Genomic DNA, 132,557 nt, shown 5'->3' with positions numbered 1-132,557 from the left:
GAGCATATAAAACAGCGGAAAAGGGCCGACGAGCCGCTGAATGAGGGAAATCAATACAAAGGAGGCCAGTAGATTGCGATGGAGGGCTGAAGAAGAAAGGCAGCAGAGAAACAAAAGGAGCCAAACATTGTTTAGACTCGGTTTGTTTGAGGCCTTCTGTCCTGCCATAGCTCAGAGTCACAATAGCTGCAGGGACACACTTGTGGACATGAGGAGGTGGGGGGGGTCAACTCAAAGGAAACTTCTTCACTCTATGACAACCCCCACCACACACACACACACACCCTGAACACCCCTCACCCTCCTAAAACCCCCCGTCTTTCTGTGCTGTGACCCCGTTGAGCCTCCATCAGGCCACTTTCCCAGCCCCTCTTCGCTGGTCAGCTTTAGGAGGCTTCACCAGCGGCTTCAATAACTTTTCTTCTGCAGGGGTCAGAGGTCAGCTCCGGGGCTGGACACCCGGGCCTTTAGAGGAGACCTTAAATTTATTCAGGAATGGAACCCCCCCTCAAAAAAAACCTCCCCTGATGGTCTACAGCAGGCGTAGCTGGACTAACAGGAGCCCAGTGGGGGGTCTTCCCACAGATGTGCTAACTCTGCAGAAACACACAACCACACTGACTCCACTGATACCAGGAAGGCTAATTAATGGAACAGTTACACTTTTAAATCCTTTTAAAACCTTATCATTATTTTTTATTGTTTCTAGTGCTGGTCCACTTTGGTCCACACTAAAACATCTCAGTCCTCTCTTAATGAATCCTTCTGACTTCTCCTCTATCTCCACCATGAGGTATTGATATTCATGTTCCCTAGAGGATAGATTCTAGTGACTTTTCTGTTCCCAAAGGGTTTCATTCATGAAATAGTGAAGTCTCAGCATATAGTTGATGGATTATCAGCAGACATTCATGGTTCCCAGATGATGTCTCAGTAATAGTATGAGGCTGATATCTGTGGTTCTTATTTAAATATCTCACCAGCTATCAGATGAATTCTGTCTTTACTGCTAAGTACCAAATGTTGTCATGCTAACATGCTAAAATAAGACAAACATTATCAAACCAATGCTAACCATTAGCTCGTTAGCACTGTGCCTATGTACAGCCTCACAGAGCTGCTAGCATAACTGCTGACTCTTGAGGCTCATTCATGCTTCGTTTACATACAAAAATAGATTCGTCCATTTCAAAAGACTCGTCACTGTCCACAGTCTTCCATGTGTCCTTTACGTTAGAAAGATATCAGTCAACAGCATCATATGCATGTTTCAAATTTCTTGACTTCTACTCAGAAAGTTCAGCCATTTTAAAACTTTCTTCATCGTGTCTTGCAGACACATGACTCCACCTGTATCTATACACTCATCTGATAAAGGAGCTTTTAGTTTTGTTATACTGACACTGAATCAGTCGACTGTAATGAGAGGTCACTTCTAAACCACCTGCCCAGCGTTCAACACATCAGATACACTCCTCAGTCTGTGATGTATCGAACACGTCTGTTAAAGCTTTTCACTCCGTTATGACTGACCTGTCTGTTGTGTTACTGGTCTCTCTGGCTCCATATGGCCCTGGCACCAGGAGACTAGTTTCCGATCACAGTTACCGGCCCCGTTACCTTGGCAACCTGTTGCACCACCAACCTGCTGCAGAGGCATGTGGTGTCAGAGGTGGTGACACACGAGGCGACAACAGAGACTCGTACTCTGCGTCTCTGGAGTCTGAAGTTAGATGATGGATAATCTGCCGTGGAGCCTTTTTTACTGCAGATATCAGTGGTCTACATACTGAGGTGCAGGGATCAGCAGGAGGCTGCTTGCAAAATGAAGTATGAGGTAATTTCACCTCTAGTCTCAGTGTTTTCACTGTGGCAGAATTACCGTCAGGGGACACTTTGGTTCTTCTATTAACTGATGGATTTCTACAATCTAATATCAAAGTCTGCTACCAGTCAACAATATTTCAGTCGGTGGATTTCCATTTCTTAGCATTTTCTGTGTGTCAGTGTCTTTCCCAAAGTGCACTCTCATTGTTATAGAAAAGCCTCTGAAACATTTAATGTGATATAAACTGTAGCTTCTCAACTGAAAACCATACTGTGAAACGTCAGCTGTTTAAAGGATCCATATTTAAAAAAAGGATTTCCAGCTGTTTGAAAAACCTTAAGAAGACAGCATTGACCTGACAGTGTTTAAAATCACCTCTGCATGTGACGTAACTCTGTGAATCATATCTGTTGATGACGTCTCTTCAGACTGTATCATGTCTACACGTTAATGTGTTTGCCTTTGAGGAAAGCACCAAACATTAAGTCAGTTTTACTGATTGATTTGTGAAGGACATGGGAGATAATAATATCTTTGGAAAATATAAGTCACACTGATGGTGTGTGTCATATCTGCGTGTGTTTGGATCTTTTTTTGACACAACTTCCTGCAACTTCCTGTGTGTCACAGCTACTTCTGCTGCAGCTGTTGGTCGTGTTGTTAACGAGCAAAGCTGCATCAACTCATCTCCTGTCACTGCACTCGTCCCCTTCACCTCTCAGTATCTTTGTCTCATGTCTCTCCTTACAGTTTGGGAACCTCTGGGCTACAGCCTCACTCCTCCTCATGATACAGAACATAACCACAAAAAACTTCCAGTCTGGCAACACTTCCTGAGCTAATCACCTCCTGTTTCCACAGCAGCTCTGTAAAGATGGGAGTGGTGTTAGTGTTGTCATGTAATTCTCAGAAAGACATGTATTTCTTGTAATGTTAAGATCTGTCTTTAAAGTCTTTTTTAGTTTATGTCAAATCATCAGATTCATGACTTGAGTCTGGCAGAAGTTAAAACATTAGATTCTGTTGTAGGATCACTGCTGTTCTCTCAGTGTATTATTATTATTGTTGTTTTATCATTTTTATTTTATTTATTTATTTATTGTCAACAGGATGTGTGTTATTGTCCTTTCACCACTCTGTCCCTGTCTCCTCTCTGCAGTTTAAATGTCTAAAAATCTGTTTCTTGCTTTGTGGTGAGATCAGTTTTTTGTCCTGTGTACAGAGGAGGACACTGTTCTCACTGGACCGTCCTGTATCAGTAACAGTAGAATGAATGAATATGACTCGAGTTCATACTTCTGACTCACACTTCTATATTATATAAGACAGAATAACCATATTATTTGTAATGCTTTCCCATGCTGCCTCTGTTGTCCTCAGAGTTTTATAAAACATCACAGTGATCCTATTTATCACATTTATATATAAATATAATCCATATTTACAATAATATATAGAATATTTCTTGTATTGACTTTCAGTGTCTCTGTGGCTCGGAGCAGTATTTATCCCCTTTGATCTCAAGGTAGCCTTTTAATGTTCCTATAATATTTCTGTAGGGACTCGTTGTGGAGCTGAATAGTAAGTTTATGGTGACCTTAATGTATATTATCTCTTGGTGTATTACTGTAATGATCCAGCAGGGACCTATAGAGCATCTGAGTGTCCTTCACTATCACAACAGATTCTTTCTTTGAGGAGGCCTCTGTTTTCTGTTTTCTGTTTTTTGTGTTTGTCCTCCAGCATCACAGAATAGACTGAAGTCGTCCTGGTTTCCCATGGCAGAGCTGTGCGTTACAGTGAATCCAGACCCGTTGGGGATCCTTTTCTCATTCGCCTCTTTCCGATGAGCAAGCATTAATAACGCGTCCTTTTCCCCTTTCATAGCCATAATCTCCAGTGATCTCGGGCCTCCCGCACTAAATTATTCTTACAGGGCCATGAAAAGGCAGCAGCGGGGCCCTTTAAGAGGCAAATGAGCATCCAACGTGCAAAGATGTTCCCAGCAACGGAAATGTTAACTCACCGTACAGAGCAGGGCAGGACAGAGGGAATCCACTGACATGTCTGATGAGAGAGGAAGGAAGGCTCTACCATCGCCCTGAAGGCAAAGCCTGCTGGGTAATTTATCCTTTAACCTCTTGTCTAATTGTTTACATTTGGCTTTAAGCTGACGGTTTTGTCCAGAGCAGCTCACAAGGAGAGCAACAGTAAAAAAAAAAAAAAATCCACCACAGTGCGGTGGATTCTCCTGTAGGTTTTCAGAATACCATGAAACAGTGTCTCAGCCATCACAGGTCAGAACAACTCTCCACTGAAACATATGAATTTCCTTTGTAGTTGGCAGCTTTTTCTACGTTTGACTGAAATGACACCGATGAACCAACACTGGTTCCTCAGGTCATGATTCATGTTCAGCAGCAGCACAGGAAGCTGTCTGGACCAAACATCAGGAGGTGAGGATTTTAAAAACACGGCGCTAACATGCTCCTTTCTCCATCTTAGCTTAGCATGCTAACAGTGCTAATTAGCACTAACCACAAAGTACAACTGAGGCTGACTGGAATGTCATTGCTTTTGCAAGTAAAACTCAGAGGATTGTTAAAGTCAGTTAAGTTCATCCACTGGGGACCATGAACGTCTGAAGAAAAGTTCATGGAAATATATCAGGTAGTTTTTGAGATATCTCACAGAATAAGAGAAAACTTTGACCCTGCTGGTGGCACTGGGGTGAGTCAGCAGGATTCATCCTCTGGGGAACACAAATACTCATCCATACAGCTATGCTGCTGAATGAATGAATGTCAGATGGATTAAGGTCCTCACCACAGCATCATTTCTGACACCAAACTCAGTAAATTATTAGAATCTGTGGACTGTCTTTTCTTTTCTTGTTATTCTCAACGTTAATTTGTATTTAAAGAATAGTTTAGGTTCTGGTCTTAAAGATCAGCTTCATGACTGTGCGGCTGTTCTTCATGATAACGGGCTGAAGGGGTGGAGTAACTGTGTTTTCAGTTTTTGAATTTTCCTTCAGTTGTGTGGTGTCATCCTGGACTTTCAGAGCAAACTGAGTCAGAGTCAGATGATTCAGTTCCATCTCTGTGTTCAGTGTGTGTAGGACGTGTTTAGCCTAGCTTAGCACAAAGACTGGAAGCAAGGGGAAACTGCTAGCCTAGCTCATCACAACCACAGATAATTAAATGAATTAAACATTTTAAAGAAAATAAACTTGAAGATTTCTGGAAATGATGTTTAAAATGTTGCAGAAGCTCATCATTATTTTTACAAAAAAACTTTATTTAATGTCATTTTTTTCTGCGTTTTAAGAAGAGAAGTTTGTTCTTTTTTTCTAGTGCAATTTAAAAAATATATATATTTATCTATGTATATTAACTTGGAAAACACTCTGTAAATAAAATAGTTTTTCAAAATAATTTCATTTTGATTTTTAAAAAATCTCATAGGCTTTCAAGATCCATTCAGTGACTGTTCTGGAGCTTTCTACCATGTCACATGATCCTCATCAGTAGACGGATTTGCCCAGTAAATTATCTTTTTTTGATGTTGTTTTTAATTTAGGCACTCGGAGGAAAATGTGGCTTAAAACTGAGTGTCAGGTTTAAATGTGTATTCTCACATTTCATTTAAATCTTTATCAACAGAAAGTTAAAACAAAACAATGAGTGTAGAAAGAAATAGAAATAACTCAACACACAAATGAAAAATCTTGGATTAAACGTATTTAAATTTTATTTTCCTCAAAATAAAACTCGTGTTTTAAACAGTGGCTGTTTGTGATTCACGAGCTGTCAACGAATTTCGTTTTGTGGAGGTCAAAGTCACTTAGTGAAGCTTTGTGTTTGTTGTTTTCCCACCATCACATCATCAGTGAGGGAAGCCTCTGACAGCAGCAGCAAAAAGCCTCACGTCATATATACAGTGTGTGTGTGTGTGTGTGTGTGTTATAATACAGTGTTTATGTAAGAGGGCTGACAGTGTTTTGATTGTGATTGGAAACGAAGAAAAAGCAAAAAGAGGAGAAAGAAAAAAGTAAAAATGAGACCGTTGTGTCTTTAAGGGGTTTGCTGGTCCTTCATTCGCAGCTGCTCTCTCTCTCTCTCTCTCTCTCTCTCTCTCTCTCAGTGCAGATTCATTACTTCTTCTTCTCCTCCTCCTCCTCCTCCGGGCACAATGGGCATTTATCATCACCCCCGCGGTGTGTGTGTATGTGTGTGTTTATTCAAATCTCAGTACCAAGAGCGGACCGGCCCCACTCCCGAGCTCTCTCTCGGTGACACGGACGCACCGGGGCTTATTGTTGGAGGAGCCCCAGAAAAAGCCCCCCAAATCGGCCAGAAGGAGAGGAGGAGAGTAGGGAGGAGAGCAGGAGCGACAGAAGGGAACCGGCGGCGGCGGCGGTTGTGGTTGTGGTGGTAGTGGCGGCGGTCTGCCGTCCTCTCGCACCCCGTCCTCCCTGCGACCATCCGGCGGAGCATCCAGCCTCGTTGCCCGCCTCTTTGCTTCCATCATCAGCCTCTTCTCTCCTGCCGCTGGAGCTGGAGTAGCCTGCTGCTTCCAATTTCTCTCCTGGAACTACACGCGGAGGAGCAGGTGCATCCTGCAACCTGCAGCACAACCACCGTCATTTTTCCTTTTTTCTTTTCTTTTTTTTTTATTCTTTGCAGGTTTGTGCGAGGAAAAGGTGAAAAGCTGCGCGGCTGAAAAGAGCGGTAGATGGTAGTTCCATCTTTTTTTGGAGCTTTTTTGGGGGGAGGGAGGAAACTACAAGGGGAAGGAAGGAAGGAGGGATGGAGGAGAGAGATGCGTCTTAACAGGTGCAGATATGGCGGAGAGGAGTTTTGGGCAAAAACTGCTTTGATTCCCAGGATTCGTCCTCTGATCCTCCCTGCTCAGATTAACTCAGAGTCATCGTGTGTGTGTGTGTGTGTGTGATGTTTATGAAGGGAAGGTGTTTTTTTCTGCCTGTTTTTTGGATCATTTCTGATAAATTGGAGAGTGGCTAATTAGCGGCTGTAATTGGATAATATGGCTGATGTGGCCTCTGATGTGTAGTCACTGTTTGAGTGTGAACACGCTGCTGCTGACTTCAGTTTGAGCTCAGACTGAATGTGAATCGTGCTGGAGGAGAAGATTCAAACCTTTGAGAAACCTCCATCTTCTCTCTAAATGTCGAACTCTCGTTTTTCTTTGCGTCTCTCTTTTTAAAACGTTGATTTATTTGTGTTTTTGAGCTCTAGCTGCTGATTGTCCAAACGCAATTCTTGTGAAATTTCAAATCCAACCCGAGAATTGTGCCTGGACATCTGTTGCTGGAAGCTCCTGCACTTCTGAGCCTCTTTTACCGGTTAGAAATTAGTTTTCCTTCTTTGCATGTGTCTCATTCGATCCATTATTTTGAGCCCATGCTCTCCTCCTCCATGTGTCACAGTCTTCAGCCCATTCATGCTGAGCTCTTTCTGTTTCAGGGCCTTCAGAGGCCACACTCTCTTCCTGCCATCTTCATTTGGCTCTAATTTGTTTTTTAATGAACTTAAATTCTGCAGAAGCGGCTGTTGTGACTCCTTTAACTGATGAACTGAAGCAGAAAAAGCTCAAACACTCACTTTTTGCAGGTTTTGTTTCATTGCAGGAGAAGGAGGCCAACCAAAAAATAAAGAGTGATAATTAAGTATTTTACAAGCTGGGACATTTTTTCTAAGCTGTTGGAGTGAAACTAATATTTCTCAGGCGGGCCCAGCTCCACAGCTTCTCTCTTTATTTTACTTACTTTTCCTGCTGAAAACCTCGCAGGGAAGGTTTATTGTCGCTCCACTGGTGAGCTTTTGTTGCCGCCTTTTGTTGGCGTTTTGGGGATTATAATTTGCATAATTCTTCAGGAATGTATCATTTTAATTTTGTTTAACAAACCGTGACCTTTTCCAAGCCCTTTATCCTTTTGATAAAGGGTGCCATTACAAGCCAATAAAGACGGAATTCGTTTGTACTGATTCTACTGTTGGTGAATAATAAAGAATTAATGATCATTGGAGGCATCAGGTTTTTTTTGTTCCATGTTTTTCTTCTTCTTCTCATGTTTCTCGATTTTTTGTATTTTTTTCTTATTTTAATTTAATGTCATGCATCACCCAAATTCCCTTTATTATTTACATTTACTTTATCTGTTTAAAAAAGTTTAGCAGGTGAAAGGATGAATGATGTGCTTTAAAAAAGAAAAAAAGAAAATTGTCTCTCTGTTTTGTGATGCAGCAGGCCCCATATTGTTAAGTTTATTTGGATGCTGAGTTTGAGTCATGTGGTTTCCATCATCCTGACATTATTCATCAGGAAATAATGATGCATAAAACAGGATTTTGTTTCTTGGTGTATTTTCTTTTTAATTCATCACAGAAGTTTGGGTCTTGACTCAAAAAGCAGTGTTTTTTATTTTATTTTATTTAATTTTTTGTTTGAAGAATTTGCAAGTTCTGAGAAAATTTAAATTTCAGTTCAGAAAAACACAGAAGTTTGAGGGAAATTGATGGAGAGATTATAAAAAAACAAACTTATATTTATAAAGCTGTTAATGTCACTGTAACTCTGAAAACATGTTCAGAGTTTAATAACATCAGTATTTGGTCACACTGAAATGCATTTTTCCACACATCATTTTTGTCAGAATTACATTTTTTTATTTTTTATTTTTTAGTCTGATTTAGATTTTTTTTTATTTTTTTTTTTTCCTTTTAATATATTTCCTGTTTTTTAGAAATTGCTGAATGACAGTAAAACCTCCTGCCAACATGTGAAAGCTGTGACAGGACAGGAAGCTGAAAAGGTGTCAGCAGCAGTGTAAACCAAACCCTTAGTTTGACTTTGGCCTCCTTGGGTTTTGAGACTGGGGTCTGTTTGATTTTCACACCACAGCATCACCCAGGCCTGGATGCGTCGGGTCTGCTCAGGCTAATTTGCTGCTGTAATCCGCTCTCAGCGTGTTGCCTGAGGAGCCGAGCAGCTCTGGGAAGGAGCTCAGCCTCAGAACAGTGGATTAGAAACTCGGGGAGGTGTGTGTGCTCAATCCATGCATCACCACCCAAGTTGGGGAGAAAAACACACCGGATGTCTGTTGACCAAGTGCCACTGAACGCCCCATAGTGACTGGATCAGAGTCAAAACTGGTGGGAAAACCCTCTCATGCGTTGTGAGATCATGAGTTGAGCATCATTAGAATTAGTTTGATAGTAAATATCTGAGTTTTTAAACCTCAGCTCACTTTGAGACGTAGAAACATGTTTCACTGTTTCTTATGTGGTGAAAGAGGCCAGAGTTCAAATGTTAAATGTCGTAACAGCAACATGAACAAAATATTAACTGAAGTCTGGAGCTTTCTGATCAGAGTACGTCTGAATTTGATGTCTTAAAAATGAAAAAGAAAAATCCAGCAGGTGTAATACCACTGAGTTCTGGTGAGTTGGAGTCGGACTGTGATGACGTCTCAAGAGTTTTTAAAACAAAAGATTTTGACCAAATTCACAGCTGTAAAATGCTCCTTCAGTAACATCTGATCTGCATGCTGCACGGTTCCTTCCACCTTTTCTGGCTCTGCTTTCTACCTTTATTTTTTGGCTTGTGATCCTTTAAAAAGAAGGAAACTGAAACCAGTGATCGTTACGTCTTTATTTTCAGGAGCATGAGGAAGAAAAATTATCTGGAAATTAAAGAGAGAGTCAGTGAGAGTTTATGTGACCTAAGATTTAAAGAAGTTAATATTTAAAAATGAAACCTAGAGGCTTTCATTCAGGGTTTGCTTCTAATTATTTTCTTTGCTATAAAAAAAAAAACAGGTGATAAAAAAATGAATAAGAGAATAAATTGGTTTATGTACAAATATGGAACCAAACCCTGTGTTTATTTTCCATCATTTTAGGAATAATCCCAGTTATTTCCCAGCAAACAAAATCACGAGGCTCAGCCGGAGCAGAGCTGCAGCTGAGCTTTTCCTCTCTCTGGCAGTGTGGGTCACTTCAGGTGCACTTGCAGCTGAGTGCGCCTCAACGAGGAACTGATCAGTATCGACAGTGATATTGATGACAAAGATATCTTGAGGAAACAATTAGGAGGGCAGTGTAATGATTAGAGAGATCATTACAGCCATTTAACCTCGCTGGCACCTGCTGATGAGGTATAGACTGATCACTGCGGTGGTTTCCAGTCAGTCTGGAGTCTTCAGGGCTCTGATGTGTGGCTCCTGGTCCTTTAAATGTGATCTAACCTCTCCTACCACTCGTTCTGTTCTCATAATGCCAGTTTCTGCTCTGATTCAGGGCTTTACAAACACTGCAGAGTCAAAGATGGTCAAAGTGAGCCTGTGTTCACGGTTACATTTGGTAAAACTGAAACTTTATGAGCAATTTGGCCTGAAATGTTTCCTCTCTTGTGATTCAAGAAGACGAGTATTAGATTCATCTCCATGTTTGGTGAGAGGTTCATGTGTCTGTTGAGGGCGAGCGACTGAAGATAAATGTGATCACAGACGTTGACGCAGCGTTAAAATGTTTTAAAACGCTTCCTCTTCCGGTTTCGGCCTCCATGTTGGAAGGCGTCGAGCAGCTGTCGTCCTGCCGCGTTCTGCTCCGGGTCATTCACTTCCTCCTTCATGCCCACCCCTCCTCCACCTCCTCCTCCTCCTCCAAACACCACCACCACCTCCACGGTCACATGACCCACGCTGTGTCATCACTGTGACACACACACACACACACACACACACACACACATCGCTGCAGAGTAAAAGGCAGAGGATGGAGATGAAGGGAGGGGACCGGATGTGAGCAGAGGAGGAGGAGAAGGAGGCGGTGGTGTGGGAGCATCACAGGGGTGACGTCACATCACGACCTCCTTCCCAGCATCCCTCCCTCCTTCTTCCCATCACACACACACACCCACACACATATACATACATACATACACACTCCAGCGGCAGCAGCTTCTCTCGGGCGTCTGAGAAACATGCAAGAATGTTGAGGGTCCGTCGCTGGAAATGACCTCCTGTGTCTCGCCAAGACGTGTGACGTCTTTATCAGTGACAAGCAAAGAGGCCATTTGTGTTAGCGTGTGTGTGTGTGTGTGTGTGTGTGTGTATGTGTGTGTTGTGTTTGCATGTATGTGCATCAACCAGAGTCTGCAGTGTCGCGTGTTCACAGGTACAAATCAGCTCGCCGCTACCGATGTTAGCGAGGCTAAAATGGGTTCATATTTTGGGGTTGGGGGTGTGAGAGGGACTGCAGATGTCCATATGATATAGCACCCCCCCCCCACCCCCACCCCTCTAGTTCCCCCACCCCTTCACCCACCTCCACACACACATTAACACACACACACCCCCAAATAACATCATCATCACGACCCATCACCTCCTGCAAAATGTCACCGCCGCTCTGTTCGCCAGCCAGTTATTTCAGCCGGCGCTCTGCAGCAGAGACGAGGGCAGGCGGCCATGTTTGGCCCTCAGAACACCACATCTGACAAATGACTCCTTTCCCACTCCGACACACACGATGTTAAAATGCATACATGAGTAAAATGTGTGCGAGCAGGAGTTACGCGCTCTTTTTGGCCGCCATTTGTCCCTCCCTTTCGTCACCGACTGGAGACGCCCGGGACGTCTGCACCCGTCTCTGACCGAGCCGCCATCACCCCCCCATCACCCCCTCCAAACAGCAGCCAGCCCCCCCCCCACCACACTGCACCACTGTTCAGCCCCAGCTGCAGACTCACAGCTGTGGTTCAGCAGGGGCGCTCTGACATCACCGCCTCTTCCTGGCCAATCACCAGCTTTGTTTATTTTAAGCAACACTTACTGCCTGGCCAGAGGAGGACATGTTGGGCTTCAGCAGGAACTCGCTGTGTCTGTGTTGCCGCCGACAGTTAATGTAATGTGGAGCAGAGACGCTTTAATAATCAAGTGGAGGGGAAAAATATCTGAGGAGAGAAAAGTCCTTGAAGTGGCAGACTGAAACTGTCGACTCAGACTGACCTGCTTTAAGAAACATTCACAGTTACAGCAGGAAGGCCAAAGTCAGTCAGCTCGCTGCACTTTCTCAGAAATGTGTCGTTAGAATCATCTCGACTCTTTTCGCTCGAGCACTTGTTGCTACCCTGAACGCCTCGTGGACTTCTGAGAGCAACAGCTGACCTCATCTGTCAGAATTCATTCAGTTTCTCTAAGACCACAAACCAAACGTCCAGTCTAAGACTCTGTGTCTGGTCCATGAGCACAGTGTGTGGTGATGTGACTTCTCACTGTTCTTCATTTCATCTCGTAGGGAAACAGGTCAGACATGAACACACAGGGTCTCTGTGTCAGTTCATCACTGAGTCTCATTCTTTGTTTCTGACTGGACCCCAGATATTCTCTGCTTCTACACGGACATAAAAGTTGGAGGAAGGCGGCAGTGTGTTGGTAGTTTTTGGACTTGAGGTGAGGTCCAGATCAGTTTGTGGGATCAAGTGTCATGTTCCATGTTCAGCTGTAGTAACCTGTCCTGTGTCATGAGATCTTCTGACTTCTGAATTTTGGAGCCTCTCACTTATTTACTGATAAATGGGACCATATATCTCTGAGCACACTTCAGTCACGTCCTCTATGTTGGTTTTGTCAGGTTTATTCGGACATTTAAGACTGATATCTTTTGACTGGTTTTAGATTTGAAATCATGAGTGAAAACTTATTTATCCAGTATTACATCCACGATGGATAATAGAGAAAGAAAGTGGCCAAATTTGTGCAAAAACAAAGCCAACTTTCCTCCTGTTCAGACAGAACAGAGTGTTTTCTGAGTCAGTCAGAAATGTCTTAGTGGATTAAATTACTCTCGAGGGGAACTTGGACTCACATCTTCACTATTTTCAAAATCCTGGCTCAGATCTGATGATGAACTGAGATGAACTTTCGATATCTGAATCCTACAAGTGGCTTTTGAGTTTAAGAACATCTAAGAAGTCATTCCTGCATGTGGGAGCACGTTGTTGACATAGCAAACATAAAAACTGTATTAAACCATATGTGATTTTTGCAGAGTAAAAGCTGAGGTTGTGCTTGTGTTTGTTCGGTGGGATCAAAGCGCTGTGCAGAGCAGCTGCAGAGTTGCAGCTCCTCGTCTCTCTCAGCGTTATTACCATAATTTGTGGTGGGAAAGGAATCGCTCATCAATCAGAAGTGTTGGGAAAGTGACCACGCCAAAGACCCGGGGCCCGCTGTTTGAGCAGCAGGCTCACAGGGGTCAGCCGGGGCTCTGTGTGTGTGTGTGTGTGTGTGTGTTTTGTCATTAATCACTCCAGGTTTGAAGAGAGTGAGAGGCGTCACACTCTTTATCCCCCCCCTGCTCTTCATCCTCCTCCTTCACGGCCGGTGGCCTTCACACCCCATCTGACCACCGCACAGAGGCCAAGGTCAACCTGACCCCCACCCCCTACCACCATCTCATCTCCCATCAGCCCCCTCCAGGAGTCACCCTTCACCCCCCCAACTCAACCTCCCTCCTCGCCTCACATTCCCCCCGCCGCGTCCCCTTTGTTCACCTGTTGTCCTGGAGACTCGATTGCTACTGAGACCACCCCTCTACTGTGTACGATCGCTCTGTGTGTGTGTGTGTGTGTGTGTGTGTGTGTGTGTGTGTTTGGAGGAGGTCAGAACAGAAGCTAAAATAACAGATAATCCCACTGAACACTGGTCAGGCCATGACACTATGGAGGCCACTCAGCGACAACATAAACACCAAACAACACACACTCACAACATAACACACTGTCACATTACACAACACACTCATAACTAAAGGTAACTTCAACACACCAGAGCTGTCACTTTGAATCAAACTCTACAATTTATTTCCAAATAATCTCTTTCCTGGAAAGAGGCACAGAATCAGGTGCTAATGCTAGGTAAACTACAGAGTGGTCAGCTGGTATGTCTCTGGTTTATGCTACATGCTAAGCTAGCACAATACTGAGACTTTAGAGGAAAACAGATGAGCAAACTGTGTAATGTTTATAGCTAAATGCTAATGTAACTATGCTAACAAGCTCACAACAACAATGCTAACATGCTGATGTTAAGCAGGTCAACCACAGAATGTAGTTTATTGATTTCGTGTACACGGACACGAAGTTGCCTTTTTTTCGTGACAGTGAGCACAACTTTCAAACTTCTGTTTTTCAGTTCGAAGTGTATTTTTTAAATGAAGCGCTGCATTCATTAACAGAAGCAGAGCTGGGCTGGGTGACTGGTGTCGCTTTAGTTAAAGGCTGAGTAAATGGAAGCATTAAATGTTGTGTATTTGACAAACTGCAAGTCGTGCAAAAAAAAAGGTAAATATTTACTGTGTCCACCATTTTGTTTTAGCATATTAGCATGGTAAAATTTGCTAACTGGCACTAAACACAACGTACACGAGAGGCTGATGAGAATGCCTTTAGTTTTGCAGATATTTGGTCAGAAACCAAAGTACTGAGCAAACTAAGTGTAGTGTCAGACATACAGTGGGACACATAACATTTGCATGGTTCACCATTACAGTCAGCAGCCACCATTCTCACAGGTTCAAAAGCAGGTTGCAGCCAAGATGGTGACCACTAAGGGTGAGAAGTGACCAGCGTTTCAAACTCAACTTCTTGACTGATTTGAGTTCACCAGGCTGGTACTCAGTGTATGTTTCAGTGTCAGCATGAATGCACATGTGCAGTCAAAAAAGCAAGTGTTCGTACAAAGGAACTCAAAATGAGACATTAGTTGTTTTAGTTTATTTCAGAAAGAGTCATAGAAACAGAGTTTACAATCATCATAATGAGTTTATCCTTTATAAACTATTAGCTTTTACAAATAAGAAATATGATGCCACCCAGATTTTACTGATGTAATTAAACAAACATTTTTATGGTTGAATGTTTCAGCAAAGCTGTAAAATGACTCAAGGTTTCTGCAGAAGCTTCTTTTAATTTTTTTTCCCTAAAATTGTCGTGTTAGTAGTAACACAATCTACACCCTTCAACATTTGTCCCGAGCTCCTCCCAGCCTTCTCATCCCACTGATTGAACCACCTGCCCCTCGTTCCCCTCGTCAGCTGCCTCAGTATATGTCCCTGTCACTGCTGCTGCTCCTGTTTGCTGCATGTTCCAGCAGACCATCCACTCCTCCACTTTTCTGTGTTTCTGTCTGGAAATTCTTTTCGTTCTTTGCTTTTGTCTGTCTGTTGGTTCCTCTCTTGCTTTGTTATCCAGTTTAATCAAAGCCCTGATTTGAACTGACACAGTAAAACTAGTTTTAATTCAACCTGCCTGCTCCTGAGTCAGAGTCAGGCATTGAATCCATCGCTTGTTAAACTGAAGCTTTGCAACAAAATTCACTGATTGATATTTTTATGATTCAGTTAAAGTTAAACATGGCTGGAAGGAAAAGATGTTTTCAACAGTGGCTTGAAGCTCCAGACAGAACATGTTGACTTTTTCAATGTTCAACCAAAACCACAGTCTCTCCTTGGTCTTAACTGTTTCTGGAGCCTAAACCTAAACACACATGGGACAGCCCAGAGGTCCGAGTTACAATCATCCACAAAACTGTCATTAAATGTAACCCAGGCTTTGTACAAGTAGCCTGTTTTAACACACCTGTGTGGTGATGAGGTTGGAGATGCACAGCTTCAGTCTTCAGTATTAAAGTCAAACACTTTGTACGCCCTCACAGACCACCTCCACTTCTGTTTGGTACAAAAACCGCACTTCCTGAATTGAAGAAAAAGTTGTTAGTGAGCGAAATAAAAGCAGAAAGTTTTTCTTTTTCTCTCGCTCTTTTTGATGATAGATGTGTAGACATGCTAGCAGCACTGGCTCAGTGGATGGCCATGGTGCCATTTATCCTCCCAAGAGGATGAATCCAACTTTATTGATCTCCTGATTTTTCAAATTGTGTCACCATCACCAAACCACCTAGCAGTGGTGGAAAGTAACTAAGTACATTTACTCAACTTATAAAATGTGTTGCACTGTAACCAACAGTATGTAAAGTGGTTTAAATGATGTGTCTTAATGTCTTCAACATTAAAGAGCCACTTATATATTAAACATCAACAATGTTCCAATAATACAATCATATCTTGTTGACAGTAGTCATTCTATACAGTGAATACTTTTTAAAGTAGAATTCTGAATGCAGAGCTTTTTCTTATGTTGTGTTGTCATAATGCTGGAGTACCATTATGGTGGAGTACCTCAGTGTTGCATGCTATGGACTGTGATGTTATGCTATGTTAAGGGCCCCTTGTTTGAAAAACACCTCCTCCTGCGGTGTGTACACTGCCTCTGACTGTTGGGCTTTCACTCCAACTGCGCCTCCAGCTCAGGCCCGTCCCGTTCCTCCTCTCCGTCCAACCAGGGGACGGCCAGCTGCAGGAATTCGAGGCGAGAGCTGGGCCCGTCCCAACCGTCCCAAATGACTGCACACACAAAAAAGGATTTAACTCTTTGTCACAATTGTCCCCTCACACTCTGGCCTGCAAGAGAAAACAGCACAAGACTCCTTAAACCAACCCCCCCTCCTCCTCCTCTCTCACCACCCTAAACCCTGACCCACCCCCTCATTGTATCCACTCCCCCTCCTCCCCTGCCCCTACCTTTCTCCTGACCCCGGCCGCGTGCATAAAAGACCCATCAGAAGTATCGCTGGCCACATTTACAAGTGAAAGAGGCCCAATAATGGAGCGGTTAGGGAGAAGAATGAGGAGACAGAGGGGCACTCACAGATGTGGAGGTGGGTGGAGAGGGGGGGAGGAAGGAGCAGCGTCCCATTGTTGCCCCCACACCCCCCCCAACCCCAACTCACGATGGAGGGGAGGAAGAATGGAGGGCTGGGAAGGGGTGAGGAAGTAAAGTAGGAAAGAAGGAGGTGAAGGTGGCTTTTTACACCCGATTTGTGACGAAGGAGTCGAGGAGAGGAAAGAAGGGGGGAGAGAGAGAAAGGAAAAGAGATGGAGGGGAGGAGGAGAAAATAAAGTGAAAGCGACCAGAGTAGACAGCTGGATCTCTCTCCCTCTTCTGCAGGGAGCGTGTGAAAACATGCTCAGAGGTCATACGAGGTGTGTGTGCGCTGGTCACTCTGCCATTATTATCTGTGTGTGTCATTGTCCAGAAGGACGGAGATGGCGATACAGCAGCTGGGGCGAAGAGGCCTCTAAGCTGACCTTCGAACCCCTCCTCTTCCTCACCGCCTGCGTGGTGGCGGAGGGTGGGGCTGGGTTAATGAAGTCATCACGGCAGGATCGTGGCGAGATGTGGCATATATAGGAGGCGATGGGGCGCCGTTAAAGGACAAGAGGATGTTTCCAAAATGTTGTCAGCAGGGCGGGAAATGGACACGGGGAGATGCTGGCTGGTTGGCTGGTGGGTCGGTCACCTCCAGCAGGTGACAAAATGGCATTTGGATGACTACAAAGAAACTGAGCTGGCTGAGAAAATAAGTCGCTGGTGAAGTTTGGCAGAGACAAAAGTGTTTCCTGTCCCAGATCCAAAAGTTCTTAATATGGAGTTTTAAAGACTTAAACTTTGTCAGAATGTAAAACTTCCTTTTAGGGAAGTTTGGCTCAAACTGGAGAGACTACAGATGTTTTGAATATTGTACAAAAGGAAAAGACACTGGCTGTGGTCCCATAGTCCTTTTTGCTGAGGAAGGTTCTTAACAGAGTGAAATGACCATGAAAAGAACTGGTCCAGTTCTCCAACCGTTAGGAAGCACTAAAGCTCCTTTACTTACCTTATCTCCTCCAGCAGAGGAGACACCGGACCTTCCTTTATGAAAGGAGAGAATGCCGTCCCACAATTCCTTGCAGCAGCAGCGTCAGCAGATCCTTGTACATGTAAACACAACACAGCTCCTGTTTTATGTTTGACATGATTCAACACTTCTTAAAATTTCTCTACTTACACAAATAAAGGGTCAAAGCAGAACAGGAAACTATATTTTAATGGTCCTTTTTCTAAGTCCTTCAGTTCTCCTTCACCTCGTGACGTTTTCCATCGAGGTCGAGGAAAGGTGGTCAGGGAAGGAGATATTAGTGTTCTTCAGTAGCAACCTAAAACTCTGTTTAACGTTTTCATCCAGATCAACTAAGAACATTTATTTCTCCCCTCACTCATTCATATAAATCACTCAGATCAATCATCAGTAACCGATGACTCCTGTGTAGATGAGACTCTCAGCTAATATCAAACCATGGAGCATCTTCCCTAAACACTGATTCAAAAGAGAAACGTCCTCACAGTGTTACAGGTCCAGTGGACTATAGAGTGACACACTGCTCACACAGAATACTGAAGACCTCTGACACCTGTTCATTTCCGATGGAGAAACTATTAATTTCCTGTTGGGGAGATAGTGGAGCTGCGTCTCTGTCAGAGAGAGAGATCACATCTCCTCTGCTTCCTGCTCAGAGCTCAGGGACAGGCGGAGGACAAACAACACATGTCAATACCACACAGATTTCTGCCTCTTTTAATGCCTGATTTAAAAAAAACAAGAAGACAGAAAGTTTTGAAATACCAGATACTGACGACAGGATCTGCTTTGATCAGAATTTTCTTTTCTTTTTTTCATAAATCTGATGCAATCTTTTTCAGGTTCTGAAGATTCATGTTTCAGGACACTGCCTTCAAAATAACTGAAGCAGTGACTAAACATTCATTTACTCAAGTACTGTAGTTCCAGCCCTGAGGACTTTGTATTTTTCAGGATGATGTACTTTATATTTGGATCCAGTATTAAGATGTAAAGATGAGATGGTGCAAACCTCTCACTGAGATCTGTTCTTACAGTGTGAGGACAAACATCTCATAGTTAGTGATCAGGTCTCAGGAAGCACAGAACAGCAGTGTGTTGTTTATTTAAAATGTTTATTTTTAATTTACACTGTAAGAGCAGAAGCTGCCTTTTGTTTCAGAGCAAGCTTCAGGCACCTCAGGGCCGAGGCTGAAAACGTCCAGAACACTGGAAGATGCCAGACTCATCCACAAACAACCTGAAAGATAACAGCTGCTTCTCATAGTGATAATTTATCCACTGGCAGGGGAAGAGTCTAATCACCAGTGACGTAAAAAAAAAAAACCTCACTAACTGTCCAGTGAAGTCTGCATGCAAATAAATGATGATGTTTGCCTGGAGTCTGGTGGAGGTTCCTCTGTGGACAGTCGTTAGAGCATCACAGGAATAACAGCAGCTGAGGACACGTCTCTGCAGGTTGATTCCCACAGTAATGAGCTGAAAACATGAGCTGAGTGGAAGAAGGAAAATAAATCTGAAAACTGATCTCATTTGGAAAGTGATTGAATCTTCTGTGGACTGCTTCACACTGACTGAAGAGAGGAATCCATCATCTACTGCACTTTGTTTATTTCATTTTATTTGTCATTAATTTCTTGTAATAAACACTTAATAATTTAAGTTCATCCTGGCGATCATCACACACCTCCCTCACAAAGATGGAGTGAAACACACTGATCTTTATCTCAATAATCCGTCAGGTCCATGTTGCCCTCCATAAAAGTAAAGTGCACTTTCAGTGTTTAAACATATTTTACAGTCAAACAAAATAAAACAATATCTTTTCTACAGAAGTCACTTATGAGATTAATTTAATAACAAAGCACTGAGCTGCAGGTGAACTCTGCTTCACCTCTTCCCTGCTTGGCAAAACAAAGTCTTTACTGCCACCTGATGGCAGAAGTGGTCATGTGCTCCCAAAGTACCTGCAGACCACTGCAAACAGAGACTTTATTTTCAAGTAAAATCTGTCTTCTGCTTCCTTTCATTTACTAGTCTTGGCTCTGTTAAAGCAGGACCTCAGTTTGGCTTGATAGATCTTTCAGTGCCATTAGAAAAATACTCGACAATGAACATGTTCAACACCTACTGGATGTAGCTTGGTACAACCCATGTGGGATGATTAAAACTAAAAGTCACATGTTGTGTTGGCAACATTATTGTATTTAGTTACATTATATTGGTAAACATTTATCATGTTGTGGCTTGTATTTCTCATATTCTTCATTATTTCTACTGTTTCAAAGTTGAGTTCTTTCCAGCTCTCTTTAAATAAAGTTGCCATTTTAGAGATGCAAGATTTTTACCTGACATCAGCAAAACATGAACTCCCTCAGTCATTTACTACTGCACAAAGGAAATTCTGAACCTCTGACCTTTTTTAGTGAGACTCTGAAACTGTGAACAAAGCAGAAAATCTGCATCAATGAGAAAAGAGACTGGGCTCGTTTCCACGGGTGTTAGCCAGCTAACAGGTGAGCAAGGCATCAAACCTCCAGGTGTTTCCAGCAGTGACCATATGAATGAAAAGATGATGGTGTTGAGATAAAGATAAATTAAGACTGGATAAATAATGAACTTAAAAAATAAACTTCAAGTAGTGTGAAAGTAAAAAACAAGTAATGACCTCGAGCTGCAGCCTCTGAAATCTCCCACCACACTGTACCAACTGCAAGTTCATAAATGAAAGGCAGAGTTGGGCTTGAGGTAGAGCGTGGCATGAATAAAGTTCCCTGTGCTCACAAGTGGACGTGTACCGACTGCTAAAGCAACGACGTCTTCAGGGAGACTCAGCAGGGACAGCACAAAACTGCTCTGAATCCAGAAGGTTATGTGTTCGATTCCCTTTTGATTCCAGGTGCAGGAGGCATCCTTGACTCTGAATCTGTGCCTGGTGCAGAGATGCTGCTCCGGCCTCTGATTCAGACGGACTCAGACTCTGTCTCTTTTCACTGACTCCCCTCAGGAGTTTCCCTTGCAGTCCTTAAATCAAGTTTCCCCTCAGCTCACAGGAAGAAGTTGATTTTGGCAGGGACGGCCTTACAGCCGGTAGAGGAGAAATACTGTCCCTGGACGGGAGTGTAGATCATGTTGCTCCCAACCGCCTCCACCACGTCAGTGCGGCCACAGTTGCCCTGCTGACAAAGCTGCGAGCGGACGCAGCGCTCGACGTGGTGTCGGCTCAGCGGCAGGAAGGGAACGAAGCAGGTGATGAGCTTCTGCTGGATGATGCTGGACTGGAAGAAGCCGCCTGGAAAGAGAAACGCTTCAGTTTCCTTCATCTAACAATAATGTGACACTATACTGGCAAATTAGCCTGTTTGATCAACTGAACAAAGACAAGTGGCTGTTTCATCTGTGTCCAGCATTTAACTCACTGATGTGCACAGCTGCAGTGCACTGACGACTCAGTGTCATGTATACTAATTACTGAATATGGATAATTATTAAGTTTGGTATTGTTCTGAATATTATCTGTGAATGTTTCTAAACAGCTTTCTAAATCTATTAAAGAGGGAGAGTAGACTCACTTGTGTTGTTGTTGTAAACTGCCTGTGCGATGGCTTCCTGCAGGTCGGCCAACCTGATCTCCTCTCGGTCCCGTCCAGCCTGCCGGTTCTCCACAGCCAGTTTGTTTATCACCTCCTCTCCTGTGGTGCTGCAGGAAAAACACACAGCACATTCAGACTGTACAAAGAGCTGCCACAGTCAATGATGTTCACACCAGGCAAATGATTCTGACTTAAGACCTTTTAGGCAAAAACATATATAATAATGACCTATTTAGACCCTCCTCTGTCCCCTGTCAACCTGCCTCCCAGTGTGTGTGTGTGTGTGTGTGTGTGTGTTCATATGTACCTGATGAAGATGTAGATGGCCTTGCGGTAGTTGGTGCCAAACACAGCATGTGAAGGACCCAGGAAGGGCTCCAGGACATCGATGAGACCTGAGGGCATCTTCTCCATCTCATCAAAAATGAAGATGGAGCGGGCGCACTCCGTCAGGTTCCCCTGCACCCAGCTCTTCAACTCCTCCTGCAAACCAAAGGAAGGAAATTTAGTCCTGACAAAGGATGTAAAAACGATCTGCAACACAAAGTCATTTGTCACAAACCTGTAGTCACAGTGATCTGGACTCACCCTGTACTCACTGAGCCGCTCAGGTGAAGGGAAGTGCAGTGTGGGGACAAACTGGTGGACATATGGGCTGCTCATGGCTGAGCCGTACAGGTGATTCCCCAGCATGGAGCTGACCAGCGTCTTCCCTGTCCCAGAGGAGCCATGGAAGGACAGCACCAGGGGCCGATCGGGGCTTTTATTCTGAAGGAACTTTGCCACCTCCTCTGACACGACGTCCTGGGCCAGGTGTTGTCCGTAGACATTCTTGTAGAGGTCCCACTCCAAGTCTGGTCATGTGGAAATGAAAAGACACCTGTGATCTTAATGCTGCCACCAACCCTCAACAGCTGACTGCCAGAGTCCCTTTTACACAGGAACACAAAGCACACCTACAAGCATTTTTTGGAGCCAGACACTAAGACTGAGGGACTTATTTTATTGCTGCTTTTTGTATTAAACTGACACATACACTCTTAACGTGATGTACTGTAGTGTACAACACACTCCACCAGAGGACAGTCATGATACACACTCTCTGTATGGAAATATTTGGTTCACAGGCAGTGATACAGGTGAACCAGCCAAGGACAAAGCTGTGTGTAATATTTGCTTCCAGAAAGTTGTGGCAAAGGCAGTTAACACATCAAAGTGTTAGTGAGCAAACCCTTACACAAGTGCAGCGTGTGAATGAAAACATTCACCCTGCAACACTTCCAGCTACAGCAAACATGTTTGCTTTCTTGGCAAAAAAACCTGGATGTGCTAATTCAAAGGATGATTCAGTATCCAGCACTTTTTAGCGGGGTTAATCAGTGAGCCAACAGAACAACTGAACATGAGATATTCTGGCCCATTGAACTGTCTGTTTTTATTTCATGCTGCATTAAAACTGATTTCAAGTTCTCCTTTATTGATGGGAAACAGAAACTGAAATATTTAATTCTGGGTGTTACATTTTCCATATACTATAAGGAAGACATTAAGGTATTATGTGGTCGTTCAGATTTCCCAGGCTCTAACACACTGTATATGAAGACATTTTCTCCACAGCTCACAACTTGAAACTTGCACAATGACTTGTTCTTGTGTTTTGCTAGTTAGCATAACGGCCTGCTAGCAAAGCATAAACGAACTTACAGTAACAACCATAACTAGCTCTTCATGAAGACTGTGGAGTAAAGTGTCAGTTAGCTAACCCTTTCTGAGCACGAACAAAACATTAAAGCCGTTTTCTGAACAAACCACCCACCGTTAGTTATACTATTATCCTTTCTGCTCAGCTAGCTGGCTAACGAGAAGTCAGTTAACGTTAGCTGGACCCGACAGACGTGTATCTTCTTACCTCTGATATTCGGTTTAAAGTCACAGTCACAGCTGTCTGATATGGAGCAGTACAGTTTCTGAAAAACGCCACAGACCGGGTCACAGAGGAGTAAAAACAGTCCAAACAGGATGGCCAACATTTTGGCTGCCTGCTGGCAGACAGAAAACTGGACAGAACCGTTTCCTAACGGTGACCTGCAGATTGTAGTTTTTCTACTTCCGGGAAGGCGTACAGAAACACCGTAACGAAGGGACGTAAAGGACTACATTTCCCAGAAAGCATGGCATCTAGTGTGGAGCGTAATGGTCAGGACACGTTGGAGGGTGACAGTCCAAACTGCACAGCTGTAAAACATCTGGAAAAATACAGCTGTAATGATTAGTTGATTAAATAATAATTCAAAGATTCTGATTATTATTAATTATAATGATTTAATAACAAATAAAAATCGCTGATTAATGTATTGATGATGTTGTAATAGAGCAGGAGCAGCTGTTTTATTCATAGATACATTTTAAAAAAGAAACTTTTGGACACTTAAAATACTTATATTTGTCATTAAATGCAATCTTGTATAGAAATAAAGTACAGTATAATAGAAAATGATAGAAATGTCACTAGTCAAGAAGTGGAGAGGTTTTATTTAAAACTATATTATAGTGATTCTTGGTATTTTTGTTCATTCCATTTTCATTTGTTTTATTTATACTAAGAGGTTTGAAAATCAAAATCAACATTTCTGTTCTATTAAATCTGTGATAGAGAATAGTTACTTTAGTTTCAACTGATTTCAGAAAAAAATGAGATTTTAAAGTGGAAGGGTTCCAGTGATTTTGCCCTCATCTGTATTTATAGATAATGTATATATTGAATTTATTTTCTTTGGTGTGACCTGAGTTTGGAAAGGCTACACTCACTGCTCCATGTTGCACCAAAACACGTCAGTTTGTGACCTCAAATTCTGCAAAACCTTGAGGAAGAGTCTAAAAAAAACCTCAAACTTCTTCAAAGAAGTGTGAGAAATCTGTTTGGGTTTTCTGTTTCTCAACATGCAGCATGAGTCAGCTCTCATTTCAAATTCATGTTTGCTTTGGAGGAGGCTGAGAAATGAGCATCAGACTTGACAGTGAGGAAAACATGTTTATTTACATTTCAGATAAATATTAGACATTAATACTATGTACAGTCATAGAAATGTTGTGTCCCTCTGTGCTCATGGTCAGTTCACCTTCACTTCACACAGTGATGATGATGATAATGGAAACGAGAAGAATAAAGAAGTTCTGAACTGACTCCAGCACCAGTCATCTAATCTCATATTACATTAAATATTGACTTCAAATTAGAAAATCCTAATGATTAACACAGTACAATTAACATCATACAAAAACTGTAATTATAAAAACTGTAATTATACATGTTATTCTGTTACTGGGTTGTATGATATGACACAGAGTCGGTACTCTTGTAGATTTAGGGAAGGTCCAGCCTTCAGACATAAAAACATTTCTATACATTAACCAAACAGACTGAGGCTCAGCCTCATCTCACTGTTTTCATCAAAACGGATCGCTGGCTTCTTGTGACACAGTTTGTTTTTCCTGCAGAACAAAAGCACCGTACCACAACAGAGCCGGATACAGTACCACATATTTACACTCATATCTTATGTTCACATTTTGGTTCACAGTGGGACAGATAAAGTCCTCTGATAAGTCCTCCTAAACATCTTAAACAAAGGATGCTGAAGCGGCACAGGTCCTCAGTTCAGAGCACATTTAGTGCCACGTGAGACAGAGATGAGGAGTTTGTAAATGTACACCAAAGCAGGAGCTGCGATGCCATATATGTCCCAGTCTCCCTTTTTAATGACCTTCCAGCTGTCCTTGAGCAAGGCATCAGAACCCCAAACTGCTAGGAGGAGCTGCTCAGTGTCATCCAGGATAAACAGTTAGTAAAAACAGGCGTGTGTTTCACTGCGATCTGACAGGAGGCTCCAGCTTGTTGGACAAGGCTGTCAGCACCTGGTCAAACTTGGAGTATCGCAGAGCCTGGTTCTCCGTGGCTCCCCTGCTCCCCCACAGCAGCCTCATCTGGAAGTCAGTCAGGAAGAGCTCCAGGACCTCGGCCTGCTCCTGGAAACCTGCAACATAATTTAAATAACTTATTACTTTGATCTGGTTCTCTGCAGGCGTGTAGTTATAAAGTCCATGACAAACACACGCTGCAGTTTTCACTTTGACCTCTCCTGACCTCTCGTACCTTGCAGTTTGCTCTCAGCGTTGGACCGGTAGATGCCCCCCAGCTGTGCGATGGTCCTCGCCGCTCCCAGGTGGAACATGACCACATCCACGCCAACTTCCACCGTCTCCCACGGCTCTGTCCCCTCACCCACCGCCACACTCTTCTCCAGCAGAGACAGGAGGGGGAGGACGTGGGGGAAGGTGGTGTTGGACAGAGGACAGCTTTCTGGAGGACACACACACACACACACACACAGAGTCAGTGTTTTTGTGAAGACAAAGGTGGAGGTTGGACCAACAGGAGTCACATTTATGTGGCCTGTACCTCTCCCGTCGTTCAGGCTCTTCATGAACGGCCTCAGAGTTTTCTCGTAGAGAATGGCGCCCTCTGTGTGTCGCTGCCGTAACGCCATCCAGGTCTGCTCCAGACGGGACACCTACAAACACAAAGACATGGCAGAGATGGTTTATCAGATGCAGGGGCGAAGTCAGTCAGTACAGAGATGCTCGTATGTCTTTTTAATACAAACTTAAAAATCCACATAAATGGCACATGCAGCCATATTTTTGTTAACGAGAGGATGTTTATGTATTTCATGAAACTTGGCATAATCACCACAGTGTATGGAAGTAATAAATGAAACGGCAGCCTTCATATCTTTATGGCACCAGTCAAAGTTAATATGGTCACAGTGCAATGTTAGTGTGCAGCAGTGCTCATTGTGTTCTATGCACAGTGGGTAGGAGGTTATGCTGCAGGTTTTACTGCAGATCACTGACTGAGGCAGATCGATCTTACACCTTTATGACACGTGATATGTTAATCTCTCAACTGTAACCTGGTGTGATATCAGATAAGGACCTCCCTTTCTCTCCTCATGTTTCCTGTCTGTCTCCACTATCTCTTTCCAGAAAGGCAAAAATTCACCAAGAAGATCTTAAAGTATAATTCCAGTGTGTGTGACGACCGTTTACCTGCGGCAGCTCCAAGGCTCTCATGACGGCAGCGAAGCCGAACATGTTGCCCATGGTGCTCTTGAGCTCAGCAGCGATTTGGATGATTTTATGAAGCAGACCGGCTCGCTCCTCAGTCGTCCCTGTGCAGCCCAACACATCCACAGCCAACATGATCGCCATGGTCTGAAACCTGCAGGAACGCAGAGAGAAAGTTTAGCTCATATCATCATATCATCACTGAGTTATGGCAAAAACCTTTGACCATCAACATATAACTAGTTCATCTTTGAGTCCAAGTGAATGTTTGTGCAAAATTTGAAGAAAGTCCTTCAAGGTGCCTCTGAGATATCGTGTTAGTGTTACTACGATCAACTTGCGTGAAGGATTTCTGAATCCTTCCTCACCTCTCCAGCAGATCCAGTCTCAGCTGTTGTCCATGTGGCAACGTGAGCAGCTCCATCCCAGAGTGAACTCCCATCATCCTTTGCACCTCTGGAGTCACCTCCAGAATTCTGGCCACCTTAGAAACACAGGCACATGACTGTTTGACTACTCCTGTTTGTGTGTATCCTGCTTGATGTATCAGGTGATTCCTACATCTTTTTTTCTTTTCTTTAGTTAGTAGTAATTGCATGATCAAGAAAACGCTGAGTTGTCATCTGACCTTCGCAGAATTACTCTAACATTACACTACTATCATTACAAGAAGCCAGGAACACTGACGAACCAAATGACTCAAAATGCCCTTGATTCAGCTGTCCTTGTTAATACAACATATTGATTAGAGCAGCTTTGAGCAGTACCATGCAGTCAGCCTTGGTGATATGTTTGGCTGCCGTCCTGGGGTCGATCTCGGCCAGAAGCTCCTTCACCCTCCGCAGAATGCCCACCTCCAGAGGCTTATTCTCCTTGGGCATTAGCGGCGACTGGTACCTGCTCGGTTTGAAAGAAGAAACCGTCTCCACCACTGGTGAGAAGTGCACATTCCCATCCTCCACCCTCAGTGGATCGACGCCCACTGACACTTCCTCCACCCGCAGCCTCTCCACGTAGCTCTGAGGGCCGGGGTACAGCTCTGTGTAGCAGCTTCCATCAGTTTCAGAAGAAGGGGAGTCCTGGTTCAGATGAGGCTGGGATATGTTGTTATACTGTCTGTGGAGGGTGCTGTTCGGGGAGGGTTGGGTGGATTGGGTTGTATCCGAGCGCCTGGAGAGGGCCGGGGATGGAGCCACGCTGGCTGCACGGCTACTGCAAGGGCTTCTTGACTGTGGGGCTGGAGATGGAAGAAGAGAGGACAAAAACTCTTGTTAACAATCTGTTTAATTCACTTCAACACAAGCTACTCCATGGGCCATTCAAATCATTAAGGTATTAGTCACCTCTCAAGGAAGGAATTTAAAAAATGAACACTGGTTCCTGCTTAAAACAACTCAAGACAGGGAATATGTAGGGGACTATTTTCAGTGGTGGATTAATCCACATTTGGTGCACTAGTTAGTATTCGGTTCGATCGTAACTGTAAATGCATTTTTGTGTGTGTTGTAATTACTTTGTGTCAATATCCCTCACCTCACCTTATGTATATTTGTTTTAATATGTGATTGATTTGTCTCGCAAACGAACATCGACCGCATAAAAGTCGGCGATAAAGTCATGTAGTTCATGTTCGTGTGGCATGTGCACAGTGTTTGATTACACAATGAGACGACCTTCAACTTAAATCACACTGAAATCACAATAACTTAATCATGACTAACAGTACTTTATCTATGTAAGTGAAGGGTTAAGATTTTCAGAAACGTAACAGCCACCTCTCCACATTTACATTTTATTTCTATATTTTTTGGACCGTTTGCTTTATTATATTATATATTGTTTTTTTATTCATTTTTTGTCTTGACTGAGCTGTTATCTATTTTTTTTCCTCTGTTATTAGCACAGATAACAGCATCTTAAATTTTTCATTTTATCTGTATTGTGTAAGTAATACAAATAAATTGAAAAGCATCAGTAAACCCTGATGTGCAATACGCATTTAGGGACCTGCAACAAGCAACCTTTTAAACTACAAGTAAAACACGTTAATACTCAAGGCAGCTATTTCAACTAAAACTTGTTTTTCTGAAAGGACATAGAGTAGCAATTATGATTGAAAATGAATAAATATCCCTCTAAGATCTAAGAATTTGCCTTTGTTCCATATTAACCTACAACCACTGCTCAGTCTTATCTCAGTACTACATCTAAAGTTCAAGCTCAGAGTTGGCTACGTGAGCCCCTCTCTGATTACCCCTCCCTTGTGTAATCAACACTGCTGCTGCTGCTGCTGCACACAAAACATACTCTGAACTTTTGTCCTGTTACCTCAGCGCCTGCCTACGCCCACCAAGTTATTCTGACCATAAGAGCTGGATCGCAGTCAGTCACACATCTGCTGGGAGCGAGGCTGAATACGCAACAACAAGCTCGTGTTGAAATGTGACATCGGCTGACTGGGACACTCTCGGTAAGTGTCAAAAAATCAACACCAAGGAAAGAGTTTTGAGGCTGGTGGTATGTCAATCTGAAGCTGATGTTTTCATTGTAGTTCTCATGTTGGGTAATGTGAGTATCACTGTGACGTTTATGTGCATGACTGGAGTGTTCAGCTAAACCCTGAGTACTTACAGATGGATACTGCAGGCTCGAGGTCTTACAGAGCCAGACTGTAACTCCCAGGTGTTTCTTATTGACAAACTCAGTAACAGGACCACACTTGCATGAATGCACTGGGCAACCTCACAGTTAACTGTGCCCATTCACAGTTATGGTATTCCTAAAGCTCAGTTTATTAACTGTGAGGAGAAGATCAAAGTTCAGAAGTTTGGACAGATGCCTGTCAGCTCACAAAACTGTCTTAATGTTTCCTGTTTGCAGAAATGTAGGAAAACCACAGGAGGAAGACTTCTTTATTCAGAGAGAACATGCTCTCATTTATAAGAGTAGTCTTGGCTATTTAATGCATTGCTCACAACTTTTGATGTTGCTAAAAAGTCACTTTTTTAGATTATTATGGTTCAAACAATTTATAAATATCTGTTTTGAAACAGTTAACAGCAATGCATTTATAATATGTGAGCATTGTATAAAATATTATCATCAATATCATTTATGATAGCAGTAGTAGTAGTAGTAGTAGTAGTAATATTACATAAGTACTGTTTTTGAGAACTTAAGGACTGCTGACATACATTACATAAAAATGACCTTTGAAGTACTTTGTGAAGCTAATGCTTTACATTTTACTGACACATATGTTTCTAATTTTGTTGGCATAAACTCTGACCTTGAAAATACAAAAGGCAGCTGCTAACAAATACCCTTTATAGTTCCACACCTATCATTCCTGGATAACACATGAACATGAACACAACACTGTACAGAGAGAAAATCTATAAAATTCAAACAGCTTCCCCAAACCTTCTGGGATTTAGCGCCAGGAATTCCTACACTGTGTGGTTATACAATCAGGAAACTGTTGTTGAGCTGTAGGGAATGTGGGAGTTACACAAGTAGAAGAGCAGTGTGCCTCAGTTTGATGAAAAAAAATATGAAAATACTTTGTAGAAGAACCAGTAGGAATCTGTTTCTTGTTGTACTGTTGTATCTTGTTTTGCTGCACTTTCATAAAACTTTTAATAAACTATGACGTACCGACAGCAACCAATCACTTACTATGTACACAGGAGTTATTTTGCACTGTATAGCAAAGTCAACTTAATCCAAAAGTTAGTCCTTAGTCTCTCAGTAAAATATTGTTAAGTTGATGCCTACTCTTGAACTCAAGAAGCCTTGTTAAAAGGGACAGATCCAACATCCTTACTCCTCTTGGCAGAGTCTTTTTCAGAGATGTACCGAACAATCCTGGTGACACTTGCAGTGCTGCTCTGCTCTTCAGCCTTGGTAAATGGAGGGAAAGTCTTGGTGTTCCCTGTAGATGGAAGCCACTGGGTCAACATGAATGTCATCATCGAGGAGCTTCACTCCAGAGGCCATGAAATCACTGTGTTGCGGCCATCAGACACCTGGTACATCAAGCCAGATTCCCCGCACTACAAGTCCATCACTATAAATTCCTCTGCTGGTTTTGATGCAAAACACTTTGGGGCATCTGTTACCAAAATGTTGAACCTAAGGCGGGAAGGTGCTTCACTTTGGACCCGTATACCTCAAGAGTATGAACTGTTGATCACTTTCTATGAGATGAATAAAAAACTGCTTGAGATGGTGGGGGAGATGTTTGAGAATACAACACTGATGCAGAGCCTCAGCGATGCCAAATATGATTTGGTTCTGACAGACCCTGCGACTGGTGGAGGGGTGCTTCTCGGTCACCGTTTGGGTCTTCCACTTGTCTTTAATGTGAGGTGGACTATTCAGGGTGAGGGGCATCTTGCAATTGCACCATCCCCACTCTCTTACGTCCCATTACCAGGGACAGAGCTCACTGACAAGATGACATTTTCAGAGCGGATCAAGAACATTCTTTACTATTTCTTTACACGTTTCCAAATTTGGTACGTCACAGAACCAAACTACAAACCTTTTGTCCATCGTTACTTTGGCAGTGATGTATATTACATGGAGCTGTTCCAAGCAGCAGACATCTGGCTGATGAGGAACGACTTTACCTTTGAGTTCCCCAGACCCACAATGCCGAATGTCATCTACATGTCAGGATTTCAGTGCAAACCGTCCAAGCCTCTGTCCAAAGAACTGGAGGATTTTGTTCAGAGCTCTGGTGAACATGGCATCATTGTCATGACACTGGGAACCTTGGTAGCCCAACTTCCTGAGGACATCACTGAGGACATTGCAGCTGCTTTTGCCCAACTTCCTCAGAAGGTGATCTGGAGGCATCAAGGCAAAAGACCGTCCACACTTGGCAACAACACATTGCTCGTGGACTGGCTGCCTCAAAACGACCTCCTGGGTCACCCCAAGACCAGAGTGTTTGTAGCCCATGGAGGCACCAATGGTATACAGGAGGCCATCTACCATGGGGTCCCTCTTGTTGGCTTGCCCCTCATGTTTGACCAGCCTGACAACTTCTTCAGGATGAAAGTAAGAGGTGTGGCCAAAGTCCTGGACATTGCAACTGTGAACAAAGACAACTTCCTGGAGGCGCTCAAAGAGGTACTCTATGAACCGAGCTACAGGGAGAATATGAAGAGGCTGTCCAACCTGCAGAGAGATCAGCCCATGAAACCAATTGACCGTGCCATGTTCTGGATCGAGTTTGTCATGAGGCACAAGGGAGCTCCGCACCTGAGGACAGAGTCTTACAAGATGTCCACGATCCAGTACTACTCAATCGATGTGATTGCATTTCTGCTGGCAATTACTTTGCTGGTCTTGGCTGTTTTTATTTCTACAGTAAAGTTTTTGTGGAGGAGAGTGTTTTCTAGAAACAAAATCAAAAAAGAGTGATGAATGTGCTGCAAGGACCCTATTTCACATTTTTTGGATCCTGATTTCATGTAAACAACAATAACATTTCTAAACTGCTCTATTCTGTGTGTGGATTCATGATCATGTTATAAACAGTCTGTCACTAGTATCCTAACACACTTGAGTGTGTGGCTGAATGCACTTACAAACCTCATTTTGTCTAATCACCTCAGTAAGAAGGTCATGTTTCTGTTTTGCTCATTCATTTATCTGTTTTGTTAGTGAACAGGATATCTCAGAAATGTATGAATAATTTACAAAGCAATGTAAAGCTTGACTTTAGCCAAGTAATCAGTTCTTTTAATGACTTTGTAACATTCCAGGATTTTTTTATATTTTTTTCTTATTTTTATAAATGACTGCACTTACTGTAATGAAATAAAATAAATGTTACACGAACTGGTACATTTATCCTGTAACTGTCTTTTACAAAGGTTCGGGCAATAATTAAATACAGCTGAACATCTTAATAATGATTTTAATCAAGCTGTATTTAAAAATAGATAAATGGTTCATTGAAGTTTCTGTTTGGTCTCATATACTGTGCAGCAGTGGAGCTTTGTTCATTTCTTGACAGCATGTTATTTTATATTTTCATATACATTTTAAGGATGTTAGGAATTTATTATCATGTACTGCTATTCTTCAAATACATGATGAAAAACTTGCACAATGTATACACAGTAGTATACACACTGTGGGCCATATGAATAGCATACAAACATACTGACATACAGTGAGTTTGTGTGCAGCTTTTTAGTTCATAATTTGTATTATTTTTATTTTTGGTTTTTTCTTATTTTCAAGTCCAGGGAAAGAGTTTATAGAAGCTAAAATAGCGATATGGCTGGTGGTATGTTAATCTAAAACTGATGTTTTCTGTGCGGTTGTTCTAGTGGTAGTGGTAGCAGTAGTATATAAGTACTGTCCTTAGGGAATTTGAGACAAAATTATTTTAGCTCACATACATAACGTGAGAATGACCTTTGAAGTACTTTGTGAAGCTAATGCTCAACATTTTACTGACCCTTATGGTTCCAATTTTTGTTAGCATAAACTTTGACTGTGTAAATAGAAAACGCAGCTGCTATGAAATCCCCTTTATAGGTCCACACCTATCATTACTGGGTAACACATGTACATGAACACAAAGCTGTGAAACCTGAGGAAGGGAATATTTACTAAATTCAAACAGCTTCTCTAAACCTCCTGGGATTTTGTGTAGTTATGCAATCAGGAAACTGTTGTTGAGCTGTAGGGGATCTGGGAGTTATACAAGTAGAAGAGCAGTGTGCCTCAGTTTGATGAAAAAAAATCATGAAAATACTTTGTAGAAAGACCAGTAGGAATCTGCGTCAGGTTTGTTTTGGCTGCACTTTCATGAAACTTTTACTAGACTTTCCTTGCTTGACATACACAATAGCAAACAATATCACTTACTATGTACACAGGAGTTATTTTACATTATCTACTACACTCAAGTCTTACTCAAAAAGTTAGTCCTTATTCTCAGTAAAATATTGTTATTTAAGTTGATGCATACTCCTGAACTCAAGAACTGTAAAGCCTTATTAAAAGGGACAGATGCAACAGCTTTATATCTCTTGTCCAAATCTCTTTCAGAGATGTACCGAACAATCCTGGTGACACTTGCAGTGCTGCTCTGCTCTTCAGCCTTGGTAAATGGAGGGAAAGTCTTGGTGTTCCCTGTAGATGGAAGCCACTGGGTCAACATGAATGTCATCATTGAGAATCTTCACTCCAGAGGCCATGAAATCACTGTGTTGCGGCCATCAGATGCCTGGTACATCAAGCCAGATTCCCCGCACTACAAGTCCATCACTATAAATTCCTCTGCTGGTTTTGATGCCAAGAACTTTGGGGAATTTGTTACCAGAACGCTGAGCCTAAGGCGGGAAGGTGCTTCACTTTGGACCCGTATACCTCTGGAGTATGAACTGATGATCACTTTTAATCAGATGCATAAAAAACTGCTTGAGATGGTGGGGGAGATGTTTGAGAATACAACACTGATGCAGAGCCTCAGCGATGCCAAATATGATTTGGTTCTGACAGACCCTGCAATTGGTGGAGGGGTGCTTCTCGGTCACCGTTTGGGTCTTCCACTTGTCTTTAATGTGAGGTGGACTATTCAGGGTGAGGGGCATCTTGCAATTGCACCATCCCCACTCTCTTACATCCCAATACCAGGGTCAGAGCTCACTGACAAGATGACATTTTCAGAGCGGATCAAGAACATTCTTTACTATTTCTTTACATGTTTCCAAATTTGGTACGTCACAGAATCAAACTACAAACCTTTTGTCCATCGTTACTTTGGCAGTGATGTATATTACATGGAGCTGTTCCAAGCAGCAGACATCTGGCTGATGAGGAACGACTTTACCTTTGAGTTCCCCAGACCCACAATGCCGAATGTCATCTACATGTCAGGATTTCAGTGCAAACCGTCCAAGCCCCTGTCCAAAGAACTGGAGGATTTTGTTCAGAGCTCTGGTGAACATGGCATCATTGTCATGACATTGGGAACCTTGGTGGCCCAACTTCCTGAGGACATCACTGAGGACATTGCAGCTGCTTTTGCCCAACTTCCTCAGAAGGTGATCTGGAGGCACCAAGGCAAAAGACCGTCCACACTTGGCAACAACACATTGCTCGTGGACTGGCTGCCTCAAAACGACCTCCTGGGTCACCCCAAGACCAGAGTGTTTGTAGCCCATGGAGGCACCAATGGTATACAGGAGGCCATCTACCATGGGGTCCCTCTTGTTGGCTTGCCCCTCATGTTTGACCAGCCTGACAACTTCTTCAGGATGAAAGTAAGAGGTGTGGCCAAAGTCCTGGACATTGCAACTGTGAACAAAGACAACTTCCTGGAGGCGCTCAAAGAGGTACTCTATGAACCGAGCTACAGGGAGAATATGAAGAGGCTGTCCAACCTGCAGAGAGATCAGCCCATGAAACCAATTGACCGCGCCATGTTCTGGATCGAGTTTGTCATGAGGCACAAGGGAGCTCCGCACCTGAGGACAGAGTCTTACAAGATGTCCACGATCCAGTACTACTCAATCGATGTGATTGCATTTCTGCTGGCAATTACTTTGCTGGTCTTGGCTGTTTTTATTTCTACAGTAAGGTTTTTGTGGAGGAGAGTGTTTTCTAAAGGCAAAATCAAAAAGGAGTGATGAATGTCCTTCAAGAAACTTGATTCACATTTAGTTGAAACTTTTCTATTCTGTACTTTCAGTTATTATCATGATGCAAGTAGTCTTTCACTGGTTGGCTGCACCACAAATCTCATACTGTATAATGACCTCTCATTCATTTGTCTGTGTTGCTAATGAACAGGATATCTCAGAAATGTATAAATAATTTACAAAGCAAAGCTTGGCCTAAGCCAAGTAATCAGTTTCTCATTCATATCCAGGAAGTTTTTTGAATGATTTCTGAATATGGCAGGATTTTTTTTATTCTCATAAATTACTGTACTTATTTAAATAAAGTAAAACAAATACTATAAGAACTGGTACATGTATTGTAATGTGTAATGATTTTAATCAGGCTGTGAATAAAATTAACAAAATGATTTACTTAAGTTTTGTGTTTGGTCTGTATTTCTGTATTCATATAACAGTGGTGCTTAGTGTTATTTTACACATATTTTAAGGATCTGAGGGATTTATTATCATGTACTGCTAGTCTTTAAATAAATAATGAAAAACTTGCACAATATATACATAATAATACATACACAGTGGACCATATAAATAGCATACAAACATGCTGGTGTGCAGTATTTGTATACAGCTTTTTAATTCATAATTTGTATTATTGTAGTTTGTTCTTATTTTTGAGAGCTAATTCAGACTAATATTTTAACAAATAGGTGAGTTTGCCCACCCAGCTATGTTGTCAGCTTTGTCCAGTTCTGTGTCAAACATCTTGCAATTCATTGTCATTTTTAAGGCCAAAGTTGTATTTGTGAATCAGAAAAGTTGTCTGAAACAACAGGCCACACACCTGTACGTGTTTACTGGGCATCAAGGTCCAAGAACATTTTGTCTAAATAATGGGTATTGTCTCAGTTTTTTAAAAAGGGATCAAATATATGGCGATATATTAGATTACTCTATTATTCTGTTCCTTGAAGAAGAACTACAAAAGGAGAGCGGCTTATTGGTATCTTCTTACACTCTTTATATAACGGAATTAACTGGCATGAGTTTCAGGTTATTGTAATCAGATAGCACTTGTAGTTTTGTTCCAAGTTTAAAGTTTCTGTTTTTTGCACATTCCCTTACTGTTTTACAACAGAGCAGACTGTTTGACATGTTATTATGTTGAGCTATTACAGGCCAACAGTGTACAGAGACAGGAAACAAAGGGGGGAGAGAGGGGAAGTAAATAAAATAAATAACAAATAATAATAAATTTCCCCATCAAAATGTGATAATGTCAGCAAATATAAAAGTAACAGTTATGTGATAAAGATCTGATAGGTAGTGTGTGTGGTGTGAGCACATCATTATTATGAACATTAAATCTGTGTTTTAGTACTGCTGCATCCTGTCAGGTATCACCTGACACACAGCGATCAGCCACAACATTTAACACTGACACAGGACCTAGTCCTTGGTCATTAATGATTTTACTATTTTATGGGTTCACATAGAGAACGGTGCATCGGAGCACACAGGAGAAAGAGTTTAGTTTAATATTAAACTCACTGTTGTTGCTGTAGGGAGGAGAGAGAAAGGATTCTCCAGCAGTCAGCAGAGTCTGTTCGTCCTGTTCACTGTTAACATCTGCCTCCCTGTGGTGGAGCGAGGACGGACTGTATAGAGACACAGAGAGAGAGAGATGATTATCAGACTACAGGAAACAGTATCTCATTTTGAGTTTGTGCCTCATGTTTACTTTCTCAGACTGATAAAATGATTTAAGGAGGAAGTTATGTCAGTGCACTGTATCAGGACTCTCCACAAACTAAACCCAGGTAATCTCATAGTTTGTACTCTTCTGATAATGGACAGAATGAAACGAGTCCTCTGTGAGCCCTCACCTCCTCGGACAGACCCTCGCCTCTCCACCCGTGCTGACGGCGGTGCAGAAGGCCGTCTCCAGGTAGCTGAGCGGCAGCGTCCTGTTCACAGGCCGGTGAATCTGAGCCCCGCTCCACCGGGTCAGAACCGCCCTGCTGCCCACATAGAAGTGAACAAGGGCCGGTAAGGAGTCAAAGGCCTCGCCCTCCAGGCTGTACCGGACCCGGGTGTACGTCTCACTGGACTGAACCACTGACTTCCTGATGAGGAAGTGAAGTGTTTTCTGCTCCCAGTGACTGGTGAGGACGAAGTCGCCCTGACTGGACTGAGAGTCTCTGATGAGGAAGTCTCCGTGGTTCAACACCAGGCTCTCTGACACCTTAGGAGACAGTTTCATTTTTCTTGGTTATTAAAATCAGTGTGATTTATGTAAATATACTTCTCCTCACAGAAGGTTCATACACCACACACAAATTATTACTCAAAGAAAAGTGTTTCTACGTGTCTGGATGGGATTTCATGGAGGGATCCTTTTTTCTTTCTTCCTTTTTCTCTTTTTACAAATTTTATGAATCTGGATTTAATGAACTTTAGAGCTGGTGTTTGAACAGAGCTCCCTCTTGTGGTTGAACTCCTGCATGACCCCAGTTCCTAAGATTTTAAAGGGAAAATCCACTCTAAAACATAACTTAATGTAAAACTCTGTTTGAGTCAGGAGCTGTCCCTCCTAAATAAATAATAATAATAAAAGAAATTTTCATTTTTCTTAAATTAATTAAATATTAATGACATCATTTAACTGTGAAAACTTGAAATAACCCTGAACAAAACCAGGCAGACTCTTGTTCTTATTTGGGGACAGGATGCAGGTCCTCACACAGGAAAACACTAAAATTAAATTGGGGTTAGGCATGTAGTGGTTATGGTTAAGATTAAAGTAAGCCTCCAGGCAATGAATGTAAGTCTTTACAATGTCCTCCTAAGTGTGTGTGTGTGTGTGTGTGTGTGTGTGTTTGAGGCAGACCTCCCAGGGGATGTGTCCGTGGTACCAGGCGTGGCTCTTCAGGTTCGTGCCGCTCAGCTTCAGCTCCTCCTCCAGCTGCTTCCTCTGTGTCTCTGACGGCGGCTCCAACCAGAACTTCTCTTTGGAGAACTTAAAGGGCATCACAGGCGCACAATCAGACACCAACACCCGAAAAACCAAACAACAGAAGAAGTTTAGACCGTCATGTAGCCGTTACTGGCTCTGGGTTCAGGTCCCGGCAGAGGCGTGTTCACTATCTGCTGCATTTCTGCTGCTTCTTTTCACTTTCCTGCTGCCGGGAACAATAAGCCAGACTCTTCTGTTTCCTTACAGAAGCTGCTTGAAATATTCGTCCTCTGAGAGAACGAGCATTGTGGGTAAATCCAGCTGAACTGCAGCCGTCTCAGCTCTGTTTCTGTGAGAATGTGTGTGATAATAGAGGACAGGGGGAGGGAGGGAGGATGGACAGCTCTGGCATTCCCACACTGGCATCCACACTGGCGACACCAGGGGCCAGAGACACGGACTCATGCTGGAGTCTTGGCCTCGTCGCCGTAGCAACGTCATTGTGCGACGGAGGTCATCGCTCAGTGGAGCTTTGTCTGTCGCGTCTTTATACAAACAAAACAGGAAAAAAAAAAGCTACTGTATATCAAGAGTTTACACCGAGGACAGGCTGGGAATGCTTTTGTTTATGGGGGCACACACACACACACACACACACACACACACACACACACACACACACACACACCTCGGTTACTGTTACCACTGTTATATAGGTGCCCTCCTGCTTTGACAGAATGGTTTGTCCCACTCGACTGTGAATCAAGAGCTTGGCACTGAGCCAGGGCCACTTCCAAAACAAAACAGGAGGTGTGTGTGTGTGTGTGTGTGTGTGTGTGTGTGCTGTGGGGTAAGGACCTGGAAGCCCCTAATGAATGGCTTTAATTTCATTAGCATTATCATTCATTGCCAGCTTGTCCCATTCAGACAAGTGTGTTTGTCAAGTATCCAATTATAAGTCAATGAACTGGAAATTCTCTCGCTCTCTCCGTCTCCTTCCACCTTTTCCAGGCAGAGCTGCCGGCCGAATCGAGGCCGTCGCGGTTGCCACCGGCAACCGATGCAGCCTCAAAGTATTTCACCTCAGAGGGCCACATTCCCCCGAGTCTCTTCTGTCACCCGTCCTGATTGAATTAGAACCTGAGTGCCGTGTGTAGAGGATCACAGCAGCAGACAGTAAAAAAGGCTTTAATTGAACCCTCACTGAAACTCGTTTCACTGCCGCGAACAAAAAGTGTCTTGTTTGACAAAAGGAAGTGAGAAAAGCAGCAGCACCACAAAAGGAAGCAACACAACAAACAAGATAAGATGAAAATAGATTACCTTCACATATTCTCCGCTGCTGTCTGCCACGTCGTGCTGGCTGTAACAGAGGAGAACATATGTATGAGAAGCTTAGGTTAAAACATTACACAGCTTTAGTCTGCTGTGTGCTGCTGCTGTACATGCATGCATCCCCTCAGTGCTCACACATTTTGGACACTGCATATCACAGAGCACAAAGACAGGGTTTCAACATTTATATTGAAGAGAATAACTACTGAAGAGTTTTTCTGTATGCTGCTCCCTCTGCCTGGAACCTTCTGCAACTACATCTGAAACTGGAAATCCAGTCATGGCTGCAGACGTGCTGCTCTTCCCTCTGGCTGTAGATGGTTTGATTGGTTTCAGATCAGTTTATCTTCAGACAGCTCTGGGGTTGATTTCAGGTGTTTAACTTGTTTCTACTCTGACATTTTGGTGAAATGAAGCTTCGTAGTAAATTATTAGAGAGGTTTAGAATCATATCATATCATACATCAGCATAAACATCTGTTTCATCTGTGACTAAATAAGAAACAATCACATCCAAACATAATAAATGAGTCAGTCTGCTTCGTCAGAATGTGTGGGTGTGGTTTTGATCAGATTGACTGACGGTGACATTTCCACGGCAACATACAGCAAAACAACTGTGATCAACTTCACACTCTGATTTTTATATCCGCCAGCTCCAGGTTCATGTGTGGAAATCACCTGACAGCGTCCACTTCAGACCAAAAGCAGGAGCCTGTCACGTATAAGCACCAGATAACAGTGTGTTCATGCTGATCAACACTGATGAGGAAATGAATACGATCAAAGAGTCAGGGCTGTAAATCTGACCTGATATTCAGTCTCAACTTTACACTGTAAAAACAGTTAATGCAACTGGAACAGTTCCAGTTAAATCATCAGCATGTTTCCTTTTCTCCAGAGACGCCTGCTCTGAATAACACTAAATTACCTCATCGTTGTTTCGTCTCCTAATGATGAAAACAATGGGGCAACCTGATAACGATAACAACATATCTAATAAAGGCATAAAACTGTCCCATAAAAGAATGAAAACAATGTTAACACAGCGAAGGAGCAGCTTCAGCTCCTCACGTCAAAACAACAAACTCCTCAAACTGAGAGAAAGAAAATTTAAAGCACATCTGTAACATCTGTCAGCCTGACTGATCAGCTGCTGATTCAGCTTAATATCTGAAGTTTACTGAACTCGTTTTCTCAAGTTCACTCGGCTGGTTTCACATTTTTAAAAGGACTTTAAGCTAATTATTGAGCCTAAGTTCAGTAAAGTGAGTTTTAAGGTAAAGTGGTGACAGAGCTTATGGTAGTGGTAGCAGTACGGTGAGCGCAGAACATGCTGTTTTCTGTCTCCTGTCTATCTGTCCTGTTGCACAACACAGCAGCAGTGTGTTAATCTGACACCACCCAGCAACAGCTTGCAACACAACAAACTTCTCCAGGGAGGATGAGGAATATTTCTGCCGCTGTGTGAAACCTCATATCTGCAGAGACTCTGTTTTTCAGGACTGAAGCAAAAAGAAAACTTCTTTTCTCCCCCAGTGTCCGTCCAGTAATCAGACCAGCTGGCTGCTCACCAAGTCTGAAGGCTGTGGGAGCCACAGAGCTCAGCTCGGCACACAGAGGACCAGTGAGTCTCAACAACTGACGTTAGAGAAAAACACCCAGAGTGCAGTTTGTCGGCTTCTCTCTGACAGCACTGTGTCGGTGAATCAAACTGTACGTTAGGACTGTTTTCCCGGTCACTCTGCTCTTCTCAACATGTTGCATATTTTCACGAGTAACGTCAGGGGAGGTGACCTTTTGTTCCCAAACACAAACTCTGAGAGCAGACAGCAAACACACACACACACACACACACACAGATGTGGACACACAAGTAAAACATGCTGTGTGAGAGGCTCCCTGACTGTGTCATGTAGAATCACTGCCTTGTTTTAGACGATTTCAGGATCAGGCTAAACGCTGGGTCAGTGTGTGTGAGCCTGGAGGCGACGTGTGTGTATCTGATTGTGTAACAACTCATAACTCAACTCATTTGTTTTCCTGAGATTCTGAAATAATTATTTCATCAACAGAAAGGAAACAAGTCATGAACTAATGAGAGACCTTGAGTTTAATTTACTGAGATGATGAAAGAACTTCCTCAGGATCATGAGAAAACATCTTGAAACGTTTCATCATCTGGGCTTCATTATAAATCAAGCACGAAATATTAGTGATGTGATAATACTATGTATAGCTGCACATATTTTCACTTTAATATAAGCCTGCAGCTCCTACAGTTACAGTTACCTGCTGACTCTCTTTACGTCTTCAGGTCCAATGTGGCAGGTTAGCTTAGCAATCAGGTCACAGAAAGCCTCTTTACTGGTGTTAAAGACTGACTGAGGCCCTCAGTGTGTTCTGGTCGTGGTTTAAGTTCTTCTGGCTGGAACTGATGTAAGATCTTCCAGATCAACATATTACTAAGACTGATGAAGCTGAGAGTCGTCCCTGCAGAGCTGCTGCAACAGCAGAGAGGAGCATGTTCTGTTAGAGCCGAGTCTGACGGAGTGAAGCTCAGTCTGAATAAGTGGAAACACCTGTGTGTGTGTGTGTGTGTGTGTGTGTGTGTGTGTGTGTGTGTGTGTGTGTGTGTGATGAGGCTTTAAAAGTCTGATCCTGTGACACTTGACACAGGACTGAAATTTGTGTTTTGTGAAAGAGGAAAAATGCTCAAAGAATTGTGACATTTTCATCCTCAGTGTGAACAGATGTTTAGACTCTGTTCACGCTGACGTTCATCTGCTCACAAACAAACAGGAAACCTGCTGAGCTGATAAGCTCTCGGTGAGATTTCCTCTTCACACTTTCACGATGGACCCTGACAGTGAGCCACGCTTAACACGAGTCCATCCACGGTCAGAGTGTTTGTCGAGTGTTGTCGTGGTCCAGAGGAACTCGGAGCTGTTCAGTGAGGAAACTCCCTCCACCTCAGGGCTGTGTTCCCCAAACCAGCATCAACTTTTACAGCACTTCCTGTTCCTTTGGCCGTCAGCCACTGACTCGAACACACACTCCAACAGTTCCCATAATAACCCATAATAAACGTGACACTACCTACACACAGAGCAGAAGCTGTTTACTACAGAGACAAACACGAGGCAGAGAAACAGGCGAGTTGATGGGACGTTTTTTGGCTGAGCCAGCCTCAGAAAAACAAACGTCCGTCATTGGTCAGCTGGCAGAGTGCTGGAGTTTCCCCACTGGCCACTGCTCTTTCAGAATGACCTGGTCTGAACAGTTTTCTGTCATGTCACTGAGGGACATTTTCAGATAAAGGGCTGAAACCAGCTGACACATTGGATCATTTAGCGACGAGCAGGGTTTCGCTTCTATTCATTGAAAGTAGCTGTTTACAGCTCCTGAGCACACGTGGTCCAGCCGTGTTTCAGGTTTTGACCTGGCCTCGTTAAACCAGCCAGGTCTGCTCAGAGTGACACTGGAAAACAGAACTGACTCTTATCAGGAAATAACAAGGAACAAGTCAGAAAACCACCTGCTGTTCATCAGAATCTGGCTGTCGCCTGGAGTTCACCTGTGGGACAGGATGTGATGTAGAAAAGTGGTTTTTGGTCTTCAACCATCCACAGCGGTGAATAACAACCAGGCAGCTGCCCAGGAGCCTCCGAAGCCCCGGGTCTGCTCTGGACCACGTCTACATGATGTGATTAATCACTAATTTGAAGCAGTTATTCAACTCTGACTGATCCTCCACCCACCTGCAGAGGAGACGTCGTTAACACCTGACCTGCTTTAGTTTCTTTTTAGTTTAAGCTGAACTCGTTTTTTTGTCAGTCTTACAAGTGTGTGTTTGTTTTTTGTGTTTCTCTGACCTGCAGTCAAAAGCCCCCAAAATGTTGAGTTTACTGTCAAACTGGGAAACTAGCAAACTTTGGAGAAGCTGGAACCAGTGAGTTTCTGTGTCAGGGCAGCAGGTATCTGTAGGTGAGCTGTGGTTAAACACAGCAGTGATTCAACAAGTGGATACGATCACAGGTCATTTACACTGTGAGATGATCAACAGACAGACAGCTTCCTCACACCTGAGTGTGAGAGGTCAGAGGTCAGAGGCAGGTGTAAGTCAGGTCAGACTGAAGCAGGTAGGACAGACGGGATGAAGAGGAACAGGCTGCTGCATCTCTGCCAGAAAAAGCCTTATCACTGTTCTGACCGGAGCCAGAGCAGGATCAAATTCCTCCGCTTATATAACACACTGTCCGGTCCAGACTCAGGCTGCACGCGCACACACACACACACACACACACACACACACACTGACTCTGACCAGCCTGGTAACACACTGACTCCAAAGTCGCCTGGTTGTAGTAAATGTTTTCTGGTCAGGAGCTGTTCATGTTTAATGGCTTCACTCTGACCTGAAGCATGTGTCTGTTCTGCCTCAGACACAAACCACACGAACCAACAAGCGACTGAAGTTCACGTTCAGAGTGCGTTGAGTTTTCAGTCTAACACATGACACTCACACACACACACACACACACACTTCTCTCACACTGACTCTGTCTAAACTGTTTGTTTCCTCACCTGCTCTGCGTCTCTCCGGAGCTCACTGACCGACACTCACTGTCCACAGCTTCACTCATCTCGTCCCGCTCGGTCCGACACACGCTCCGCAGCAGCTGACTGACCGAGCCGCAGCGAGCAGGACGGGGCGCACTGCGCATGTCCGCTGCTACAACGGCTGCGTTTTTTCCCATGAATTTTAATATATTTAAATCACGATCTACTGGATATTCTGAAGTGTTTATTCAGGACAGAGTATCACGGCCACTCAGTCTTATACTTTATTACTTTCTCTTCGAAGATGTCACATCACAGAGGTAACACACAGCTGTAACCCTGTATGAATAATGAAGCTATGAACTATATGTAATCAGTATTGTTCATTAGACAAACAGGGAATAATATTTTTGAATTATTATTTTTGAATTCCAACACACTTGTCTTTTTTGCACAAGCCTCTCTGAAAAATCTTAGTATACTTTGATGTGCAGCAGAGGCAGGTTAAAATAATCTCCCCAGTGGCAGACTCTTGAAAATAAGACCTGCCTCTTGGTGTAACAGAGATATTTAGCTCTAAACCTTCAGTCCTCACGTCTGTTGAGAACCCAAACAACAGACTATTTTTGGATCCGTCGCTGCATCTTTTCTAAGTGTAGTAAATCAACTTTCTCACCTGTCAAGACCCGCCACTTCCTGCATGACATTCACGTGGTTTTTGGTTTCCTGTGTTATTCTCCGCTGCCTGTCTTTCTGGTCGTCCACGTGGTTGCGAGTTGCTTCAGTGATCGGGTCCATGGGCACGTACAGATCCTGAGCTGAAACCACTTTGGGGCCGTTAGTCGCCATGTTTGACAGACTCTTTACAAGTCGAGCAGTTTCTAAAGCATCCTGGCTCCCTGACAGCGCCTCTTGGTTTTTAATGAGGTCTCCTGAAGGATCTCTGAGGCAGCTTTGAGGCGCTGAGGTCAAAGGTGAAGCCCGGCTGGGTGTCGGGGTGCTGGGCAGCGGCCGAGGCAGAGGCCGGTCCAGACTGGTCAAACTGAGGCTGGACAGGGCGCTGAGCAGGGGGGAGTCTCGGACGTGTTCCCCCGCCTTCCACTGGCTCTGCCCTCCACTCACCCCCTCCTCCTCCTCCTCCTCCTCCTCCTCCTTCTCCTCTTTCTTCTTCTTCTCCTTCAGCCCCTTGCAGCTCTTCTTCTGCCTCTCGCTGCGGGGTATGGTGCCCACATGAGTGTACATGTCGCTGGAGCGGGCGTAGCCGGGGCTCTGGGGGCAGGACTCCATGTCATCCACCGACTGGTCCCCCACCGATGCCGATTTGACACCACAGAGGCTCCCATCATGCTCTGGGACTGCCTTGATGTTGGCCTTCTCTGGCGTGCGGCGGATGGCGATATTGGTGAGGCTCCCGAGCCACTTTAGACCTGGAGAGGAGGAGGAGGCTCATTAGACCACAAACATCTACATCATTAAAAGGGACGGTTTTATCATGAGCACGAGTCTCAGTGTGTCAATGAAAACATAAGGACTTTATGATTTGAAAAACACACATATCTGATTCCACACAGCTGCCAGCAGCTACTTCTTATTAGGACGTCAATCAAATGACCACAAAGAGACAAAACGACAATAAACAGCATGGTGTTGTTGTTGTTTTATGTTTTCACACACTGTGTGGGACTTTGTGGGCCTGTCTGTCTGATATTACATTCTTTAACATCATGGGAGCAGAGTACATTGAGGAATGAAAACACAAACACACTCACACAGTTGCTGTATACGTTGGTAGCTAGCTTTAGCTGCTGTTATGTGAGCAGCTGGTTCACTGGACGTGTAGAGATGAAAACAGTCAAATTAGCATTTAGCCTGAACACCCCATAATAACTTTTGTGATCTTGTGATCGAGCCAAAGTTTCCACTTCTCTAGCGTTTAATTTCATGACGAATAGTTCTAAATTTAATCCTGGCAGCCTCAGCTCTGCCTCTGTATGAGCTGACATGTTGTGTGTTCAATATCTGAGTCTGAGCCTCAGGACAAACTGGAGATCAAAGACTGACCGTAGACCTTTACTCTATCCCCTCTTTAATATAACACACAACTGTTCTGACCTTTGACCCTGTGGGTCTCCAAAGAGTTTTTTCTCTTGTCATGTGAGTTCTTTTTGTTCAGTAAAAGAGGGTCAGAAAGGAATCGGTCCTGACCCTGATGTTGAGACATGTTACTGAATGATGACCAGGAGGAAGTGACTTATTTAGTTACAAAAGAGGAGACCTGCATTCAGTGAAACAGGAAGATACAGAAGCAGTGACTGACAACCTTCTTATTAGATATGTTTAAAACTAAACCTGTACACCCTGTTCATCTGACAGGTTCCTGCGTCCACCTGTTTCAGTCAGGTAATAAATGATTTTAATAAAAGAGCAACGTGGGACCAGCAGCTGCAAACGTTTAATTTTCACTTTGTTCTGTCACAAAACAAAAATGTTTTCTTTGCGTTGGAGTCATCGGAGGAATGTTGTTGTACCCTGGTCTGCTCCGTTTCTATTCTGAACCACGGCCCCTCGAGATCTCAGCAGTGTTTGATTCTGTTTCTGCCCTGGGGGCCTATTATACACTGAAAACACTGACGGATATTTATTTCCTCAGCTAAATATAGAGCAACAACTTTGAGAAAGAGAATGAAAGGAGATGCTGCAGATGCAGAGTCCTCTCACTGGAGGTTTTTCTTTCACACAAATCCAAGTCTTTTAATTGACTTTTTAATTTCCAGTTTTTCTTTTCATCGTCTTCTGTGTTCTTCACCCAAAAACTATGATGTGTAAGACATACATTTTACCCATGATCCCCCTCTCCTTCTGGAGCAGAAAGTGCTGTAACAAACAGACCAAACTCTGTTTCTAAGTCTTGATATTTGCGTCAGTTTGGCTGGATATCAGAGAGGAACGCTGGTTTCTAATGACTTCTTATTAACTGATCTGCAGTTCAGAATTACTCTGGAACTTGCTGGACCTAATTCCAGCAGTTTGAACTGGAAATAATGTCACATACGTTCCTGCATCAGCTGCGGTTAAGCAACAGTTGAATCAGAGTGTGGTGACAGCTCGGGGACGTTTGGGCGTCTGTTCACACCACACCCACAAAGTCCTGATGAAGCAGATCAGCTGCGTTCTGCAGTGTTAACTCCTCCTGCCTGCTTCATTCAGATTTAGCTGATATCCATTGTTTCTGACTCTGGCTGATGCAGAGAGCATCCAGGATTTCACTAAAGGAAGAGGTTATTGTTTTCCAGTGGAAACGACCCAGAGAAAATTGTTGTCACTCTTTAAATCTACAAAATGCAACTTGTGGAAATCAAGCTTGAAGACAAACCACTCCTCTGCTCCTCCTCTGTTCCCATGAAGCACTTTCAGGGAGGGAGTTTTTCCTGTGTGTGATTTGAGATGTGGGGCTGATGTGAATCTGTCAGCCTGTCACCTACATCCTCGTCATGTTCGCTGTCTCTGCTGATGCAGAAATCAGGACGTTGCTAACCTGTGAGTCAGACGCACTGACGTCTTTACGGACCTGAAGCCTTGTGTAAGAGTTACCTGGTACTTTGGTCATCTCTGAAAAACAGGTCAGCAGTGTGTGTTCTGGAGCATGTAACACTCAGTGTTTGACCTCCTGCTCAGGCCTAACCGGACTGAATGAACGGCCTTCAGATGCATCATGGGTGAATATTGAATAGTGAACAACTAACGAGCAGAAGAAGCACAGTGAGCTGTTGTCCTCTCAGCAGACATTCACTGTCTTTTCTTAGCTCAGCTCTGCGCTGCACTCCGCTCTCAGCCGGGACACTGTCCATTCACACGGCACAAAGACACCACTATGATTCATTTACAATGGAGCACAAAACTGTTTGTGAGTGGAACAGTGAACAAAGAGCCAACAAACACAAACACACACACACACACACACACACACCATCTCATCTGAAACAAGTGTCAATAGATCAGATTCATACAGATAAACCAACATCAGCCTCTTTTCTCTGACTCATCACAAAACGCCCTGTTTCTACTATCATCCATTTTCCACTGGTCAAAGTAACTAAGTACATTTACTAAAGTACAAAGTGCAGTTCTGAGCTACTTCTGCCTTTCTTGAGTATTTCCATTTTCTGTTGCATCATTGTTCCTCTGAACTGTATCTCAGAGATAAATATTCTACCAGCTGTGTTTATAAAAGTTTCTTATCTTTATGAAACACAACGCACTGTTAAAGATTAAACCAGCTGCCAGTTTGACGTCTGACCCACTGTCACATTTCAGCAGTGATGGAGGACGCATTCAGATCCTTTACATCAGTAAAAGTTCCAATACAATTAAAAAAGCTCTGCATTGAAGTTCAAGTTTAAACTGCTTTTACACACTCAGCTGGTTTAGTCAAGTGGTTCCCAACCTGGGGGTCAGAGCCCTCTGAAGGATCATCAGATAAATCTCAGGGGTCATGAGATGAGAAGACAAAACAAGACTTTTCCCTAATCTTTGATTTTATCTGTGAAACATTGGAAAGTTTGAAACATTACGATGACGAAATGACGAGCGGCGTTTAGAGTAAATGTGACGCGAAGCCACAACCAGAAGTGTTTGTTTGTTTGTTTGTTTGTTTGTTTGTTTGTTTGTTTTTATTATTAAGATGGAAAGTAAAAGTACCTCAGACCTGTACTGAAGTACACTCCTCAGGTAAATGTGCTGAACACAGTAAAATAATCAGATACTTTTGATACTTAAAGTAAATTTTGCTGCTGATTTTAAATGAAGGAATTTTACTTTTAAGTGAGTAAGTAATCTGAGTACTTCTGCAGCGAGCAAACACACAATGATTAATGATGCCTGAAAAATGAATAAGTCCTTTATCTGTTGTGTTGTCATGACTGGACCTCATTTACCTTCTGTTTTTACTACATTCACTTCATTAAGTTGATGTATTTTTAAAGGATTTCTTTGATAATAATTTGGGGAAATAACTCCACAAAATGTCCAAAATATTCCACAACAGCTTCAGAAACATGTGACTTACTCAGTTTTCGTTTGCTCATGGTTCAGACGTTGACTGTGGTTGAATATTTCCTGATGTATTCAGACATAAAAACGCTCATGAAAACAGGATCCTCCACTCGTTCCTGCAGTTTTGATAATGAGCCTCATGCTCTTCTCTCAGCACAGTGAATCTGCTTCCTGTCTTCTCACAGCGGAAGAACTGGGTGTTAATTTCAAAGTAGTTTCATGTTGTGTTGATGCAATCGGGTTACAAGTCACATTCTGACTACACAATGGAAATGTGTGTCAGTCAGTGTCATCAAAATAATCCAAGCTGCTGAGCAACTGGGGACGTTTCACAGAAAATCATTTACCTGTGAATTCATCAGAAACATTCTCACCGTCTGAGCGGACGCAACCTCCAAATAAAAGACACTGATTAGAGTTTAATGTTTACACAAAGAATAACTGGGGTAATTGAGTCACTTTTAACTCTGACAGGAAACAGCTGTGTTTCTCCTTTTACTCCTCTACATTTATTTCACAGCTGTAGTCACAAGGTGACATTTTAAATTCAACATTTCATCAGTTTCTACATAGAAATAAATCACCATCAGATACATCATTAAGTCCGTACACAGGGATACTTCCTCCACTGTTTATAAGACTGTACAATTAGAACGCACACAAAGAGCAAACACACATATTTATCTTTTTCTTATATATATTTATTTATATTATTATTCTGTTACTTTTAATAAATGAACCTAACAAACAGAAACAACAAAGACGCATAAATAAAGAGTAAGAATGAGAACTGATGGATGACAAACGTGGAGTTTATCATTCAATAGGAAATAAGCTCGTGTTTCTTGTTAAGATCTTTCTGACTTTATGAAGCAGGAGTTTTTTACGTGTCTTCTCCGGAGCATTGTGTAATTTCTTCTCTGATCTGAGCTGAAAATCCCCTGACCTTCCCTCTGAACCTGTGGTCAGACTCAGTTCACATGAAGAGTTCTGTGACAGAGGTCCTACTCCACAATCAGGACTTCTGTTTTACTCCTTATACTGGTTGATGTTTTCACTGTTTTTATTCTCGTCTCAGCTGCTGTAGCTGTGTGTGTGTGTGTGTGTGTGTGTGTGTGTGTGTGTGTGTGTGTGTGGGATCAGGTCTTATCTCGCCTGCAGCTGTGAGACTCTTTACGAGAACAGAGATCAGATCTCTCCTCTACTGACCTCTCTCACAGCGGATTTGAAGATTCTGTTATTTGTTTCAAAAGCACTGAACAGACTGGAACCAGGTTAGACCTCCACCTCCACCTCCACCTCCCTGAACTCCACTGCCCTCTCCACTGAGCCATGACTGCTCACACTCCGTCTGTTCTCTCTGTTTATTTCCTCCACACTTTTATCAGTTTACTTACTTCAACAGTTCAACAGTCTCATAATTCCATGTCTGTGGATTTTGGTCACCCTGAGTTATTTTCAGTGTGTTCTAAATGAATGTAGTTGTTCCTGTAAAATGCAGTGAATACTTTAAACACTTCCTCAAATCCTCTACATTTGGCATCAAGTCAAACTCAATGTGTAACTTTTTTCAAATGATAATTGCTGTGTTGATTCTTATTTGGCAGAAAATATTTCATTTTTCTCTTCTGTTTTTTAAACATCAAACTTTACTGTTTTGCTCGTACAGTTTTAGTTCAGTTGATCTGCAGTGTAAAGTTTAATGTCTCCAGAGCTCAGAACAACAGACATATAAATATGTTTATGACATAATAAGACTTGTTTTATTTTAATAATGTAACCAGGAGACACATCATCCATAATTACTTTACAGGTGCTGGGTTACAGTTACTTGACCTAATCTGTTACTCACACGCTGCTGTTTTCTTCACAGTTAAATGATTTTTTTTTAACTCTACCAGCTGTGATCTAAACATTGTCCACGCAGAATAAAAGCAGAACTGGGAACAAGAGGTTTTTATTTCAAAAATATGGAATTTATTTTCCATCTTTTATTGTCTTTCTCCAGCCTTCAGACAAAAAACATGTTTTCAATCATGTCTCCAACCACATTCCTCCAGATTCACCCCAGTGATTCTGTGGGAGCCCAAACCAAAGTAAAATTCAGTCGTGTAAAATCAGTAAAAGCCATAAAAAAGACTCCTTTCACTTCCTGTTTCTGTTCTTAAAATCAGTGGGTGGAGCTCCGCTTTATTTTCTCCCTCACATGTTAAAACACATTAACAGAGACACAAACCTGAGGAAAGAATATCCCTGAGATAAATATTGATTTCATGAATATATTTGGAAAACAGCTCAATGACGAATACATTTTCTCTCTGAGAGTAAACATTTGTCTTAACCTGCCTCTGTGAAGCTGTGATCATTTGAACCTGCTCGCTCTCCTGTAAAATATTTTACGATCAAACGGGGAAATTACAAACGCAGATTTTTCTCCTGCGCAGAGGAACAGTTGAACTCTCACTGCTGAAATAAATCACTGCTGAACACGAGCGGCTTTTTCTGTGACAGATAGAAACACAGAAAGAGAAAAGTTGTGACAGCAGGAGGCCGTTCATCCCCCTCCAGGCTCTGTGGGTGGAGGCTCAGAGCTGTCAACATCTTGTGACATTTCCTGCCAACGTTTCCTGGTGAAGAGGAATCCCTAAACTGAACCAACAGATCTGAGCGCCCGTCTCAACCGTACCAGCTGAGTCTTGATTTAGTCAGACGATGATTTCTCTTCCCTGTGCACACTGGAGGTAAAGCAGGTGAAGCTCCACCCTGATGAAACTACACCTGAGAGGTGTCCTGACTTTTATTTTTTAAAGCTACAATCATTTCAAATGATAAACTTCCTGTTTGTTTCTGCAGCCGATCGTCCTCACTCCCGGAGACCAGACCCAGAGACCAGACCCAGCTCTGACCGGATCCCGTCTGCTAACATCATTATCTGGTCGTTGTACAGTTTTCAGACCCTCAGCACCTCCTCCCCTCTCCTCTGGAGGAGGCTCGAAGCTGAAACGTCGGTGGAGGTGAAGAGGTTGATGTTGTGCAGAGGGGGAGGTTTTACCAGAGAGAGGAAGAACAGAGGGATGGAGGGAAGTGTGGACCCTGAGTCAAACTCCAGTTATAACAGAAAACCTTTGGTGTGGTCGTGTCACTTCAGAGATTTAAACATTAACATGTCTCAGGCTGCTGCTAAACAACCTGTGATGATTAAAACCTCCTGCACACTGAGCCAGTGGTTTCAGCCCAGCTGCTGGTTTTCACTGCTTCTCTGTCTCTAACATACAACAGTTGTTACATCGTCTGAACAAGGACGACTCAGTCGACGCAGATGAATGAAGACTGAACCGAGGGAGTCGTGTTTCTACTGCCACACAATCCGTTTCCTCGTTTTATCGTCTTTAAGCAGAGAGTGAAAAGCTCCATGAATAAACTGCCTGTGTGTAATAACGTGTGTGTTTCGTGAATCAGCAGTGATCTGTGTGTTTATACTGTAAACCTTTATACGGTTAGAGGTTGGTTTCTTCTTCCATGTTTCCCCTGGTAACCCAGTGTTTAACGTCACAGCGCTATGATCTGTGGGTAATTCCCTCAGGAAGAAATGCTGACTGAGAAAGTAAAGAGGACGGTGGGACAGCAGAGTCCTCCTGGACCTGGACCTGTCTCCGGGTGCGTTGATCCTCCCTGCTCCATCACCTCATCATCTCGACTGGTTCTCCACTCACTCATCACCTCATGGTTCAGTCTGCCTGTGTGCTCTGAGCTCTTCCTGGTTCAGTAAACCGTCTTTGTTTATCACACTCACAGAAATAACCTGGTGTTTATTTTGAGAGTGTGACTTTCACTTTTATCAGCTCATATGAACTGACACTTGTTTGGTGTTTTGATGAATGTATTCTGATTCTGATTCCCTTCACACATCTCCACACCTCTGCTGTGGACTTTAACCAACGTGGTCCTGAACAGCTTATATATTATATCCTCACACACAGCTGTCTAAAATCTTTTTTAACATTAAAATATGAGTCCAGCTGAAATGCTGTGTCTCCAGCTGTCTTCACATGTTGACTGCAGGTGCCTGTGTCCTGGCTGCTGCTCTGGTTTTCACCAGTAGGTGGCAGCAGAAGTCCTCACACTGCAGAGTGAGCTGTGCAGGAGAGGAAGTCGGGGTGAAAGGCTTCTATCTCGCTCTGTTATTGGGGTAAATATGAGCAGAATGTCTCAGGTTTCCAAAGTAAAATAAGGCTTTTACTGTGAAAAGTCGATGAAGTGTTAAAGCAGAACTTCAGTGTTAAGTCAGGTAGTAAAACGTGATGTGTTCAGGTGTTTTCTTCTACTTTCCTTTAGCACTGGGCAGAATAACATGACCTCTCATTACTCATCTGAAAACAGAGGACATTCAACATTTTAACACACAAGGTCAGAGGGGAAGCTCAGCTCTACAACCTCAGCCCTGCTGGATGCTGACTGACACACACTGTACAAACATGCTCATCACTTTGTTTGGGAGGAATGTGCAGTGAGAGAATAAGGAGCACAACATGCAGCTTTTAGTAAAATAAAGAAAAAGAAGAAAGACAGAACAAACAGACGAAGCTTTGGAGTCGGATTTACAGATTTGGGATTTCCACAGCTGCGGTGAAACCTTCTGTCGTTCGTGAAATCAAAGTGAAGCGTTATGTGGCTCAGGTCTCTGTTTACATCTGAAAGCAGACATATTGAACCAGGATCAGCTTTGTCTCTTGTGTTTTGCTAAATGAGATTAGTCTGTGCATTTAATCTGCTACTGACTCATCAAATCTCATTTGTTCCCAAACAAGAGGGAAAAATAAATCAGCCTGTGTGGTGAGATAATCCTGTTTGTTTCAGTCAGTTCAGGAGTTTTCTTCCTCAAATGCTGTGACAATAATCATAAGATAAAACAAGAACCCGGATCAGGAATCTGCCTGTGAATCAGTAAATGTGAAGATATCATGTGTGTTGGTCCAGCATCGTCTCTGCAGCAGTTGAATAAAAACAGGAGATGAATTTTCTGCGCTGGAGAGCTGACAGCAGCAGAGAGGACATCACAGCGCTCCAGGTCTGAAATCTGTTCAGGGGATCTCCTCTGATCTGGGACTGGACTCACCAGAGAGTCTCCTTAAAACTTGGAAGCGTCCCTGAAAGTATTTGGTGATAGCTGGAAGTGTCTCCTGTCTGGACCATCTGCCGGTAAAGAAACATGACGTCTGACATGATGTTGTCAAGGTCTCTTTACCACAAATAAACATGAAGAATATGAGGACATCTGGTTGATCAAATTAAAATGTGTCCCTCAACTAACAGCACCATCTGGACCACTGAGCTGTAAACTCGCTAATTTATGATTTTATTTCTTTTTTTTTTTCACTCCGCTCAAGTGAATAAATGCTAAATCACTGCACATTAATTAAACACACGTTGTCACTTTTCCTGTGGCGCTTGGCTAAAGTGATTCTGAATGAAACGCAGGATCAGATCCTGATCAATCACAGAGGACTATGGAGTGAAAAGAGCATTATTCATGGCCTGGTTCCTTCCTGAGACACGCTCCCTCCTCTTATTATTATCTCATGTCAAACACAGGCACAACCTTCAAAAGCACATTTGCTTTTTTTTATTCTTCTCACTCGCTTTTTTCACCTTTTTTGTCAGGAACACTGAAGCACTGAAATCTGCAGGAGAAACCACATTAATCTAGATTTTACAGAAACACCTCGTGAACTACTGAAGGAATAATTCAGCATCAGCAGTCTGAAACTTTCTGGACTCGAGGTGAGCCAGTTCACAAACATGACGCAACTTTTCTTTGAAAGAATTAATGGTAGCACTAGAAACAGCCTGTGATTTACAGTGTGGTTTTGTTGTGGGAGTCAGGTGCCATTAAAACTTTTACTGGTTCCTGCTGCTTCTCAGACGTAGATACAGACGAGAGGAAAACTGGGAACTTAAGGGAACAGCAAACCTGGAAACATAATCTGCACCTGAGAGGTAAACACCATCATTACTATTCTTACTGTGTAATGTGAGATGCAAATTCTATTTTCACTCATTAACAAACATTATTGTGACATTTAGAAGAAAATAAAACATAAACAGGAGCACTGCATCCAGACCATTTATTAGATTTATTATCACGTCTCAGTCAAAATGAGTCTTTACTTACTACCTTTCAAAGTTTCAACCATCATCTGAGGAAAAATGTTTGTTTAATTGCACAGTGAGAAAAAGGTTGTTGACAATAAAACTTTAATTTTAATATCCACCTCTCCATCGTCCTGTTTTCTGTCACTGAACCGACACCTCTCTGTAGGAACCAGGATCTGGTTCATACAGCTGAACTGTAACGTGCAGGCTGAGTGATAGAGTTTATGTGCATCATCTGGTTCAGTCAGTCGCCTCGTGTCTCTGTGCAAACTCATTTATTGCAGTTGGTGATAATTTAATGTACAATTAATGAGCTGTCAAACACTGTGGTGCATCTCTGCTCTGATGAATAACTGACTGTGCAGCTGCAAACTGGAGACTTGTATGAATCACCTCCACTGTTTCAGTTTGTTCATGAGCTCTGCTGATATGATGAGGTGCAGCAGCTGCCTGTTCTTACAGACTCAGGATTCTTCTGGAGCTGCTTTAAGAGATGCTCTGTAATCCTTAGTTTCTCAGTCAGGAGCCAGTTTCAGCCGCTGGATGTTTTGTGAATACGGCTCAGGGTCACTGGTTTATCCTCAGCATCGTGTCATCGTCGCCTTGGCAGAAGCTCACAGCCCTACAGGACGTGTTTGACGTTTTCTCCAATTACCAGTTTGATTGGTTTGGTTTACCTGCTGCCTGGTACATCAGGTTTTAACCCTGGATAGACATGATCATGGGTTACACTCAACACCTGAGGCTGAACATCATCTGTGGCTCTCAGTCCTGAGTCCACTGAGTCCTGCTGAGGATGTAAGAAACGTCCCGTGGTTTTCTGACAAACATTTCTCAAACAGAATGAAGTGCATTTGTAGAGGACTGTTTTCAGTGGTGGATAAATACTTTTAACAGTTTTATTTTCTTCTTTATTTCTTTAATGTCTTCTTTTATTCCTGTATTTTTTCTCCCAGTCAGACACTTGGAGTTTGGACTGCTGTGTATTTATTTCACACTCCTCAGCCCTGAAGCCTTAATGAACAGCAAAGCTCTCATTGTGAATAATGACACAGAAATGTCAGCATAAAGCCACTGGCCTCCTTTTTGTTATCGCATGCTCTGAAATATTGATGAGCCTCCCTTTTCACTGTCGCTGTCTCAGATATTTGCCTCTGACTGATGAACACTCTGGTATTTTTCCTGCCAAACAACCAGGAGTGTTTACTGTTAACAAAAGCCGCGTGTTTTTAAAAAACCACGGGGGGAGAGGATGGCTAACCATCCTGCAATGTGAACAGTTTGTCACTATTTTCATCTCACTGTGATCCGTGCCCAGTGTGCTGCTTTCTGCTTTCTTTGTTTTTAGCTTCTGCAGCCTGGAAAGAAACACGTTCTGCTGCTAATTTCATCCCCGCTCCCTCTGTGCTTCGTTTGCTGAACACATCTCTACGGCTGTGATTTATCACCGCTCCGTGGCTTTCTGGTAATTCCCAGGTGATGCTACCTGTCTTAACAACCGCCCAAAATAGAAGACTTATCACCCAGAAGTAGGCTGAGAGGATGTGTATGTCTGCAGTTTATTCCACTGCACGCTGAGCTGATTCACACGTCACTAAGATGTTTCTCATTTCAAGACAAACGAGGTTTCGTGAGTCAGTGCTTGATTAAAATCATTTTTTCTGCAGCATAAAATCTCATTCAGTGTGAAGTGAAGAAGAATCATTCACTGTACAGTGAACGCACCATCTGGATTAGCTGAGCTTGTTGAGATGATGATTGTCTCATCAGGTCAACTCACTGCACTTATTCCTGAGACCAGTGTTAAAAGGAATAGACCGACATTTAGCAAAAATACACTTAGACACATAGATATTGATGCCACTGTCATGTCTGAGTCAGGACCTGGTTAGCTTAGCATACAGACTGGAAACAAACTGCTCCTACGTCAGCATTAAAACACACACAGTGATGGTGTAATACGCTGATGTGAGGCAGGGATAAAGTTCACCATCCCCTCATTGGCTCATAAACCAAATGAACAAATCAAACTGTGACCTGATCATGAGATGAAAAGTCAGGGACAGTGAGTCTGAACAAACTTCCAGCACGAACATTTCAGCAGCGTTCCTGTAGCACACAACAAACATGTCAAACATGCAGAGGACGGAGGCGAGGTGTGTTTCTGGAGAGGCAGCTTTTAATGGGTTTCTGCTGTTTGAACAAGTGACTGATGCTGAGGAAAGATGAGAAGAGAGAGCAGTGAAGGGACTGAAAGCCTCGTCAGGGTCGGGGCGTGGACGGGTACAAACAGGAAACTCTATCAGGACCACACAGCAGCTTCTATGATGAACCTACCAGAGAGTGAGGAGTACACAGGTTTACTGCTCAGGGATTTTTAACCTCTCGTCCATGATGTCCTGAGTGGTGTGTCCATCACATACTTGTAGAGTCGTCTGCCTCCTCGTGGTCAAATAACAACGCAGCTTTAAAGGTTGATCTCTCTGCTCTCCATCTCTCAGAGCTGTGTCCTCTCCTCCATCAGCTGCACAACATCTGAGCCAACATGCAGAGTCTGTGTCAGTTTCACGGCAGATGGATGTGAGTGGCGGCGACACGTTTATATCAGCACAGATGGACGGACGCCAGCAGCAGCAGAGAGACGGAGGCGAGGACGTTTAGTGTGCAGCTATTTTCTCTGATCCTTCAGCGCTCTCTGAGCAGCTCTTAATTATAAATGAGTTAAGTATCGACGATGCTTTAATGATGTATGAGAGCACAACGTGTACTGATGAACTGAGCAGGTATTTTCATAGAGGAGCTGCAGCCTCACTGTGCCTGCATATTTTTTGCACATGTCAGTCTCAGTGTGTTTACTTTGACTTCTGTCTCTGTGAGGACCAGTATCAGACATTCAGGGAAAATTTAGAAATTGGAAACATGTTGGAAAGAGGGGAAAGCTTTGTGAAGCTGAGAATGTTTGCAAAGTGGAAAATGAGAGCTTAAGTCACAACATTTTACTTTGACACAGAACATGTTTGTAGAGAAGAAACTGTGGAAAATGATGACATGGTTAGAAAAAGGAAAGAAAAGAGGACATATCTGAAGAAGTGTGGACAGTTTTGGAAAGTAAAAAGATGAAATACTAAAGTAATTTTTAAATAGTGGAAAGTTAAGACATCTTTGCAAAGTGAGGACATTTTTGCAGAGCGTGGACATGTTCAGTCAGAGCTTTTGTGAAAGTGAGGTTTTTTGGGAAAGAAAATGAAGACATGTTAGGATTGGGGGACAGTTTTGGACAGGGTGGAGGCTGAGGACATTTTCACAAGTACAGAAGCACAAACCTGTGTACAGACAGCTGTGTCTGGTTCCACATTTCCCTGTATGCATGCACTGTGAGCGTATGTATCTGCCTGTGTGCATGTTGTGTGTTTGCCTATGAAGGTGTGTGTTTATCTGTGTGTGTGTGTGTGAGACTGCAGAGTCTTCTGACCTTGGATGCCCATGAAGCTGCTGGAAACACACAGCAGCTCATCAAATATTTACAGCTCCATCTAATTCAGGACTTCATGTGGTCTTTCTTCCTCCGGCCTCGGGCTGTTGGCCACAGGCTGCCGGAGAGGAGAGGAAAACACATCTGCACTCCAATCCAGACTCACTGCAAACACAGGACGAGATTCTCAGGGTTAAAGCAGTGAGTCCAGGTCCAGTGTGTGTTCCTGGATTAAGTCAGAAAATGGAAATGAATTGATTTCCCCTTGAAAAATTAGAGATACGACAATATGCTTCAGTGATGCAACTAGTGATTATTATGATGAATCCACCAGCACCAATGTGAGTTCACATTTAACCTTTAATTGTTTTGGACATATCCAGCGGTGACCAGCTGTAGTGGAAGTGTTACATTTTTCTAAACTTTTCTGAGACTGTTGCAGAAAAACTTTTCTCTGCTCAGGTCCAACATTCGGTTTAACCCTCTGTTAATTAATGAATTATACCCTGCACAGTTTGTTTTTGTCTGAAGCAGAGTTCAGGCCATAATTCAACATTCAGGGTTATTTATCACCAGCTGATTTAGCAAGGCCAGATTCTTACTTTGCATTTAAATTATGCTTCAAAATGAGTTCTCTGTAGATTTTGGAGGAAAAGAAACAAAGAGGAAAAAGAAATCATGTGATAATGATTGTTGTTTTAAGACAGACATCTCAAATATAAATGAGAAGGAAGTGAAAACCTGCTTTGGAAAACTTAGACTCTGACTGTCTGAGGAAAGAACGAGAACCTTTCTGTTTCCTAAAACAAACACTGAGGACTGTGGTTGTACTGGGCAGCTCCCAGTGTGAACATGTGTGTGTGAAGCAGTGTGTTCATGCTTCGCCTTCACTGTGTAATTAAAGTGTGAAAACAACATGTGGCTCCATGAAGTGTGTTATTCTTCAACAGGCAGCGCTCCCACGCTCCCACTCTGCTCCGAGTCAGAGCGTTAATGTGTCCTGACACCGTCTCCATCCAAATATAAAGGTGTGATCATCATCTCTACTTCTGCTGGATTCCACACTCAACCTGAGTTTGGATGACAGTGACATGGAGATAAAAGCTGTTACAGAAACACGTCACTCTGTGCCCAGAGTAAGTGAGAGGATAAAAGAGGAGAAGATTACTCACTGCTGAGTTTAGGTTTCACTCTCTTTAGTCACACTGGATCTGAGGACGTCTCCTGAGAGTCCACTTTGGTCCAGACTGTCTCAGCAGTTACAATGATCCCTCACCGGCTTCCCACATGCTAACAGTGACGTTAGCTGCAGCAGACGACGAGGCTCCAGAACCTTATCACTCCGTATTTTGCCTCCATACACTGAAGATGCTTCTTGTGCATAAAATGAACCGGAAGTTAAAGCTGGAAATAATCTACTGTGTCCAACAGATTAAACAAAATATAAGTGTTTGCAACATCACAGCTAATGTCAGTGTTACTTACTGGAGCCCAGTCAGAGGCCTGAAACACAGTGTGTGTCCACCTGTTCTCACACTGCAACATCACCTTGTTGATTTATTCCACTGCTGTGCTCGGCTGTTTCTTTTCTTTTCTTTGCTCTCATCCTGATCCCTTCATTGTAACGGAGCTGTGGAGGTGAAGGGCAGATGGAGGCGATGAACAGAGAAACACAGGGAGAGGTTCCTTCTAGTCAAAGGGCTGATTAACAGCGAGGGTAAAAGGTGACTCCAACAAAGGTGGAGGTGGGAGAGCGTGAAAGGGAACGGCAGAGGATGAGTTTTTATATGAGTGTGGATGAGGAAGCAGAAGGTTCAGAGATCAGTGCTGCACTGTGCTGAAGCTAATCACATCTCAAGTTTATGTCACAAGCTTCTTGGTGAAATGTTAAGTCTGTTGTCTCAGCCACTGCGATGCTAAACCACAGCAACCAGAACTTTACATGATTCATCTTTGTTAGATTCCCTGGTGCGAGTTGATTCAGATAAAGCAGCTGCTCTTGTAAACGATTAATCCAATCGCTCAGATTCAGGGTTCATCAGTTTTATGAATTTTATCAAATGAGCCATAACTGACAAATGCAACACTTAAAACAAAGTCGAAAGTCAAGTGAAATGAAGTAAAATAAGAAAAGGTGTAGATGAAATGCAACAGAACAAAGTCCACGTCTGCTCATGTGCACGTGATGAGAGGAAGACCTGGAGGTCTCAATCAGCAGATTATCACAGTCGAGGATTTTGTGATTTGAGAGGAGATAGAAGAGACAGAGGAGCGCTGCTGACGGAGGAGTGAACACGTCTGAGGAGTTTTCACTGCAGCTCCTGTGACTGAACACGAGATCCACGACGCTAACGGAGACCGACACCGTGAAAGAATTCGACCTGTAGTCTCGTGTTATCATCTGCATCTGCACTAACCATCTCTGCTGAAGTCAAAGGACGGAAACAGTGAATAATGAACAATGCAAATGAGTAAACAATTAGTTTCCAGGAGCAAATAAAACTAAATCATCGCTCTTATGGGGATTCAGGGGTGGAGAGGAAAAGGAGGGCAGCGGTGGAGAAATTACATTTTTGCACTTTACAGCTGAATAGAAATTCTGTGCAGGTCTTTGTGCTCATCAAATGAAGACAAGTGTTCATTTGCATTTGAATTATCAGGATTACAAATCCATTAACTGGGTCTTTTGTTTGTTTTCCATTTATAAATTCAGTTTTCCAAAGTGTGTGAGCGGCCGACTTTGTCAGACCTGCCCCTGATGTATGATGGCACAGTCGTGTGCTCAGTAACGACGCCGGCTATTCAAGCTCTTCAATGAAGCCATTCAATACAGCTGGTCTCACTTCATCAGCCACAGAGTGTTTAACATCATATTAAAGCATTTAGTTGGTACTGAGGGAGAACACAGACCTCAGCACTACACTTTAAAACCAGCTGTGTTATTTATTGATTAGAAGCTGTTCAAATTTCAGTTTCATCATAAACTTAGCTGCATCACTGCTCACATCAAATGTTTTTTCACTGCCAAATCCTTCCAGTTTATTCTGAGAGGAAATCTGCACCATGCCCATATTTGAAGACTATTAAGAGGCAAATAAATACAAGTAGGACAAAAATGCAGTTGTTGGCCTGAGACTGGAAATATGTGTGTGCTGTCACTGCAGTTTATCATCTGTGATGTTTTGTCTAGTTGCTGCACAAGATCCAGGTCAGTGAAAGCTGTACTGGAAAAAAGGTCCAGCAACAGCCTCTGTTTTTTCTAAATGTGAGCTCTCCTCCCACCTCCCACTTATTCATCTGATCATAGCGTGGGTTCTGACCTTCTACCATCAGTTTCTTCCCAATCATAAACTGGTCCTCCTCATTCTCTGCGCTGCTCGTCAGAGGGCTCAGGACTCAGATCTTTGCCTCCTCCTGCTGCACAATCATTATCCACCATTCAGTTTTCATGCCTCTCACCTGGACTCAGTTTGCTGACAGACACTGATGCACAGACGGTGTGAGGAGCAGAAAACATGTGTTTGAAACTGACCCGACCTCCACAGTCTTACATGAAGGTTTCAGTCTCCTGTGATCCTGGTTTCAGACAAGTTGCAGATAACTGAGGGCCCATGCCTGATGGCTGCATGCAGCATTTTAACATCAATAAATCATGACTGAATTCATTTGCTGTAAACAAAAGAGACCTTCACTGACAGCCTGTCGGCACTGATTTGGAGTAAATCTGATTTAAAACATCAAAGCACAAACAAGAAATAACTGTAATGCACAGAGGCACATATTCAAGTGGACATGGTTTATATGGACTGATGGAAACTCGTCGAGGGTGATCAGCATTCAGAAGTTAAACCAAGAATGAGCTCAAACATCAGATTCAAGAGGCAAAACTATTTCATTTGACTCAGAACTGATAAAGTTCTGCAGCTGAAGTGCTCTGGGCTCTGGGGCCTGAACGTGTGAACACTCTCCCACCAGAGTCCACTGAGTATTTCACGACTTTCAGCGACATAAAGTGCTGATTACAGTCCACTGATCATCGCACATGTCAAACCAGAGATACGCTACAGATATCAGCACTGTGTGTGTGTGTGTGTGTGTGTGTGTGTGTGTGTCATCTATCATATCAGATCATTTCCACCTGTTTATCTCCAGAGGATTGTTGCAGTCAAACTGTTGTGTAGAGTAGTGGCTCTCTTTTATTAAACACTTCTTCCTTGTAAGAAAAGAACCTAAATAGTCTGTTCTGTGGCCAAGCTTCAGGCCAAAATTAGAAAACAAAAAGCAAACACAAGGATTGCATAGGTTCAGTTTAAGTTTAAGGTCAAAGCAAAGAAGCAAATACAGCACAAAAAGCTTTTTGTAATAAGATGAGATGAGATTTTACAACTCATGGGCTGAACGGTGGATTACACCATTATTGTGTAAAGTTCAGGGTTTTTTTGTTTTTTGTTTTTGATGTTGTTGCATGTTTGCAACACAACAAATTAAGCAGATGAGAACTGCATTGCTAATATCCTGAACTAAAAAGTGTTCTTTATGTTTATGACAATATTTCTTCTTGTGTATTTGCAGATATATCATCTGCTGTTAAAAGTGGAGCCAGGTTCAACTCTTAAGTATTCGGCTATCTGCTCAACAGTTTTGTCATTATTAACCTTCCATAGCTCCACAGGATTGTAATAAGTGTGAAACCAGAGCAGCGACGCCGAGTGTGAAAACCATTAAAACTTGTGGGTGTTTGTATGAAAACAGGCTGTGGGGCTGCTGCAGAGAGGGAGGCTCTCTCACTCTCCAGTCCACCTGCTGCTAAGTGACGCAGGCGGAGCAGAAACACACACACTTACACACACGTACACACACTCGCTCACACACTCACCCCTGTAACCCGGCACTTTGCTGATGCAGCACAACAACAGCCAGTGTGTCTCTCCATCTAAACAGGGTTACTTGAGCATGCAGAGCCACAGAGTGGTGCAACATGACAGATAAGCGTCGCCCTCCTCTCTGCTTGAAGGGCTGAGACGGCTGGTGATGCACTCTGTTATAGATAGACGTGGGGGACCTGACGTCTGTGGCGTTAAGCACATACCAGATGGACGGCGTCAGTGATGTGTGTGTGTGTGTGTGTGTGTGTGTGAGAAGAGAGAGAGAGGAAGCCAGAGTTGAGTTTCAGTGTGACAAAACACAGAGAGACAGTAGAAGTAGAGGAGAGGAGAGTCAAAGTGTGTTAATACAAGAGATGAAGACAATAATGATGATGTACACACATAAGCTCGAACACCACAGGAGCCTAAATGATCAGCTGTCACATGTCATCTTCATCTTCAGGCCTGACTCAGATGCAACTTTCATCTAAAACTGTGTGTGACTATTCATCAGGGTGTTTAATTAACAAGAAGAGCCAACTAAGCGTGGGAATTGCAGCAATTACTGTAATTTCTGACATGACTTGGCATGAACTAATCTGAATAAACCGCTGTTCTGCTCATCTGACTAACACGGGGCGCTGAATATGTTGCACTTCTTAGTGCATTAATCTGCACAGTGGTGACTCACCAGCAGGCTTACTTAGTGTTACCTGAATTACCTTGCCTTCTGCTGGGGGACAGCTTCTGTGTTTTTGCACCTTAGAGGAGTTTTTAAAAAAGTAAGAGGTGTCACTCTGCTGCTGATTTGTGGGATAAAAAACACCACTCAAGCCAATCACATGGAGAACTTTCTTTTCTATATATGTGTGATGTTAAAATGAGGTTTTAACAAAAAAGTGTCCATTTTGATGCTTTTCTGCACCTTTTCTGTTTCATTTTTGTGAAATAATCAGTTCGTATACACAGTTTTTCGAGCACTTTAAGGACATCTCGTCCATGCTGGCCTAAATGTTTGGATTTAAAGTTTATTCTCGACCTTGGAAACAGCAGTTGACCAGTAAATGCCTACTAAATGAACCCTGCAGTAAGACTGTGTGGTCAACATAGATGAGAAGTCCTTAAAGAGCTTATAGAAATAAATTCTTATATATTTAGCTTGCAGCAGCAGGTGGACATTTATTCTTGACCTTGGAAGCAGTAAAATCCCAACTAAAGTCCACATACTTGCATTCTGTGGTGCTTTCAGTCACATGTCACTGTTCTCTTCAGCACATGACGTTCGCCCAGGTGCCACAACAACAACACGGTGACCTTTGAGTTCAGAATCAAACCACAACAGAGGAAGGTGATTTGAGGTCAAACAATACACAGAATATTCTCCTCATTCTACACGTCTCTGACACTGTGTTCAGAACAAAACACATGTTTTTTATTCAGCAGCAGCGACATGTAATAGTTGCATCACCGTGAAAATAAAACTTCGGCAGTCTTCACACCTTGCTTGTGAATTTTCACACAAGTCCTGCTGTTCTTTTCTTGTATTCAAATGAGCTTCACAAAACGAGAGAAGTGAAGAGCTGAAAGCTTCTTCTTCTTCTAACAGCTCCAGTTACTGAGAGATCACAGCAGCACAGAGGAAACCTGAGACCTTTGTTTCTGATCAATGTTCAATAGTTTTTAATTTCCTGTAAATCTATAATGGTACATGCATGTTACTCAGAAAGTAAAAAGATACTGAGAGTACATGACCTTAGTTATAATATTGCACAGGGTCTCTGATGTCAGTGAAGGGGTCTCTAAGTGCACATGTTGGGTTTGGTCATGTGAAGACTGCACCGTGCTCAAAATGAGACTGTGTCAACGTACGTAAACTGAGACTTAGGGAAAGATTGTTTTCAACGGTTCAATATGGAAAAAGCTGCGACTGATCATAGATCATTTTAGATAGAGGATGTCCAGTCATGTCATCTTTTCTGTGGATAATCCTGCATGCTGTAATTTTACAACACAGCAATAATCATGTGCAGTGACTGACTCTGCTGTGGGCCACAGTAAAATTAGTCTCAAGATCCGCTGCTGTGTTCTGTGCTTAACCATGAATTACATCCAGTCTGAGAGGGACACGGCCACAGAGGTCTGAGTGTCTGGCAGCAGCCTGGTACTGGCTGCACATGATTTAAAAGTGAACAGTGTAATTACACAGCAGTGTTCAAACTGGAGGCTGCGGATGGAACATACGTGTCTGTCCTGCTGCAGGGGTTCACTCAGCTGAAGTGGAAGGCTTGTAAGTAAAAATACTCGTGGATGATAAATTATGTTGAGATTAGTAGAGATTTTACTGGAGTGAGAAAGGCACTCTTTTATTTTATAAGTTCTTTAAATATCTTTATCAGTATTTGTTCTTAGTTGAGACTTATTTAATTACTTCTAATTAGCTCAACTCAATCACATTTGTTCAATAGAAGCTTTTATTTCTCTTCACTCGATTTTGTGACCGAGTGAACCATCTTCTTCTTAGACGATCTTTGTTTCGCAGTAGCGGTCGCTGGGCGCATGCGCGGCCGCAACCTCCGCTCTCCCCCTGCGCTGAGCGCTGACAGCGGAGCTGACCGGAGACCGTTGCCGCCGCAGACGTTGTTGTCGTTGCCGCTTCCACTCCACGTTGTGAGCTGCTGTCCGGATACACACCGACGCCGGGAACGGGACTTAATTTCAGCAACGGGACACAAAAACAACAAGAGCAAAGTGTTTCTCGGAGACTGTGGACACGCTGACCGGCTGAGCTCTCTCCTCCTCCCGGTGGTGAACCGACACTCGGTGAAGGTAAGTGTCCGCTTTTTTCTGACAGTTTTCGGTGTGGAGGCTGAGCGGGGCGGCTGCCTCTGCGGTTAGTACGTGAATTTATTGAAAGTCTTTTCGCGTGTTGTCGGACGAGCTGACCGGAATAAACGGCAAGTTTCCCTCCGGCCGGCCGTTAACCGTCCGCACCGCGTGGAGCCCACCAACCGTCCTGAACGTGGATTTTTAAAAAACGTTGAACAGGAAACACTTTTGTTCCCGCTGAAAGACAATAACCTGCTGTCACAGGTAGCCCAGGTGACTGACTACCTGCAACGGAAGTTTGCATTGTCCGGAGCTCAGCAGAGCACCTGTTTGTTTTCATTCTCACGCACAGGTAAGCTCACCTGTGCGCTGCCTGACCGATCACTTACAGTGAACAGCATCAGTACTTCGCAGCCTTTGTCAGTTGGTTTGTCTGCTGCTGCTGTAAATACCACTTTAATGCTGTTTCATTAGAATTAGTAGGAGTTAATTGGTACATCAGCACAGTGTGATGGTGTTTTCAGAGGAGAACCACGCAGCCTACTCTTAGATTTCTCTCCTAAGTTTAGATTTGATTTGATTGCAGCCTTTAAATGCCCGTGAGTTCCTGGTCACTGTAGGTGTTCTTCATGTTTATGTCTCCTACAGGGGAGTGTTTTATTTTCCATATAAACAAGTGATGGATTCAGATCTTCATGATTGTTGATGCACACATGTTCTGATTCTTCTTCTTGTCATTGTATATAAGTGTAGTATTCCTGTGGGATTTTCAATGTGAATAAAGCGTCTGTTAATGTGACTAACAGCAGTTATATCAGATGTTTGGTACCGTCACATTCAGAACTTCAGTTTCAAGAATCTGATATTTAACATGTCAAACAAATGTTAAATTATTACTAATTAAGCCATGAATAAATAATGTAGATGTCCTGTCAGTTTCCAAACTCCAACACAAAACAAATCAGTGGGACTTTTCCTGATCTAAATATAGGCGTTAGTCATTAATGTGTGCTGACTTGGAGGAAATCCCTTCTTGATGTGACGGCACTGTGATTAGAAACCTCATCTGCAGAGTTTGGTAAAGTCAAATAATGAACGTGCGCTGAGCTGTTGCCTCAAGACGTGAAAAACAGGTTGTTGAGAGAGATTTTAAAAAATGGAGCTGGCTAACCTGAGGTCTGCAGGTCATCAACATAAACTGAAGAGCCACCTCAGGTTATGATCCGGGACATACAGGATCAGGAGCTCAGTGAGGTGCCAGACCACGAGGAGCTTTAAAAGTTAATATTAAGATCTTAAAATCAGTTGTAAATCTGACCGGCAGCCAGCGAAGTGCAGCTAAACCTGAAGTCGTGTGTAGTCCAGTAATAAGTCTGGGTACCTCCTAAAATCCGTCTTTTTGTGAATGCAGTTTTGCACAGAGGGAACTGGATCTCTTCACGGCTAGTTTCACCTTCTGCCTCAGACGTTTGATTTTGTTTTGCCTGTCTGCTCTCTGTCGTCACTCCTCTACTCTCAGTTGTTAAAGTGACAACAAAACATCTTGATCGCCCCCTGGTGGCCGGCTGTTAGTTTGCGAAGCACTTGGTTTCCGGAGTTCTAGATAAGAGGAGTATTTTAAACGTCGCTGTCGCAGTCGATCATGTTCCTTTAACTGTGGGAAACTAGAATTGTGATGAAGATTGATGTTTGATTAATCGTGCAGCGCTACTGTTAACTGTTCCTGCTAAGAGACTTTTTGTGGCAACTTTCCTGTTGCCGTGTTGCATAGGTGTGGATTAGAATTGCAGAGATATGAGCAGTTATTCAGAGGTCTGCAACCAGGAGATTTTATCAGACGTAGAAGAGAAAATATTCAGTTGATACTGAGCCCCAGTCACTTTAATCAATGGTGAAGCTGATACAAACCAGCTGATAATGACTCAAGTCTCAGCTGTGAAGTTTCTCAGAGTTTATGTGACAGTTTGATCTGAGGACGGAGCAGTTTGAGGGTTTACAGCTCTATGGGTGTGGTTGGTTGGAGACTGTCCCATAACATGACTGTCCCCTGCTAAAGTGTCATCAAGTGTCATCCAGACTGCCCACCTGCTCCTGTAAAGTAACCTGCTCTGTAGAAGATCACCAGCTTCACCAGTGAAAGAGTTTCTGTTTCAGAAACAAAGGGGCAGTTCTGTGCAGTCTGTCGGTTAAAGCTGCTTCTGCATTTGCATTTCCCCCATTTGCCTGAACCTGATAAACACCCTCCTGTACGTCACCGGTTCAGGTTTCAGCCGAGGGCTCCGAGAAGCTCGGTAAGCGAGAGCGAGCACCGGCCCCCGGAGCAGGTGGCTCCTCCGAGCCCGAGGAATGTAAATAGAAACGGTAACCGGAGCCTGATGTTGGAGCGAGGTCGTCTCGGGACCGGCTGCAGCTAAAAGTGTTGACGAGGATGCAGCGCTGCTCTTGTAAATGAGGATCAAGTGTGTACGTGACATTTTGTTTTCAATTAGAGTTGTCCTTTACTGTGTGTAAGGAATACACAAATGTTTTCCTAACAGTAAATCCTCAGTACGGACACTGACAGAGGTCTGACCAGTGTGTTCAGGCTGATGTCAGCTGAGCAGAGGTCCAGGGTCTGTCTCTGCTGAGTTCATCAATCTGACACACTCAGACCACGACCGAACTCCCTGCAGCTGTTGAGCCAAGAAAATGTAAACTCCTGGCACTCTGATCATCAGTAGTCTGTCAGGGGGTTTTGCTATAGGATGTAATCTATGTCAGTCACACTAAACATTAAAACACAACTTTATACTTGAAGATAAAGAAAATCCTTGCATCAGAGAATCCTCCAGGGGACTGTTCTTCAGTCAGATCATCAACAGTCACCATGAGTGTCTGGATTTTCCACTTTAATGCAAATGTTAATTTCTCCACAATTAATGAGCATGAAAGTCCTTTTAGCTGCTGGATATTTGTCGGCTTTTTTGTGGATTTTTCCACAACACAGCAGGAACGAGTCCTAAAACCCAGAAGTAAGTTAGCATGTTAGCATGTTAGCACTTCCTGTTCCCTCGTCCCAGAGTCAGTGTGTTTCTGGTTAAATGTGTGAAATAAGGTCTGTGGTTTTAACACAAGCTCAAGACATTTTCAGGTTTGATTCTCCGACATAAAATGGGTCAGTAAATCCCCCACTCCTGATGTTTGAAGCTTTTACGTGTCTTAAAAAAGGCGGTTGCTAACGAGTGTCTAAATGAGACTACAGAGGTTGTCGGGGACGTTAACATGAAAACCCATCTACTCACCAGTCCACCTTTACAGCCTCGTTGTGTTTCTACTCACGCTCTTTCAAACTCTCACTAACTTTCTAAGAAGAAAGGCTTTTGTAGAAGAGCTCAGAGCTAAATGAAATGACCAGTTGGAAGCTTAGTGGTGGAGACGTTGACGTCATGTGACCATGGTGTAGTTGGTTTATAGCCTATCATTAGCTTTTTACTTCTGGAGGTTGGATTTAGACTTCAAACATCAGAACAGTGGTGTTCATCTGTGAAGATTATCTGATGAATAAATCGTTAAAGTATCATAAACGTTTGTTGCTCATAGAGTTTATTTTCTGCAATAATCCAAAAACCAATGGAAAAAATCTCATTGGCTTTTTGTGGAAGGAACCAGGCTGATGCTAACATCAGGGCTGGACTATAAAAATACATCGTCCCTGTATTGTATCTGTTGGATATTTGGTGTGCAGATACATGCAGATTTTCTTCTCACAGCTTCAGTTACATACGTGTCTGTTTAACCTCTTCACATTTACACTGGTTGAAGGTGTTTTGAATGTGTGAACTTGGTATTAATAGTTACAACTTGTGAACATATTCCCATCTGCCCTCTCCAGTATCATTACTCTACATCCTCTACTTTCTAATGAGTCCTGTTTGATCAGTTTGACTGACACATATCAGACCTGACATATCATGGCTTTTATGTCTGCAGCCGTCATTTTCTTGAGCAGAAATACCCAAATACCCCAATAAATGTAAGAATATCCTGCTGTTATTTGGTTTATTTGGTTTCAGGTCACCAATCTGTTGAGTTGACATAGCTGACAGAAAATTAATCAATGGGTATTTTGATAATTGCATTAATCTCTTGAGTCAGGGGACGACAGATGTTTGCCAGCTGTGAGAGGTGGAAACAAGTGACAGGTGGACAGTGAAAACTTCATTTCATCACCATAATATGATCTATATCTGGCATGTGGTGCAGAACGAGGCTCAGTATCGGTTTGTGTTCCTCTCTCCAGTATTGATTAGGTTATTAGATGGAGATTTGAGGCCATTTTTCAGCCCAGAGTTACATCAACGTCATTATGGTAACTGTACATTTATCAAACAGACTGAACATTTCTGACTCCGTCTGAAAACAGCCAGCTTTTTTGGAGGAAGGCCAGACTTGTGCAGGCAGACTACTGTTTGCTAAACTAAAAAAATATTTCTTGCCTCTTTGTGGAGGAAGCAGCCAGGTTTCCAAGAGGATGAATCCCACAGACTTTTGTGATCCACTGACTTTTGCTCTAGTGCTGGCATGAGGTTGACATTTTGTTTCTTACTAAAATATCTCATCAACACTTGAATTAACTGCCAAGAAATTCAGTACTTTGCAGGGATTTGGTAATTAATTGATGAGCCCATGAAGAGAAAATTGATTGCCATTGTTACCAGCAAATCTGATAACTAGTTAATCAATTTGAATGATTTTTTTCTTTGGTTTCTGTGGTTTCATTAGTCTTCTGCAGATGTAAAACCAGCATCTTTGCATTTGGACTTCTGGATATTTGCAGATCCTGACATTTTATAGACCAAACGATTGATCTGTTTTTCTAGAAAATATTCCACAGATTAATGGATAATGAGATGAATCGATGAGACATTCATTGTCCTGAGAGGATGAAGTGCAGTCACCTCTGTTGTTTCTTCTTCAGCCTCAGCTGTGCCTTGTGTTTAGTGGTAATTAGCACATGTGAGCATGTTGAAACAGTAAACATTACACCTACAGTTTAAAATCAACAGCAGCAGTCTTACAGAGACGTTAGCTTGGCTGTGGCGTTGTTTTAATGTGCAGTAATGTTTCTCAGTGCGTTCTGATGTATCCTGTTAAAACTCGGAGGCTGCCTGTCACGTATCTTGTGCTTCTGCCTCGTGTGTTGTCGAAGCGTCTTGTGAAGCTGTTGTTTTCCAACATGTCTGCTCTGAAGCACCATCACATAGTGTTTTGTTTTTTTCTTTCTTTTTTAAAATGAACACCCGACTGCTGTGGATCACTTTCGGCTCTGTGGTCTGTACAGTGAAAGCTGTGATGCTGTCCCTTTGATTCGCCCTCTCAGCAGTTATCACACAGCGTATTCGTGGCAGAGCTATCACCACTAAGTGAATATCTCAGGGTGTTTGATATTCCCTGTTGATTCTACAATTTTCATGGTGGAAAAACATGTTTTCTGAGCTCGTCCGTGTATTCTCTGTCTGTTCAGCATGGAGAGCCTCTGAAAACACATTTAGATGATGGAGGGAAACTAAAACTCTCCATGGTAACCAGACTGCTGAAATAGTTTAGCACTCTTAAATGCAGAGTGACCTGCCACACTTATTCAGTGATATTCTAAGGGAACTAATCATTTGCCAAAAACATGAATTAGTCAAAGAAAATAAATTGTCATATCACATTTGTTTGTGTATTTGTGGTCATGGATGATGCAGCTTCCACTCCTCTGGTTTCAGTCTTTCCACCAGATTTCTGAGCCTGGCAAGAGCATTAACAAGGTCCACGCTGGTGTTTGCTGTTGGGTCTGGCTCACAGTCGGAGACCCACTTTATCCCAAAGGTGCTGGATGGAGTTGAGGTCAGGGCTCTCTCAAACATTCAGTTTCCAGCCTCTCAGATGTGAGGATTGCTGTTGTTTTCTATCATAGTAAATTAAATATCTGACAGTCTCTGTTCAGCAGGTAACTGAGGCTCATAGATGGCCACTGAGTAGATGATAATAGGTCTCTGTGATACCAGTATTTTTGGCTGGACTGCAACAGCAGGTTTCTTTATCTTTAAATTTGTCAACGTCCTGTCTCTGAAGCAGCATTTATGGTCACAGTTTAAATTTGTCCACTGGATTCAGGCTGGAGAATATCTTCAGTGTAAGCAGGTTTTGTTAGGGTGAGTCAGTGCTGGTTCCAAAATGATATCTGAAACTTTTAAATAAGAAAATATGACAAACTCTTCAGTGTGTTGGGTTTTAAAAAAGAACTTTGGCCAAATAAGATATAGTACAAAATACTGAACTATAGAAACTTTAATACCAGCCACACTGACTCAAATGAAAAAGTTTGCTCATGGAAAAATATAAATAAAACATGCATAGAATATAAACCAAATACAAGTACATCTGTTGTCAGGGAAGAATTTCCACCTGCAGCAGTTTACCACATACTGTAACTGCTCAACATCGACTCTATATAACACTGTACCCACATTAATTATGGATTGATATTAATATTTAGTGATAACTACATCAGCATATTGTTTACTCATCCTGCTGCCAACTGAGCTTCAGACTCCAGTTCCCTCTCATGTGTTGGCTCGGCTGCAGAAGCTGCTTCTCCTCAGTGTAACTGAACAGGTCTGTTAAGGTAAAAGAGTGAAACCTGAGCAGAGAGGTTTCTGCTGCCATCAGCTTCATCTCCTATTTCAGCTCATCCTTCCCCTGTACCTCACCATCCCAAACAGCCGAGAGAGCTCAACCTCAGAAAACAGCCCTGATGATGACGGAAGAGAAGGAATCTGATCTGAAGCTGCCATCTCTCTGGCTTTGCCAGGCTGAAATAAATACCTCACCATCCGGGACACAGTGTGGGTTTTTTTTTTTTTTTATGAGTCCCTGAGGACGTCTCTTCTCCTGCCGTTTGATGTGCTCTGAAAACAGAAACCCTGCAGCACTCTGGATGTTTGAATTGTAGTAGCTGCCAGTCGGCTGCTTCTGCCAGCTCCGGGACTCATTTACCAAACCCCACATGGACTTCCATCATAGGGCCATCAGCTTACATGATACATTTACTGTTCAAGACATGTTCAGGGAACACATGTCCAAGATGTGACCACAGAACACACTTAAATCCATGCACTATTTTACTGTTTTTCCATTTTCATTTAGTAAAATCAAAAAACTCTGATGGTTTGCAGATGAATGTAGTTTGTAAAAATGGTGTTTACTGAATTAATTAGAAGGCTGAATCCCCACAAGAGAATATATTTAATATTTCTCCAACTCATTCTTTCCTGATACTGGTTCAGATTCTTTCACTCAAGGTATCTGTGAAAGCCAAGCACCAACCTGATTCCCAGATTTATGATGTGTATAAATCACCCTGTGAAAGTCTTTGGAATCATTTTTATGGAAAATGACATTCGGCCAGGCAGAGCTGTGAGAGTAGCTGGTGACCGGCCGTGACTAAATGAATAAGTGAAATCGTAAACTCTGTTTTTTATAATGACGTTGACAGATGGACTCTTATTTAAGGTGGATCAGTCACATAATGACTGATATCAGATCTTAATCAGATCAGTATCAGTAAAAAAAACACCGGCTGTGGTGGTGTCTTTACTGGCCCTGTCTGTGTGCCTGTCGCTGGGTCTAACAGCGTTCTGGTGGAACCCTGAATACTGTAACATTTTACAACTTGCAGTTGTTAGATGACAGAGCACTGCTGCAACTGTTGAGCAGAAGTCTCGTTAAAAAGAAAGTGAGTCTTAACGTCGGCCTGAACGTGGCCTAACTCGTTCATTCTGAAACATTAATTGATGAGTTGATTTTTAGAGCATTTTGGCTGAAAACATCTACTTGCTGAGAACATTCTTAAATTGGTGTAAATTCTCTGTGTTAGCATCTGGCAACTATGAGTGACCCCTTTCATGTTACACACATCATCCATTTCTAATATAAAGATATTGATTAATGCAGCTCAGCTCAGTCAGCAGTAGCAGCAGACACACAGGCAGGAGTTTGTACTCTCCTAATGTTCTGTTTGAATAATAGATGAAGACGTGTTCAGTCTGTACAGTTGCAGCTCTGGTCATTTCTTTTAAACTCAGTATGTGCTGACCTTGCACCCACAACAAGCACATTAGCATAGTGTGCAGTCTAATAAGTTTCAGAGTTTTGTGTGCTGCTTCCTGGTCAGGATCAAGTCTGATTATGATGTGTTTACTGCTGCAGGGATGATTAAACAGTGAAAACGTTGCTTTTACCACCAAACAGGAAGTAACAGCCAAACACCTGCTGAGTGTCTGCGAGCAGGAACACAACACACACTTTAATTTTAAAGATCCTCAGCTGTGATATAAATAGAGGAGTATTAGAGTTCTGTAACCTTACAGTGGTTCTGAGGTTTGAGTTGTGCCCAGAGTCAGAGCTTCTCATGTTAAAGCTGTGAGCTCAGTTCAGTGTCAGTTTCTCCTGCAGGCTGTTTTCCACGGCCTCACTCTGGCTCCATGGTTGTCTTTCCTGCTCGGGACGATCGAGCCCACCTGATTGTTGTCAGCTCAGAAACGAATCCCCCGATCTCCTGGCACATCTTTAAGTGCCGCTCGGCTCGTGGAGGACGAGCGCCGTTTGTTTGAGGCTCGCTGAAAAGGACCCACAGAGAAACGCAGCACTTTGCCAACAATTTCACAGGGACTGAAATATTCACGCAAGCATTTCTGCTCTGGCAGCATGAAAGGACGGACTTCACATCCTCTTCTGTGCTGGAACATTCAGCCGACTCCCCCAGGTGAAGGACAGAGCTCATACACAAGTCCCTCAAGTCTGGATCAGCATTCAAAATTGATTCCAGGGTTAGACTGATATATTGAGTCAAATGTGGTCTTTTTTCAGAATCACGTCGTCTGCTGCCAAGTGTCCCTGAACACAACAAGAAGGCAGAAGAAACCTGCAACAAATTCTCTTCTACGCACTTATGCACTGTCAATTAATTCCTGATTTAAAGAGGGAAATGTATCAGATGTTTCCTCAGGGGACACTGACTTAATGAGCACTAGTCTGATGTCAGTGGAGAGTTTCAGGTTCTTACTGTCGTCTAAATTCAGTTTTAAGGGCTTTTCTACTCTCAAAAGACGATAGACTGTAGATGAGTCTGGCACAAGACAGATTTTAAACTGGCATGGATGATTTGGATAAAATAATCTATCACAATATATGTCATTTTATGTTGCAATTAGTGCTGAGGATGTTCCAGTGGAGTTTTTCTGCCTCAAACTTGAGCCAAGTCTTTCAGTATTGAGAAACCACTGATACTGTGGTTACTGTGGAGTGTGATTAGAAGCTTAGATTCACCTAAATGTTGATTAAATATGTATCTATCACTGAAATAACAGCTGTAAGCTATCACATTCAGCACGCCTTATTTTTCATGAACTCCTTGATCCAAACACTGGCAGCCTTGATTCAAAACTAAATAATTGATATGATATGAATGAAAGTTTAATTAGAGAATGCAACTCAGGAAACTGTGACGCAGCCAGCAAAGAGCAGAAACACTGGAATTTGATTGTCTTTATTTATTGATCCATGAAAATATACCTGCATCAACTCTGATACTGATCCTCTGAGACATCTCTAATTAGTTGTGGATAATTAAAGGAATACGTATCAAAAGTTTATATGCGAACGAAAAAAAAATCTGCCAGTAGATTGTGATCGAACTTTGAAAAGTCAAATATTAAAAGTGTCAGCTGCCTGAGGAGGTAAAAATACATGTTTTTTTTTTAATTGTGAATTCAGTTCAGAGGCTGTAAATGTGTGTGAGTTTTTATTTAATCCAGTGAATCAAAAACATTACAAGTTGAGCTGCCTGAGGCAACAATGCTGCTGATTAAATCTGACCATGCAGCTCTGCCCTCCGTGGTCTGATACATCCAGATGTAATAAAGGGATGAATACCTCAGTATAAATGGTCTAAAAAAATCTGTGAGTGGTTGACAAATTTCCATTTTCTCATAGTGCATACTGTCATACTTCCCAGAAGCCCTTGTGAGCTTTTAGTCTATAAATATCAGCACTGACTGTTGGTCCTAAATGGATTTCCAGGTCTTTACTACACATTACATGGACATATATCAGGTGTTGAATAAAAAGGTTCGTCTCAGGCTTCTGTCGTCCATGTTCTGCCTTGTTGAGAGTCACACCATCTAAATGACTTGTTGCTGATCATGTGAATATCAAACATGTAGAGGAGGTCAGCGGTGAGGTGTTGCAGGTCAGGTGTAACGGCTGCTTCAAGGACCCGCTGATGTATTTCTTTCCCTGCCTTGTTTTACGCTGGGCAGCAGGATTGCTGTGAAGCGCTACGTGAGCTGTGAGTGCGATGAGGTGGAGTCCAGGAAGAGTGCTGTGCATCCAGAGCTGCACTAATGAAAGCCATTAGTGGACTGTGCTGCCTCAGACAGGACTCCTGCAGCTTCACCTGAGCTCAGTGGAGTCGGGGAATTGTGTCATGACCCACAAAAGCTGCCAGGGGTTTGAGCAGAGGAGATAAAAGCTTAACTTTCTTTGTGTTTTTCATGGTGTTTTTATGCTGTGACACCCGGGGGCTTTTTGCTCAGGGCTCAGGATGTGCTTTGGGCCGTCCTGGTGGCTCAGTTTTCGTCTGCTGTCAACTGCTGCTGTCTGTTGCACTTAGATGTGAGCCGAGCCTGATCAGATTTATTTCTGGAGATCGTACACATGTAAAAAAATGTGTCACATTTTTAATCGTTTGAGTTTTGTTAGTTTCATTTCGGCCTAGTTTTCCTGTCTCATTTCTGTTGTGTTTTTAATTTTTATTTCTTCTAATCATTTTGAAGCCATCTTTGTTGTTTACAGTTACCATGGTTACAGGTGTCGTTCTCACCTGTAAGGTTGTTGGAAAAGGTTTGTTTACTTGTTCACACAGTGTCCACGTGACTCTGCAGTAACACAGCAGACTGACTCTCCTCAGTGAATCCACTTCTAATTAATAACTCTGTGTTGTTCCTGCTCACCTAGCATTAGCATTAGCATTAGCATTAGCACAGCCACCTGTTCTCTCCACTGCAGAGCAGCGACTCAGAAACTGGATCCAGTCACTTATGCACTAAAATACTGTTCAGTGTCTGGGTTTAGCTCGAGAGGAGAAGCTTAACAATCAGATAATGTAGTGATGTTTCTGTGGTGGGCATAGAGGAGATTTAGATGGTTGAATGTTGACATTAATCCTGAAACTGACTCATTCCCTCTGATAGCAGCACTTGATAGCAGTAATGTTATGTTAGTGTGTTGCATGCTCTGCAGTTTGTCCCAGCTGCTCTGTTGCTGCTTCTTGTCTGACTCTCAGTCAACCATAGATTTAATCCATAAATCTGTTTCTTAACCAGGACCAGTATCATCAGATAACAGATATACAGTATTTAATGGCTGAGGAAACCGTTCCACAGATTAGATCATTTGTCATGTTATTGTGTAGCCTTTATCAGTTGCTTTCAAAATAAATTGGTATTTTTTCAGCTTGAGTTTTGTTTTCATCATGAAACATGAACAAATATTTTTTGACCAAATTTTTCCAGCGAAGCTTTGAAGAGTACCTTCACATCAGCTGCACCTGCCTCTCTGTAGATCTCATCACAGCTGTGGTCAGCGGTGGACTTCCTCTAAAATCTAAAAGAATCTAGCACAGAGTTTCTCTTTAAAGTCAGAATGAAATGGCATCTTTACTTAATATGAAATGATTCCTGCTGAAACACGCTGTTGGAGAGTGAGGGAGGATTCTCAGCTGTAAACCATCTGCTGCCAGTTTGTCAAGATGGTGACATGATGCAAGCTGTATGAAAATGCTCTGGTAGAATATTAATGGATAACACCGTTAAGTCCCTGTGATCCTTTCAATATTAGTTCAGAAAGAGCTGATTAGATTTGAGGTGTGTTTTATTGTTTGAGATCAGGTCGTCATGGTAGAGTTGCTGTTTTCCTGCAGGTTGAACTGTTGGTTTGTTTGTGTCTTTAACGTTGGATGTTTCAGTCCTGCAGGATTCCTTCACCATAAATCATCTTCCTCTTCGTGTCCTCTCTCATCTATTTTCTGTCTCATGCTGTCATCTGCTAAGTAAAGACTGAAACTCCCAGAGATAACCTTAAAAGGAAAATTAGTAGGTTTTATGTGTGGTGGCAGTTGAACTGGAGAGAGAGCGTGCTGACTCGTGGATTATTAAGCTGCCTGGGGTTTGTGTTTTCACTGACAACATCAAAAGAGACTTTTTGTGTGATTTGTGATGACTTTATTGTGTGTGAGCTGAAAGGATTTCAGAGGAACCTCATGATGCGTAAAGGCTGAAGTTTGTTCAACCGTAGATTTACTTTCAATATAAAAATTCATCTTTGTTTATATGGTTTTTAGACGCCATATCTGCGCATTTAACGTTGGATTTTCTCTTGTAATAGAAAACAGCAATGAAATTTGAAAAGCTTCACCTCCACAGATTCTGTGTTTATCCACACAGGCTTTTATAAGGGTTACAGAGCACAGCAGTTTGTGGTAAACTTTCATAACACGAGAAGGAATGTGTAAAATCTTCCTCATCACATTAAAGGAAAAACAAAATACCAAAAGTGTGAGTTAAAAGGTTTTCACACAGCAGATAAAGGAGAGGAAGCTTCATTATTAGTTGCATATTTTGATGCTAAACCTTTGCAAGATTGGTGTCAAAAGTGATGTAGGAGGGAATTAATATTTAATAAAGAGTCAGCTTCCACTCATCCATATTTTAGAGTATAAAGGCCACGGTGTAGGAGCTGGTTCATCCCTCCACCTGCCTCTCCAAAACTTGGAGAGTGGATTTAGAAGTGCAGTTCACAGCTTTATTTGAGACCTCAGGTGTCGTGGCAGCAGGTCTGCAGGAGAACTGTGAGGCGCTGTGATAACTCGCTCCCAGGCTGTGGATTGTATGAGGTGAATGGATGTAGTGAATTGGCCTTGGCCCATGAAGGCTGCCTGGACTGATGCCCAATACTACGCTGCTGGATATTATAATTAGCTTCTTAAGCTGGGACTTTTTCAGGATTCACACAGGCCTCCCAGGCAAGTCTGGGAAAGGAATTTCATTCTGTCCACGTCCTCAAAAACACATTCAACTGGACTAAAAAAAAGAATGGGAGTCCTATGTAAGAAAGAAAGATGAATAAACTGCTTTGGGTTTGTGGGAAAATTAGGTCATTAAACCAAAACAGGACTGGATATAATGACACACTGCTGTTTCCAGTCAGTGAAGGTCTGTTGAGTTTCTCTTTTGATGACTGTAAATTAAACATCTTTGGGTTTTGAGGACAACACCTTGAGCTCTGGGAACTTGTGATGGGCATTTGTCACATCATCAAATTCCTTAACAGAACAAGCAGTCGATTATCTGCTCATCTGTTTGACAGAGAAGTTCAGTTTCCATCTCAGGAAAACATCACTTTTCTACATTACTGGATGTGAAGGAAAAGGTGGAACTTCACTGCGCTACGCTATCAGAGCTGAGCAGCTCTAACAAGCTGCAAGCTGAATTAACGCAGGACTCACAGTCAGCCTCTGCCCACAGGCACATTTTGCACTGTTGATAATGAGAATAATTGTTAGTCACAGCCCCAAATCCATCACTATAAATTCAAGCAGTTGTAATGTTGAGGAAGGAAAACCTCTGTACTGGTTGCTCTGCACTGTTAAAAATCTACTGTTCTCTAAATGTCATCTTGTTACAGAAATCACAGAGCAGTCAGTTCAGTCATTTACGCTGAAATCTTCCTCCAACATCGAGGTGTAGGTGTCAGGTGGAGGAAGCCGGCTGCTCTGAGATGGAGACGTACTGTAAGTCTGTCTGTCCCGGTCTGAGCTCCTCTGAGCTCTGAGCGGTCAGTCGTGCACGGCCACATGATGTCTCCATTACCTGGCTGAGAGATCGACTCACCGCCTGCCTCTCTGCACGTCCCCCTCCACACACACACACACACACACACCACCTGCTGCTCATACACACCGCAGGCGACTCGCTCCATGTGTCGCTGTGTTCTGATTGGCTGTGGGGCAGAGTGAGAAGCTGAAATTGCATCCAGGAGGTGATCTGCAGATGTTAAAGTCTCCTCACTGCCTCATTTGTTATTGTTGATTAAGTCTCCTGAGCGTCTCTGTTGGAACTGATTGTATTTGATATATTATCAGCTTTATTCAGCTTTGATCCTGATCACCACTAAATAAACAGCAAATCACAAATCAATCACTGTACTTCAAACTGTTTTTAACCTTTGTGTTATTTTTCAATAAAACTATTCCTAATCATTTCCCAGGAAGTTTCCTTGAAACGACTGTAATTTGGCATAAAAACAGATGTTGTTAACTTCCAGTGATGGTCATTCAAGTTAAACTGGTTTCAGTCGGTGCATGAGTATGAGTGTATGAGTCTGTTTTGTCTTTTTCTGCATGTATTATACCCTCAACATCACATGTTGAATGTTTTTCCTACTGTTCTGGGCAGCCACTGGTTTCCATTCATTTCCATAAATTATGAAAATCTATTAGCAAACTTTTAAAACTTTACAATAATGAACGCTGACCTGATCTGCATTCTGATTTATTACACATGACAGCTCAGTCCCAGTCGACTAATTGCTCCTCATTCTTAGAGAAATGAATTAAAAACAGCAGGAGAGCTGTAAAGATGAAAAACTGTGCGACATGCAGAGTTTATACAGTTAGTCGTTCAGTTAAACTTGAAAACACAGCGCTCTGGTCCTTTAAAACACAAGACCCTCTTAGTGTCCGCAAACATCCAGGGTAAAAAATTACCCACAACAATTCACACTGACACACACTTCTAAACAGAAACACACCCACATGCATGAAATGTAAACTTAATCTGCTGTATATAAAACTTTCCAGAGCAGAGCTGAAAGTGCTTTACAAACAATATAAGGATAATAAAGAAGATAGTACAGCAAGCAATAAAAATGCAAGGCAAGCGTGTTTGTGTGGACTGGAATAATACAGCAGCTCTCTCTCAGCTCTCTGTTCTCCCTCATATTTCCAGGCAGAGATCTGCTTTGAGTCTTTGTCGATACAGAGACAGTTTTATCTTGGAGACGCAGCGACCGGCGCTTACATTTTACTTTATGACATTGTCTTGACTTTTGCAGTTTGACTCAATTTTCTTTTTCTTCACTGAGGCACTTTTTAAATAGTTGTGAAAAAGTTTTGGCCTTTTTTCACTGGCTGGTCAGTGAGGTTACAGGTGCATAGAGTAAAGTATGAGTATGAGGTATTCAAACATTTGTGTTATAGTTATATTTTTACGAGAACGGTGCGGAGGTTTTAGGCACTAAAAGTAAAGTGAGGATGCTTTAAGACAGCGGAGATGTTAGCTGTTTAGCTATGAAGCTAACGTTACCTGGCTAACACCTACACACAGGTTTTCAGCAGGTTGGTTGTTCTGTCTCAGTGTGTGATCCCAGGCTGCTGCTGTGTTTGTGCAGATGTAGTTTTTCCACAGGAAATAACACCTGCTGTGATTGTGGAGTAGTAGCCGTTAACGTTCTTCATCACAATCAAACAAACACGCCACATTCTCACAGCAACCTGTCATCTCATCTGCGCGTTGTTGCTTTTTTATGGCACTTTCTCTGTCACTACCTCAGAAACAGGAAGATGACATCTTTGTTTTTAATCCCAGCTGTTTTTAACAACCAGGGAAACAGCTGTAATTTAGTGTTACTGTGTAGAGTTCAGATGAATAATGTAGTTATAGTTCATTTGAAAACATATACAGTGACTCCATGTGTAAATATTATGTACACAGCTTCAAAAACACCAGTAAACAAACATCAGACAGACTGATGATCGTGTTGGTGAAGAGTTTAGCTTCTGTTGCTCGTCTGAGCTGAAGCCACCAGGATACATTTTTATTTTCCAACTGATTACCTGATTTTTGATCTCACAACAAACAGACTGCTCCCCTCAACGTGACACCTAAATAAAAACACTCAGCTACTCACACACACACTCACACACTGCTGCTGCTTTTAGTACCAGACAGGGATGAGAGTGTTGTGCTTACTTGGATGTTTTCAGGCGCACAGCGCAGCACTGATCCATTAATGCATTAATGAAGGCCTAATCCTCCACTGAAAAAATAAACACTGTGAAGCTGCTGTTTCATAACAAAGCAGCTGTGTTTCCTGAGCCTTCTGCTGCACGTGGGCGTCGCTCAGCTGGGCTCGATGAACTCGCCTCGGGGCCCGCCCAACCTTTACCTCCGCTGCAGCTTCCTCCAGAGAGCCCTGCCTGCAGGTGACCGTGCAGGTAGCTGGCTCAGTCTGCCGGTGGAGCTGCTGTAACCGTCAGAGGTTAACCGGTCTGTGGAGAGGCCTGGCACGGCGCGATCACTGGGTGGAAACGTGCCACGAGTCACCAGCCAGCAGCTTTAGGTTGAGATCTGTCTGTTCCTCTTATCACACAGAGGTTTTTATTCTAAAGCCAGAAAGATTAAAATCATTGTTCATGTTCAGACTGTTTCCAGGGTTGAGTGTGGGTAATTATGTTGAGATGCTGCAGTGTGACTGTACTGTGTCGGCCTGGTACTGTTGTCAGACTGTGTGTTTAACTCAGGTCAGGTTTGTGGGTCAGTCCAGTCGGGTTTAGGCGTGGGCTGCTATGAAATTCTGATGGTACGATAACCTTAAGAATAAATACTGCGGTATTGTGACAGCTCTAGTACTAAAGTACAAGTACTAACTCCACTGATAATGTGCTCTTCTCTTCTCTGCTCCATGAAGTAACGTAGTGAGGAAAGTAGCTGATGTTAGCTAGGTAAATGTAGTAGTAGCCAGCCTGCGTTCACTAGCTTCTTTTTTTTTTCTTCTTCTTTTTTCTTTTTTTTCGTCTTTGTTTTCAGTTTGATGAGTTGCAATTGTGCAAAGTAACTAAGTGCGTTTACTGCTCTTACATTACTTGCTGGTGCCTGAAACTGAAAGTGTCGGGGGAACTGAGAATGTTTCTGAGCAGAAAGCAACAGAACTGAAAGTGAAGCACAGTTGTGTTTTCATTAAGACTCATTATACGAGGTGAATATAATGCAAAGCTTGGAGCTATTTTGTGGAAGTGAAGGGTCTCAGTGTGCTGTAAAATAAAGTGCTTGTCATATTGTCTAACGCAGTGGGGGGTAGAGCCGCTGCAGGAGGCGGTGTGGGGGGGGGGCAGATCTGAAAATGATGAAAATGATTAATGTGGTGATGTTCACTAACAACAGTGTCCTGATGCTGGTTGTTTCAGACAGAAAAAGTCTGGATCTGACAGCGACTGGTTTTGAATTATGCGGTGTTGGTCAGGTGTGTGGAAGTGAGCGAAGCAGTCTGAACTCCTAAAACTGAGCGCGACATCACATGTGCTGTTATTCTCATTAGCGTGACTCATCTCATCGAGACTTCAGACACAGAACAGACAGAGTTGTTGGAGAGAGATCAGGAGGTGGTGTGGTTGTGGTTGTGGTTGTGGTTGTGGCGTCTCCCACCTTCTGCTGAGGTCATTCAGAAAACCTGGCTTGTTTAAACACACTGAATCCTTAAACATGCTCAGAAACTACAGACTCCTGTGTGTTTCATTACATATGTGTGAGCGAGGTGTTGCTGGCTCCGTGGAAACATTACACATCTTGTTTGCTTCACCTAAAACATGATGGGAATTGCAGAACAAGAATCCAGACTTCACCTGCTGGGTTTTCTGCACATGTTCTCTGAAGAGTTGAAGTGATTAGTCGAATTACTGAAACGTAAGTCTGCAACAATTTTGAACCAGTTCAAATGAAGCTTCTCTAAAGTGAGAATTTTCTCTGTTTTGTATGAAAGTGAATATTCTGAGGGTTTGAACTGTTGGTTTGACAAAACAAACAATTTAAATTTGTCAGCCAGGGCTCTGGTGAACTGTGATGAGCACAGTTTATAAACTAAATCATTGATTTGTTTGGAAAATATTCTGCAGATTAATTGACAGTTTGTCCATTTATTTTTACATTTCTGAGGCTCAGACTTTGACCTCCACAGGGTTTTTATATCCTCTGAACACAGTCACTCTCCATCCATTCCTTCTACAGCCTTTATCTGTAGACCCTGCAAATAAAGGGAGTGACCTCTGAGCAGAAACACTGGATGTTTAGTTCATCTCCTCTCTTTAAATTATGAAATCTGACGTCAGGATTGTCGCCCTCGACGCCTGATGTTTGGAGCTGTCAGTCTCCAATTATCACTTCTCCTGAAACCCTGATCTGAACCCGTCTCTGTTCTGTCGAACCCAGCCTGAGACAGAGGATAACAGCTTCCTAACGAGGAGCCTTACGTCACCTCTGTCGGCAGTCGCAGAAACTTCAGCGAGACGAGCAGGTGTTAATTAACATTCTAACATACTTTGATGATATTTCACACGTTATTTTCACTTACCTCAAACACATTGGCTTTTTTAGGCTTTTTCCCTCAACTAAATCACATCTTCCGCTCACACATTCTGAGTTTCAGCTCTAAAGAATCAGCTCCCTTCTTTTCTGGTTGTAATTTAATTCTAAACTTCCTTTTCTGGTCTTCCTGTTATCTGGTTGATGTGGCGTTGTGGCTTTGACCTTTGACCCCTCTTTTGAATGCTGCTTGACTTGCTAATAACATGAGAATTTAAGCTGTACTACTCATTTTTACATAGAGGGTGAAATATATATAAATTCTCCTTGTAGTCTCAGAGACTTTAGGCCCGGCTCAGCTCCTGCTCAGGATCAGCCTTTAAAGTCAGAGCGTGCTGGGAGATCACGATGGTAGTTTTAAAGGTAAACACAGCCTTCCTGTCTTAGATGTCTGGGTTCATGTTGCCGAGTGTTGTTTCCTCTGCAGCCCACCCCCTGCCAGCTGTGACTCACTTGTATAACGTTTGTAGTGGGTTTTATTGGCTCTGCAGCAGAGTCAGACATCTCCAGCTCTGCAAGGAGATCACAGAGAATTTGTGCAGCTGATGAAATGTGTTCTCTGCTGCAAGGAGTCGTAATGTTCGGGGTTACAGTACCTGCACTGTAATACCTTATAATCACTCACTGTTCTGGTGTGAGCAGCCACACACATGGCCTGTGTGTTAGAAGAAAGCTGGAGAGAATGGGTCTGAGGTCAGCCGGTCAGAGAGTGTCAGCAGTTGCATGTGATGCTTTGTGTTGCAGGTCGTGTTCCTCTTCTTCTAAGCACGTCTTGCCACTCGTCAGCCATCTTGGCAACGCCCTCAGGCAGTTATTTCCGGCTGATTAGACCAGACTCCTTTCTGAGTGAATGGGGAGAAAGCCATAAATTAGCTGTCAGTGTTCACCGGGACATAAAATCTGCATGTGTGGAATCACCAGTAAAGTTTAAAACACACTTTTTCCAAAGGTTAGAAACCAACCGTCCCACCTGAACACACTGAACAAAAACATCAGATTGTTAGATAATTACAGCTGATGCATCACAAGTTTTTATTTTGATATCCTCCTCTTCCTTCCACTGCCACCATCAGCTGAAACTGTCATGAACCTCAACTCTGCACATGATTGTTTCCTGGTTTCTGTTCAGGACTCTTTAAGTAAGTTGTCATCTCTCTTTCGTCTCAGCTCTCTCACGTTTGTTTGCTGAAACAGAAACGTCTAAATAATGTCGACTATCAAAATGAGTCGTATTAGGAAAAAAAAAGAAGAAGAAAAACACATTTCTAGCTGATCTGCCTCCATCTGCACAGTTGTTTTAGGGAATGCAGTGACATTATTGTAACATTACAGTGATACAGTGACTGCTGCGTCTGAGTGAACCAGCTCCACACTGAGGTTAACCTCCCTCACTGTACTCAGCTGCAGGCAGAGAAACATCAGGAACTGTTGGAATCTTTTTATTTAACACAGAAAAGCTCCATCTGCTTTACTCTCTACACTCTTCAACTTCATTAATTATCCTGCAAAGAAAACTTTGTTCAGCCTGAACTGAGATCAGTTGTAGGTGTGATAACATCCTCACGTCACACGTCTCCTACACTGAGCACCGTACATCATAACCTGGCTCTGCAGTGTGACACACATCCTGCGCTGCTGCAGCGTCAAAATCTAATTTACTCCGATCTGCTCACACAATGAAATACACTCCCTGCTGTTAACATTCATGCAGGCCAGTGTTCATATTTCTACACATTGTCATGTAGAGCCTTAATGTGCAAGGCGAGGCGCCGACGACAAATAAATTAGGTGATTTACAAAAACGTGTGTGGATTTTAGGGGAAGAAGATCTCATTACCTGAAGGTCACTCTACTATCTGTCAAACTGAAACAAGCTGCACTCGTCTACTGTCCTATTTAAGAGTTTAGATTTGACTTATTCCTGCCAATGTCTTATGATTTAGTTTTCAATTAGTTTTGGAGTTCAGAGCATTTGTAGTGCTGTACTGTGGATAAATCATTTCAGAACAAAACTCCCAAGTGTTAGAAAATGTGTGATCCCAGCACTTGGAATATTATGAGAGAGTGTGCGTCGCCTTTTGTTCTCAGATCAAATGTTAGTCTCAAAAGCTTTGTATGAGAGAACAAGGCGTTGTTTCTTTTTCTTCATTTTTTTCATACTTCCCATCCCACCTGGTGCAGACTCACAGGATTGCAGGGGGCATTATTTGAAGTCTTGTGTGAACATAAAAGCCTGCTCATAAAAGTTCCCCGCGGTGAAAACGACCTAAATAAACACAGCCCTAAAATATAACCCTCCCAGGGTTCATCTAACCTTCCTCAAAATGGAGGACGGGGACAGGAGAGGCTGGAGGAGGCATTAGGGAGAGAATACCTGAGGATGGGATGGCGTGGAGTGGCGCAGCGCAGCCATTTGCTGGATGTTTTACTGTCCAGAGTGCATTACAGCAGCATGAGTGGCTGCATTTTTAGCACGGCTGCAGTCTGACCTCTGACTCTGGTAGTGTTACAGCCTTACTCCACATTCCCACTGGGAACGAGACAAATAACCCTCAGTCCTCGCTGCACTCCATAATCAAGGCTGTCAGAGGACATTTTTACATTTGGATTTTGGTCCAATTTCCACAAAATAAGTCGAGCTGTTTGCTGCATAAGTTAGAAACTGTGTTTTTCTTTTTGCCTGAAAGCATCATTCATGTCTTATTAAACTCTGTTACTGCTGCAATACTCCAGCCTCCAGTTTTACAGCTCAAATTCGACAGAAGGAAACTTAGATTTATGTGTCGATTTTGTCTAAATTTGAACATATATATCGAGGTGTTTCTTCACTGTAAGTAGTTTAACTCGCCTTAATATTAAAGCTAGCCCTGGTCAAATTATAAGACACCGAGCTCCTTCGGCACAGATGTGTGAAAACCCTCCTCTTTCACTGTGCCCTCCTGTGGCCAGCTGCCCTGCCGCTCCCACTTATCTCGCATCTTTTTAGCATCATTTTGCAGGTCACTGAAGCCCTGCTGCTGGAGGAGAACTGCACCTGAATACTTAAGGATTTTTAGTATTTCTTTCCCAGAGCTTTCTGTTGCAGCAGACCCACAATTAAACTCCCTGCTCTCCCTCCCTCTTCTGTCACTCGCTTCTTAAACCTGTCGTCTCAGGAAAGGCATGAAATATAAAGAATAATCCAAAACTCAGAGGGAATCATCAGGTTGTATTTTCTTAATGGGTATTATTCTGCTGGACACATATTTTAATTACTTTATTAATAATTCATTTTATTGTAGACTGAAACTGTACCCTGTGCGGCTGTATTAAACAGAAGAAATGAACAAAAATAAACATGATATTGAACTTGTTGGAAGATAATCAGTATTAAAAGCCTCAGCTCAGGATTAGGACATCGTGGTTGTAAATGTCAAACCAAACCCAGTTCACTTAATGACCTAATTTGGGGTAGGCTCTTCCTGGGAACTGAAGCAGGGAACTGAACCTTCTCAGTCTTCACAACCAACCCAGGATATCTGTTCTCTGTACACACCAGACGCTGTGTTTGTATCATGTCTCTAAGCAAGTTTTCATTGCTTAATTGTTGTGAATGTTTGTCTTTGACTGCAGTGTAATGAAGTTAATTGCTGTTTGGTGAAATAAAATGAAAAGCTCTCGCAGGGTTTTTGTTCTCGCTGAGGATCTGAGGTTGGAGTGTGTCGTGTTCATTTATTGTCTCATAATGTGGGCGTTGTGAAGCCCTTTAAGACTGTAGCTGTGATTAAGGGTTATGCAGATAAACTTGACTCATGGGGAGTAGATGCACCCTGTGTTTCTATCTTTCACTGTATTAGCTTTTATTTGTGTAAAACATCTCAGTACGTCTCAGAGTCGTGTAGAAAATCTATTTTTATTTAGAGAGAAAAAGCCTTTTGCTTACGTGTTCTCACTCTGCCCTGTTTTTCTCCTCTTTTCAGATCAGCATTGTCTTTTTGTCACATGCTGAGCTCGCCATCTGCCACTGCTGCAGCACCGTCAACGTCCTTAAAAAGTCATTGCTGTATTCTTAATTATCTTCGTTTAATCGCCTCCCCTCTTCAGGGAGATGAAAGGTTATTGGAAAATGAGCCCGCGTTGGGAATTTATTAAAACTGCAGCAGAATACTGTACGTTAGCCCAGCGAGCTGAGGACGGTGCTGTGGGTCCTGTTGTCCTTGTGTGTCGTGTGACAGTATTCAGTGTTGAAACCCTTCACTGTCGACCGTCAGGTGTCGTCAAGGTCTTATGAAAGCCTTCCTCACTTCTTCTTTTACTCCCTGTCCTTTGTGTATCGATCGCACTCGGCACTTGAGCTGTGTCCAGAAACAAAGAGAGAGATGTGTGAGAGTTATGAGCAGTAACCTCAGAGGTAATGGCACCTTTGTTGTGTCTTTCTGTTTTTATCCCCCCGCTGCTGTAGCCGTTATATTTTCAGGTTGTCCATCCATTCATCCTCATGTCTGTCCGTCCCATTTTTGTGGACGTGATATCTCCGTAACGCCTTGAGGGAATTTCTTCAAATTTGGCACAAACATTGACCTGGACTCAAGGATGAAGTGTTTTGATTTTGGTGGTCAAAGGTCAAAGCTGTAGGTCACTGAGTCCTCATCTATGTCAGGGATGCCTGGAGGGATTTTCATCACATCTGGCACAAACGTCCACTTGGATCATGTCGTTCTTTACAAACACAGTAGTGACATTTGACTGGTTTATAAGTGAGTTGTAATCACTGAATGTTTTCTTCCATTTACACCAACAAAGACTGGGCTGTAAACGTTTGGTAACGATGAGTGAAACCTGAAAACTGTTTAAATTGGTGTAAAGTAATCCATGACCCATCGCCCTCCATCGCTCCAGGCTCCTCCCCCTCAGTAATCTGTCATTAACAGTCAGTTAAGTCACATGTTCTGCTCGGAGCTGTGTCAGACAGATCAGAGCAGAGATGCAGCAGAAGTGTGAGGTGGTGTTGTATGATCAGACTGAAACGCAGCTCTGTCTTCTCTCTCTCTGTGTCAGTGTGAGAAAAAGGCTCGTTAGCATTCACGTGTTGTGTTTCTGCTCTCTCACACGTAGCAGCGTCCTCCATTATTGAGCAGTTGTAAATGCTTTGAAGTTCTGCTGTTGGGGGAGTTTTTGTTCCAAGCAGAGTGGGAGCAGGAGCGTGGCGCTTTCAAAGGCACAAATCTCAGCAGCTGGCCCAGTTATTGTTGTGTCATATTGATCAACATCCTTTTTCCTGATATCTCTCTTCCAGCAGTTGCACTCAGTGTGTTTATTTTACTGAATGCTTAAAAGGCCTCTGCAAGCAGAGCAGAGGAGGCGGAGCTGTAGCAGTGAACGCCGTCAGCCCGCTCTGCTCTGTCATTGAAAACAAGGTCAAGGTGACGGAGAATCTAATTGACGCTCACTGATTCCCCCGGGATCTTGTACGGCAGCGCTGCTCTCTCCTCCACCAGCACCACATGGCTTCACCACAGGCTCCGGCTCACATCTCATTAGCATTTGACCGCGTGGGCAAAGCTGCAGCTCCATCTAATGCATTTAATAGTGAGAATATATTCGGAGTAATTAAATTAATGTGTTGGTGCGAGTCTGTGGCCGGATAACATTAAAACAATTTCACAGCAGCATCTGAATCAAAGTGGTTTGAGAAAAAAGAGGGAGTGTTGTTAAAGGCCAGTTTATTTTTTAATCAGGAAAAGAAATGAGTTTTTCCAGTATTCAACACGAGTAAAAACCATCATCTCATAACAGCAGAACATGAGCAGCCATCTTCAGATAAATACGTCTGAATGACTTTCACTGTGACACGACACGAGGCCACAGATCCATTTAATACAGCCAGTGCACCACAGGGACGTTGATTCAGTGGAAATAAATCCACAGCTTTTATTAGACGTCTGTTCAGGACGCCTCACATGGTAATTTGTGTTGTAAATGACACAAAGAAAAACTACAGCAACAGTTAAACATGATTGGAAAACTGTGTGACAGCAGAGAGGGGTTTAGTACGGCCTGGTTATAAAGAATGAACAGATGCATTCAAAAACAGTTTGACTTCAGTGATGAAGCTGGAAGTTTTTAAAACACTGATTGATTTGATGTTAGAGGAGCTGTGTGTTTCTCCCCTCAGTCCCATACAAACTCTAATACACTGTTTTTTCTTTCATTAGATTTTGTACACAAGGCATCTACACAGTGATGTTTCCTCCCACTGACTAATCTAACGATCGTTTTTGGATTAATTAACTCATTCTCTGTCCAATCAACAGCTCGAAAACCAAATAAATTCAATTAACAAGAAAAACAACAAACCCTCATCGTGCAGAGGCTGTGATGTGTGATTTAAAGTATTAATTCATCATCAAAATCAAAAAAGTTCCTTTAATGATTGTGGGGTTGGGTTGGACCGTCAGTCCATCAGTCGGTCATGCTGATATATTCGTGCAGGTGTGTGCGCTGCTGCCTTCACCTTATCCTCAGTTTTACTTCAACTTTCTCAAAAGTTTCAACAGAAGATCTTCAGCAGCTGCTCCCTGATGAAACCTGTCTGAGCCAAACATGATTCTGAAAGTGTTTTCATTTCTGGTGCTCCACGTCGCCTGGAGTTTAGCCGATGCTGAGAAACAATGTCAGAAATGTTTGTGATTACTAGTTGTGAAATGTGACGCGCCGTGGTTAGAAATCTGACATTTAGGATTAGCATGTTAGCCTTGATGCTGCAGCCCCACATTTTCAGCATTTAGCTGATGCTTATTCAGAGCAGCTTAGAATAAGCTTTAAATCCTGGATCACCCACATTATGAGTAACAAATACACAGGTTGTAGCTGCGTCACCAAGACGACAAATAACCTCGTGTCCTCTGAAGGTTTATGGATGAAAAACCTGACGGTGGGAATTTATTGTTTGGTTTTTTTTTTTTTTTTCGACAGTGACCAAGAGGCCAACAGCAGAGAGACGTCTGACTGCATGAGGAGGCCGAGTGACGGGACCCTGGTCCTCACCTAGACCTCTCCCACGACCCTCCCACTGCCTGGACATGGTGAGCCTCCTGAACATGTCTCTGTTTATGTTGTGTGCTCCTCTCTAGCCTTTAATAGATTCTTTTTGCCTGCTGGACTGTTCCATGCAGGAGGTGATTTCTCACCATTGTCAGGTCCAGATGGTTATTAAAGCCCCGTCCACACAACACAGACGATCCTCCAGGGTTTTGAGTGAGAAAGAGTTTTGACGACTGACAATGAAAATATCCCGACCCAGACTTCAGAACCACTGGTCTGCATCATTTAAACTTTGATGAATCCTAAACACGTCAATATGAGACTGTTGTTTTCACAGTATCAGAATTCTGATTTGTATAAAAACTAAATTTAATATCTAAAAATGTGATTTTCCTCTGATGCCACATTTCAAGCCTCCTGTTGTCGGTGCTGCGTTGACTCAGTCAACACACGTTAAGTCTGGACCACAAGCTTCCTCTTGTGCTGGAGAGTATCCACCCTGAGGTCTCTGATCGTTCAGCTGAACTGTCCTCTAACTGTTCTCACACCATGTTTACATTCAGTCTCTACACATGCTGCCAAATTTTTTACTCTGGCTTTCTGCACACATTTGGAGAAACTGTTGAATATTGATTAAAGGTTGAGAGCCGGTGAATGATGAGGTGATTATCAAAGTATCATCTAAACACAGCAGTGATTATTTACCTCAGTGTGAACTATGTTTCTGTTTTACCTGCTGCTGAAGGTAATCTGATCACACACACTCTTTTTCATGTATATAACATGATTTATGTTATTCAGAGGCTCATGGCTGCAGACCAGTGTTTTTTAGAAATATATGTGAAAAATAAAATCTCATTTTAAAGTCTCTTTTTGTGCTGTTTCTCTGCTGGCTTCACTGCAGTAAAGCAGGCTGGTTGAAACCCCACATGTCAGGTGATTTTACCGAGAAAAGAAACGTTGGAGGAATCATTTCTGATGGAAGTAAACGGCATCCACCGACAAACCCTGCAATGCAATTAATTAAAGCAGTGAATGTCATTATCTCCTAATTGCGATGCGAGGTTGAACTCCCAGCTGTCTTGTAGGTAACAAATAAAAGGAACCAGCCTGACGCGGAGCCGGGCCGGGATCCAGAATCAGTGAAAGTCTTAATCTTTCATTCAGATCTTGTTAATGTTTGTGTGTACGTTTGTGCGCTGTGGTTGTTGACGCTGCCCACACTTGCCGCTACACAGCCTCGAATGCCCCCGGCAGTTCAGCGAGAGATTAGCTAGGTCGTGATGAATGACCCTCGCAACTCCAGCACAAGCCCCCGAGAACCCGCGGCCATGAATTATTAAAGCACCATCATAAATAACTCACCGTAATGAGGGGTGCTTACACGCTGCAGGCGGGGAGAGAGGGAGGAGGAGAACAGGGGGAAAGAGAGGATCAGAGTTGAAGAGGGAAGGATGATTGAGAGAGATAGCAGTTTGACCTTGGACTGAAAGACTGGTGTGATGCTCTGCCGGCGGACTGAAGCTCTCAGGCTTGTAAAACAGAGCACCGAGCTAATTTTGCACATCAGCCTTTTTTCCCCTCTCTCTCCCCTCAGAGTGATGGGCTCTATCCCTAAGTACATGTCATAAATGTTAATGTTAAGTAACGCCGGCTGTATCTAGGCCACGCGCAGACTGGCAGCAGCACAGGTCGCTTCAGGTGCTGCTGTCACGGCGCAGACTGTGATGAGCGTCTCTGACACCGAAAACAAGCTCCTCTGCTTCTGCAGCAGAACGTCTGAGGAGGAAGCTGAGGGAAACAACGCCAGGCGCTGAATTTAAAACAGTGTGTTCAAAGTTCACTGAAGTTTCAGATCGCTCTCTCTGTAATCATCCAGAGTGAATGATAATCACTCTTCTAACCATAAAATCAGTGAAGTGATCATTCAGGACTGATGACCTTTAAAACATGGCTCCATCTGAGCTGGTTAGTGAAGTACGTGGGCACCTGAACGTTACACTGGTATGGTTTAAGTGAGGGACAACACTAACCTTTGGTGCATGAGGAGACCTCAGAGTAAACACTAAACCTGCTCAGTCAGACAAGGTGCAAGAAGTCGAGGATAAAAATGCAGCATAAGCACAAGTGTTAGGAGATGAGTCTTTAAGACAGAGGGGCGCTCCTGCTCTGATGGTCTTTAGAGGTGGAACCACAAACCAGATGACGGCCATGAAGCGCTTCATATACAGAATATCCTAATGAGAATGTAATGAACTGTCTGATGGTGCTGGGTTTGGAAGCTGCATTCGTGGTTTGATGTTTAATTCTGTGGACAGACTGGTGATATTCCAAGTTCATTAGTGCTGCATAATTTCATTTTTCTTTGGCAAAGTGGTGCGAGATGAAAACGTTGGTTCCCAGTGTGATCGTCGTGTTTGTCGGCGAGATGACTGCGTTACAAAATGTTCTCGTTGTGTTTTTATTAAACAGTCTTCTGCACATGATGACAGCTAGGTGCTGCTTTTAGCTTTAAGATGTTTTGTGAATGCAAACGTTGGAAGTGTCTGTCAATCAAACACGATCAAAACACACACACACACTCCTGGTAAAGCAGATAAGTGACATTTTAAAGTGAGAAGCTCTAATTTATTTAGAGCTGAGAACATTTCTTTAACTGTAACTTTGATCGTTTCCTCTTTGGTCTTAAAGTGTCTGCGACTGTAGAGAGAAATAACTTTAATCAAACGTCAGGGTCTTTTCACTTATTAAGTCGGTACATGCTCACTGACTGTTTACCAACCATCAGCATTCCCACTGATGACATTTATGCTGATTAGTGATAATGATGAGGCAGACACATCATCTCAAAGGTCACAAGTTGTAAAGGCCACAGGTTTGATTTCTGCAGGAGCCCACTGAAGTCCATCAGTGGACGTGTTTCCTCTCTGAACGTCCTCTGAACGCATCATCTGGGATGAAAATGTGCCTCTAATAAAAGTGATAATGTGTCTCTCTCTTTCCCGCCCAGAGGTCGTTCCGATCGTTTGCAAACGACGACCGCCATGTCATGGCCAAGCACGCCAGCATCTATCCGGCCCCGGAGGAGCTGGAGGCCGTGCAGACGCTGGTGTCCACCGTGGAGGGAGCCCTCAAGAAAGTCTCTGATTGGATGGATGGCCTCAACAAATCCTCAGGGAAGACCTCGGCCTGTAGCGAGGCGGGGGACAAGGCGGTGGAGGAAGACGCTGCTGAGACAAAGTACGTCCCACTGAATATGCTCTTATTTTGTTTAACTTTGTAGCGCGGTCACACTGTTCCTCATCACAGCGTTTTCACAGTGAGGAGAAGTGAATTTATTACTTGTTCCAGTTTATTTCTGAACCTTCAGCCGTTTCCTCAGCACAGTACCGATCGTCTCCCTCATAAACCCGTGTTCTGCTGTAAATCTCCATCAGAGGACACGTGTGATGATTGGATGATTAAACAAGCTCAGCAAACAGTCATAAATTCTCAACACTCAAACAGAGGTTCTGTATTAACAAAGCATCTCTGTGGAGGCAGGGGCGAGATGATTTCATATAAACAAAACCAGGACAGAAAATATAAACACATTGTATTTTTGTATGTTAATTCATTAATGTTATTACACACATGAAGTGATTTCACATGCATTGTCTCAAAAACCTGAACAAACTGTGAGAGATCATTTCTCTATTTTGAATCTTCATGATGTACATCTCGTCGTCTGCCCGTGTCCTGGACGGTCTACAAGTCGTCTGCATGTGTAAACACGTCAGCATACGATGTAGCATAAACAAGACTTTGTGTACATCCTGCCGTCTGTGTCCAGTTTACCATGGCCTTCGTTTACCTCCTGCAGTATTTAACCAAGCAGACCGTTTTATTTACCAAGGCTTTAAACCTTTCTGCCTCCACCCAGTACAACAGAGGGAGGAGGAAACGTTCACTGATATTAGCACCACAAATGAAAATCCATTCACTTCTGTCGTAACAGACTGGAGACAGATATCTAAAAACCTGAACAAACAAAATGAGAATCCAGCTCTGAGAGCCTGACCAGTGTTATCTGACAATAACAGTTGTTCACAGCTGTAACTCTGAAGAAACTGCAGAACAGAAATATTTAAAAAAAAAAAAAAAGAAAATGTTTGACTTGGTTTAGAAAAAACTTCCAGAGAAAACATTTGAAACGACTGAAACTGCAACATGAACGTCTGTAATCTTGTATGGTGAATGTTTTCCTACTGCGTGTGTCATGAGAGACTTAACACTCCCTATAGATAAATACAGAAAGTTTTGAACCTGCTGTTTCCAGATCAGGTTGTTTTCTGTCTATGAAATGAGGTTTCTAAATTCTCCACCGTGCCGTGGTGGAGAACCTGCTCTCTGGCTGCAGAGTGTGTTTGTGTGTTATCAGCTGTGAGAGAGTCTGACGCTGGCTGTCATCCATCTGCCCTCAGGCCTGATGGTACGTCAGTGCTGTGCGGGGTGACGCGTGTCGGCCTGGTGGCCAAAGGCCTGCTGATCAAAGGGGACATGGACCTGGAACTGGTGCTGATGTGCCGAGAGAAACCCACCAAACTGCTGCTGTACACCATCAGCGCCAACCTGCCCCTGCAGATCCAGGTACACTCAGCCACACCTCCAGTGGCACAGCAGCTCACATACAAACAGGCTGTGTAGTGTTTGAGGTATAGTCTTATTTCAGATACACAGTAAATGATATGTGTCAGTAATAATAATCTAATCAGAACAACACTGTCCAGATTAGTTTACATTTTAACAAATATTAATATTAATAAATATTAACACACAGAAATCAAATCAAGCTAAGGCCTCTTTTTCCAGCGTCCACAGCAGAGCTTTATACTGATATAAAAGTTAAAAATGATTGCTCATAAACTTGCAGTGTGTAGGTGTATTATACTGATACACTATATTAATTTCATCATACTGTGGAAATACAAAATCATCTTGTGTCACGAGCCTCACAACTCTGCAGTCCCTGTTAAATCAGCAGCGATTCTCCTGACTGAGGTCTGTTTACTCAACATGTGTGAGAAGTGATTTACGTACACCTGGTTTATTAGCTCATACCAGCTGGACACCAATGTTATGGACTGTAGTCACAAAATGATCCATTCAGCCGAGTAAAACGTAGATAATGAGCCATCCCTATATCACAGCTATCCTAAACAGTCTGTAAGATCAGCATTAGATAAAGATTAGCCTCAGTAATTAAAAGAAAATGATGCAAAAATACCCAAAACATGTTTAAATCATTAACAGCACAAACCAGTGGAGAAAAGTTTGGAACAAAACATCTTCAGTCCCCAGAATATTCTGGAGACTTTTGTGGTGAAATGAATAATTTCTCAGGGAGAAAATGTTTTTTATTCTTAAACCAGATGAAAGGATTATTTATAGAGGAGGAGAGGAGATGATGTGAAGTGGATATGAAATGAAAAGGAAGTGTCCTCTGCTGCTGAGACTCTGTTTGATTCATCTCCATCTCTCTGCTTCTGTGAGACATCTAAAGCTCAGACGGCAGTTTAATCTTCACACCCCAACCACCGACCACTCAGTCCCTCTCTGTACACCTCTCACCTGTTATTTCACTGTATCACTGATTCCCATCACAAATTCTGAGCTCTATGCAAATAACGTTATCCAAAGACCCCCCACCTCCTCCAAGCATCTGCGCAGACGTACACAGAGCCTAAATGTGCTTCCTGTGCCCCCGTCTCAGTTAATTACCTGCCATCGCTGCCGTGCGTGCTTCATCATCAGGGGAGGAAACCATTTGAAGCTCTCATTTCCTGGGCCAAACTGAGAGAGATTGACAGGCAGAGGGGAGATGGATGGGGGTCATTTCTCGCAGAGACGAGATAGAGAGAATGCACTTGAAAACATGCCACTGAGGGTAACACGGCTGCTGAGGAAAAACAAGATAGTTTGGCGTGCTGGGAATTGTCTGGTAATAACAACAGGGGTGGAAACTCTGAATGTAAACACAACTGTTTCTGCCTTTTGCTGCTTTGATCGGCCTGTTTGACAAAAAGAAATGAGTTGTTAGTCAATAATGTTTTTGTTTTGTTTGTTTCTTTGTAAAATAAGAGTCCAAATAATGAAAATCCATCAGTACGACAGTCGTGTCATTCTCACAGTGTCTGAACAGAAATACTGTTTTCATTATCTCCACTGTTACAGTTCTAATCTGCAGGAACCCTGTCGCTAACAATCAAACAACTATACTGAGGTGATTCCTCACTGTAAATACATGCAATGACTGTCTCATTATAAAATGTAGAAATACATCAATTGTAAAATCATAAGGATTTATTAGCCCAACACTTCCTGTCAGGGATTCAAATTTCAAGTAAAATCCAGCCACATTAACAATCAGTAATCGTTTAATCACTGATCATTAATGAAATACAGTCCAGTGCTGTGTGAGTGCAGTGATGTGAATTTAAAGTAAAGGCCAAGAAACTTGAGTTTAAAATTGAACAACAGAAAGTAATGACTTCCTTTAACACTGCAGAGCTTCCTCTCCTCTGTGTAGTAAAGTCGTAAACAACCTCCAGGCTTCTCTGAAGGACGGTGCTCTCTGTTCTCTGCTGAGCTCCCAGCCTGAGTTAACCCAGCATCTTCTCTCTGCTTCTGCTCAACATGCTAGTTTGACGTTAGCCTCAGATAGCTAGCTAAGGCAGACAGCAACTGTGCACATGACTGAGAGACTGAGAGACAGTGAGACAGAGAGACAGTGAGACAGTGAGACAGTGAGACAGTGAGACAGAGAGACAGTGAGACAGTGAGACAGAGAGACAGAGAGACAGTGAGACAGAGAGACAGAGAGACAGTGAGACAGAGAGACAGTGAGACAGAGAGACAGAGAGACAGTGAGACAGAGAGACAGTGAGACAGTGAGACAGAGAGACAGAGAGACTGAGAGACAGTGAGACAGAGAGACAGTGAGACAGTGAGACAGAGAGACTGAGAGACTGAGAGACAGAGAGACAGTGAGACAGTGAGACAGTGAGACAGAGAGACAGTGAGACAGAGAGACAGTGAGACAGTGAGACAGAGAGACAGTGAGACAGTGAGACAGAGAGACAGTGAGACAGAGAGAGACAGAGAGAGTGAGACAGTGAGACAGAGAGACAGTGAGACAGTGAGACAGAGAGACAGAGAGACAGTGAGACAGTGAGACAGAGAGACAGTGAGACAGAAAGACTGAGAGACTGAGAGACAGTAAGACAGAGAGACAGAGAGACTGAGAGACAGTGAGACAGAGAGACTGAGAGACAGTGAGACAGAGAGACAGTGAGACAGTGAGACAGAGAGACAGAGAGACTGAGAGACAGTGAGACAGAGAGACAGTGAGACAGTGAGACAGAGAGACTGAGAGACTGAGAGACAGAGAGACAGTGAGACAGTGAGACAGTGAGACAGAGAGACAGTGAGACAGTGAGACAGAGAGACAGTGAGACAGTGAGACAGAGAGACAGTGAGACAGAGAGAGACAGAGAGAGTGAGACAGTGAGACAGTGAGACAGAGAGACAGTGAGACAGTGAGACAGAGAGACAGAGAGACAGTGAGACAGTGAGACAGAGAGACAGTGAGACAGAAAGACTGAGAGACTGAGAGACAGTAAGACAGAGAGACAGAGAGACTGAGAGACAGTGAGACTGAGAGACAGTGAGACAGAGAGACTGAGAGACAGTGAGACAGAGAGACAGTGAGACAGAGAGACAGAGAGACAGTGAGACAGAGAGACTGTGAGACAGTGAGACAGAGAGACAGTGAGACAGAGAGACAGAGAGACAGAGAGACAGTGAGACAGAGAGACAGAGAGACAGTGAGACAGAGAGACAGAGAGACAGAGAGACAGTGAGACAGAGACAGTGAGACAGAGAGACAGTGAGACAGTGAGACAGAGAGACAGTGAGACAGAGAGACTCGCTGCCACTCAGTCGCTTCCAGTTAACGACAGATAATCAACTACTGATTCATCACTGACGTCCCCAGTTGGTGTGAATGGGAAAGGGAGGGATTACCACCTCTGAACTGATGGGATTAATGCTGCAGAATTTATCAAGACAACAAGTTAACAGCAGCATGAGACAACATGTAAAACTGCTCTGCATGTCTGACAGGGCTTTAATAGAAACACAGTGTATCTGCACACACACCTGATGGAATCGATTTGCTTGCTGTTAATGAGGGATTTGTTTTGTTCTGCTCATTGTTCTGAGAGCTCGTCCTAAACACTGTAGAGCAGCAGCACCTTGTTCTTTACAAACAGCAGAGTCAATGTTGCGACTGTGATATTCGATTTTTAATTAATCGTGCAGCCCTGCCTTGCAGACAATGACGGAGGACAAATACGAGGTGCGGTCGAGCGTGCCTGAGGCAGCTATCCAGGTCTGCAGCACCAAAGACCCCCAACTCACCCTGAAGATCACCCTCTCCTCCTTAGCCATGAGGGAGGAGCACAGCACCACAGAAGAAGGTACCGACTCCTCTTCCTCCTCCTCCAACAGCTAAACCTGCTTCTTCCTGTGCCTCCTGTTTGGGAGAATATTCGACCTTTACATGACAGCAGAGGGCTGAGAGAGGGGGAGACACTTACTGGAATATATAAAGGTTTAAACGTGCTGTGAAACCTGAGCTAGAAATGAGAGACCATCTGGGTAAAACTGGGGCGGATGATACACAGAGAGGGCTGAAAGCTGAGAGGAGAACAGGGGAAAAAGGAGAAGGGATGATATGGATCTGGGTAAAGTGTGGTGGAAATAGCAGATGGCGGGTGAGGGATGATTTCAGGTGGTTGTGTTGGATTGGGATTGGCGAAAAAGGAGACGTCTGTCTCAAGTGTCCTCTTGTGTCATCCTGCATTTCTGACCAGAAAAGACTGAGCAGTCCTGATTCAGAGAGGAAGCTGTTCCTTTAGCAGCCATGTTAAAAACAGACATCAGGTCAGGACAGAAACAGAAATATTACAGGAAACTAATCCCTGAAGAAAAGGATGTGGTTGTTTAAGTGAAGTAATCCCTCACACCAACAAGGCAGTTCATCTCCTGTGACAAAAAAAAGACCAAAAATTGATGAGAAACTCTTTGTTCAGTCAAGTGTCTGCACTGAAGGCATCAGTGCTTCCACTGTGTTGGTTTTCTCCCACAAATGGGAATGAAATTAAAAATGAATGAAAGGTGAGTCAGGAGTGAAGAGCTGCCATTATGGAACAGCGAGTCCCATTGTGGTTCCTGCTGCCGGTGGGAAAGATTGAGTCAAACCATCACAAAAGGTAGAAAAATGGATTCTGGCCGACAGAAGAGAGGCAGGAGAGAAACCATTTCTCCCTCTGGTTCAACATCCTGTCAGCACAAACAAGGACTCTGTGTTTCTGTCTTTTTTTGTCTCATCAGTGTGAAATCCCATAAACGAGACTCTGCCTCTCCTGTTTACAAACAAGAGCAGAGCTGACGAGGTTTCCTACGTTTAAAAAAGTCAGAGTTAAAGTAGGTTCACTCAGATCCCTGCAAGGTTCCTTGAAGAACCCTCTTTGTTTTGGGTTGATTTAAAATCTGTTCCTGCGTTGGTAAAATATCTGCACCTCTGCTAATGATTATTGAATCTTTCATCTCTTCTCACTCTTTTTACGAACAAAGACAAATGCTCACTGTTACTTTTAAGATGTAACTCGGCTGCAGCATGTGTTTGTCTTCAGCCAAAGATGATTCATTACAGCAAAGAAAAATTCTCTTTTGTCAGTCGTTTACAACAGTTTTATTAAGAGGTGTGTCAGATCACAAACTCTGTGATAACACGAAACAATCTTGCACATCGTCCGTCACTTCACTCATCTTATTAACAACTTAAATGAAAAGATGAGATTTAGACATGTTCTTTTTAATTGTCAGAACCTGGTGCCTACATTACCCACAATGCAGCCTGACTGTTAGCAGTGGAGTCATAGACTGGGGCCTGTAGCCTGTATCAGAGATAAGGAGCAGAAGTCTGATGAGTTCACTTTGTTCTAACTCTGCCTCAAGAGACACGACTGAAGACATGTGTCAGACTTCACACTGCTCCCTCTGGAGACACCAAAGACAGAAACGCTGTTACCTGGGTGTCAGGGATCTACAATATGCAGCACTGTGTGTTTAGTTATTTATTATTAATCTAGATGAAGATCTGAACCTCTAGTATTCACAACACGTAGCTCTTGGAGGAAGAAGCAGGCTGCACTCGTTATAGTTTGTACCAAACCTATTGTTTCCTTATTCTCCTCCCTGCACCAGCTCACCTCATGTTAAACCAACATTTCAAACCTTCTGCTGCTCATCTCATTGTCAGCTTATAGCTGAAATAACAGTGTTCAGTAATTATAACAGTAATTATAAAGGTTGTAATCTGATGGACTGATTGTGATGTAAAAGGATTCACATTGGTTAAGTAATAGAAACTTTATCTGTGCTTCTCCTCTGAACATCTGCAGTATGAGGGTTGTTTGTGGAACCTGCAGAGCGTATCTTCCTGTACCAGTCTAACTGATTCCCTCTGGCTCTCAGATGACCCCTGGTTTTTGTCGTGTGCCTCCTGTAGCTGGCCTCTGCTCACTGACTGTTGGTTTTGTTGCCGTAGCTCCGCAGGTCGGCTCGCTGTGTGGATTGACACTTCTCTGCGACTCCCGCTGCTGACGAGGCGCGCCCCCCTCTCCCCACCCAGCAGCAGGAAACCCCGGGTACAAGGGGCTTCCCCGACAACCAAATCAAACCAACCCACTCACTCTCTGCCTCAGACATGCTCCTCTACCTCCCCCTCCTCCTCCCCCCTCCCCACCTCCCTCTGTTGACTGGACTTCTCTCTGGGTCACCATGAAATTCTGGTCCATGTCTACCACCGAGCACACAGACTAAAAGGACAAAATGACTACATTACCCAGCAGCCCATGTCCAGATCTGTGCTTCTTTGCTTTAATTACCGGGGCTGACCGTTCTCTGTTGATCAATTTTTATTGGCTCAGAATGACATCCCATAATTTCATGTTGTAAAAACGGTGTTAATTGAATTAATCTGATGTCCTGGTCACTAATCAAAATTCCCCTAAGCTGATGATGTCAAGGAGAATTTAGTGGGGGTTGTCCTTATCTGTATGTCCTGACCTGTGAGTGACGGTTCCTCCGTGGCCTGCCTCTGGGAAACAGCCTCAACAAATCATCTGCATTACAGGAGGAAAAAAATAAGGCAATTAGTAAAATACAAAGTGAATAAACACATAAATACTTTTTTAAAAATCCTGTTGTTCCTGTGGAGTCCTGAGTGTGCCCCTGGAATAATTCAGTGTTTAATGAGTCTCGTTATTCTGCAGGCAGCGATCTGTTTGCAATGAAGAATCATTAGAGAATCAACTCTAAAATGAAAGCTGATCAGAAAATGGAGACGAGTCAGTCAGGAGGTGGACTGTGATTGGCCGAGAGAAAATGTTAGAAAGTAAATAAATTAGAGCAGAAATAATGAATCTGTTAATTTAATGTCATTTATCATTTACATTTATGCACAGTGCAGATGGTGAAATGTGTTTCACCATTATCTGACTCTATAGATGAAATAATTGATTAATGAAATAACTGACAGAATAGTCTATAATATTATAACTGTAGTTGCTGCCCTGAATTCAATGGGATTCAAAGAGAATTTTGAAAGTAGTCGTAATTGGTTGAATCTTTTCAACCAATTCATTACTCAGGTTTTGTCTGTGTCAATGTTTTATTTATTGTCTCTGTTGAATAAGCAATAAAATAAAGTCAATGGAATCAGAAAGCGACAGTTGAAATCAATTAAAAAAATCTAAATAAGTGAATACAGTTTGTACCTGGCAAATTCAATTCTATTATTTTAAATGTATGAATGTAAAATGTCTTTCTTCATCTCTGTGGCACACTTGAGACTCCATAGACTCACAGAATGGATTTATATGATATTATCTAATCCTGGACAGTCTTTAAATCTTACTGAGTCCAGTCCAGAATCAAAGGGCTGACAACACAAGTCAAATCAGCATCAGTCCACTCAGCCTGCCAACATCAGTGGCACTGAAGACCATGATCCTAAGAAACATTTCTACACCTTTAAGTGACGTTAGCTTCTTGTATTTTTTTAACAGAGAAAAGTCATTTAATGTTTTTTTGTCAGGTTTCACTTCAGTTCCCAGTTTCATTTGTTTTTCAGGTCTCCAGCTGCACCAGGCAAGCAAAGCTTAAAGAGTGCAGCTCAAAGTGCTAGATTAAAAAAGTTTACTCCTCCAGCTTACTTTGACAAACCACACCATTACCTGCAGATTTCCCCTCAGAGCACTACATTACATTACCCACAAGTCCCGGGGGCAGAACACGAAGGTCCTCACTCCTCGGTCTTGGAGGAGGAGTGACACGGGACGAAACCTGTGTCTCTCTTATCAGCTCCTTCGTTTGTCTTCCACCTCTTCCATCCTGTTCAGCTTTCACTACGGTCTCTACAGCAACAGACTGCCAAACCACACACGTCGCTGCTCAGCTCACATTACTGCTGATCAATCACATGCTGCCAGTGAATTGGAATCTGAATCCTGCAGATATTTGGAATTAGAGACTCCACTGGTTCCTCCTCTCTCCTTCTTTTAAAGCTCTGCGTCAGCGTTCCTGTCCGCTCTGTAGAAAGAGCCATTATTTAATATCTGCTGGCTGCTGCTCACTGGAGCTCTTTGAACCATAATGGCAGTGATTCCACTGTGATGGGACATTTATCAAGATCTAATATTTGCAACTTGGCAGTCTGAAGAGTAAAGATAATGTTTCCAGTTGCAGAGAGGTCGCTCTCTTTATATTTCCTGGAGGAGGTCATTGATAACCTGTGAGCCCTCAGCGCTGAGCTCTGCAGTGTGGTCTGCAGTCTGTTCCCCCTTTTGTTCGTCTGCTTGACTGTCCCACAGTGGGCACCCCTTAGCTGCTCCCGAGAACAAACAGCCTTCACTTTCTTTCCAGGGTGGCGTTCTCACTCTCAGATGTTTATGTTGTCGTTGTCATCTGCTGTCACTCTTCTTCTGCTGTCGTTCTCCCATGGCTCGGCCTCCAGTCATGGCAGGAGTGCTCCCCACAGGAACCCGGTGTGGAGCGACTGTTTCAGTCAAACATAAACATCTGACCGACCCCGCAAGAGTGAAAATACTAGCATGGCGCGCCAGAAAACTGCAGAGCAAGCTGCCTTTAAAGCAGGGTGACTTTTTTCTGTTGAAGTAGAATAGCTGCCCTGCCTTTTCCCGCTCTCAGACATTCCTGAGCCACTATTTCTGAATCCATCCAATGTGCCCGTGTTCTAAGGTCTTATTTTAATCTTTAATCTGGCTTTTGGTTCTGAGTCGATGCCATGCTCTCATTTTCGTCCTGCGTTGTAATTGATAACACACTAATCTGGCGTGTTCCATCGCCTTCAGCCACTGATCTGCATCTAGAGTGAGCCTCCGGCCGGGCAGCAAGACGCATGCGCTCACATCTACTCCGGTTTCTCCTGTCAATGTTATGAAAGATCCTGCCTTGTGCATGAGAAACTCCCCTCTCCCAGAAAAATCACGGAATCTCTCAAATTCCCCCCCCCCCCCCAGCTCATTCGGTCAGATCAGTGGGTTTGCCTAATAATTAGCCGTCCAACCCTGCTGCCTGCGTGTCTGTGTGTGAGTGCTGCAGGTCAGCGTGGTCACGCTCAGTCTGTCCTGTCTCATCCTGTCCCTCTCTCCAGAGGAGGGCGATCAGGACGTCCACAAGGAGAAGCAGCGGGACGACAAGGAGGAGGAGGAGGAGGACGTCCTGGACAGGCACAGGTGCCGGGCTGCCCTGGCTGCACTCCGACACGCCAAATGGTTCCAGGTGAGCACAGCTGGTCTGACGACACAGTCACTCTCTGTCGCCTCTAAAGATCGTAAACTTTAACGTGCAGCAAATAGATCTGAAAGGAAACTTAATTCCACTCAGATTCTTTTCCCCACAAATTTAACTGTACAACTGTTTTCATTAAATGACCTTTACACAACAGCCAAATGTTTCTCCCTAATGTGTCTGCAAACGATTTTCATTTTCATCTTCCTGCAATATCAGCTACTTGCAGCTAAAACACTGTTAATGTTTTCATGGTCGTGTTGAAGCACTTTGGGACAGGACGTGAATGTTTTACAAAAATATTTGACAAACCTTTATCGAACTCAAACCAAAGTGTTTTAATATCCCAACCACAGCAGCGCTGGTCTCTCCACCTCCCTATGACACTTCCTGGACCAGAGAAGACATTAACAATGAGCAAAATCCAGCCATCAATTACAGCTGCTCCTAACAGTGTCATTTGTAGGAGTCTGTTTCTATGCACATTTTCAATTAGCGCAGAAAAATCAGCTAAAAAATGCTGGAAATTCTATTTAAAAAGTCAAAATATCATAAATACCGGGATGTAAGAGTGTAATATGAACGTTTCTAGAGTTCTAACGAGTTGTAGAGAAATATTGAAACTGTAGAGTCACTTTCCAGTGTGAAAGTAGAGGATGAAGTTAACAGAGTGGGTATAACTCTGAGGGATACGGGATCATGAAGAGATTCTTCACCAAACCAGGTTTCAGACGAGCTGCAGCTCGGCCGTCATGACTGAACTGAGGAGGCAAAAGGAAGAGAAAGTCAAGGTCGGGTGAGGCGGCGAGCAGCTCCCCTCAGGGAAGGAGAGATAAATGTAGTATCAGAGTGAGGGGCTGCACTGTGGAGCCAAGGTGAGGCAGTGTGACGAGGATCCTGCTTCATTACACTCAGACAGGGCTAATACGACCCGGGGACCTCAGCTGATTTGTAACAACTGCAGATACAATTAATAACATTCGTCTCCACCTGTCACCACGTCTGTGAGGTTTAAATGAAAACACCTGAACTCAGTCGCCTCATTTATTCTTGTGATTTGTCGTCCGGTGCAAATTGAATTGTTAATAATCTCTGGAATGATTAGTTTTTGATGATAATGTCATTATCTTCTTTTAGTCAGTCGGTTACTCTTCTTCTTCTTCTTCAGGCTCTGTCTTTTAGCTGTGGTCGATGTTTTATTTTTCCATGAATATTCATTTCACTACATGCAGAGGAGTCCAAACAGTTGTCAGGATGTTCAACATATACTGTCACGGCTTTGAGGCAACGCATGGAGGAATAAAATTTACTCAGAGAGATTTACTCAGAGCAGAGAGGAGGCAGCACGAGAATTTATCCTGTGAGTTTCTTTTAGAAAAGAACATGAAGAAAAACATCAAGCGTCTTTGAATAATTAGTCAACTTTTTGTTGAAGCAAATACAGAATAGAGCACGTGAGCATGACTGAGTTTAACAGAGACACGACAGATGGAGACAGCTGAAGGCTTTAACACACTGAAGAAAAAACTCTTCACCTGCTGCAAAGAGTTTTACAGATAAAACAATAAAGCTGAAATCAACAAAAGTAAAAAATGTTTTTTAATTCTGCTCTTGATGCCAGAATTTTATATTGAAAAGAAAGGACTGAGTTTGACTTCAGCCTGCATGTTTGTATCCCTCAGAGGTTAAACCTGAACAGAACTGAGCTTTATCAAATTAAACATAATCCAGTCGTGAAACGTCCTCCTCGAGTGCTTCCTCCATATCTCACAGCCTGGAAAGTGCTATGGACATGTATTCTGCAGTTGCTCAGTCAGACTCACTGTCTTGTTGAAATGCTCCTCATGCTGTCACTAAGGTCTGTCTGTCTGTCTGTCTGTCCCCTCAGGCCAGAGTCACAGATCTTAAGTCCTGCGTCATCGTCCTGAGGATCCTCAGAGACGTGTGCAACAGACTGCCTGTGTGGCAGCCTCTCAAAGGATGGGTGGGTGACGAGCACAGACCCACTTGTTGCACAGGAACATCCAGAACTCACATTCAGTAGATGATGAACTGTCAGATGAATAAACCGTCCAGCAAGTTTAAAGTAAAATCATCAGAATCCTGACTGTGATTCATTCAGTGTCTTCTCTCCGTCCGCCCTCTGCAGCCTCTGGAGCTGATCTGTGAAAAGGCCATCGCCACCTGTAACCGGCCGCTGGGTCCAGGTGAGGCCCTGCGTCGCGTCATGGAGTGCATCGCCTCAGGGATTCTCCTGCCGGGTCAGTCATCTCTCCCTCACAGCAGCCTCCAGGCTCTGTTCGCTGTTTGTATTTAGTCTTGCATTTATCTCTCTCTTCAAAGCTCTCGGCTTCAAACACTGTGTATGAGCTCTGTGGTTACTGCGCTTTAAAAAATTGGTATAAATGGTTATCTGCTAAGAGAAATTTGGAGGCAGCACTTGGATGAAGAATCAGAAACTAAGTTCAGCTGAAGTTGTAGGACTCCTTGATCAAGTGGGAAGATAGAAGCAGGAAAAAAGAGAGGAGCAGTTGAAAGAAAGAGAAGAACCACTCCTGGTAACTTCTGAACTCAGTCTGAGCTGACAGAGGCAGAGCACTTTGAGATGCAGAAAGTGTCTGTGCTCTCTGGCTGTTTGTGTCGAGAGGACGTAGACTGCAGTCAGATTTTTGCAGATGACAGACTGACCTCAAAGAAATCCTGGCAAACTGTCAGACGACTCTGGGAGAGGGGGCACAGCTCTGCCCAGGCCACTATCAGCGGGGGACGTGAACTCTGGAGGATCTCTTGGGGAGGGCGTGCCCAGCTTTCTGCTGGACGTCACTGAGGCCGGTGAAAAGCTCTGCAGTGGTGAGATGCTGGGGGCAGTGGTTTTAGTGTTCCCACCTCTAAAACCAGGCAGGTTGTCCTTCAGTTATCAGGATATTACAGTGGTCAGGGTGCTGGACAAAAGTATCGTGCATGTTTTAAAACGTAGAGTAGCTGATGTGGACTCTGTCCTGATTGTGAAACCAGGACTCACTGTGGGAATATGAGACGCAGGAGCTGCTGCAATGAGGCGTTTATTGACTGTGAGATTTTCATGGATCAAACCTGAAGGCACAGTCAAGTTTGGTGTTCATTTGAACCATAAGGTTGTTTTACCTGGCACTGGAAGTCATGTATTTAACAGTATTTTCAACTAACAAGGGCTCAATAAGCATTAAAAGGTTTAAAGGTTTTTATGTTGGCAGGAAACTGAATCACGAGGAAACGAGTCTTTTAAATCCAGCACGGTTCATATGTTACTGAGGAACACGGACTGTTGTCGTGACGGCAGCAGCTGATGAGCCTTCTGTTCAATACATTAAACAGTTTTAATCTTGTAGAAGATTAAATTCATTCTGACAGAAATTAATTTATGTGAGTCATCAGTGGTAAGAGTCGAGCTCAGTCAGTGACTCTCAGCTCAAAGAGCAGCGCAATGAAATTACAGTTTGACACTGAAATTAAAATCAGCAAGGACGTTTGAAGAACGACGTGTCTCCTTCTGTTAAATAAAATAAAAAGAACAATGTAGTTTGGAATTTGAATCAGCAGAATTGGAGGCTTGTATTTGAAAACATATTTTAAAGCACTTTTCTAAAGAGATTCAGCACCATACGACATGGATGACATGTCTGAGGTGGAAGTCTTCTTCTAGCGCCACCATGAGGTTCTGGTTGGTTGGTTTTGATCCTCTTCTTTTTCATTAACTGACCTAAAAACATTCCCATCAACCCGTCACTTGTTTGACACTAATTAGCAAATGTTAAAGTAAAATGGTAACATGGTTAATACTATACCTGCTAAATATCAGCATGCTAACAATGTCATTGTGAGCGTGTTAGCATGCTAATGTTAGCATTTAGCTCAAACTGCCGTGCAGTCTCATGCTGCTTGGTTACAGTGCGATCGAAGACTCTTAGTCTCACTGGATGTTTGTATATTCAACCATTTCCATTGTTTGTCTGGTAATGTTTGGAAAAGTCCATGGAGTAAAACTGCCTGACATCCAGTTGCATCATGGGAAATGGATCTTTGAATAAAACAATACACCAGCTCCAACTTTTTTAAAAAGTCTGACTGCAACTTGAGGGAAACATCAGACAACTCTGCTCCTTGTTCCACTTTCAGCACGATAACAAATAAAAATCGTATATTTATAATGTTCAAAAAAAGAAGAAAGAAATCAGCCGAGGGAATAGAAACAAGGTTTTAAAGTGAGCGAGCAAATAAACCAAGAAGCCGACGTGCAGAGAAAACGCTTCTCATTCCCAGGAGAAACATTTAGAAACCCTGGTGTCTGGCTACAACCTCGTTACACTGGGTGTCTCAAGATTCACAGCAAACTGTGCAGTGTCAACAATGATGCAGTGTAGTATCTCCCACTCTGTAGTGCATTAATGGTTTCCAAATTGGGGTACAGATTCCCTTAGGCCTCCCTGAGAAAGTCCCGGAGGAGTCGCAGCAACATGAAAGATGGTCTAGTTTAACTGCTCTTTCATTTCATTCAGAAAAAGTTGGTGCAGTGATTGAATACAGTTGAATACAGTGGATTATTACTTTCTGTTTTATGTAAACATTTATCTTCTCAGATCCCACAGACAAATTTTTATCCGACAGCGGTCCATGTGAAAAATGTCTCTTATTCAGCTCCAATAAATAGAAAGAAGTTCTCTGATTTATTTTCTCCTCCACCCTTCTCTGTTTTTCTAATCCTCCCACATTTGATCAGTGCAGAGTAGCGAGTGAGTCGTTGTGATGACGTGACTGGATTTTTAAAATTCAGTTCAGGGTTTCCCTCAGCAGCTTGTTCCCTGGTTTGTTGCTGTTTTCCCATAAAGTGAAATAAAGCTGAGGTCAAAGTGTATGTTGTTGTTTGAGTGGTCTGACGTGGTTTTTCTTTACAGGAGGTCCGGGAGTTCACGACCCCTGTGAGAGGGAACCTACAGACGTCCTGTCTGACCTCAGCGCCCAGCAGGCCGACGCCATCACACACAGCGCGCAGGTCAGTCGGTCTACAGAGCAGCTCGTCACTTTTACTGCTGACGGCGTTGTTTAAGTAAAATCTTAAACCAGAAAGAAATAGTAAGATTATACAGTGGTTCTGCATCATAACAGAGCTGCAGCTAATGACTGTTTTCAGTTCTAGTTAATCTGCAGATTAGTTAATCAGTCATTTAGTTTTAAATGTGTGGACGATGGTGAAAAATGTTGATCACAGTTTCCTACAGTCCAATGAGACGTCTTTAAATTTATCACAATACAAGACGGGAAGCTGCTCGAAGCTGCTGAAAGATTGTGGCTGAATTTCTTGCACAGTGGAAACAGTGTGAGGACACGGTGCCGCACCGGGAAGAAAAATGACTCAAACATGTTGCAGACATTGCAAAGCTTCTTTCTGGAGGCTCGCAGATACATTTTATTTCTCCTGCAGCACAGTATGCTGCCTGGATGCAGAGTATACAGTTATCAGTTTTAATAAGGTCACAGCAGCATTAGTGTGAACATCAGTCACTGTAAAATGATGTTCATTGGTGGGAAGCCAGAGGGGGATCGTGTCCCCGTCCTGCTCGTTTTTCACCAAACAAAAGATGTTGTTGAATCTCATTTAAACACATGCAGCAGCAGCAGAACGTGGCTTCTGGAAATAAAGCAGGGTTTCTGTTTCAGAGGCCGAGTCTGTGTGAGAACTTCTGAGCCTCAGGAGAGAAGTCTCTGCACTTCACCTCAGGCCATGGCCAGACTGACATTTTTCAAAAGTACAGCTGGCTGGTCTAAAATTACTACACAAGTTTGAATCCAGATCAATAAGTGGTAACACTCAGGCAAATGAAAATAAACACGTGATGGCACTGAGCCGTTTAATGCTTTGCTCAAAGGCACTTCAAGGAAGAGTGGGCATTTCCCATCCACATCATCCTGTCTGAACCTTAAAGGCTTCCATTCACAGGCCTCTGTCTCTCACCTGGTTTTTACTGGTCTCAGAGGTGATGAAGTCGATCAACACACCAATGGAAATCAACTTTCAAACTTCAACTTCATCAAATCTGAGATGAGAGACGCAGCGATGAAACCTTCATTTTACTCTGTGTGGAAGAATCTTTAGAAAGTTCCTGTGTGATTTGAGTTTTAAATCCAAGTTGGGAATTTGTAAGTATCTTTTCAGAGATCTTTATAGTCCAGACTCTTAAATGCTGTTTAGAAGCAGTGTCTCTCCCTGAGGGTGAATTGATGCTGTGAAACCACAGATGTGTTTTGATTTTTAGACGTTACTTTTTACTTCACTTCCGTGATAGTAAGTCTTTGAACTGCTGCTTTCTGGACGTCGTCTTTACATCTCCCCCTCAGAGCGTTATAAAACTTCCCTTCCTGTTTTCCTGCCATAAAACCAGCCGCAGACACTCAGTGAACTGAGCTGTGATCATTAGTCAGGCCGGGAGAGGAAAGCTCGGGCTCAGCTGAGGGACTCGTGAGACCTTGAAACATCTCGCTGGGGTGCACTTCCACACCGCCCACCGCACCAAAGTCAGCACTTCTTCCAGGAAATCTGACGAGTAACGCTCCCTCCTGTTACACTGATTGAAGGAGGGTTATTTAAAGCGAGTCCTCGGCCGCCCCGGTGAAGCCCCGAGCTCACGTCAGCACTATAAATAGCTGAGTGTCCGCAGAAGCCGGGACTCTGACCTCGGATAAGCAGCCCCTCAGTGCTGCAGAGGCTTGACGAACTGGCAGCCTAATTAGCCACATAATAAGCGTGGGAACAGTCTTCTGCGTTTACACCCACACCAACCCCACTGCTGCTGCCGCCACTGCACAGCACAACAAAGTCTGCCCCCGGGCGGAAACTGTGGGCTCAGCGCTCAGAAATATGAAGACATCCTCAAATTCATCTCTTCCTCCCTCTCTCTGTGTGGCTCTCTGGAGCTGGATGAAAAGTGCCTGAAATGGAAATCAGGGAATATTATTCTTTCTTTTTGTCTTACTGAGTGTTTGTTCCTCCCCTCTATAATGCATGAAGTTTCTCCCAACAGAATTAGTCGGGCCACTCGCACACGTTTCCCCGATAATTAAAGCGTATTGATCGGAGAATAAATGGTATCGTTGCAGCCTGTTTATTCCTCTGCTCTCCTGTGAGTGTGCAGGGGGTTTCTGTTGCTTTACCACTTCAGTGACGTGCACTTTTTCTGTCTGTTGTGTGTGTGTGTGTGTGTGTTTTTCAGCATGCGTTACGCCTCCTAGCCTTTGGACAGCTTTACAAGGTCTTGAATATGGATCCTCTCCCCGCCAGCAAACCCTCACCAAGGCTGTTAGAAGGTGTGTGTTTGTGTGTTCATATAGTGTGTGTCTGGTAGATATATATATATGTGTGTATACTGTGTTTGGATACGTTAACAGTAGTGATGATATGTTTAGTGACGTGTCCTCTCTCTCTCTGTTTGATGTGGCTCTGTGTGTTTTGGTTCTGCAGGTTGTCAGAAGAGGCTTCGGGAGGACGTCGGGTCAGATGACAGAGACTTCATCAAAAGGATGAAAGGTGACTTTAACCATCGACTCGCTCATTTCACGGACTCACGGTTCCCTCAGATCAGAATCCTTTAGAAAACAAATAAGTAAAGGCAGACTGACTCATCTGGCCAGCTTTTATTAAAGACTGAGTTTAGGGCAGAAGGATCAACTAAGAAGAATCAGCCATGATTCAGTTATGTTGATGTCACCTTGTTATGTCTGGATTGTTCTCACTTCACAATAACCACCAGTTCCCACTCGTAGCAAACACACTGTGTGTGTTTTTTTCATTTTTTGTGAAATTGATTATTTTGTTTTGAGCAGTCCAAGCTGATAAAACACAGTAACACAGACGTGGTTCTCACTGTTAAATCCTGCAGTTCACCTCTGCACCTACATGGTGCAAATCAGAGCAAATCAATGCAAAGAAAAGAAATGCACAAACTGCAACTCTGTGCTACAGTGCAAAATCTAAGACAGCTATTGTGTGTCCAGTGTTATCAGACATCCAGACTGAAACAGCACAGGAATACGATCCAGGAGACAGGAAGTCCAGTTTGTGTAATACAATAGGTCCATGTGTTTGAAGGTTTGTCATCTTCAAAACCCTGAGACAGGACTCTGGAAAGTTCTTCTGGCTGCAAAGATATTATCCTCCACCAGATGATTGGCATAAACAGAAAAAAATATGACGTTTGTTCACAGTGACTCGGTTTGTTTGGACTCTTTGTTGTAAACTTCAGAGACCACATCCCGGTTTGTGCTCCCTAATGCTCTAAATGCTTTTTTAAAATGCTTATCCACCACGCTGAGATTAAAAACTGTGAATTTTTATGAACAAAAACAGCTAAATATTGTCTATCGGCTCTGTGTTCGCCTTTCCCAACAAAACTGAGTAATTGTTTGTCTCTTAACTGCAGATAAGTGGATATTGATTGAGGACTTTGTTGCTCAGTTGTAACTAATGACAAAGACAAAAGGCTGTGTGTGTTGACACTGACACTGTGTGTATGTGTGTGTGTGTGTGTGTGTGTGCTGGACAGCTGTAAACTACAGTTGATGTAAACACGGTGCTTTCTGACGGGGTTTGTGTAAAAAATGGAAAAGTGAGTCAGTGGAGCCAAAAGACTTGAGCCTCAGTCTCTGTGTCAGAGGAGAGAAAATACCTGGACCCTGCCTGAATGTGATCTGTTGTGGAACAGTGTTTGAAATTCAGTGGTCGTGTCTGATATCTCCAAAGATCATATTAGGAAACCAGCTCAGTGCACTGAGTTGTGTCACCAGCTCAGCTGATCGCTGTATCATATCACCCAGCCACATGAAACAGGTTAAAGAAGGAGGCTAAAATTCTTAAAGGGGCTTTTAAGTGAACTGTTTCCTCGGAGCAGAAAATTGTGTGAAGTTATCAGATTTCCAAATAGCTGCGAGTGAAAGGGAAAAAAGGAAGAGAAGGAGGAAGACAGGAGGCTGGTGCTGAAAGAAAGATTCAGAGTTTATCAGGAATCAGTCTGCTCCTGTGTTCGGGTGAGAAAAGGTCTGAGGGCCAGTGTCTTACTGTCAGTGAGATTTAAGTCCAGCACAGTGTCGACATCAAACTGTCCACCAGCATTTCTCAGCCGTCCAGGTCTTCATCAGGTCACAACAAAGAGGTTTATTCAACTGTTTGTGTTGTCAGGAGAAATTCAGATTTTTGTCAGCATCAAAAGTGGTGAAGAAACTGAAATGAAATAAGATAAGACTTTATTGATCCCTGATGTTACATGAAATAAATAAAAAATAGAAAGAAAGACACTGAGGTTATAATAATATGATAATAAAAAACTTTATATAGCACTTTCCTTAGCAAAGTTACAAAGATTTAATATAAAGATAATTTAGAAACAGCGACTAAAAACTAAAGAAAAACAGATCCTAAATTAGAGAGTAATAGAATAATTACACACAAATATAAATTGTCAGTATAGTGGGATAATAAAACACAACAACATATCAAACATCAAACTTAAAAGCTTTCTGATAAAAGAATGTTTTAAGAAGAGTTTCACACCGAAAATGTTTGACAGGTTATTGATAGGTCACAATCGAGACCTATCAATAACTTGTCAATAAGTCTATGATGTAACTTGGAGCAAGGCCAGTTAATGCTTTAAAAGCTTTGAAATCAATACAGAAACAGCAAAAAACACTGAAATAATGTGCTCATATCAGTGACACTAGTTGAGAGGGGAGAAGATAAATTCATCTATGACCTTATGTAAATCAGTAGGAGGCAGGATTGATCCAGTTTTTTAGCTGAAAAAAACATAAGTGCAACAAAATACCTCCAAGATTTCTAGCGGATTGCTTAATGTTTATTGATCAGTGAGACAAACTTACTATGATTCAGACCGGAAGAATTTGTAGGACCATTGATCATGACCTCAGACTTAACATCATTGAATTTGACATCACTCAGACAGGTAAACAGATCATCAAGGCTGCTGGGGTTGTAAGTTTGAAACATAAAACTGTGTATCATCTGCATAAGAACGGTGGGGGATACGATGGCTCTGAATTTTCCTACTGAGAGGAAGCATGTATACTGAAAACAGCAGTGGGCTAAGGATAGAGCCTTGAGGAACACCACTATTAAAATGGGCATCCTGTGATAACAGAGAGAGTTCTGTTGAAGAGGTATAAATGTAATAGATTTAAACCAACCCAGGTTTCTAGACGGTGCAGAAGAGCGGAGTGATCAATCTCAAAGGCAGTACTCCAGGACTGTGCACTCACCTCTATCTGCTGTTAAAGGTAGAGCATTTAAAACCTTAATGAGGGCTGTTTCTGTGCTATGGTGAGCTCTAAAACCTGACTGATAACTATTTAAAATAAAATAAAAGTGATGATTTAGAAACTGGTCTGTAGTTACTGAGTAATAGAGTTAGGTCTTTTCAGTCGGGGCTGATGATTACATGTTTAAATCAAGTGGGAAACTTACCAAAGATGAGAGAACTTTGAATGATTAAAGAGTAAAATGACTAACACAGGAGAATATCTCTTCAAAGAACTTAGATGGGATAAAATCAGCAACACAGGTAGAGGATTTCATTTGAGAAATTATTTTATCTAGTGCTGATGTTAATGGTTTGAAACTTTGAAAGTGATATCTGGGATCAAATGTTCCTCTGTCCTTTCATGTAGGTATAGGTGTGAATAATGAGTAAATTATAAACGATAATAATATTTATTTTAAGTATATTGTGCTTTATAAAGTATATGTTAAACTTGTAATCCTCACCCTACACAGTTATAAAACAATACTATGACGTATGTATGATAGACATGGAAGGAAACAAGCTGCAGGTTGTTGTTGTAAATAAGAAAACACTGAGGATGATTGATACTGGTGCTGCATTTGTCCATTTGTACATTTACATTTACATTTAAGGAGTAATTCAGCAGCATTTCAGCATCACTATATTTTATTTGGCGGGTTCTGCTACTCGCTGAAGTGCAGTTATTGATGTTGAAACATTGATTGTAAGTCAGTTAGATGTCTAGAAACCTTTCACTTCACATTTCGCTTCTATCCTGGATGCATCGGCATCTTCACTGCAAATCAGCAAAACCGTCCTCACTGAGTGCCCTTTAAAATCCAGTCATCATCAGCTCTTATGGACAAACTCAGCACTGTAGAGATACTTGAGTGTCACATACCATCTGCAGCTCCAGAGTTCAGACCTAATCGGCCAACCTCACATTAAATTTTCATCTTATCCATGACTTGGAAGCTTTCAGTATTTATTCTCCACCTCTACGGCCCTGCCTGTCGACCGGCAGTCGAACCAGAGAAAAGGGAGAGTAAAACAAGAATCAAGAGAGCGGGAAAAGTGTAAGAGAAACATCCGACTTTAGACCATTTTCAGAGCTGACATGACCTTTACTCACTGCTGGACAGACCTGATTTATCTTATCTGATGCTACAAATAATTCACACTGGTTTCTATCTCTGCTGTCTTTATAAAAGCCAGAATGAGTAGCAGTGCAGCTCCCCTGCTTTCAGGTGGCTGAGCTAGGCTATATTTGTATTGTTGTTGTTGTTTTTCCTGTCAGGAGCAGTGCAGGCTTCTCGATGCTCCTATAAGATTTTCTGTAGTGTCTCATAGAAATTTGTTCAAATGTAGTTTTCAGTCAGCAGTAGCCTTTTGTGAAGTGGTGCTGTCATTAGTGCCTGTGTCTGCTCCATGTTTGTTCATCCTGATTTCAAAAGTTCATGTTGTGATATTGTCGTATCTCTTGGCTGACATATCATGTGGTGCTGTCAGGATTTGATTTACAGTGTTGTGTGGACCCCTGCTGCTCTGTTCTGCTCATATATTTTGCAGAAAGTTTGTCTAGTGTTGTTGCCACATGTATTTGTATTTTCATTTTTTGCCTCAAAAAACTGGTTGGTGTTAGGAATCAGGTTTAGATAAGAGGAAACGCACCTCTGACATCCTGTATCTGCCAGTCTCACCGAGATGTTGAGGAATTTATCAAACAAAGTGAGGAAACAACTCAGTGTAAATATCTGAGCATCTGTAATGACAAAAACCTCATAGTTGGTCCCATTTTTGTTGGGAATATGATCCAAGACCACTTCCTCTGAAGGTTTTCAGCTGGTCTGCAGTTGTTTTCGTCTGCATGAGTACGATCGCTGTGTTCAGATCTGCCTCAAGAATCCTGATCCTGAAACCCTGAAACCCTGAGTCTGATTTAACCAGACCCCTGATGGCTGTAGCCTCTCTCTCTCTCTCTGTCTCTGTCTCTGTCTCTCCTGTCTGTCGGTGTCACAGTAATTAAATCGTCCCTCACTGGGACGATCGTCTCCGGCAACTCTCATCTGCTTCCAGTTCAAAGGAGGTGACGGGAGGCAGAGATAGAGGGATTAATACTGGAGGCTGCTGCCACGCAATTATCTCACCACCTCCCAACACACACGAACACACACACACATACTACACACACCACACACACATTAACACCTCCCCCTCTCTTCCTCCCAGCAGCTGTCCATCAGCACCTTCGCATTCATCTTAGACGGCGTCTCCATCCATATTCATAGTGAACCACACTTCAGTCTTAAGTGCCTGTCAGAACCTCACAGTCATTACACACAGTGACTGAAGGACAAAGGACGAGTGCAGGAGCTGCTGTAGCTGCTTTACAAGCCTGGAGTGCTCTCTGAGTGACACCTGTTCTACAGAAACACCACCTCTGTGGCTGACCACACGGAACAAATAACACACTGATTATCTCAGCTTTCCCAGTGTCTCTTCAATGAGCACTTGTATGTAGATAGATCTCACTTTTAATGCTGTGACAGATTTGAACGAGCCTGATCAAATTTTCATTAAATGTAGACGACAGCTGTGAACCATGAGAATTTTATACACTGAAGTTGAATTGATATGCAGCTCTAATGTCATCATATCTGCTGCATCTGCAGTTTAACTCTATTTCAGCTTTTAAAGTATCTCAGAGAACAGCTGTTAAAGTCTGTGTCTCCTTGAAGTTGTAGTTCTCGTTACTCCACAACATTCTTGTGTTGATGGGTTTCAAGGGCGCAAAGGTCACCAAACCTGTTCAGACTGAACGCATAAACCTTCAGCTCAAACCAGAAAAACACTGTATTAGACTAAAAGAAACATGATGGCTGTATATTCAGGCTGTGACAGGCTGTGCTGTGGAGCCTCTGACGTCCTGAGACATATTTTATTAACGTGTTCACACAAGTTCACATCACGTGTGAACTTTGCACAATATAACTGTAAAGTCTGTAAAATTCTCACTTTCTACAACATTTGCACTGTAAATAAGCTGTGGCCCAGGTTGGGAAAAGACTGTATCTTAAAGGCTTTAGAAGGATCAACAGTAAAGTCTGATGCCCATTAACTTCTAATCTCACAGCAGCAGAAGCCTTATGGAGCATCTGACCCCTGTGGCCTCAGAGAGTTTCCTCAGAAAGTCAGGTTCAGGCTTCTTTCTTTACCCCACAGTGGAGTGAAAGGACTGCTGGCAGCTGTCAGGTCTGATTTTAATTCAGTTTGTCTGTTTATTTTTTTAAGTGTTTACAGACTCAACAAAATGAAGCAAATCTTCTGCAGCTGCAGTTCACAAAGTTGGAGTTAAAGCAGAGAAAAAAATCATTTATTATGGAGACAGTCAGCAGTTTTGTTATAATAGATGTCACTGAGTGTCACGGTTTCATTTTCAATTCATCTGTGAGATATTACTGCTCAGAGGCTCAGGGGAAGCAGAGAGCTCTCCTCATCTCCTGTCAGAGAGGAGGTGTGAAGTGGCTCTGACTCTGAGTGTGTCATCAGTGTAACACCAGGGCCGGTGTCAGCTCAGCCCCATCAACTGCCTATTAACAGTGAGAGAGCTCGGCCAATGAAACGGCTTCTCACACTTCCTGCTCCTGGATTCTCGAGTGCACTCTGCTTTATTACTTATTACTCTTATTTTACTGATGGAAAACTGACCATCCACAGAGAGCGCAGGCAGCATGTGTTAGCTTTAAAGCACTGACGTTTCCTCTGTCGGAGCTTCGTCTTTTACATGTTGAGAAAAATGTGCAACATTAAAGCGTGTGTTTTTGCATCGTGATATACTTCTCGACATCTGTGGTTCCTTGTTAATTTTCAGAATTAGATCAGTTTAGAACAACATGTTGTAAAGGATTAACCAGTGAGTCCTTATGAGTATTAAGACACTTCTCTCCTCTGAACCTCTGGTTTCATATAAACGTTAATATTTGACAGTAAATGTCTGTATCACACTGCTGGACCATATCTGAACCATATCACATACTGTATAATGATAAATGAAACGTTTTGCATTCTGTTGTAGGAAATCTGTGGGAGACAGATACAACCAATCAATCAGTTTTCCTCGTCATGAGGATTAACGCTGAGCTCTCCTCTCTCCTTTAGTCCTGGACTGGAGGATGACGGATCCAAACCACCCCATGAACGCTCTGATGCGTCTGAACCAGATCCACCCGGGTCTTCAGTACCGCCTGCTGTCCCAGTCTGGCCCAGTCCACGCTCCGGTCTTTACCATGTCCGTGGAGATCCAGGGAACCACCTACCAGGCCACCGGGAACTCCAAGAGAACCGCCAAGCTCCAAGTGGCCCTCAAGGTATTTACAGAGTTTAAACTGTTGCAGAAGGTGCAAAAACCAAACGAGGATACTTGTTAACTCCAGGGCACGTTTTCAAAATGTACGATCTGACCTCAGTGTCATCACATTTATCTTTAGATTCACTAAAACATTAACAGTTTATAGGAGCGTTCTGCTCCTGATGTCTCGGGCTGATTTAAAAGCATCTTCCTCTTTAATAAAAAGCTCTGTCTCTGTAGGAATCCTGTCAGAATGTTGACAGACAATCTGAGTCTGTCAGCGGCAAAAACAAGAACTTTACTGGACGTATTTTCCTATCGATCATTTACACCCGAAAACATGGGAAAATAAAATCCAGGTTCAAAACCACCTGAGGTCCTTTACCATTGTCATTGTGAGTGTGTTAGCATGCTGACTTTAGCATTTAGCTCAAAGCGCTGCTGTGCCTGGGTACAGCCTCACAGAGCTGCAGAGTCTCAGTGTTGTTTGAGTGGATTTTATTTTACTTTAATGCAGTACACAAGGGAAATGGAGGTGTGGCTCTCAGCCTGGAAAAAAAATCTAAACTAACTGTGGAGTTCATGGAAACAGCTCCAGGAAAAGCTCGGAATACAAAAATAACTACTAAATGAAAACATGACTGGGAAACACTGAGCCGTCTGTCTATGAAGTTTAATTGGCAGGAGCCGTCTAAAGTCACAGTTTGACTGACGTCTAACAGCACAGGCGCTGCATCTACTCATGTTTTATTCATCAGTATAAAACACTGACGTACTCTGAGTTCATGTTGTACTGCAGTGATCAGTGAGCACTACATGTTCTGTAGAGTTAGGATGAAGTATGGAACTGGGACACAGTGACTGTAGCTACTATCACCTAAAGCAGGATGGGAACTGTAGTGCAGAACATTTTAATAACAAATGCAAAAAAGGGATTTTATTTAAAAAGCAATGAGAAATGAAAATGAGTCAATTTGTTTCCTATCAGTGCATTTTCTGACAGTACAGAGGATCAGAGAGAAGGCACAGTTTAATTATACATCGTCTGTGTTCAGTATTAAAGACAGAAAAACAAGAGCAGACGAGGAAAAAGAAAACACACTCGACTCAAACACGAGACGTCAGAGTGAGTTTTATTCAAGCAGCATAAACAAGTCTAATAAAGCAAGTTTTACTTCTGTCTTTTCATTCTTCATGTGTTAATTTGATGCTTGACCTTTCAATATCTACATCTATGAATGAAGTGTTTACCCAACAAAGTCACTTTATTTACCAGAAAAGTTTTCCTCCTTGGTGAGAACCTCAGCTTTAACAGGCGTCATAGTTAGTGGGTGTAGCAGTTTATCATTAAGTTGAAGCCACGTTCACACTGGAGGAAAGCCTGTTTTTATCCCAATGAAATGCACAAAGTCATTGGCTGGATTTTAAAGCTCATTTCTTTGGTTTCAGGTGTAATTGGATAAAACAATCGTCTCTGTACTTTTCTGCTGATTCAGTTAATCTTCTCTTGATAAAACATCTCTAATAAACTTGTGAAGTGCTTGGTGCTCGGTCTCATAACTGGAACATTACCAGAGTGCACCAAAAACTGATGAATTAGTTCCAAGGGGAACTGGAATGGCCTCTATTACTTTATTATATTCTCTAAATGAACAGATTAAATTGATTACAGAAATCTCCACACTGTAATAAGTTTCCAGCCTCATCTGTCAAACAGGTTACAGCACATGTTCCCTCTTCCATCTAAAGTAAAGCTGCAACAATTAGTCAAGTTATCATTAAGTTGGTCTGACTTTTTCATAACTGATGAAACATTTCAGCCGTTTGTCGAACAAAAATAGTTTCAAATGCTTCAGTGTTTCAGGTTCACTGTGAGGATTTGCAGCTTTTCTCTGTTTGATATCAAACTAAACTGAGTCTCCGTGGTTTGGACTCCTGAACACATCACCCTGCTCTCTGGGACACTGTGGACACTGGGACACAAAGTTAGACACTTTCCAGTGGAATTAACAGGAATAAAGTGGAAATCTGCAAAATTGCAGGTTAGTTAATAACAGGGAACTTAAATGTAGTTGAAAAGAAAACATGTTGTAACATAATCTTAAAATAATCTTCTCTCCTCTGCTCTGTGCATTCCTCCATCACAAGGCTCATCATCACATCTCATCAATGAAAGAATCGATTAAAGTTCAACTTATAGATAAAGTCAAAAATGTCATTTTTCAAATTTGTGTTAGTTTGTACGTCTCATGACAAAACAAAATGTTTATGTTTGAATATGATACAGTTTGTATTCATTAGTTAATTCACATATGTTCCATGAGTTTCTGGAAAGGTTAAAAATGAACCAGGAACGTTCCTCCCCTTTAAAACCCTGCACATTAATGGATAATGCTTCGTCCAGACTCCTGTTGTATAATGTGCTGTGAAGTTATTAAGCTCTTGCTGCTGGAATATAAATCTGTAAGTGAAGAGACTAAAACCAGCTGATGGTTCAACAGGTTAAAAACAGCACTTTAGCTCAGTCGGTCTTCAGCCTTTACTGTAGTTTGTCAGTCGTCCTGTACTTACAGTGTCAGGCGTTTAAAAAGCTGAACATTAACACAGTGGCAGCTGAGCTCTTTTTAAAATGACGAGAGAGCAGAGAATGTTCTTTTCGCGACGAGGCTTTCATTGAACTCGTTAAGATCACACTTTTCTCTCTTTCACACACATTTATTCATTCAGTTACACATTCACACTTCCAGTACAGCCAGTCTTTGTGCTGCTGGTGTTGTTGATGGGCCACTTTGCAGCCTCCCTGCAGCAGCAGTTAAGTGGTTGAGTGCCTTGCTCATGGACAGTTCAGTCATCGATGATGGATGTGAAAGTGTGACTCATTTCCCGTCTGTTGGAGCATCAGAGAAAGTTTACCACTTACTTTTCTAATCAGATGATTGTCAGGCTGAATGCAGAACAACCCCAACTGTTAAAATGTTTACTGTTAGGTAATGAAACTGTGTGTGTGTGTGTGTGTGTGTGTGTGTGTGTGTGTGTGTGTGTGTGTGTGTGTCGTTCCCTCCTCAGGCGCTGCAGGCTCTGGGCTACGTGCTCGGCAGCGACGGAGACGTGGACTCGCTGAGCGCCGACGAGAAGTCAGATGGCGAAGGCAAGAACGACAGGATGTCCACCAGCTCCAGCTCCACCTCCATCACCTCCTCCACAGACACACAGGAGGTGGGGAACACACACACACACACGCAGAGTAAAACAGTGGGATTATTCACAAGTACACATGAGGTTTCGACTGATGCACAGACGGACAGTGGCCTTTTGTGAAATAACAGTGTCACCAACCTGTGATGTGATGGAGTTTCCTCACTAAACACATCAGAGAGGTTCAAACTCAGAATTCATAAAGTTAAACTGTCAACAACCTGCAAACTCTGAGCTGAGAGTCACTTAACTGTGTTTCTCTGGAGAAAGAGAGAAGCTGAATGCACTAATTAATTAATTGATTAATTGACTAATTAACTGTTGCACCTAATCTTTAGAGACCTGTATCTCTGACCAGAGGGGAGGATGTCAGATTCTCTTAGATTTAAGGCCTGTGTAGCTGATTCTCTGTCCGTCTCTAGTCCAGAGCTCCAGGTCCGATCCTGACGGCGGGAGGTAAAAACCCGGTGATGGAGCTGAATGAGAAACGCCGTGGCCTCAAATACGAGCTGATATCGGAGAGCGGCAGCAGCTACGACAAACGCTTCATCATAGAGGTACGAAAACACACACTCACTGCTCCATCTCATAGATTTCCTGTCTCAGTTTCAGAGGGTCTTATTAGGAATTGATGAGGGAGGGAACGTGTTTGATGTTCAGCACCTCGGTGCTTCCTGCATCTCAAAACATCTTCACACTTCTCAGAAAAGACAGCCAAACATGAAACCAATTTCATCCCCAAAAAATCAGCCTGAATCACCGCAGTTTATTATTACTAAATTTTATTCCAGTGTAATGAAGTAAGCGGCGTGTTTTCTTTGAGGATTATGTCTCTAATAATCACTCAGTGTGTGGCAGCTCTTTATCTGAAAAAACAAACATTTGGACGTCTGTTTAGGAGAAGCTGTTACACCAACCATGACTGAGGAGATACAGTAATGGTCTGATTGACAGATGGTGTCTGGGAGGACTGCCACTGTACACACGACAAGCTGCTTTAATATTACTTATGTCACTTTTATTTCATATGGGAGTTGCTTTATTTGCCAGTTTATTACTTGTAAGTAGCGTTCATGTCAAAAACCGAGTCTTTATTTCCACTGGGAGAAAAACTGCCTGAATGAAACGTGCCTGAAAACCAAACAAACATGGACGCCGCACATCAGCCAAACACTGTTGTTTAATGGATATAATGTTAGACTGTCAATCCACAGCATTTTAATTCTCCCACAACCAGCTCTGCAGTCATACAGCTGTAATGCTCAAAAAACACGAGCAGAAGCAAAAATTTAAGTGTAAAAATCTTTGACCAGCAAATGTTTAGTATTTATATTTGATTCATACAAAATCCAAAGATAGTGTTTTCTGTTGACCTGACCTCCCAGAATCCAGCTACACAATATTAACCTGTGTGTGGTGTGACAGGTGGAGGTGGACAAGCAGGTTTTTCGGGGAACGGGTCCCAATAAGAAAGTAGCCAAAGCCAGCGCAGCGCTAGCCGCCCTGAACAGCCTGTTCTCCGGCTCCAAATCTACGACCAACAAGAAGAAACGACCCAATCCTCCAGTGAGTAAACACCCTGGATAAAACTGACTGAGTGATACATCATGTACAGTGCTCATAATGTACTGTGTGTGTTTGTGCAGCCAAAGAGACCCGTGGCCTCGGTGCTGACCCTCCCGGCCCTCGCTGCTAGACCTCCACGGGTCCCCGTCATCCCCAGAGCTCCCTACATCAGCACCCCACCCACACATGGATACATCCCGCCAGGTGAGAGACGTTTAGAAACAAACACCCCCCCTTTCTGGAGCCAGAGGGGAGGTTGTCAGCAACCGTCTGGTGGCTGCACCTTGAACCATGAGCTCAAAGTAATATGGCTGGATGTAAAACTAAGAAAACGCTGGAGAAGCTGGAAGCAGCAAGTGTTTGGCATTTTTGCTTAGAAAATTATTAGTGATTATGCAATTAGCAGAGTTGCAGATTAATATTCATTACTGACTGATGAAAGACTAATTATTGCAGCTGTAGATGATATTAATGGAACTGTCTGATTTTTCCCCACAGGTTTTGGTGCTCCTTATGGTTACAGCCCTGCAGGCGCTCTCCCTGCTTACGGTACGACCATAGTCACTCTATCAACTCTGATCAAAAATCCATCCATTAAATCTTCATCACCACATCACAACATTTGAGTTCTTCTTTTTTTTTCTTTTTCTTTGCTCTTCCTCAGGTTTTCCCTCCAGAATGCCCTCAGTAGTTGTCCCAGTCATCAGAGTCCCTACAGCATACCCTGTCACCCACCTCTACCCTTATTAAGACTCTCCCTCACCTCACCTATCTCACAGGAAATCACTTGTTAAAGGATCATCCTTACTTTTGACCAGTTTACCCAGTCAGTACCACTGTTGTGTACCTTGTTCCCCCTGCACTACAGCACCAACCACTTAGATTAAATTGGCCATAAAAAAGTTGTGCAGCACTGTTATCACTTTCACAAATAAGCTCTTTGATCATCAAACCATTATGCAATGAAAAAGTTCAGCATTTAGTGAGCTGCACTGTGTGAAAGGCTGATCAGGTAGATATTACAGAGCAGGGAGCTGAGCATCTGCTCTGTAGTACTAAATGAAAATCTACATCAGGGAGGTAATTAACCACCTAATATAGAAAATCCCCAACTGTTAACTCCAGGGAGGAGACATCCACTGTAAGTAACCAAAAACACCAACCTCGCAGCAACAACTAAACATCCATTGTACAGAAATTAATATACTCTGTTGGGAACTACAGAAACAGGCGCCATTAAAAACCAAATATCCACCATAGCACACTAAATAAATTAGGAATGAAAATAAACTGGGAACTAAAAGAATCATTAATCACACACCAACTGCTAATTATCAAATGTAGAGAACAAAACTCCTACAGTAGATGGTCTTTGTACAGAAACAGAAAGAAGATTTCCAAATTAACTGTAAAAGCCAAACATCCACAGTAGGGAACTAAACGTATACTGAAATGAGCTAAAAAAAAATAAATAAATAAAGAAAACTACCATACACCATCAATTTATACAAAGTAGGGAACTAAAAATCTTCTGCAGGAAATTGAAGAAACATTTACTGTGGTGAATTAAAGAAAAAAATCTACCGTACAACTAACTACACAGTGTAGGAAAATAAACAAATTACTGTCAATACACCAGCCAGTGAACATCCTCTGTAAGGGAAATAATTAAATGACTCTAGGTAACGTAAAAGGAAACCACACCAACAACTGAATTTCTATGGTAGGGAACTTTAAAATAAAAAGAAACAACTTTTCCATAACTTTTTGATGGGAACTGAAAAAATACCCACTGTAAGACTGCAACTACTACTCAAATTCAATTAACAGCAGCTATAGGGAACTAAACAAACATGTAACATACACAGACTGCTAAACATAAAATGTAGTAAACAAGGGAACTAAAATAACAAACTGTAAGGAACTAAACATCTGCTGTAGGGAACTAAAGCAACCACTAGCCATACACCAAAAACATGGTGTAATCTAGGGAACTAACTCAAAATTCACCATAGAAAAATAAAACTACTCACTGTAGGGAAGTAAAGAAATAGACTGACACTATAGGGAACTTAAACACACATGTGCACTGACTACTGAATATCCGCTGTTAAATATCAACTGTAGGGAACTAAAGAAACAGCCACAGCCAGGAGGGAACTAAGTAACACCAAATACACAGATCAGAAATTTGTAGACTACAAATGTAGATGGTCAAAGGGCTTCTTTGGCAAAAGGTTAATTACTCCTTTAACAACCACTCATGGATATGAATGTTGTTTTGTATCTTAATTTCTTAATTTTAAAAAAGAAAACAGGTTTACAATAATCGGTTGCACTGAGAGACCTTTTTCTCTGTTTGGATATTGAATGTCCGAGTTTACAGTTACTGTTGAGTATGAGCCATTTTGTGTTGAGTTGAAATACTTTCTTTTCAGAGAGATTTTATTTTGTTTGTAGGTAATATTCTTTTTAAATAAATGAATATTTTTGTCAACAGCGGAGTCATTTTTAATGTTTTTGGTGCAAGTTCTGTTGTGATTTATGCTTGTTTTTATCACCACATATCCAGTCAGTTAATCAGACAAGGTTGTTGCAGCGTTGTCTCAGATTTTGTTCAACCATGTCTATCTCATGAATGTCTCCCAAAACCAAGGTCTGTAAAATATTTCTATTCAAATCTTATGTGTCCATATTTTGACATTATTTAATTTCATAGCCTCAGAAACACGGTTATCTTGACAATGATTATTCCTAGCCTCACCACACTTTGTAAGATGCAAGACAAACATGTTGTCAGTATGACTGAACCATTTAAAGTTTGTACTGCATTGCCATAGGTAAAATGAGGAAGCCATGGTTCTAAAATAAGGTCAAGATTGTGGGAGAAAATCTGATTAGTGATCAGATGTAAACACTTTGCCTGCTTTCCTGTGTAACCTGAGTATCCTGGGTTGTTCTGAGCATCGACAGCCCCAGAGCGAAATAACTGTAGTACTGCTGCAGTCCCTACTGTCCTTGATAGAGGTCAATAAATGTGACAGGCTGCACTGAATCTACTTGTTTCCCCCAGCCTTTAAGAGTCCTGGGAGCTGTTACAAATACTTTCTAATGGGCTTTCAGTGATCATATGGTTGAAGGACTTCCCAAATCCATTCATGTTTATCACTACAAAGTAAAGAAATAAGGGGTTCTAAGCTACCTGGTAATGATTCCTGCTCCTGTTAACCCTGGTTGCTCGTGTCTCCTGTCTGTAGGTGGCCTGTACATCGACAGTGCCTATTACCAGCCGCAGACCATAGCCACACCTATAATCATCCACCTGGGCCCTCAGGATCTTTTCTGACCCCGCCGATGTACCGAGACCACGCTCGGCAACAGACACGACCTCCTGTTTAATCCCTCACCCTTATTAAACTCTGTCAGCGCCTCTCAATTACTGCGGCACTGCTCTCCCCACCCCAACCCTCTACCCCCCGGGTTTCTCCTTCCACATGAGACAAAGCATCAATATTGAAAGCAATATGGAAGAGAAAACACCTCGGGCAACACTCTGCGGTCGGGTTTAAGTGAGGAAGAGGCTGCAGCCGAGACTTTGTGTTACCCAGCGCACTCTGAAAACGTCAATAAAACACAAAGCAATACTTCTTCTGCCTTCGGGAATCTCAACGTGTTCCAAAGCAACTTGACTCGAGTCTCAAACTGTTTTTCAGTCAAGTTGCTGAAATCAAACAGACCATCGGCACGGGCACATTCACAACAATGTGGCCTGCTGTGTGTAAATACAGTATTTACTACACTGTATATATGGATGTTTGTGAGTTTTGAATATATATATATATATATATATAAACATGTTAATATGTTTGAATATGTAAAACCTACCAACGGGTAAAGAAACATATTTCTAATATATCTCTGAATGTAAATACAGTAGTGACTGAAGTAGCTTTGTATTGAAAGCACTCTCAGATATGCTATCTATAAATATTACAAGTTAAATACATTTTACAAATTGTCTATAACACCGTATTGGTATGTTGATGGTATATAATCCCAAATTACACATTACTGCATAGAGTAAACTAAATAGTAATCCAATCCAAAACACCAAGACAAATACCATCATTTGACAAAAAACTATTTTGAACGATTTTAAATCTTAAAAAAGGAAGTTTGTCATCGTCTGTTCTCTGCTGCTGGATTTTTAGCTTCAATCAGTGTAGGAAGGGGTCAAAGGTCAAATCTTATGGGTCACAATCTGATTAACAGAAGAATATTTCTGCTACACAAAATAATTTTTCAGACTTTCATCCCTAAAATTATTCAAATATAACAAAGGAGGAAGGATAACAAGTCGGGATGTCTTAAGGTGGTCAGAAGGCGAAAAGGTTTAAATGGTTGTAAATGTTCCTGAGAGATATGTGTTAGCAGTTAAAAAATATAATAATAACTTTCCTCATATTTATGGCTGAAAGCCTTTATTATGGTATATGTAATTTTACATTGCAATAATTCCTATTTATATAGTGAGATATGGTAAACACTATATGTTTTGGGTTTTAAAAAACAGCCAGTCACTTGTTAGCAATACTAATGTGGACATAAAATAGTTTCCTTTTATTTTTACGTTCTGGCCAACTATAAAAAAAATGTCTGCAGAGGCGAAACATTTACTGTACGCAGAGCTGCACTTTTACATTATTTTGGTGAGATTCAAGAACCTCAGCTCCAATGGTGCTTTGAGAGCACAGGTAAAATAGTATTGTTATTACTAATGTGAGCTGTATCAAACAAAATAATAATTTTATCTTGGTTAAAGTAACAAGCTGCTCTGATTTATTGCAGATAATGGACAGAAAACCTCATGTTTCAGCCATATGAAGAAACTATCCCTCTGTATGAAAGTGCATGGAGCAGGAGATGCTAGTTTGGAGAGTGTGCAGGACTTCAGCTTTTTATAGGTTTGTACAATGTTTTCATAGTTTTCAGATTTTCCCAGTCGTTGCTAAGAGGCATCTGATGCTTACTGCAAAAGAAACAAGTCAAACTTTAAGAGATATTCTAGAGGATTTCTTTAAATTAGCCTGTTTGGGAAAACTGGGGAGCTTTCCTTCAAGAAAATTTATCAAAATTAATCTTAAATGCCATGAAGCAGGTCAAACAAAACTGTGATATAAAGCAAGCTATAACACAATTAGCATTAGCATATCTCTAAAAAATGATTTGATCTAAAGAATGATAAACTTTTATGAGGCGGAACCAGATTTAACGACCCGCTAAGGATGTTTTCGATGCTTTATTCCTCGCTGCAGCAATGACTGGAAAGCACAAGTGTCGAAAGCAATATTCAACTCAGGAACCATGAAAACCACAGGAATGCAAACTTAATCTGATCATGTAATGTGGACACAAATATACAAATGAAGAAAACTATGTCAACAATGTGTCTGTACAGTAGATAATCCGAAGAATGTGAATGGAGATTCAGTATATCCAGTGTAATATCCATGTACTGTTTGAGTTTTGATGAATGTCTCTGGTTGAATGTAAAACTGAATTTGTCCACAGAGGTCAAACAGTGAGGAAGGAGTGCTGGGTTAAGACTGAAGTACTGTACATGATTTTTTTTTTTTTTACTTAAAGAATTTAAGATATATTTAGAGGTTCTAGATTTGGCTTATAAATTCGACATGTGAATAACACTTTATCAAGAACATGACCTCTCGTGTCTTGTAATTACAGTCCTGGCCTCTGACTCTATGGAAGTTCATTAATGACAAAAGTGCATGTAATTTCTGCTGTAATTTATCTGCAAGTACAGCGCACCAAGTGGTAAAAAAAATTCTTTCATTATAGTTATGCATACAATATTTCTGGAAATTCAAACATTTATACATAAAATCAAATATTGGAATTTCAGTTTAAGGCTAACATTTCAACAGTCAGATATTTCTATGTATATGTAGATATGTCCTGTAAATCCACTAGTGCCATACAACATTCTTGTTTAGTGATTTGCAAGACACAAACAAAATCAGTTATCACAGAGATAGATATCTCACTGGAGACAATATAGCAAAATGGTTGGCAAGTTGCAACCAACAGTTTTTTTTTGTTTGTTTGTTTGTTTGTTTTTTTTATTAATCAAAAAGTCAATTAATTGTCCAAAAGTAGCAAAAATGTCACATTAAAACTTTCCTGAGCTCAAAGTGACATCTTTAAATTTCTATTTTTGTCTAGTGATCAGTAAAATACTTCATCTGAAACCTTTGAAGAGTTGTAGTTTTTGTTTGTTGCCGATCAGTTTTCGATCAATCAACTTATCAAGTAGCCGATCTATTGTTTTAGCACTACAGAAAGCTTAACTACAGCTCTGTTCTGACTTTAAAACCTCTCTCTGCATGATCTTTAATCTCGACTTCACAACTGATTACTGCTCAGTTTTGTCATTTTTGAACTTCCATATTGATAGTCCTATTCAGCTCCAGCAGCTTTTTGATGTGAAGGCAACAAAACCAGGATTCTTGTCTTTATCGTCGGCATGAATCAAATAACAGCCCAAAACAAGACCTTTAAGCCAGCTGCTCATATAAAAAGCTGTGAGAGGAAATGTGTAGAGAGTCTGTTTGTAAGGAGGATTATTTAGTCTCACTGATGTTCCCCCTGATCTCACCTCGGTGCTACATGACGTGTGCAGCAGTATGAACAACACAGGGGGCTAAAAACAGACTTCACACATTTACATTTTACACCGGAGCAAAACCACTACCACTTTCTGTCCAGGTAACATCCAGTTTATTTTTCTTGCCAGGAGCATCACACGACAGAGGAAAATAAAAACACTCCATCAGTCAAAGTGTTGATGTTTTTACCTGTTGGTTTATGACTGGAATATTTATTTCTGTCTATTAAATAAACCAGCACTTCTCCTAAAGCAGTGATTTGTTCTGCCTTATTATTCTTTTTCTACATTGCCTCAGTCACCTGTAAAGAAATCAGTTGGAAAGTTTCTATTCCTGGTTTGAATTTCCAGTGACTAATGTGAAGACACAAGGTTTTCACTCCTCAGCAGTTTCCATCTCCCCCAGAGAGGTCACACTTCAGGGTGTTGAAGAATGACTATAATTAAGATCAAGTATCAGTGAAAAATGAAAAACAGTTTTCAAATCTAGCTACAGGTAAAACATTAGCAAAAAAGCGTGAAAGTTAATTTTTGACATGGGGACGGTCGCTTGATAAAATAATCTAAACTGAAAGTAAGCACTTAAAGCAAAATGGCTACCAGACTCCATTAACAAAAAATCATTTTACCTCACAGGACACAGAGGTTGCTGGAGCACCACTGCCATGATCAGTTAGTTTGTTTGTGTTATTGTGTTGTACTTTTAGGATCTGATTATTTCTTCCATTACTGAAAGCCACACAATAACACA

At 42.5% G+C, this 132,557-nt stretch overlaps 5 protein-coding genes and 1 long non-coding RNA gene across 12 annotated transcripts; 4 read left to right on the top strand and 2 right to left on the bottom strand.

The window, feature by feature from the left end:
* Positions 1 to 18,747: 18,747 nt before the first annotated feature.
* Positions 18,748 to 23,352, bottom strand: tor2a (torsin family 2, member A). Its single transcript, XM_018673705.2, has 5 exons — positions 23,154 to 23,352; positions 21,833 to 22,098; positions 21,552 to 21,727; positions 21,224 to 21,351; positions 18,748 to 20,943 (listed from the first exon to the last, which is right to left on the bottom strand). The coding sequence occupies exons 1-5, from the start codon at positions 23,272 to 23,274 to the stop codon at positions 20,699 to 20,701; spliced, it is 936 nt and encodes a 311-aa protein (XP_018529221.1). The 5' UTR covers positions 23,275 to 23,352; the 3' UTR covers positions 18,748 to 20,698.
* A 903-nt stretch (positions 23,353 to 24,255) lies between these two features.
* Positions 24,256 to 49,100, bottom strand: sh2d3cb (SH2 domain containing 3Cb). 2 transcript variants are annotated; one of them, XM_018673703.2, is made up of 12 exons: positions 48,942 to 49,100; positions 44,553 to 45,303; positions 39,302 to 39,341; positions 37,913 to 38,041; positions 36,909 to 37,267; positions 36,574 to 36,680; positions 27,139 to 27,608; positions 26,740 to 26,855; positions 26,354 to 26,525; positions 25,704 to 25,815; positions 25,398 to 25,604; positions 24,256 to 25,278 (listed from the first exon to the last, which is right to left on the bottom strand). In XM_018673703.2, exons 1-12 carry the CDS (start codon positions 48,958 to 48,960, stop codon positions 25,109 to 25,111), a joined length of 2,652 nt encoding a protein of 883 aa, XP_018529219.1. In that variant the 5' UTR covers positions 48,961 to 49,100; the 3' UTR covers positions 24,256 to 25,108. The 2 variants fall into 2 exon arrangements, with proteins under 2 accessions (XP_018529219.1, XP_018529220.2); XM_018673704.2 differs by lacking the exons at positions 44,553 to 45,303; positions 48,942 to 49,100 and adding an exon at positions 43,901 to 44,055.
* Positions 28,700 to 32,230, top strand: LOC108881642 (UDP-glucuronosyltransferase 2A2). Of its 2 annotated transcripts, none has more exons than XM_051074896.1 (2): positions 28,700 to 28,841; positions 30,222 to 32,230. In XM_051074896.1, the coding sequence occupies exon 2, from the start codon at positions 30,224 to 30,226 to the stop codon at positions 31,802 to 31,804; it is 1,581 nt and encodes a 526-aa protein (XP_050930853.1). In that variant the 5' UTR covers positions 28,700 to 28,841; positions 30,222 to 30,223; the 3' UTR covers positions 31,805 to 32,230. The 2 variants fall into 2 exon arrangements, with proteins under 2 accessions (XP_050930853.1, XP_050930852.1); XM_051074895.1 differs by having other exon boundaries at positions 28,715 to 28,841; positions 30,210 to 32,230.
* Positions 28,700 to 35,441, top strand: LOC108881641 (UDP-glucuronosyltransferase 2A2). Its single transcript, XM_051074894.1, has 2 exons — positions 28,700 to 28,841; positions 33,449 to 35,441. Exon 2 carries the CDS (start codon positions 33,451 to 33,453, stop codon positions 35,029 to 35,031), a length of 1,581 nt encoding a protein of 526 aa, XP_050930851.1. The 5' UTR covers positions 28,700 to 28,841; positions 33,449 to 33,450; the 3' UTR covers positions 35,032 to 35,441.
* Positions 49,101 to 51,041: 1,941 nt separating the features above from the next.
* LOC127143206 (uncharacterized) lies at positions 51,042 to 55,194 on the top strand. 3 transcript variants are annotated; one of them, XR_007814458.1, is made up of 3 exons: positions 51,073 to 51,669; positions 51,782 to 54,709; positions 54,851 to 55,194. It is a non-coding gene; the product is annotated as an uncharacterized LOC127143206 (long non-coding RNA). The 3 variants fall into 3 exon arrangements; XR_007814456.1 differs by lacking the exon at positions 54,851 to 55,194 and having other exon boundaries at positions 51,042 to 51,669; positions 51,782 to 52,953; XR_007814457.1 differs by lacking the exon at positions 54,851 to 55,194 and having other exon boundaries at positions 51,042 to 51,678; positions 51,782 to 52,953.
* A 10,738-nt stretch (positions 55,195 to 65,932) lies between these two features.
* On the top strand, positions 65,933 to 132,058 carry LOC108881639 (spermatid perinuclear RNA-binding protein). Of its 3 annotated transcripts, XR_007814441.1 has the most exons (19): positions 65,937 to 66,244; positions 91,699 to 91,808; positions 94,778 to 95,007; positions 96,231 to 96,396; positions 100,142 to 100,286; positions 105,551 to 105,678; positions 107,576 to 107,671; positions 107,837 to 107,948; positions 110,619 to 110,716; positions 112,932 to 113,025; positions 113,180 to 113,245; positions 120,171 to 120,379; positions 123,427 to 123,576; positions 123,978 to 124,112; positions 124,981 to 125,121; positions 125,202 to 125,325; positions 125,620 to 125,670; positions 125,786 to 125,947; positions 128,379 to 132,058. XR_007814441.1 is itself a non-coding variant. In XM_018673701.2 (18 exons), exons 2-18 carry the CDS (start codon positions 91,806 to 91,808, stop codon positions 128,465 to 128,467), a joined length of 2,037 nt encoding a protein of 678 aa, XP_018529217.1. In that variant the 5' UTR covers positions 65,933 to 66,244; positions 91,699 to 91,805; the 3' UTR covers positions 128,468 to 132,058. The 3 variants fall into 3 exon arrangements, 2 of the variants coding, with proteins under 2 accessions (XP_018529217.1, XP_018529218.1); XM_018673701.2 differs by lacking the exon at positions 125,786 to 125,947 and having other exon boundaries at positions 65,933 to 66,244; XM_018673702.2 differs by lacking the exon at positions 128,379 to 132,058 and having other exon boundaries at positions 125,786 to 127,618.
* The last annotated feature ends 499 nt before the right edge of the window (positions 132,059 to 132,557 follow it).

The sequence above is a fragment of the Lates calcarifer genome, linkage group LG13 (assembly GCF_001640805.2).
Source record: "Lates calcarifer isolate ASB-BC8 linkage group LG13, TLL_Latcal_v3, whole genome shotgun sequence".
Taxonomy (NCBI): domain Eukaryota; kingdom Metazoa; phylum Chordata; class Actinopteri; family Centropomidae; genus Lates; species Lates calcarifer.
The sequence above is the reverse complement of the archived record's forward strand: the minus strand, read 5'-3'. Positions and strand labels throughout refer to the sequence as shown.

Excerpts from the sequence above, each read along its gene's own strand:
- LOC108881642 (XM_051074896.1), top strand. The coding sequence starts at position 30,224 with ATGTACCGAACAATCCTGGTGACACTTGCAGTGCTGCTCTGCTCTTCA.
- LOC108881641 (XM_051074894.1), top strand. The coding sequence starts at position 33,451 with ATGTACCGAACAATCCTGGTGACACTTGCAGTGCTGCTCTGCTCTTCA.
- LOC108881639 (XM_018673701.2), top strand. Across the intron at positions 125,122-125,201 it reads AGAAACGACCCAATCCTCCA|CCAAAGAGACCCGTGGCCTC; the intron begins GTGAGTAAACAC and ends GTGTTTGTGCAG. Across the intron at positions 125,671-128,378 it reads AGGCGCTCTCCCTGCTTACG|GTGGCCTGTACATCGACAGT; the intron begins GTACGACCATAG and ends TCCTGTCTGTAG.
- sh2d3cb (XM_018673703.2), bottom strand. Across the intron at positions 38,042-39,301 it reads GCAGCGGAGAATATGTGAAG|TTCTCCAAAGAGAAGTTCTG; the intron begins GTAATCTATTTT and ends ATGCCCTTTAAG. Across the intron at positions 26,526-26,739 it reads AGACTGGATCTGCTGGAGAG|GTTTCAGACCATGGCGATCA; the intron begins GTGAGGAAGGAT and ends GCGTTCCTGCAG.
- tor2a (XM_018673705.2), bottom strand. The coding sequence starts at position 23,274 with ATGTTGGCCATCCTGTTTGGACTGTTTTTACTCCTCTGTGACCCGGTC. Across the intron at positions 21,728-21,832 it reads AGCGGCTCAGTGAGTACAGG|GAGGAGTTGAAGAGCTGGGT; the intron begins GTGAGTCCAGAT and ends TTTGGTTTGCAG. Across the intron at positions 21,352-21,551 it reads GCCATCTACATCTTCATCAG|CACCACAGGAGAGGAGGTGA; the intron begins GTACATATGAAC and ends TTTTTCCTGCAG.